Source organism: Hetaerina americana, unplaced genomic scaffold (assembly GCF_022747635.1).
Source record: "Hetaerina americana unplaced genomic scaffold, ioHetAmer1.1.p SCAF_7, whole genome shotgun sequence".
In the NCBI taxonomy this organism is placed as follows: Eukaryota; Metazoa; Arthropoda; class Insecta; order Odonata; family Calopterygidae; genus Hetaerina; species Hetaerina americana.
The window spans coordinates 54,296,688-54,440,866 of NW_027287316.1; the positions used below are offsets into that span (position 1 = coordinate 54,296,688).

A 144,179-nucleotide genomic window follows, 5' to 3' on the forward strand; every position below is an offset into this window, starting at 1 on the left:
ACGTCCCTTTTCTAACTAATTTGGTCTTCTTCTGCGTCTTCTGTCCTGCTGCTGCTGGTTTTCCCTTGCAAGGGTTTCGTGGGATGACGACCGCGGAAGCCTTGCCTCCCCCGCTGCCAGGCACGACACACGGCCGATTGGGCCGAGCCCCGTAGTTGCCAGGACTCAAAATCTCTGTATAGTCCATCATGTAAATCTTGGGAATGATAATTGAGGTGGTTTCCCGTTGCCTTCCTCAATAGTGTTTTTAACATGACACCATCACTTACTGGCCGCCCCACTGGGGTCAGATGCCATTGCAGCAGCCTCACTGAGGAACATACGCTGCGTGGACTACCTTTCGTCTGGCTCCTAACCTTCGACCTATCTGGCATGGGTGACCCTACCTGGAGCAATTATTATTTCTTCCACCAGCACAGCTCTAGGGGTCATTGCAACGCAAAGCCCTTCCACCAAGTCAAGGTTGTAGTCCAGGGAGGGGGTCTCATATTATTTAAATATAAAAATACTTTAATGCTGGTACTCATAATTAAATTATGTGTAATTATTACATCATCAAAATGAACTACACCATGGTCAGAACTGGCACAACAGTTTTCTTCAGTTCCAAATAACCTCTGATATCAGTTCAAGATTTATAATTATATATATTTTTTGGCTGATGTATTTCTGAAATTTTACACAAATTGTTGTTTAACGTTTTAAATTAAATTTTTACTGAAGAAAGTGAAATAAACATAAAAGATTTTACATTATGAAAATGGTATTTAATACCAATAAATGGTTAACACATTGAATAATAATGGGTAGAGAGTTCATTTACTACTCAAATGGAAAAAACTGGTTACACAGTATTATTCTTAAAAAAGTCACTTAAAGTAGTTGAATACCAGTATCAAACTAATTTCAAAATTAATTATTAAGATCGATTTGCTATATTTTCATATTTCATTAGTTATTCTGGCATAAAATCCTAATAATATGTAGTTTGGGGCCGAACAGAAAAAAATACCCTCCAGTCCATTGGAATTTTGAAAAAAAGGAATGAGCAAAGGCTATAAATATATCTTCTAAATAAGCAATGTCACCAAAGCCTTGAATCTAGACATAAATAAACTTTGACCTCAAGGTTCAATTAAAAAGTTGTTAGAGTTGAGCCACTTTATTCTGGCTAAGTTTACATGGCTGTTACCTCCAAACACCACATCTGTCATATGTGGCCCATTCTCTTCTAACTTCGTGTGGTGTCTTACTAGCTATGGAGAGACCAGATTAGTACACAATTGAACACACTTAATGTGAGAGATGAGATGATGATTAATCGCACCACCTTTGTAGCAATAGGAATAAATTCCATCCAGGCATAAGTGGAACCAGAAACAATCATTCAACATGTCACATATGAAAAGGCTAAAGCTAATCACATCAAATAGACCTAACCAGAACCTTAAAACATTTTTGCCATAAGGGTGCAAATCAAAACCTCTCTATGATGAGCCTCTTCATTTCCAGCCCATTCTTCCTGGATTTTTGCCTTCATTCTTTTCTTCCATCAGTTTCGGCCTATTCTTCTTGGTGATTTGTCTTCATTCTCTTCCTACTTTATATGGTGTTTTGTTAGCTATGGAGAAAGTGGATTAGTACACAGAATAAACACACTTATTATGAGAGATGAGATGGTCACCAATCATATCATCTTTGCAAAAAGAGGAATAAATCCCATTCAGGCAAAAGAAGAACCAAAAATAACCATTGTATGTCACATACATCAAAAGGATAAAGCTAATTGCATTGAATAGGTCTAACCTTAACCAAAATACATTTTATCCTATAAAGGTCCCAATCTCCATCATGCATTCATGTGAATGTAATTTCTTTAATATACATAACACTTTCAGGCTTCACTTTGTGGAATGGTTTGATGTCCATATTAAATGAGTTTGTAATTTTCTACAGACTTTATTTCATTGCACAATGCGTTTCACCAACTTGCAACATCTTCAGGGGCAAGTTACCCATACAGCTGTTGAATATATATCCCTTTGGACAAAGGAGAGGGGGGGAAGTTGAAGGTGAGGAAGGGTTGGGTTTTTTGAGACTTCAAAGTTGGTGGCCGTGGTTTTTTCTGTTAAAGGGAAAGAGAGGCAGTGGTGCATTGCTTATGACTAAGCATTGGGTTTGGTCCAGGCTATTGGAGGGGGTTAGGGATGGGTACTGGTAGGGATACATAGAACTGTTGGATTTGTTTAGCCATTGAGGAGAAGGTTGGCTATGTAGGAGGAAGAGTGGAAAATGGCAGGTGGGTCAGGGAATTTTCTGGAATTGCAAGTTGGTGGTCGAAGGAAAAGAAAAGAAAATGGAAAAACGGAGGTGCCTTGGTTATGACGTGGCATTGGGTCTGCTCAAGGGGTAGTGATAACTGAGTACGTTGATCCATTGAATTTGTTTACCCTTGAGGTTAGTTTCTCAGAAAGGAGAGGGGAGGTATGAGCATATAATTGCTCATTACAAAGTATAGCATTGGGGTATGCAAAGTGCCTACAAATCTCAGTTAGTGCAAGAGAGTCCAGTTTTAATCCTTTATGTAGGATATGTAGTATTTTTGGTACAAAATTACCATATTGTGCTCAATTTGAGAGGTATTGAGAGAATTGGGGTTTTGCTATTTGTGATACCTGGTGTTTTCTTGGGCTCATGTTTTGGCATTCTTCCCAGGTTGACCATCATAATATGTGTTGCATTTAGTGCATTTAAGTTTATAGATGCCTGATTTAAAAAGTATATCCTGTTTATCATTGCCAAGAGTTTGGTGAGAGTAAGGGGTGGGTGGAAGGTTGCTTTGAGTGTAATTGGAAGGCGATTTGAGATTTTATGGGAGATATCTCCTAGGAATTGAATCAAATTCCACTTGAAGTCTCTGGATGTTGAGGTCTGAGAGGGAGAAATTCAACTAATGGTCATTGTTTTCCAATTTTTCTGAATTATTTTTCCCTCTAAATTTGGGTTGTATCCATTGCTGGTGGCTATATTCGATTTATAATTGTTCTAAGTTCCTTATTGAAATTTTTGGGGGCCAGGGGGGTGTGCAGGAGCTGGTGGATCATTGAGTGGAGGGCTGCATTTTTGCAAAAAATGTTGAGCGGAATCATTGGGAATTACATGATCCATATATGTGGGTTTCCTTTAAATCGAGTGAGACAATTTTCTTTTGTGGTGATTGCCAGATCTAAGAAGTTGATTATGCTGTTAACTTCTTTTTCTGTGGAAAAGTAAATATTAGTATGGATTGTGTTGAGGTAATTTCTTTACCTCGATTTCACATGTGCAGCTGTTTTACACATCATGTATTTTAATTATTTGCTAACCCTATATCACAATCCCACAATTTCACTAATCTTGATGATACACATTCATGCAAGGTAACATTTTTACCTCAACTGACCATGCACGTAGCTTTTCACATACATATATCATATACATATATATCATTGTTACTTATCACATACATATATATATCATTGTTATGTAGCAATCAATATATCCCTGGCCTATATCACTGGTCGATATCACAGTCCTATAATTTATTATCTTGATCACATGCAGCAATTAAAGTTATATTGTTTACCTCATTTGCCCATGAACAGAACTTTTACACATCATGTATTCTAACTTTTTGCAAGCACATTTCACTAACCTATACTTTCACTGATCTTGATCATTCACAATAAATGAAGGTAAATTGATTGCCTCATTTGCTCATGCATAGAGCATTTGAACATCTATTTCAATTGGCAACTAACTTATATCACAATCCTATAATGTCAGCTATCTCGATCATGCACTCTCATGTTGGACAAAAACCTCATTCCTCCATGTAACAAGCCGCTGCACATCATGTGTTTTGACTACTAGCCTCGTTTAACCACAAACCTTAATTCAAGGTATTATTCTTAACTCATTTGCCCATGCACCAAGAATTCTCTCATTTTTAATTCACCTCTCTGCTAGATTTCATGGCACTTATAGAATTTTACATATCATGTTCTTACACTCACTTATATAAGGTAATATTTTTACCTAAATTTCCCATTCAAAAAGTATTTCCATAAAGTTTTTACTAGCTAGCATGTATTTCACTCCTGGAATTTCACATACCTAAATCACACAGCCTCATGTAAGGTAATTTTTTTACCTCATTTACCCATTTGCGGATCATGCCTTTCAATTACTGGCAAACTCATATCACAGTTCAATAATAATCACTAAGGTATGTCGATCACACATATTCATGGAAGATGTATTGTTTGCTTCATTTGCCCATTCAATATGTTTGATTTATATTCTTCCACACCATTTCAAAATTTTGTTTCATTGTAAAATTTATTTGGTCTCATGAATGTACATGTTCATTGATTTCTCCTTTTAGTGTTCTGAAAAATGTAGTCAAATATGAGGAAATTTAGTCGAAGTTGAACATCTGAAATAATATCTAATTAAGATTCAGTGTGGCAACAGTTTTAATGCTTATTTCGCTTTTCTTTGCCCGAAAGGTAATTGGATAATTGGACTGTTCCTGCTGAAAATATATTTCATAACCACAAATGTTGCCTAAAACAAGAGCATTGATCCATGATTATGTTTGAGGAAAATATTAAAAATATTCAAATTCCCTGAAGTAAAACAAAGAAAACAAGGCTTGAGTAGGATGGTATTATAAATTACAGCTAAGAAATAAATGTTAGAAAATTGACTGGCAAGCGAGCAATTAATAGCTTTGATTAACTAAGGGAAACCATTAACGAATAAAACCAAAAGTTACAAAACAAACGTCATTTTTTATCTGAAATTGCTCTCATGTGCTTAATTTGTTCTAACAGAAAAATATCAAATGTATATAACAAACTGGATTCATAACAAACCTTACTGGATTTCATTTTAGGATTGGATTCCCATGTATGTAATCTCCTTAAATTAAGGCCCCTGCTGTGTTAGTTCCATTGAGCATTCTAGTGGTTGGAAAATATTTCAAGGAATTTATCGCGGAGAAATATTTTTGTTAAGTACTGTGCTTCCTGCTTTTTTTGCTAAGGAGGAGAGTATGAACAAATTCAATCAATTTAGAAACATCCAATGGACAGCCTGGCATTTGCTTTCAATTAAGTGGTCTCAAGGGCATTTCCTCTCTCCCCAAGATTAAAGGTACTAAAGGAGATACTCTGGGGATATGGATGGTGTGGTGGCTGATGTACTGGCTTCCCACCCAGAAGGCCCAGGTTCGAATCGTGGATGCAGTGGATTTTTTTCAAAGATACTCGTATCCCTACTTGAGGTGCTCTGTGGAGAGCACTTAAAGTGCGTATGCTTTCCATCTGTTGGGATGTAAAGCTGTAGACCCCTTGGCACCCTTTGTAATAATTAGGCTAATCCCAACACCAGATTTATCTCTACCTTTCCTCCATTCCCATCCATCCCTAATGATGCAAATGACTTCAGTTGTCAGTCACCTACCCTGGAGCTACCACCACTAATACTAGGAAATACTATGGATAGCTTGGGTTAAAGTTCTTTATCCTATGTGATATTTTCCTGGAAACAGAGTTATGTCTATGCAGAGGTATTTTATTCTGACTAAAGCATTGCATATAGTTATGTGTCCATAACAACATTGACACAAATGTGATGCTGTAGTCAAAATAAAATGCCTCTGCTTTAAAATAACTCTGTTTCCAGGAAAATATCAAACAGGATAAAGAACTTTAATCCAAGCTATCCATAGTATTTCCTAGTATTAGAGGTAGTAATCAAGAAAAACAGTCTTATTGAAAATTTCCTTTTCTAAGCTAACTGATACCATTTATATCTCTAAGAGGAAACATTTTTTCAATTGGAAACAAAGCTAAAATTTTGGGTCAAACATAACTCCCAGTAATGTAATCACCCTTTTGAATAGTGACTGGCCTAATGAAACATTTTCATGATGTACTTACAGTGCTTACTATTGAAGTTCTAGTATGTATATTTTTTCTTGCTATGAACCCACATATTCTGAATAATTGGCTTTTCATTGAAAGTCAGGGGAAACTGTGACAGTAAAGTATTTGGCAAGTCTCCAATAACTTCATTTCCTGTTGACCTTTCCCTGTGCAATTGGTATTTTGGGTATGGGAGTTGAGAATTAAAAAAACAAGAATTTTTTAACTAAATAATGAGTAAGTTTAATTAGTAGTAGTAGTTTTGAGGGGAGGCGACCGACAGCTAAGGTCATTTGCGCCATAGGGGAAGGACAGGAAAGGATGAAGGGTGGAGAGAAACCCGGCGTCGGCATTAGCCTACTCTTTACGAAAGGCGCCAAGGGGTCCGCGGCTTAACGTCCCATCCGACGGACGGCGTACTCACTCAAAGTGCCCTCCACAAAGCACCTCAAGTAGGGATCGAGATACCTCTGAAAAATATTCAACACCGCCGGGATTTGAACCCGCGCCCTCAGGGTGGGAAGCCAGTACGTTAGCCCCCGCACCATCTCGATCCCCGTTTAATTAGTTTATCATTTGAAACAGAAGATGCAATCTTGTGCAAGGTAGTACTACTATGTTTCAGGGTGTTGTGGGAGAGATAATTTTGTTCAAAGGGGCCAAGGTAAGGATTGGCACGTGAAGGACTGAACTTTACTTGCCATGGCACAACATTTAATTTGACTGCGCTAGAGAGTTTTGGAGTGTAACATTTGGAAAGGAAACCTGGAGAGTGGAGAGATGGTATCTTTTATGTATGACAGCAGGATTTGGATGAGGGGCTGCAGATGTTAGTTAATAAATGTGGAAAAGTGTTCCATGGGAGAATTACAGGAAGAAACAATGTGTCAGTCAGGAATGCTGGGTTAACGTATTTATGAAAGAATGTAGAACTGAGTGGTACTGGGATTAGGTGGGGAAAGAGTTGAGATATCTTTGTCAGATGGTGTCATAAAGAAGGTGCCATAAAGAAAGATGTCATAAATTAGCTCTAAGCCTCTTTTATGTAATCTGTTTTAAGTAACACAATTGCGGAGCTTTTATCCGCTGAAGAGTTTTTGAAATCGAATGATTCAGATGTGGAAACATTGTTCTTGGGTTTTAATGAATTTAGGAAGGAAGAACTAAAGATTATGGATAGAATTACTTGTACTCTGATGAAGGTAGTTAGGACCATCGAAATGTGAGTAATTTTAATTAATTTCTCATACCCAACCACCCGACAGGACACAAAATATATTTTGATGGGGTGAAAATGAAGCCCTTCACTCTGTTATTAATTGATGGTTACTAGAGATCATTGAAAGGACAATTCTCTGGGATATACCTGTATCTTTCTGTTTTATAATAAACCTGATTAATAGCACAGTACTTTTTCTGTACTATTCATATATATGATTGAAAAAGCGTCTTTGACCATCGTTGGCTTCCTGCCACCGTGAAGGGTGGCAGGAAGTATGTAGATGTGAGAACAGTTCATTGTAATGCAGAATGTTAAATTATATACTATATTTAGTGTGCAGTTAGGCGAGGCATATAAGTATGATATTCCTCAGTATATGAGGCCATAGAAACCAAAGCTGATAGATTAATAATAATTAAAGAGCAATGAATCTAAAATGGCAATTTGTAATGTGTACATCATCCTACAACAGAAGATTTTAATGCCAAGGGCGTTTTTTCTAATTACTCCAAAAATTGTATTTATGCTAAGAAAAAAGATCTTTATGTATTATTTAATGCTTAGTAATAATATTCTTACCCTTTTACTTTACCTAAATCTATTTCCTTGAACCTCCAAGGTAAACAAAGGTGTGTCCATGCTTGCACTTTCTTACATAGTTATGATGTACATTCATAAACATGCATGATATGATTTCTTGTTCCAGATAAGCTTTTTTTGCTTTTTTGATGCAAAGTTCTTAAAACAAATGGACAATTTAGGTACCATGAATAAAACTTGCTCATAAGCAAGCAGGAATTTAGCAGTTTAGTCATCCCGGTATTCAATTAATATTTCAAGTAAGAATATTATTTTAAAGGATAATCTTCTTTTCTCTAATTTATCCTCCATGCTTAAATGTCATGCTATAATTTCATGGGTAAATTTGTTTTAAAGGCTGAGTGTAATTTTTATCAATTATATCCTCGGTCAGGAGTCCAATGCTCTAACCCTGGTCCCCATATATATAGGTGCGTAAGTATGTAAAAGGGCTCGGCCCCTCGGTTAAAGCATGCCACCGCCATTGTCCTTGTATATACGTTAAGTAGTAGCTCAGCTTCCCAGCTTAGTAGATAGCTTCCCAGCTATCATGATTAGCAGAAGAAAGCATCCTTTTGGTCAATATATCAGAGGTAAAATAAAAAGGAATCATCCGGCAAATTTACATTGGAATGTTGATGCACTGCAAGGGATATAGGAATGAGCAAAACGCTGGCTTGTAGAGAGTACTATGTAACAAATAAAAAAGTTACTGTAGTGATTCCCGATCGTTCACAATGCGGCATCAAATGATCACTTTTATTCCTCATGCACATTCCCTATCCGTTTTATTATTTCTGGAACTTTTAGGAAATATTTCCCTCGACTCTTCCCGATCGCTACTTGGATGTCCAGTGGAGAGCACGTCCACGTCTAACGTCCGTTGGAACGTTAAATTGTGTGACTCCTTCGACGTCTATTGTTAATACAGTAGGCTAAAGCCGACGCACCGATACATCTGAAAATCATGTATGTGAACACGTATTTAAGTTTTTTTCAGATATAACACTAACCATTTCTGTGTGATAGCTTTTGGAAAATATGGCAGCGTCCGTCAAAAGTTATCTGATGATAAATAAAATGCTATCCGAATGGTTATTAATGCCCGCAAACTATTCGCCAAAAGACTTCGCAGCTTATGTAGATTGTGCAAAGGTTATTCAGGGATTCCTTCTGTCAGGTTCATTTCTTGTGATTTGATTTTTATATCCATGGGAAAAGTTTTTATAAGGAACAGAAATTTTGCAAAGGATTTATCACACATTCTATATGCGTACATGTCACAATACGAAGAAGTAATACGTGTTGGAGACAGAATGACTTGGCAGATAATTTTATAAAAAATATTGCAGTTTGAATGATATTTATCATCATCATCTCCGCCTTTTCGACATTTATTATACCGTTCTGGCTTACTCTCGGAAATAATTGAATAAATGGGAGTATTTGACTAAATTGTATACTTTTTCACTCTTGGGACCGAATGGAAAACGAAACGCTCGAATGATTTGTAGCGTAATTTGCTATTTTAATCAAAGAGGACAAAATATTTGTAGAAACATTTTAATGTTTCTACAAATTAGAATGATGCGCGAGACTCATGCAGATGCGCAAACATTGCGAAAATTTCACGCATCATTTGCTTGCATGGCAAATTTTAACTCCACATCAGATCCTCCGATTGATTTTTGTTTAATATATAAACTGACGTCAATTTTAGTCACCTCCTCAAAGTTATGGTACAATAAAGATTCCTGGAAATGACGAGGCCGGAAATAGTAGATTCTATCCATCGAAACACGAACGTTAAATGGAAGAGATTTTGAGAGAAACAGAGAAAACTACATTTTAAAATCAAAATACGTTTAAGTTCCGGTGTACATGCTTTCTTCGGATTATGAACAGGAAAAATTCCAGAACTATATTTGTAAACAAGGAAAACCATGCCATACACCCGAAGGCTCTTTGGAACGGAATTGTCCTGCCTCCGGACAGCCTTTCCTTTATATAGTTCGGAATAACGGGGTTAGCGTTTGAATTCTGACCCTCTGAAGGGCAGAAATACGAAGGCAGTGCACAAATCAAGTGAAATGACCCCTAATGCTTTACACACGAATGGCACTATCATATCGCGCACGGATGACCTAACAGCTAACCCCACGGCCAAGCAAACAAATCTCTCTGATCAAAAGGACATTCAGGCAAGAGGGCTCATAGTTTACCCTTGAAGTAGAACCGTATTTCGTATGCTGAGCCATGAGACTTCCGAAGGCTCAGTTCGTCATGACTCGAAGATAGCTGACGTCTCACCTTTTCAAATCGAAGTTTTTAAGCTATAATTACCGACCACAGTAATCAACGAAAGATTTCACGTAATTCCTCGTGCGTTTTAATTCAAGACAGCACGATTTCTCAGCATCAAGACACTTCGCAACAGTCGTAATCTTAAATATTACCCCTAACCAGACTGAACACAAAGGTTACATTACACGAGGCAGTAGTGCCATTTTGTATGTACATGTTTTGTATGTTCATATCTAAAGCGGGTGAAGTGGCGAAAGGTTTTCTATGCTTGCTTATAACTTATGTGGCAGGCACAATAATCATCTTGTAGTTTGTTTGGGTCCACAAGAATGTCTGCATACAGAATAATTTGCAAACCGCTGCAAGGGAATGTGGTAGTGAAGTGATATATTTATTTCACTGACTCAAACATATGTACACCTACAACGTACATATATTTCTACGTTATGGAGTAATGTGTGAGTTGGAGCCTTTTGATTGGTGAGACTAGGACTCAAGTATTAGTCCAGCAGCGTATACAATTTACACGTAATTACAGACTAATACTCTAGTGTCAATAACCTCCTAATTCTGAGAAAATATTTATTCATAAATATTCTATATTTATTCATAAATCTTCTGAACTCGAAGACAACATGTATTATTGTTAAGGTAGTAGAGCATGTGGAATATAGTAGGGAATTTGATTTCATGCTATTTTATAATTAGTGAAGGGCATATTCAATTGGATGTTGCACATTTTTGTAGCAAAAAGTTTAGCTTTAGGCCCTTGCAACAAAATTACAATGAAATTAAAGTTTTACTGTATCGATAAGGACGTGATTTTAGACGATGACAAAAGAAAAGTGAAAACTAAAGGTAACTTTTTCACGTACCGAAAAGAGACAGCTATGACGTTCGGTGTCCCAAAAGTAAGTGTAATAGGATGCATCTTCTTCTTGATATGCAGGTATGAAAATAATGTTTCGCGTAATTACGATATGACGGATTATTTGCTAATGGCATATTGACGCATAGAGGAATGAGGCCCTGATTTGCTGATTGGTTAATTTCTTCTGGTTAAGATAATGCCTCGTTTTGATATAAGGAATGTAAATTAATGCAAATAAATATCAAGAAATGCACTCTGTGAAAATTATAAGGCATGGGAAATGGTAAACAGCACATCTCATGAGAAATTAACAGAACAAAATAAATGAGGGAAATGCTTGGGTATCACTACTGCTTCAAAACATTTTAAGTCTCATAAATATTTCCCAGAAAATCTGAGACTGACTCAAATAAACTTAGGTTTACCACATGGCCTATAGGAAAATCAAACGAAATGACACAGGCGCCACTTTGCCTTGGCTAGGTTCCTTCGGGTACATATGTGACATGTTTTGAGATTTGTTCCAGAAACCGTTAATTGAGGAAGTAGATGGAATTCCAAGATAATTGGGTAAATAGGTGCAAAATTGTCACGGAGAGAACCCAAGTCCGACGGATTCATTGGTGGAATTAGGGTGGGAATGACCTTCAAACAGGTTAGACGAATTTTAGGAAAATACAGGACACTTGGGTTGGCATGTGAGACCGGGTGACTTACCTGACTCCCGTATTTTATCGGCAATAATACCTCCCAGATGTCACAAGATAAGCGGAAGAGAAACAGATCAGTGGTAGATATAAATTATACGATTACCTCTCCATTCGCACAATTAGCGATTGTAGAAAAGACTGCGCAAACGAAAAAAAACCAATTGCAATTTACTATGGCGTAAATATAAAAACAGTAAGAGACTAATTGTAATGCGTACGTTCAGAAAAAATTGTTGAAAATATGTTAGAAACTAAAACATGAAACGTCTGACTCACTATCACTTCATCATCTGCAAACCTGACTTAATCATCTCACCGCCCAATTTTGTACTATAAACAGTAATTCATTGTATTATGGACAAACTAGTAGACATTTTAGTTGAGATAAAACAAATAATTTTAATAAATACCAAGTCATTGACGAGTGGATTGATAACCCAGTTCATTAGAATATAATAATTCAATAGAATCAATTGAATCATAAGATTCTAACATGATTCTAAGTGAAATGCGAAAACTAGCCGCGTCAATGGGGCTGCACGGGTTCGCCCGAATGCAACAAGCGGCGGAGTGATTGAAAAGCTGTCCGGGGTCCGGTCTTTTGATGAGGAAGTGGTGCCATTCCGTAAACTGGAAGATTGGAAGGTTGTCTCGCGCAGTAGTGGTGGGAAGTTAACGCTGCGACGAGGAATGGGAGGTGCGAAGGCATATCTCACCCCCGTCTCCAACGGTATCAGGTGCTAGCGGAGGTTAGGCCCGTAGTATCTGCAGCCCCTACCTCCGCCTCTGTGAGACCACCATCCAGAAAGAGACATCAGAGTGGGGAGGGGGGAATACCCATGAATAATTATTTACTTCTGCTATCGTTTGTGTTGGTATTTTAACTGCGTCCCAAGACAATTTACTTCTGCCAAAGTGGCCCTGTAAACCCAAGTGGCTGGACACCGCTTATGAAGTGGTTTCCCTTATTAACTTTATTGCAGGGTGGTCATTTATGTGTTTATACGTTAATGCTACCTTTTAACCTATTTTTTTCGCTCTTCTAGTTCGCAAGCACGGTTTTTGTGACCCAGCTGGAATTCGTAGCATCGGGAGAAAATATATTTTTTCGGTTCTTAAATGAAAAATTAGGTAATAGCGATTTTCTTTATCCATCCCGTTAATAACGACAACGAGCGCGTGCATTACCAATATACCTGTAGATGAGTGCTTCATATGTATTGCAGTTGTTTAGTGTAGTTAATTTTAGGGCCTGGAAATAATCACGGCAAAAAAGAGACAAGCCAAATCCCCCCTGATCGATATTTCTAGCTTCGTTCCCTGCATGGCTGCAAGTTACTCTCTATTGCGAATGACTTAGAGATTGACTTTTGAAAAATTGATGTAAAGGATTAATGAAAATTTAAACTTGAAGCTCACTATGAAATTTCATTAAATTTTATTTGCGATTTTTTTACATTTTATGCGTAATATCCGCTTGCAAAATAATTGAAACTACGCACGAGACCTCCCATGATACGCTTCAATTTTTCAGGTAGTTCCCGACGAAGGGAGAAATGAATCACCGGATGCTTCCCGTAGAGAAATGGTCTGCGCTACGAGAAAGGGGATCAAGGAAGGGAGGAATCAAGGAAAGCGAGAGGATAAAGGAAGAATAATGGCAACTTGTGGTAATATTCATCGCCACAGTTAATACAGTCGTCGACAGACGGAAGTGGCATTCCTCCTCTGAGTAAACTGTGGATGCCCAGATTTGTCGATCTCACCATCCGAAGAACGGGGCGGCCATTTCTACTGGACGACCACGTTGATGGAACCCTGATGCATGTCAGGGTAGGGAACGACTTCTTACAATCTCATAAAATTTATGGTAGTATAGAAACTATATCTTTGAAAATTCATTTTATTTCCAATATTGTTAGTCATTTTATTTTAGCCATAATTGTAAATTTCCCAGATAAGTATCTAAGGAATTAAAATACTGATAGCACCTCATTTTTTTATTTAAATTGATAAAATATTTCTGTTACATGTCCTCCTTTTTTGCAAAAAAAATAAAAAATGACCAGTCTTCAAATAACGGATATCCTCTAATCTTATATTTCGAAAGTCCTGCGGTGTTAGAAAAAAATAATTTTATTACTATCATGGAATAATTAATTTTTATGACTTAAATAAACATGAGCATAAGTTAATTGTTGGAATTACTCTATAGAAAAATGTTTATAGTTCTTTTTTTAGAAGGGAGTGTGTATGATGTACGATCATTTTCTTGATAGTTTCATCTCTGTTGTACCATTTTAATTATGTACCTCTTGCTAATATCGTGGATTTCCCAATTGTTTGTTGAATATATTAATCGGTTGTGCATTTAGGTCCCACTGGAATGCAAGTGAAAACAGCAAACTGGAACGACGGAAAGGTAGGTGACGATATCACAAGTACATACATTTCGATGTATTGGATAGGTACAGCGGATTTCCGCGGCCAATATCCAAGTTTGCAAGGGTTAAAATCCGAATTGTTTGGGAACGGTACGCTATCTTCTGCGAGGTTTAATTCTTCCGCTCTTCCATGAAAACTAACGCGCTCACTGCACTAATCCAGAAATGACGCGTCTTTTCTCTTAATCTGCAGTCATTTATCTCTTGATTACTACACTCCCTCATTTTCTCTGAATATTATCTTTTATATCTCGTTATTTTTAATCTTCAACGGTTGCTGAAACATTCTTTTCAACTCAAAACAAATCCTCAAAGCTCCCCATTCTTTTTCTACTTACTCCAAATCAACTATTCAAACTTCAAGATACTTTACTAATTTATTCTTCCCTTTCTAAATTCTTTGAAAAGCCTCCTCGTGTATTCCTTGATCCAGCTCTCTTTTTCCCGACTCCTACAAAGTTTACCTTCCCAAAACTTTTCATTCCCTCTCACCCTTTCTCCACAACACTCGAATCGAGGCCGAGCGGCACCGGACGTACTACAGGCTGTATACTCCACATGGACGTAATATTTTCATAGCCACGTTATCTGCGTCATAACTCCAAATTACCTGCCCCGCTCAACAAGGGATATTGTGCAATCCACAATTTTTTCAATAGACAATATTTTTCGGAATATCTGAAACATAAACTGCATTCCGTAAGGTATATTTCCCGCTTTAAGTCAGTAATTTCTCGAGTGTGAAATATCTAGTACAACATCTAGAGCTGTGGTAGTTTAGCTGAAATGGTTACATTGGAAAGAAATTATGTTTGTCACATGTGAATAATGACTTCTACAAGCAATGACAAACATTAAAATAATGCTAAAATTAGGATGAAATTAAACATTAAAGTGACACTAATAATAGACAGGGCATTTATTGCAAGTACTAAGAGCAGAAATTTATAAGTAATATCAACTTATGTTAAGCATGATTAAATTAAGATTCGCACTAAATCCTGGTTAAATATTGTAATCAGAATGAACAAGTAATCATCGATATCGATTCTGAAACGAGTTCTTTTAAACATATGATGGTAAATAGATAAGAAATAATACCCCAGTAGCATTCATACGATTTCTCGGGATGATTTAATTTCATCTCATTTAAATCGTGTCCGTAGTCAGTCGAATGAATCACGAAATATTACTCATTCCCGCCAATCGTGTCCGCTCAAGAAGCAGCCAAGATTCATCATCCAGCACGAGAGGCTAGAGCGTGCCTGGTGCCAATCACGACCCGCCGTCAAGAGCTGTGATCAATGTCAATCATTGCCTTCGCACAATAGCTGTAATCGAAGATGGTTATGGGGCATTCTTTCCAATTACGATCCGCCCAGGAGATCGATCATGTCTGCGATAGAACTCGTCAATCGTCAGAACCGTTTTAGAGGGTTTCACGATTTAACCTTTCACTTCGAGCCATCACTACCGAAAGATTTTCAGTCACTTAATGCACACGCTCGTGTGAATGGTACCTAGGGGCAGTTTCTCAAAGGTTATAAATGAACACAGGAGTCCTGTTGGACTGCTGGCGCATGACTCTCCACGATATTAATAGAAAACAGCTTAAATATGAATGTATAAACAAATACTTAAAAAGACTAATAATTTCAGTCATTTTGCTGGCCATCGTCGGTTAGAAAATAATGGCACTCATTACTGTTCCATAATAGGTAACGTATGGTTGTGCTTGGGCAAGAAGGAAACTCTTTGAAGGAATTAATTCTTTATCATTCACACGAAGAATTGTTTAAATATATAATGGGTCATGGGTATCTTCAAAACAGACGAGGACGGTGGCCAGTGGCTGTCAAAAGTAGTCCTCTAGGGGGCGTTTTAAGGAAAGCTTTATTTTTGTGAATCGGATGAAAATCTTTAAAAACCGCTCGCAGATATTTATTCAAAATTTATTTTTTCCCATAAATTATGCCCCATAGTTAGTTCTATTTTTTCGTGCTCATATCCATGGTACTACGTAAGACCTGCGAGGAACTTTCCGCACACTTACTTCAAGAATGCATCTCAAAAATGGAATTCTGTGATTTAAATAATATTTCCGAGCGTTCTAGTGAACTCGCGTCTCGTCTAACATCAAGTCAATTTGTGGCGTCAATGTCAATTCGTCTGACGGAAATTCCAGGAAAATTTGCATATTTACATTTTCTAAAGTGGGAAAGCATAAATGGTATGTTTCTTGCGTAGGTGATGTACAGGCCTGTATTCTATGTCTAATTTAGACCAATTCTATTGCTATAGACGGCCAGATCTGCACTTCATATGTACACAACCACCTTTAAAAAAATTGCTTGTGCTCTCATGCCACACTACACAACTACTGTACTGTCTGTAGTGGTCGAGGCACATACTTAAGACATGAGGGTACGAATCAAGGTGGCGGAGAATTGGATTGGTTATACCACCAGATAATTCTGACGAGACCGATTTAATGGTAAATGTAATGCCTTAAGACGGGTGAAGCACGGAGAAATCGGGAAGTCATTCAAGTGAATTTATTTGAGCGAGTGCAAGTACATTATTCGTGTGCAGTACTACGCTTCCACTTACCCCAGTTGTAGAACTGCATGTTTAGCACTGGCTCTCTCTCCACCCTCATGAATTTTCCTAACCTACAGGAAAATTTGGGCTTCCATATATACCCATATATACCATTTTTCGACAGAATCATTAATTTAATTCCCTCAGACAGCGTTATTTTGTGAGATGAAGCTTGTGGTCATGTGTGAAGACAGTGTCTTCCTTAATGCACTAAATTTGGAGGTTTATATAAACTTTCCTACTTTGTAATGTTGGTATGATGTCCAGTTTCCCATGATATTGGGCAAAAGAACAAATGGATGCATAAAAATTATCGGAAACAATTGTTTTCCTGCCTTGACCATAGACTTGACTATACTACGTACGTCGCAGCGCGCTCGCACCGCGCAGTCTCGGTGGTGGGGGGTCTGACCTTCAACACGAGCTAAGCGCTAATCGTCTGATAGCTTTTGTTCAGGCTGGATCGCGTTTTAAGGTTACCCCTGTCGAGAAACTCGGCGCAAGCGCAAAATGCAGCGAACGATTAAACAGCGGGACTCCATCTAATTTTGTGTTGGACTGGGCAACTCGGCTACGGAAACGATGGGCATGATTCGCCAAGTGTTGAAGGATGAAAGAATGTCACGAAATGCAGTTTTTTAGTGAAGCGGGTGCGTGGGATTCAGACCGTCGAGTAAGTGTGCGCATGATCGCAGATCTTATTGGCGTAGATAATTTGTCAGTACACACCATAATCGCTGAAAATTTGGCGATGCGAAAGATCTTCGCTAAACTTTTCCCGGAAATCCCAGCCACACCTGCTCCAAGGTAACCGAATATCTGATGAAAAAGGCATCGCGACGATTTCCCAACCCTCTTACTGTACCTAATTGGCACCAGCAGACTATTTCCTATTCTCAAAAGTGAAATCCAACCCCAAAAGACATCACCAAGGGGCCCGAAGTACCGTCAAAAAGAAGCTTGAATACGTACCCTTAAGGAATATCCAAAATCCTCCTACCAGAGAGCCTTCGAGTCTTGGAAAAGCTGCAGGCAAAAGTGTGTCGGTGTTGTACGAGGGGATGTACTTTAAAGAATTTTGAGACACTATAGTAATATCAGAAATAAATCTATATTTCCGAAACGTTTCCCGATACATTTTATACAAACCTTGTACAATGGAGCTCTTATGGAAAATGCCCCTATGCTCGTGTGTGCGACGCACATTCGTGTGTGATGCTCATATTCTTTTAGAGAATCCTTTCATACCAAGCATAATGCTCGACAAGTTTGAATGGCATTTAGAATGAAACAACACTGCTATAACTGTTGGGAAATTAAGATTTCTCCGATCCGCTCACGAGCATGTTCGTTTAACAGTGTGCATGCGTTGCGTCCCAATGCCAAATATTCTTAAAAGGTATGGACCCCATAATTAGTAAATGTTGTATTCAATTTAGTATCAAAATATTGTCCTCTCTTTGGATACGGGTATTTTGCCGTTTTAATAGGACTTGCACATTTATGAAATCGTTTTTTCCCCGCATTAATACTGTTGTCATGCTACAGTAAAGGCAATGTGGGTATTCCAAAGAAACTGCGGGAGATGCCGCAACAGTAACTTTTAACGGAGTCATCCGCTAATGTGCATTTTAATGCAACAATTTCAGAGCGTAAAAATCATTCGCCTTGACTGGGACTCGAACCCAGATCCCTCAAATTTCAGAGTTTAAGAGGACGCCTCGGTAGCTTAAGTGGCTAAAGCACTCGACCGGATATTGAGGGATCTGGGTTCGAGTCCCAGTCAAGGCGAATGATTTTTACGCTCTGAAATTGTTGCAATGTGGGTATAATAATTTGTAGGTCTTATTTTGGAATTCATTAAAATTTCATTAAGTTAAAATAATTTACCCAATATTACTGAGGAACAGGAAGAGACTCTTTTGCGTACTTCATAAGGAGATTTTAAAAACTTTTTTTTTCTATTTAATTTCGAGAATCGCAGTTTTATTTTAGTAACAGTTAATTAAAATGATTGAATTATAATACAAAGTAGAGTCAAAAGTTGGACAGAACACTTGAAATAATGACTGAATGCCCAGAATAATGTAAAGCACAATACATTCCTGCTATAACATCGGCGATTTAAGTTTTTTCGAGCGTAGGAAATCCACACTTTTATCTTGTTGGTTATCCATTAAGAAATGTCAAACTTTAATCACTATAAATAGCTAAATTAAGCTTCCAGTTTGTAAAAATTATGTCAAAAATCACTTATCACGTTATTATGGATTAGAATATTGCAAAATTAAACTTCGTCGCCAGGAAAACTTGAAAAAGTTTTTATTTTGTTTTAAATATCAATGAACGTTAAAGCATGAACGGATGTGCTTATTTTTTTTCCTTGTCAGTTTGCCATTTGCACTCTACTTACAGTTCCTCGGTGATAATTTATATTCACTGTTCGGCGTGGCTCCTCTCGACTCACCCTTATTGAGAGCTTCACGTGCTCTTTTACTTTAGCTCTCCTTTTTTATCTTAGAAACTAAGTAAATTTGGAGTTACACCTAACTCTTCCTCGTATGGGTTGGACCTCTAGGTGCCTCCATCATCCAGAACTTTTTGAATTCAATGTGGTGGTTTCTCTGGCACTATATTCGTACGCCCAGCTTGAATGGTAGCATGAGTAGTGCACATTGACGCTACCATATTATTACCTTAAAAATACCGTATTTTGCTCAAGACACAGGAATAAAGGAACAAAGGCTATCGAAAATTTTGCCTCGAGGGTAATATGTCTTCGACCGAACACCTCTCATCTTGCCTTCAGAAAGAAAGAGAGCAAAAAGACAGAAATAGTTCATTAATATTTTTATTTTTCAAACACAGCCATGCTAAATAACAACTATTAACAACAATAGCTTCAAAAACCCAAGCAATACAACACTAAATGTACATGCATATTTTTAGTATACTTGAACAAAAATGTTTTCGACGTTTCATTTCATGAAAAACTAAAATTAATCAACCCATATGGCGAGAGAAAAGATAGAACTCGTTAGGAGAATTATCGGGACAGCCGATTGCAGTCACAACCATCTACCAGCAAATCAGGCAAAATAACTACGAGGCTTTATGCATTTCTTCGCCATGATGTTCCAACAAAAAAATTGTTTTAGGCCTTCTTCACAGCGTTAGCTGACATGCAGTATTCATTCACCTTCAACAAATGCGATATTTTGTAAAAAAAAAAATAAAACACACACACACACATAGTTTAGCACACTTTTCGGATGAGATTTGGCAATAATCAACATTCCTGGGGTTCTCAGGGAGGTAAATGACATAAAGGAGATGAAACTAGGCTTCACCGTTGCAAGGTAACCCTGAATTGCAGAAACAAATGAAGGAGTGGTTCATTATTTTCAACCCGAGTTTTAGCGAAAATTATTACCCTTCTTCATCATCGTCAATTTTTGGCGAACTTAATGTAACAATTTTCGCCACATCTATCAGGGATATTGTTTTACGTAGCGATTCACTTTTGTCAAAATTGAATAATAATATTCCCCACGTTGACAAAAGTATTAGAGTTGATTCCCTTACTTCACTCACGCCAGATATCCTCGTTAATTCACATAGCTTATCTCAATAATACATCGACTGTTGAGCTAGGCAACACTACGCACTTAAAAAAATTGTTATACATGTAAACACCACATCGATACAGAGCGCTCTTCTTCAAAGATCTCATTGAGCTTGACAATTGAATAAAGGCATTAATTTATTTATTGGAACAATATTAGCGATAGTTTAAGGTCGCTAGAGGAACATTGCTTGCTCGTCACTTGGTGACCACCACCTTAAAAACTATCGCACTCTCTCCGATTACCACTACAGTTAACGGGAAATGTACGGCCGTATCGAGGGTTTACGAAAAGTTAACCGAAGGAAATAATGTGCGTCGAAGACAGACTAATTAATGCCGTCGGTTGACTCGAGGGCGAATAAGGTACTCTGGACTAACGTTCCTCCCATGAATGGAATGGGCACACGCTAAAACTTGGTAACGCTATCTCATTTTCCGCTCAATGTCAGCGGTCAGAAGACCATTCTATGGTTCAACGAACCTTTCTACGATGACGAATTTTCAAATTTTCACCAAGACTCCATCGGCGATAATAGTCATCCATGACTAAGACCTCACTCGAAACCAGAAAACCGTGCCCACAGGTTTTCAATTTTCGTATAGATCTCCATATTCACACGTTGCTTTTTGCATAGTTAGCGCTTACAGTCGATGCAATGAGTTATGTTCGCGGAATTGCCTCCCTTTCCCCTCTCCTCCCCACTTCCCGCCTCCCCCCTCACTAAGACGCCTGGCTCCTTTACTTTGAAAATTCATACAGCGATTAAATGTGACTCCGTCTGGGGCGGGGCTGGCCGTGGTTCACGGGTGGGAATATGGACAGGTTTTACGCAAGATCTTCCGCGGACAACACGACCTAATCCATTGGCGAGTGAGAGAGATCAAAGCTTCGCTCAATCTCCGGCGCTCCCTTCTTCCCACCGATTGGCCCGCCCGTCTAACTCGAGTCTACCGCTCTGGATCTCATCACATCGCGGCGCACAGCCGGTAGATGTCACCCTCCTCGAGCGGTTCCTGGGCGGCGGCGTATGGCCGTTCGCGGCGGGAAGCCAGCAGCCACGAGACGAAGCTCCGGATGAGCGCCTTCGCGCCCCCACTCCCTCCGCCAACGACGCGGCTCTTGAGACCCGCGATTCCAGGGATTCCCGATGTGGGGCCGGAGTCCCTCTGTCCGGTGGCAGTGGACCCTCCACCGGGCCTCCCCTCGCCTCCCGCTGCCATCTCCCTGTCGCCGGTGCCTCCTCGGCTCACCACGAGTGCCTCCCCGGCACCGAACGAGTTCAGCACTGCCTGGATTTGATCGGCGAGGAGGCAGCGACCCCCCAGGGGTGCGCCCGACGAAGTACGGAGGGGTACCCTGAAAAGCGGTTGGCATACGGTTAGGTTAGCAGTTATGGGGGTTTTCGACAAAGCGACTTAAGAGTAAGGAAATTTAGCAATAGATGCTAACACCAGCGAAAGACCAAGAGACTCTCTTAGAAGCAATTTATATATGGGAACAAAATTTTTTTCATAACCTTTAATAGCATAGAAATTTAAGGCAAGTGAAAATCATGCAAAATTTGAATGTATTCGCACTGCTTTTGATAGTACGACGCAACTTACAGTAAAAAATAACATCCTTTTCGGGAGCGGGACAGCAAGTACTAAAAATTGTTTTCGGTAATATACGAGTAAAATTAAATGAGTAAAATAAGTAAGTACTGTGGTAAGTAAAATTCACTTTGAATTTATTTTAAAATTATCTTCAGGGTTGGATCCAAGAAGCTATGTCCCTTTGGATCCGCTCTGAATATCGTACGAAATAGTTGGAGGAATTCTAATAATTAGGGAACGATAGCACGTAAGTACTTGGTAACTAAAGTAGAAGGTAATAATTGAGTTATGTGAAGTCATAGAGTAGGTTGAAAGAAACGTTAGTATTATGGAATACCGGAGTAGTAAGAGTCTATAACCAGAATATTCGAGGTAGTTATTGAAAAATGGCAAATAGTCAGCTTGGGAGCTGGCTACTTTCAGCAACATGAATTTATTGGCTAAGTTCATGATTGGATGGGGTGGAAGGATAATTGTGGGCAGTCTACGTTTAAGGATTAAATGTATGGTGTAACCACTTAAGTTAGCAGAAATCCTAGTTTCACGTGACGAGAAGGAAAATCCGAGTAATGTCAGGGACAACGCAAAACGAGTTAAATAATGAAGCCCCATCTCTGGACATCAAGCTTTCCTGGGGCACTGTATAAGGTAGCATTCCTATCCGGAGGTGGATTTCCCATCAGGTCACATCGCTACCACCCAACCCTTTTGTCTGTGAACCCGATTGGGCCGGAGGTAACCCTTTAATCACAAGTGGTTTGAGTCTTCTTTCAAAGAATATTTCCCCTAACTTCCCCACGCTCTGCAATACTCCGAGATTTACGGGTGACCGTCATGGATGAGGTATCCTTCCTCCCTTCCGGTTACTTGCCCGTGGGGACAAATAACGGTCGTCACAGTGGAACAGAAAAGGGGTCACCCCAACCTCATATAAATACTTTATTGAAGAGCATCGGAATCTTATTAATTTCGTCGGTCTACTTGGATGAGTCATTGAGTAGCTGGAGGATGGAAATCGACAATTTGAACATTCCTGAAATATCCTGGATTGCTTGAATTTAGCGATAATCAACCCGACACTTTAAGCATTAATATTTAGGACATAGGTAATCATAAACTACAGACTCCAGTCCGAAATCATCATGAACCGCCAAAAATAAAATAATTATACTCAATCATTGTGGCAAGATTGCGATATTGTCAATATTAATGGGTAATATCATTTTTGCAGAGTTTTATTATAAAAAAGAAAACACGTCTTATGACAATGTATACCGATATGTACTGGAATGAAAACAATACTAAATAATAAATGCAATATAAGAAATTGAAAATCAGACAAAATAGGTTTAAAAAAGATGAATGAAAAAAACAAGGATTTTGTGATAAAATCCCTAACGGAAAAATATGCCACTGGAAAAGACACATTAAGGGGACGTAAAAAACTATATTTAACATGATGTTAAACGAATGCACTTTTTATTATATAGAAAGAAATATACACTCATATTTTGTGTATCACTGAGTCTGTTGTGGTGTCAGCGTATCCGTGTGTAACGTTCTTTTAAATGATATTACTGAAAGTGCGCTTCCCATGACTCCTATTTTAAAATTTAACTCGACCCTTCCTCTTTCTCGGAAACTTCATATCACATTATGATCACTGAAATTGATGTGCCATCCTTTTTTAATTTTATAAATGACAAATAAAATCTTATTGCTATTTTAGAATGAGTTTTAGCTTTTAGAAACGGATTCGTCCAATTGAAGGCCAATGCTAGCTCATTGTGAGACAAAACTATGCATTGAACTTTCGAAAAACTCATCTTATTTAATTTCAGAAATTCTTTTTGCTGGAAGTGGCACCAGTCTTTACTTTTTAGGTGATATTAATAGGTTGTTATTTTAGTGATATTTATCTCCATCCATGGTGGGTCATGTTTCACATCAATTTCTTTCTCACTGATTAGTTTTTTTTTATCTGACTGACCATTTTTCCTTTTCAAACGCAATGATCCCAGAAGGCAGATGCTCAAATTTGATCCCTAAATTTGGAAGTGCTTTTTTAGCGCTCCGGAATTTCACGCATAGAACTAGGTGTGATGTTAACCATTTACTCAAATACTCTACAAGACCAATACGAGTAATACCCTTTAAATTATCCCGGAATGTGTTCGAAAAGGCACGAGTTCATTACAAGACGAAGATGTAGTCTACAGTCATGCATCCACGCTGAATTGTTTGCGATTCTTAACTTCAAGAGCTGAAATGGCAAATGAATAATACCGAAATCATTTGAAATTTTGTAAAAATATTCCCTTGCTGATTGTTTCACAACTCCCAACGTTGTTGGCATTAGAGAGAGGCGCCGAACAAGGAAAAATGGATATTTCAAGATGGGACACATTAATCCGTCCCGACAGCAGTATGTTGACCGCCGGAATTTCAAGTGCAGAATCAACAACGGCCAGTATTAGCTACAGGGAATCGGGAAGAGTGGGCGAAGGAGTGGTTAGCCGCGGGAGCGCCGAGTTTCCCTCACCTGCACACGGGACACTTGGATGACCTCCGACGGCACTGGAGGCAGAGGAGGTGGCCGTTGGTACACTGGATGGCGGGCTTTGGGATCGGCTTCTCCAGACACACTGGACAAGTGACGGAAGCGACGAGTTCGCCCACGGTCCGCAGGAGGCGCTCCATACTGACGGCCACCGTCGGCTCTATCGGACAGATCCCCTGAGAGCACTGCGAGAAGAAGCAAATGAATGGGATATTAGTCGTAGTTTAAACGAGAGCATTCTTGAGAAAAAAAATCGAGAAAGCACTGTAAGAACAAGTTATATAATGAAATACAAAGAAGAATGATAAAGGCCATAGAAATGTCACGTAACTAAATTCATGCATTAACTGCATGCCCAATGGTACTCAGCGTCTTAATATGAAACCTATTAGCAGTCACAAAGAAAAAACAGAAATTTCGTTGTTCCACAGAATTTGAGTTTATTTGCTACCGGTTTCGATGCACGGAACCATCTTCTGTCGGAAAATATTTCGAAACCGGTCGAAAATAAAGTTAAATCCTCTGGGGCATTAAAGTTTATTTTTTTGTGACGGCAGGTGAACTGTATAAACACCTAAACTCTATTACTATATATTTAAATTCCAAGCATAAGGGGTTCTCGACAAATTTCTTCGAAGGGAATAGAATTTTTGCCCCCAGATGTTTGTAAAAATGAAATATGTTCGCAAAAAGAATGTTTTTGCTTGAAAACAATTTTCATAAGGTAATCATAAACAATAATAAGGTAATCCTTTGGGTGTCGATGATATTCAAAGAGTAAGTCTCCAATATCTTATTTAATGATTTTTATAAAGAAAGGCTCCGTGGAATTTATACGCGAATTTAAAAAAAATGGGTATGTTTAAATATTCCGCACAGTTTTAATTATTAGACTCCGGTGTCAACGTTAATGAAGGTAAACTAAAATTCAACTGGTTAGACAACTGGATATTAACAATTTTCCTCTCATTTCCCTCCTCGGCCGTAGTTAAGAATATAATTTCCCCATTCCTATAGTTGCGTTGTAATTAATATGTATTTACCGATTTCTTCGCGTAACTTGGCCTTTATCAACTCCCACATCTTGGTAAACGCTTCTTTCGCTAAAGCAGTTATTTTATGCAAGCTGATGGGCGTAGTTTGAAGGCTTCTAAGATGTGGATGTCAAGAAGAATAGAAAAAATAAAATAGACGGAAAATAAATCAAATTAAATTCTAAGCATGGTAGGGAATGAGAAAAGGCTATTAGGAGAAATTTAAAGAATGCAGGCAAGTGGATGGAGGAGATAGTGAGAGTCAATGGAATGCTGAAAATGGTAAAGGAAAGGAAAATTCCTGGAAGGAGATGTTGAGGAGAGAAAAGATTAGATATTTTGGAATGATTAAAGGGAGGTAGAGACTTTGCAGATCTGCGAAAGGAGTTAGTGTAGCATGAAATATGTTTTTTTTCCAGGTATTATTTGAGTTACGTAAGTTTGGCTTTTGGAACACAGTAGTGTATGCCGAGGCCCATTCAAAACCTATCTTAAGTCATTATAATGGATACCACTTATTGTTAATATACCGATTTTAATCTGAGGTAATCAATACTCCTAATTGAATGTCGCGGAATAAATAAAAAATGCACTGCAATTTTAAAGATTGCACATAATTTACATGATATCACCTTTTGCGGAATCTTGGTCTCAATATTCAGCAAATTTTAGTTCTAATTAATATAATATTCTCCGCGCTCGGAAACTAAAATATTCTCCCGATGGAGAAAATACTCCCGGATTGAGAATCCATAAGTGAAGAGAGAAGCCTATGGAGGGAAACTGCAAGACGAAGAGGGATGCTAATTATTGGGCACATCTTTAAGCTCGATAACTCCCTGGCGATCATAATTGAAGGGAGCATAGAGTGGAGGAATTACTGAGGAAGGCCAAGGACGAACTATGAAAGTGATAAGTAAATGGAAAACGTCGGTGAAAGGAGCTATGAGGGATAGACAGAATGGAATAAGCTACAGTTTGGATAGCTGCCACAAACCAATACTCGGATTGATAACCCGTGATGATTTTAATAGCTTATGAATATTTAATACGAATGGTAATGCCTGACCAAGAGATATCCAATCCTTTCTTAGTTCCTAGGTATTTATGGGGTTTTCCCATTACCTTCGTGCACCCCACAACCTTTCTATCGCCTTTTGTATTATTTCCCTTAAAGCTACTCCCTACACTGTCGCTATTATAACTTTTATGATGAATAAGTCGCAAAAAATTAGGTGAGTAAATATCCATTAAATAACGTCAATGCTGGATTTTCCTCATCACGTGGCTAAAGTGAAAGGAAATCATAGGAGAAAAACCTAATCGCAGAAATTTTCCCCAAGATCACATACTAGAGTGCACAATTATCTTCCTCTTCGGCGGTCTAGAGGTCGTTCCGCTCGCGGAATTATGAATCTCGGACGCCAGTATTACCACTGGAGAAAAATATAATGGCTAGATTCTCAGCACTTCCAACAGTGAGCGTAGCAAAAAACAATGGAAATGAAGCGCCTTTGCTGAATTTTACCAAAAAGCATCCGACGCTTCACACCTGAAACTGCGAAGTAATTGCGTTAGTGAACAAGATTTCAAAGGATTACGTCATCTTCCGGCTCGTTTTGGCACATCACGGTGTAACCTTCAGTCACGCTTCCCATTTGTGTCCCCGGCCAATGAGCAACTCGGACCAACAATGTCTTTCGATGGCGGTAAAATTTTGAAAGATGTTTAAATGGTCAGCGTGCGACGCGAGCTTTGTAACAATTCATGGCAACATTCCAAACATAGTTGGCCCTGGAAATCAGTTGGAAAACCTCCGAAATTTCAGATACCTCCGTAATGAAATCCATCAATCTTGACTTAGTGGAATTAATCTTACATCACCACGAAATACTATAAGGATTGGTTTGCAGCAGCTCTCCAAACTGCCCGGTTTCCTCACCAATCCCCTTTACTCCCTCTTAGCTCCTTGCATTTTCCATTGCTTGCTTCTCCTTTTTCATCCCTGACCTTCCTTCGCAATTGTTTAATCTCTCTTTTCTCTCAGTCAGGGTGTTCAGTAAGATTTCGCGTTTCAGAGTGTGCCCAATTCATTTCTCTCTTCTTGTTGAATGAAATCTCCATAAGCTTCACCCATCAAACACTCTTCGAAGTACTTCTTCATTCGTTACTCTCCCGATCCATTTTATTTTGGTCTGTCTTCGGTATATTAGTTCAAATAAATGAAAGTGTTATAATATCCCGCGCCTTTTCGGCGAAGTGTTCGCGGGTCAGGGTGTCAACCGTCATCTTTCTCAGGGCGTTTTTTATATTTCCCAACTGCCCTCGCAACGTCCAACTGCTCGCAGATATTGAAATACCTCGGTCGGAAAAAAATAAAGTGAGTCTAATTTTAACAGTTTGTAACCATTGATGTACAACTGTAGGTGTTGTTTTAAGGGTGGTCATTCCCGTCAAAAGTTTTAATTTTTCGCGTAGTCCCGAGGATAGATTCTTTTTAACCTCAACTTCATTTAGCACCCCTATGGTTCTCTAAAATTTTTTCTAAACCCCAGCTACGGATCGTTTTGTACTAGCGTGGAGATGAATGAACCAGTCACGTTCTTTAGTGTGGATTAAGATGCGAAAAATCATCCAGATAGATAGTTTTCTCCGAATTAGGGTTCCGACAACAACTCGCACCCTAGATCAAGACCCGCTGCTTCCATACTTTTTTACTCTAACCCGGCTTGACCTAGTGGGGAACAGATGGGATCGAACTGACCCCGCTGTCCTAGCACGTAGATCGCCTGGAGTTCTGTGAAAACTGCCAGTTCGAGTACCCGTGGTTGGAACCGAATGACTGGCGCGGCCGGAATCCGTCATTCGTTAAGTGTCACGTTGTCTTCATTCTGGTTAACGTCCGTTTCCGTGTAACGCACACGTCCAAATGTGACACCGAATAGTTTTTTTTTCAGTTTAGAAAGTGAAAGACGGCACATCATCACGTGATCGATCCACGTCTCACCGGTTTTTATGTCCGTTTCGAGATATAACACATAATATGATAAATGACGTCAGAGATTTCACTTGTGCTTCCAGTTAAAGAGGGGAAGAGAAAAGAAATGTAGCAGGCTAGTCATGCGAGAAGGTGGCCAGAGGCAGAAGAAATTAGTGGCTATCCGTGTGATGTAAGTGGAATTTCTAGGGATCGGAGGTTGGGTGGAAGCAAATTTGAGGAAGAACGGCGCCACTGGGTCACGCAGTTTCAACGTCTGATCCGACGGACAGGGCACCGCACTTGATGCGCTCTCATTATTCTCGCTAAGAATTCTGAAATTTTACGTATGTGGGACAAAACCACTCCCCCGGGATTCAAATGCACGTCCGTTGCCACCGCACTACCATCGAATCCAAAATGATACAACCGTAGACTGTGAAAGTGTGTAACTCTGAGAACCTTTTTCTTTAGGTTAAGTACAGATTCTGAAAGATTCACGTGAATGTACACTAAATTATTATTTGATGGTGTACCGTTTGAGGTAGGATTTGGATGTACGCAAACTGAACATCACAAAATTTCTAAACCTCGCCAAGTAAGACACGATGCGGCACCGACACTACAATAAACCCCTCTTCAGTCCCCCATACATAAACTAAATTCATAGTGAACTTAAAATTAAACCACTTGGCTTTTCCAAATAAAAGTGGAAAGTGAAAAGTTTTATGCGGAAAAGCCAAGTGGTTTAAATTTTAAAAAAATATGAAGCATTTCCACCAAGTGATGCCAGGAACTGTTTTATTTTAAATGCAAAGCGCAAAAATGTTTATTATTTTTCTATTTTAATATCTTTTATCACGATAAACCTCGGAAAGTGACCGGGAAAAAACGCGAATCGTACGTTTGCTCAATTTCCGGCGACCATAACTGATAACATTTTGTGAAAACGCTAATGGAACCTTATTCTAAAACTCAATGATGAAGACATACGTGTTCCCTCTAAGGAACATCGATGCTTCGTTAAGTCTTAAATCACTGCCCTAAATTCATTGTTTGCAGACTGATCCTAACTATGCCTCCACTCTGATCTTAGGGATTACCTAGATTATTATCGATCCGCCCGCCGCCTGTTGAAATCACTGGCTTTCTTTCCACTACACACTAGTCTTCCCATTCCCTCCGACCGTGACGAGGATAAACGAGACTAAGTGAACCGGCTGTGATTATTTTCCATTGTACGTAAGCTCAGTGTCCCAAGTGAACTCAAAAGATTTTATTTATCTCTCCCTGGGTGGAAAACCGATTTGAGGAATCCCTTCCCCCCACGCCACAATTTTTTACCACGACGGGAGACACCGCGTGCAATAACACAGTCTACCTGAGGGGATCGGGATTGGTGCGGTGGCTATCGTACTGGTTTCCCACCCAGAGGGCTCGGGTTCAAATCCCGGTGGTGTTGAATATTTTTCAGATATATCTCGATCCCTACTTGAGGTGCTTTGTGGAGGGCACTTTGAATGAGTACGCCGTCCGTCGGATGGGACGTTAAGCTGTTGGCTCCTTGGCGTCTTTCCTAAAGAGTAGGGTAATGCCGACGCCGGTTTTCTCTCCACCCTTCATCTTTTCCCGTCCATCCCCTACGGCGCAAATGACCTCAGCAGTCGGTCGCCTCCCCTAAATACTACTACTACTCGATCTACCCGAAAGCAAGGGGTGAACCAAAGTTTACTGAGGATGTGGTAGCTTAGTGGGCAGAGCGTTTGGCTACCTAACTGCTTGGGTTCGATTCCGGGTGACGCCTCTGGGAAACCTCAGTTTTACAAAAAACGTGATTTTTCGGTTTTAAGATCTTCCTGGGAAATCACAGGCGGCACGTGAGGAAACGTAGTGGTCCCTTTAACTACACTAATTGGGTGGATTTCAAAACGCCATAGGGTAGTTGTTCATCATAACAACAATTTTTCTTCAACGGGCCACGTATTTCACATTTTCCGAGCTTTGGGGTCACATTGGGAAAATTGTAGTGAAGATAGAAAATAATCCATCTATTTTCTTGTATCACACTAATAGCCACATAACGTAATTGAGAAAATTCATTTTTAATTATATTTAACGTCCACATTAGGTTTTTCATTAATTCAACGCACATAGGGAAATTACAATGCGACATTTTAAGTATCGTTTGATTTTTTTAACATCAAAATTAGCGGGACGCATAAGTATTAATGGTATGCTGCGGGTTTCGCATCATGGCAACATGAGATATCGCAAAGTGAGCTTTACCCGTATTTATCAAACCAAACTTTTGGGTATCATAACCGTCATTATTTTAGCGTAAAAAATCGCTTATTACCGCAATGTACAGTGGCCTAAAACACCCTACCACACTCACATTTGTGGTAGTTTTAAGGTTAAGATGCATCTGTACCTCTGATGCGATCATTTGTTGAAGGATAACCGTGATGTCTTTTTTTAAATCCACGACATCACTCTCGACTTTCCGTGAGACGCAATTTTTCTAAGTCTGAACGAGCGAGCTAGATTCGGCTGGCGGTTGGGGAGGGACATACTCGTACACCAAGCGAACGAAAGGTGTGAACGATCCCAGTTCCAGAGATTGACAAACGATCGGAAGTACTGACTTCAATTGCACTACAATTATCAAATTTGTGTTATCGAATGAGTAAATCCGAATCCGCAAGTAGTTGAGTTTTATCGTATCCCGTAAAAACACACGAGAAGAATTCATCAGGTGACAATAGAGGATTTCATGCCCCACACAAGAATCTGAAAACACGACTTACGGGTTGGTCGTCGAACGCGTTGCCTACCAGACTAACCGGTTTGGATAAATTACTTACTAAATGACATGCACGGCTTATGCTCTGAATTATCAACAATTCCTTCGTCCTCCTGACGATCTTTCAACGAAATTCCTATCTCATCGTTGTCGAACGAAAATTTGGCAAATATTGGATGAAATCGTACTGAGATTGCTTTGCTACAAGTTTGTGGGCTTGATAAAAGGCTCAGTACCTAGGTCAGATACCACATGAATCCAAGGGGCAGAGATGGCCAAAAAAATGGAATATTTAAAAATCCCTGTCGTCTCCGGGTGACAAGACTGTTATCGAAGTAGAGAAGACATTCGCCGTTTCATGAAGTTCGATGAAATCTTGTTATATTAAATTATCTAAGTTTAACTAATATTCATTCCTCTTTGTACACCGATAGTATTGTGGTCCACCAAAAGGATAAAATTAGGATTTTTATTACATCTATTTCGTCAATAAAAGTATATCTGGATCAAATAGGATATACCTTCTGAAAAGGTGATGGGGTGAAATGTCTTTTTGGAAATCAACCGGTCCGAGGGACCTTCACAGGGCAAGGAATTTCTTTTTATATCATGCTGGCTGCGTTGCGTTTTATATCATATGGGTGCATGTTGCACACACATACGACGTGTGGCGTTAGGCGTTATATGTATGCTTTGGTCTTCGTTATTCATGACAGTATGGTCCCACTAAGTGACAGCTCGTCCATCAGATATAGCCATTCAAATTAAAATTAGCAAGCCCGTTGGATTTGTGTTTCTGGAAACAAACTAACGACCATGTGAGCATTGACTCGCAGTCAAAGAAAAAACATTAATTCTTGCTTGCATTAAGTCAAATACTCTGTTCTCGGCGTGATTATTCGGGCGAGGAAGAGTACGAAGTAACGCGTGACCTTAGTGAAGCTCTCTCTACGCTACTATTCCACTCTTGGCAGCCCACCTTTTTCAAGTTTAAAAAAAATATGGACCCGGCCGGCCGACAATATGGCGACCTCCCAACGGGTCTCTCGTCCTCAAACCTGACTTCGGTCGTGGTTCGTGGTCGTAGTGAGCAGCACGTGTCATGGCCTTTAGCTCAAATCCAGGCAACACTCCTACGAAACTACGTGTACCATTTATCTTATGGACTCATAAATGTTTACGAAAAAAATCAGCCATCGTGGAAATGGTACTTTTGGGGTTTCACGACTTTACGGGTAAGCTCTACTCTTATGTCATTTATTAAACAGGTCTTCGCGTGAAGTTCCATTGTGTTTTTCCCATTAATTTATCGGATACACGCATGTGACGTTTCTCGTATTAATGCTCATCATAACGAAATGCGCAAACAATGGACATCGTGGGAGGGTTTCTTGTTTCGCTTCGATATACTTCTGCCTTTCTAAATCTCCTCAATTCTGGGTTTCTTCGAGGACAATTAGTTTAATACTAATGATTAAATTTGAGCTGCTTTTGTACATTGATTGCTTCTAAAAAGAGGATTATCTCCGCCGTCTTGGTGAATCGCAAGGCCTTGAACCCGAACCCAGAAAACTGATAAATAATTTAAGCGATTATCCTGAAGTACATGATGCATTCAATTCCATTTATACTTGTGGACAGCTTTTGAGTAAATACCAGTGGAAAATTTACTCCTAGTCACCAGCACACGAAGAATATATAACAAAAAACAAGGCTGAATCGCGATTGTATTTTAAGGACGTCTCGTTTTACTAATTACATTAAGTTTGTCATTGAAAATAGTCTTTTGGTTCATTGAGTCGATCGTATTTTCGAAGCCGGCAAGACGCAGATCACTACGCAATCATAGATTTGGCACGGCACTTAACGTTGTCCATAGTAATTATTAAACCCTATCCAGGTAAATTAGTCACTAACAAGTATTAAATATACGAGGGTAGGCTGAAAAGTGATGCACACATGCTTTAAGAGCACGAGCAAAAACAAATAGCAGAATCGGGAAAAAAGTAAAATAAAGTGCAACTATTAAGTTTTAAAATCATATATTTATTTTTCAACATAGTCACCGTTAAGGCTAACGCATATCTTCCAACTTCTAACAAGTTTTTTCATTCCGTCACTGAAAAACTCTTCCGAATTTTCTCGAATACAGGAATTGACGGTTGCCTTCACCTCATCGTCCGAGTGTAATGATAACCCTTGAGGTGTCTCATGAGTGAAGGAAAGAAAAAAAAATCGCGAGGCGCAAGATCGGGGGAATAAGGAGGGTGTGGAATCGGTCCAAATTTCAGGTTTCGCAGAGCCTCTCTAGTTACGCGCGAGGGGTGTGAACGAGCGTTTTCATGTTGCAAGATTATTGGAGCTAGAGAGCCTTTAACACGACAAACTTCTTCCTTGGATATTCCAATATGGTTTGCAATACGTTTTTGAGTGATTCGCCGGTCATTTTGAATAAAATCTTCGAGTTTGCGATGTTTATCGTCTGTGGCAGTGATCGGACGTCCGTTGTGTGCTTTATCAACAATTGTTGCTTTTTCAGGCTCGCAACCACGAAATATTACTACTCGTCGATTAACAGTAGACTTATCAATAGCATCGTTACCATAAACAGCCTTTAAACGACGATGAATCTCAGTAGGAGTTTTTTTTAGCAGTTAAATGTTCGATAACAGCACGCTATTTAACTCGCGTTGGCATTACTCCACGTCTCCATGCCTCCGCTTCTCGAAATAAACTCGATGAATGTAACGAAGTCAAACCTGCGCATGCATGTAGAGGGGAATGTTACTTCCACAAGCCACCAGGAGTGCTTCTGAAGGTCATTTTGTTCGTGGTCTTCAATCATGTGTGCGTCAGTTTTCAGCCTACCCTCGTATCTATGAAAATATGGATGTCTACAATTTGTTATCAATTGTAGCCAATTACGCCTTTTGCATAAAAAACCTACTTGTTGATGATTTTTCATCAGATTTATTGAGGACTTGGCCCTGGGGGATATCATATATGCCTGTTAAAATTTTCCACCGCACGTACATCTCACCACAGATTGAATCAAATTTGGTGCAAAGCTCACCAACCTCCGATAATATTTATCTGACAATTCTCATTTAATATTTGCGATCGCTGATTGCTCTTGTATCTTGAGGGTCGATTTTTTTTATCGATTGAGTATACATTTTTGCATTCAAAAATACAATCCACCCGTCATAAGGAAGAACTGCAGACGCCCGCTACTTCTCCATAACTAACTGCTCCCCCTTTAGCAACAAAAAGTATCGCTAAACGACATTAACATGCCGAGAGAAGCTGACTATTTTTTTAAAATCTCCTTGTTTATTCTCACCATAGCTTCAGAATACTGTTTTTCATTTTTAAGACTAAACCGTTGAAAATATTAACCTCCAAAAAGAATACTCGTCGACGACTGTGAATTTTGACTGGCTCTGGGCACGCGATACGGTCTTAGTTCTTTAAACTACCTCTTTCCTGTTTCGTAACTTCATAATTATAGCTGTATTATTTCGACGGCTAAAATAAGTCGACACTATCTTCATTTGTTTTTATTATGGCAATTAATTTATATTATTTTAAGTTTAAGCCGCTTTAATTGGGCACTCGTCAAAATAATTCTCAAACTGTGAGTAGTCCAGTCGGTTAAAACCGTTGTTCGATTAATGAGTGCTCACTGGTTTCGAATATATTTCATCCTTCCGATTCTCAATCGCTTCTGCATTTTTTTTGTTTCGGTCAAGGCGAGGTACTCTAGGCTCAAGTTGATTCCAGGAAGGTATACGTTTGCCAACGACGCTCAAGTTAGTTGAATTCCAGGGCAGTCCACGTTGTCGCATAGTTTCTTTTTTCCTTTGGTGTCGGGGACGACGGTGGTTCAAAATTCACCGACTCGGTGAAGGCGACTGCCAACTCCGAGGGCATCCCGAGAGACGGTCACGGAGACTTGTTGGAGCGGTCTTCCGCAGAAGGCCAACTTCGGCCATGATGTCCGTCGACCTTGAACGCCCTCCCGTGTTTCGCGGAAGTTTGATCGCAGGTACACACTCGGGGTGGGGGGGGGAGTGAATATGTACGAAGAGGAAGGGATAAGAGTTCACGGCGTTTATCCGCCCCTCCATCGAAACTCTCCTCATTCGGGAGTCGAGCGCGACTGCCAAAAAAACTGGATCCCCTCTCCCCACGTCCTATCATCCGAAACCTCTCCTTTTCCTTTCCACTGTCCCGCAACGTCAGGGATGTCCCGCGGAGGTTTGGCGTCGTCGAAGCTCTTTTCTCGGGCCTCTCCCATTGGGTGATGTGAGCGATGCTGTCACTCAATGTCCACGCGGAGTCATTCTCAACTCACAGGACTTGCAGCTCTCAGGAGGTCACTGGGATCTACGCGCCCTCGAGTTGACAACAGCAGAACGTCCCAAAGCCATTTCTCCCAGCCGACGAGCAATGTTTACCTCCACGATGACTCCAGCGGATGCTAAATATTGCCCCCTTACCTCACCACCACTATATTTTTCTCAGAGGGGAGGGAACAAATTAAACAGATATTACACAGGAAGCGTCCTTTTCTTGTTCAGCGACAAAATATCTCTCGAGTGTAGTCTCTAATGAACGTGCAGTTACATATACCCGCTTGTTAAAATACTGGTGCACTGATGAACCTGCTATTAAATAATTTGCAAAAAAATAGGCTTATAAATTGAAATGATAAATTAATTTATGTGAAGGGAATGAAAATTCAACAAGTTTAATTTCGAAAACCTTTACGTCTGAGCAGTACCTGAAGGAAGCGAAGAAAGGATTGGTTAAAACTTGGATAAGTACAAGTTAAGTGTGGTTTTGTACGGCTCGGATATTTGGTCGTTGAGGAAAGAAGATAACCGTATATTGCAAGCTAATGAGATGAGTAGAGGAGTACAGAGATAATAATATGAACGGAAAGGAATAAATGAATAAGTACTTGGCATGATGGGTTAGGGGAGGAAATTGTTGGCAGAAACCCAAAGGAGGAAGGAGAGGTGAAAGTAGAACATTTTGATTGGCGATGAGATGTTGAAGGATGGAGGGGGAGAACGTTTGGCAAGTGAGGTAGAGGGAGGAAAAGGATAGGCAAATTGGATGGAATGAAGGAAGGTATGCAGAATTAAAGAAGGGTTTATTGTAGTGTAGGGTGGCAGGTTGTGTCGTGTTTGACGAGACGGAAATCTAGCAAAGGCTATTCAGTTGTGTTCATCCAAAACCTATCGTACTTAGGAGATTGGCATTATTAAAAATAAGTGACAGCTAGGTAAAGTGTTCTCCATCTATAGAAAAAGCGGTCACTTCCACGCACCCCGGTAGTTTATATTAAACAATAAATCGAGGGATCGCTAACAAATACTCATATCTATAACTTCCCGATATTTCGAATTCCAGGGCAGCTAGTAACCTAGCCACAGCAATAAAATTGATTAAATTTGACGCACGCAATGCGAAAAGCAAAGCTGAACCGAACTATAAATATTTCTGTTTAATTTGCTTGGGAAAGCTTTCGAAGAAACAAAACATCAATATCAGAAAAAAGGGAATACGCTTGATAACCTACAGTTCAATCTCTGAAGTGACCAATGTAATTACATTGATTCCAGATGAATTAATTGTCTCTATATCACATGAACTTGGATAATCTTGGATTTTACTTAAGTCACAAAAACAGAAGTGATGGCAACATATTTCGAACACATCTCAGTAAACAAATTGAAGTAATGATATTAATATTCGTTGAGTAAATAGGAAAAGAAAACAAAAAACTTATGAAGTACCAATTTTTATGTATAACAGATGATCAGATTATCATCAATTTTGAAATATTTTAATCAGTTTAAGGTAGTATTGTGGCCTTAGTGTATGGATATGTCGGCAAGGAACTCGGGAGTCCTGGGTTTATATCCAGTATTTGCCGTTGGGCACGATTTATACCAAATCTGAAAGATTTTCAGGGGTAAAGAAAGACTGGTAGGTACAAATTGTTTATCCGTAGATGTGGTACGGTAGAATCGGAACATATAAATTACTAAATGATATTACTTTTCTACTAGTTAAAAATATAAGAGGGAATCAATATTAAAAGAGTTCGTAATTTTCCACGGACTTAATTTCACAGAACAACGCGTTTCACCAACTTGCGGCATCATCAGGCACAAGAGACATGGAGGATCGCCGACTGAAAGTGCGATTAATCACTGAAGCTGTAGGGCTGTCATCTGAACGGGACTTTAGCAGTGGAATTGGATACGAGAAAATGATCTGTTGGATGGGTGTCGCGACTCTGACGCAGTATCACAAACGCATCAGAATGAACATTTCCAAACAATTTTTGGCCCGTTTTAAGAGCAACAACAAGATTTTCTGCGCTGGTTTGTGACCACAGATGAAACTTGGGTCCACTACTATACCCCAGAGACAAAACGGCAGTCAAAGCAGTGGAAACATGTTGTTTCACCACACTAAAGAAAGCATAGGCAATACGTTCTGCCGGATAGGTAATGGCTTCCGTTTTCTGGGATGCGAAAGGGTTTCTGCTGATAGATTGTCTACCCACTAATCAAAATATTACTGAACAATGCTACGCTAACGCCTCCTGGACCAACTAAAGCAAAAGATACATGAAAAAAGGTCAGGTTTGGCAAGGAAAAAAATAATCTTTCATCAAGACAATACACGCTCACATATAATTGTCGTTACCATGGTAGAAATACGTGAACTAAGATAAGAATTGTTACCACATCCGTCTTATTCACTTGATTTGGCTCTATCAGATTTCCATATCTTCCCGAAGCTCAAAATTTATCTCGGCGGACGGAGATTCTCTTCTAACAAAGAACTAACAGCCGAAGTAGATCGGTATTTTGCAGACCTGAAGGAATCTAATTTTCAAGATTGGATCAAGACATTAGAACATCGCTGAAACAAGTGTTTTAGTGTACAGGGAAGCTATAGTGAAAAATAAAAAAGTTTCACTGAGATAAGTAGTTTATTTGTATCCCATTTCGAGAACTGACTACCTAACTACCCTCGTAAATAGACCCATAAAATTACATTTTATTACTTGGCTGACCAATTATAAGGTATTCATCATGGTATCTGAAAAATCGCTTAGCTTGAGTGATGATTAGGGTGCCCTTATCCTTTTGCCAGAATCGAACTCAGGCCTTCCGTTCAGCAGCGCAGCGCTGTACCCACTTCACTAGAGCGTCCCTTGAAGAAGATAGCACCCTGCAATCCACCGCCAGGGTGTGTGACAGGGAGTAATCCCCCCCCCATCATCCACAATCAAAATCACATGATACTGAAATGCTGGTGACTCACGGAAGAAGTGTCATAATCCGTCTTTCTTTGTTCCCAGGTCTGTTTACTTCAGTACGAGTAAAGTAAAACCTCGAATCATTCCATCTCTACATTTTTCCCCGGCATCTTTTCCCTGGTCTGTCCACAGACAACTCTTCTTCCACCAGGATGGTCATCTCTGACAATCTTAACTATTATTCCATCTTCAATTCTATGTATTCGACCATTTCATTCCTGCTTCCGCCCGTTTACCAATTTCTTGGCGTTCTTCATATTGCAACCTTTGCTGATATTGTCACTTCTCATTCTATGCAGTAATTTTTTCTCCGCGATTTCGCAAAGGATTTTCATCCCTGCGGTGTCTAGAAGTTTTTTTGGTTTTGTCTGCTAATTTTTATCAATATAGTCGTGAATGTTTCTTTGTATATCCTTATCTTACTCTCCTTTATTTACTTCTTCTTCCATATTGCATGAACGAGGCAGTCTTGCATCATCTTATCTGATTTTCCTCAATCACTAGATCTCATACTTAATCCTCTATACTCACACAGTATGACGGAATTTAAAATACTACTCCACGCATGCGAGACGAGCTGCTAGACTTCACACGACTCCATCAGTGTTCAGTGTCTCTCCTTTGCCAGGGACATGGGATCGATTCTCAGCAGTTTTCTCATAGGCGTAACACTGGTTCACACTTGGGTTAAGCAAATAAGTGCAACCCTTTGGAAGTAATTCAAAACAGCGGATCCCACAGTACCTTCCAATTACAGGAGACTTCTGCCGACAACGGCGCTCTCTCGGTGTCCTCCTCGACTAGTCATTATCGTGCCCTCGCCGTATTCCTCTTTTAATCGGCGGAAATTACACTCACGCGAATCCGCAGAGAGATGCTCTGCGTGCACGCGGTGCATGCGCTCATGTGTAGTCTGAATTTCTCTCAAGGTCACTGGGAATGCGTGGCTCGGGACGGGACTCGGGACATTCAGGGAGCGTGGAAAGCAAACCGATCGATCTTTCTGCGCTGATTACGGTACTGTTGATGAAGGATCTCTCAATGATTTTTTTACACAATTTCTCAAGGTATTGTGTTAACAAAAGGAGTCCGTAATAATTATTGGGAAGCTGAAACAGGGCCTAAAGGGCTAAGAGCAACTGCAAAAGACTTCCATTCATATCTCCGAAAAAAGTATCTATTTCAATTCAGCTCCTACATCAACATTGCGGAAATTTCTTTGTAGCAGCTTATCAAGTTATCCTGTCGCCAGAGTATCATGATATCCTGCCAATCGTTTCTTTACATCTTAGTTTCGTGCATTATCTGCTTGTCATAATCTTCAGCTTCGGTTTTCCAATTAAATAATCTTTCTCCTCCTGGCTTAATTTATATAAGTTCTTAAAGAGCAGCCATTCGTGCCTCAAGATGTGTTCGATTAACTTTCTTCTTCTTCTTGAGTCCTCCTTAGCCTTCTCCCGTCTCCCATTTGTTGAATCATGTTTTAATTTTTGCCTTGGGACTGCATTTGATTTTCATCATTCTTCTGTAGCACCACAAAGTCACCTCCTTTCATTTTGAACGGCAGAAATGGAAGAGCCTCGTTTTTTATGGAATAATTATCTTAGTAGTTATTACTATCGCACTCTCTAGAAGAAATGAGAGGACTAATCAAAATATCGCCTGGTTGCCGGGATTAATTAGGTGGAACAATTACACGTATTACCATGGCAGCCCAAACAATAACATCAGGACCATTGAAAATCATTCAACGACGAGTGATCCCGCTGATGACGCGGGGATTATAAACCAAGTAGCTCGAGTGCTCAAATTCTATAAGTTCCACTGTCCCTCATTGTATCCCTAGCCATAAAAAACTCCAAGACCTCTTCAAGACCCTGGATCTTTGTTATCCTGGTTTCAGTTCGTCAGCTGGAAATAAAATATCAAGGGCATAGTTTTGCAGGCGCAGGCATTTTAATTCGTTGAAACTCTCAAGTTGAAAGAAACAATAAAAGTAGAAGTTAACTAGATTTTTTCTCTCCAGCCAAATGATTCCAAATTAGAAATTACGTTCTTAATAGCACCTCTCCCCACAATATTATTTTAGTTCGATTGGTATCAGATGAGAATCAATACTTCAGAAATGAAGGTATTGAGGTTTTTCATAAGTAGTAGGGCTAAGTTTACATTAAAGATCTAGGGCATAAACTAGAGCAAGTAGAGAAGCTTATCCACTTGGGGAACGTTTTACGAGACAAAGATGAGTTGAATATTAAGGAAATTCGAGAAGAATTGCATTAGGTAAAGAACATTTTACGGAGAGCAGGTCCTAAAGTAAAAGTGTGTAGGAAAGATTAGTGAAAACGTATTTTACTGATGAATTAAACAGTCTTAATAATACTTCTTTGCCCACTTTTTTTCTTCCATCGCGTTCTCTTTCTCTAATTTCCTACTTTCTCTTTGTACCTCGTCATGCTTGCTCTCCCACTTCATTACCAGACGTCATTATACAACAACACACAAATACTTGAAACTCATTTGCAACAAGATAATGAGAAAAATACGATAATGTGCTAGAAAATTATTTTCCGCACACTACACGCTCGTATGTCTGAACGAACACGTCAAGGACTCCAATATCGTAATTGACATTTGAGATTAATGATACGGAAAACGCTTGGACACGCACAAACGGGTCAGTTCCAATCCGAGGATAAAAAGGTTAGACAACCCAAAGACTCATTAGTTGGTCAGGTCATTAATTAATGTTATAATTCAGCGTACATGTTTGTTTTTCCATAGGGCCAAACGGCCTAGAGAGAATTAAATTCCATGACCTACGACTTACCTCATGTATTATATGTATTTATTACCGCCTTATTCTCTATATATTACAATATATCTATATGTAATGTAGAGTATAGATGTGTCACATCTGATAACATACATATTCTCTTTCTTAAACAGACCATTAATTTTTAATTCTGAGATGGAATTACAATTTTACGAACAATGTACTATTTTGCGACGACTTACCGCAGCAAAAAGTTACCAAACGGTCTTCGGTATTATTTTTTATCTTAATATACTTTGTTGGAAGTATGTCGTGAACTCTTTTCCTCCATGAGTTTCTCTCGGTTCAATTGCAAAGATTGCTTGAGAAAATCCGCTTTAATGACTGCTTTCCTCAGTGTATTTTTTTTCCCTCGAGACTTTTTCTCACGTGTTTCATTGTTTTATTGTGATCACAGATTCAATTTTCTTCTTCACGCACGTCGGAACTATTTCCGATTGCAACGGTCGTCCTTGACTACGGCTGCAGTTGGAATCGTTAAATTTTCAATTCAATAACGTTTTTTTTCAATCCGAGTTCTGGGTGCAGTGCGTGGTTGAAAAGCAATGTCATGTCTATGCACTTCCTTGAGATCTTTTTAGCCATCCCTTAAAAAATATAGTCCCAACATTCAGGGCAACGTGATTTTTTCATTTAAAAGTATCCGATGATCTGATTGAGACACCTACCGTTTAGGGATTTAAAGAGACCAAGGATTTGTTTCAGTCATCCGCGACTGCTATACCTATTGAACGATATGTACCCGTATTACCATTTCCAAAAGTCTGTAGACAGTCGCCGGCCTGCTGAGGAATGGGGAAACGTGAAAACGTTCGTTATAATGATATTCAATGGCAGGAAAAATTCTAGCAGCCATAATTTACATCATTCAGAGATACCGCAGTCCTTCCAGTCAATGATTTCCAGCATGAATTATTTCACCACCTCCATAATTGGTCACAGAGTTTTAAAATTTATAGTACATACCTCACTAAATGTTTGCCAAAAAATAGGCATTTTGTCTTACTTGGAAGATGAACCAGGGTATATATGGTTATCAATCTGGCTTTCGACCTGTCAGACTGATTCTTCAAAGTGAATTTTAGATTAGATTTGGTACGAGTATGTTAGACACCATTCGGTGACCAAAACTGAAGGAATAGAGTTGAACAATATATAATTGTCTTCTGACTCGAAGAATGTTGAATACATCCCCTGAAAACCTTTGCAAATTTTCGTGTAGTAGTGAATTAATTCCTAATCCACTGTCACATCAGCCGTTTTATTCATTGCTATGAAAGAAGGGATGTGGCTCAACGAAACTGCGGAAGATGACGCAACAGTAACTTTTTACGGAGTCATTCCCTAATTTACATTAAAATTTAACAATTCAAAATTGTAAAAATCATTCGCCTTGACCGAGATTAAAATTTGAGAGTGTATTTAGACGTCTTGGTAGCTTAATTGGCCAAAGCACTCGGCCACGGCGAATGATTTTTACAGTTTGAAATCGTTGAATTTTAAGGGATGTGGTGTTTGACGGTGCGTTAGCAATTTTTTTAATATTTTAACACAAATTATGGTCCTGGTCCTCATCATTACATCTTTTCCCAACTCCGCACGCTTTCCAGCTCATTTGATAAAATCTAAAATACCTATTCTACTGCTTCATCATCCTATTTTAGATCGAACTAACGTTCACCCGTCCAACAAGGCTTTCAACATCCCTCTTCAACACCTCTCAGATCTCTCCTCCATTCACTTTTTCTGCATTCTTAGAATTACTCCCGCCAGCTTCCTCCCTTCCCCAACATGTCCTGCCTACTCTTCATATTCTACCTACCTCTCCATTCAGTTAATTTCTTGTGTTCTCCGCGATAAACATGTTCACGATTATATATTTTTACCTATTATATTCACCGATAATTCTCATGATGATTTTATAAGGTAAAACTAACTAAAGCCATGTGTAATAAAAAGAGTGAATAACCATAAGGATAGCTTAAAAAACAGAATATTAATGCGATTATCGCAAATTTCATCTATGTGAAATCCAAAAACATTATTACACTTAAAAATAAAAATTAATACATTACTCTATCGTTCCCCATAGACGTTGATATATTTTCACTGATTCCACGCGCAAGTAGACCCTCGTATATTGTAAAAAAAATTGTTGTTAGTAAAATTAAAACTCAAAGACGGAAATACGAAACAGAATATTTTCAATTATGTCACTAATTTCTTTCGCTTGAATTATGATGAATAAATATTTCAAACCAGAGAAAAAATTTAATATTTAGAAGAAGCCATTCAATTGTATGATAAACCCATGAATTAATTTTATTTTCAGGGTCTAATTAGGGTTCAGCAAAAAAATGAATGCCAGAAAATTGTTATTTTTCTCATTCTCTCTCCAATGTCAAATAAAAATCTATTGCTTTTTAAAGCTAATCGTTGATAGATACTGCGAACATACGTATGAATTGTCGTGATGGTAAACTGTAATCAACCAGTTCGACACCACATGGCGAATTAACCTTATCGGACAGTTTAGTATTTTTTAGCAGGCTGTGCATTTTCCATATGACGGTAAAAGACGACAAACTGCATCGATGCCCATTGGGTGCTGTTTTTGCATTTCATTTTTTCTCACTACAACAAGCTAGTCATTTAAAAAACCTTACTTGCACCTTCCCAACAAAGTTCGCTTTCGTCCTGGTTAAAATGGAATTCACATGAAGGTGTTCACCGTACGCGAGTAAATTCCTGACTGAGTAAAGCCTGCGGAACTTTAAGCTGGCGGTAGATGTTAACCGAGGGATTTTCTTCAATAAATCCTGGTCATTTAAATGTCATGGAACGTATTTGCCAGACGCTGAAGTGAATGTGAAACTCACATTCACTAAAGTAACACCCATGACACCCACTGACCTCAAACGATTAAGAAAAATACCTATGAAAAAAATGACCCAACATTTCACAGTTTTAGTGGAAAGCAATTTTTTGCGCCATCACGAAAAAAATCATTTTGTTCTGCAGATGGTGATAACAGTCATCACTTCTGTCAAACTTCTCTGGGCTTTCTAAAATTATATGCAATTGCTCTGCGATAGTAGAAGTATACGTAAAACGTTTGAGGCAAGTTCGTTACATGAATATTGAAAAGAGAGGGTTCCATTGGTGAACCCTGAGGCACATTCCTTGTAAGCCCAATTGCAGTCACTTCATGTGACCACCGATTTCCGCTTTCTAGGAATGATTCTGGAGGAATGAGCGGGTGATATAAAAATAACCCCACTGGAACCGCTGAATGAATTCAATTTCACATGAAAATAGCCGTAAACAACTCAGGCGAAAATTTTCTCCGAGTCATAATCTGCGGTTCTTTACGCTATCTCCATTTACGCGCGGCGATTAGGGGTGATTATCGTTAGTAATTAAGTTTGTTATGGTGCAATCAAGTGTAAGCAATCAAATTGTTTTCTCGATGAGAAATTTGCTCAATGGAAAGTTAATTAACATTGAATAATGTTCTCAAAAATAAATTCGAAATCACAGCAGTAAAGGAGGTGAAACTATATCAGACGCATTATACGTATATCCTATTTTATGAATATACAACATTCTCGTATATGCGGAATAATTTGGCAATTTAATGTTCTGGTGGAGAGACTTTGTGCAATCCCAGGCATACATTTTCAAAATATAAACTAACATTGGAAAACGACATCTTGAAGTCATTTTGGAGAGGTATTTAACAGCGGAAAAACTTGAAATATGTCGCAAAATCACACAAGTAAGGACATGCGTTAGAGTCATATTCAGTTAATAAAAGTTTGGTCAATATCAACCGAACATCCGTACTCAGATAAACCGTACTCTGGGGTTCTACAGCGACGTAAACCTGATAGCGAAGTGAGAAGATTTTTTGCATTTTAATTCATATCCAGCGGAAAATGTTTCACCAAGTAATTCCTTGTCTATAACCTTTTAAATTATTTAAACCCATTTTAAAGAAAATTCCTCTCAATAATTTCGCTTATTTATACGTTTCTTCTTGTCGTGGATTCTTTCCATAATCTGTAAGAGGTAAATTAGTTCTAACGTTGCTGCGGAGCTGCATTCAGTCGTAGAGGTATAAAAATGATACGAGTTTCTCCGGGTTGAATGGACTCTTTCGCTTTTTGTTAAAATTCATACATGAATAACAGACGACAGTGGAATTTCACACCAAAGATATAAGAACGGTCAGAGGCGAGACTATCTATTAGATCCATCAACACAGAGGGTGTGATTCGAGCATCTTGATTTATGAAGAGAAAGTCCACTACTTCGAAATTGTAGGTCGAAGTAGGTATAAATTATGAATTGCACTTACCGCTCGAGATGAAACTCATTTCGAATGGAATGAATAATTAAAGATTTGCAGTCATGTAACTGCGACTTGGCAGTAAACTGATATCCCTAATCACCACGTGGGAGTCTTTTCCATCTGCAATCCATGCCTGGACTGCAATAATTCTATACACTTTATTTTAATATTGTGTGTATTACGCTCTCACTCGTATTTATAAAATAATCAACTGAGATCAGCTCTAACTGCCTTTTTTACTTTTCCTTCTTCACCCGAGCATTTCTCGCATATGAGTACTCAGCAGGGCATGTGATTGTTCACAATTCAAAACCAGGGTAAAAGAGGAAAGGACCATGCGAAGAAGTCTACGGAAAAGATGAACTAAATGTATTGGACACACCTTTAGACACAATGGATTAGTTTGAAACATAATAGAAGGGAAATTAGAAGGGAAGATCCCACGAGGAAGACCAAGGGACAAATCCGCGGACCCGTATAGGACAAATTAAGCAAGATGTAAAATAGGGAAGTTATCGGGTGGTAAGGGACTTAAAACTGAATATAGAAGAATTTAAGGTTACAGTAAGCAAATCTCAGGATTGAAATATTGATTATGAATCCAAAACCCATGTAGCAAGCTGATATTTGCAACACCAACACTGTTTGTAACAATATGAACAGCATACCCCGAAGTTAAGATTAAAATCGTATAATCTGACTCAAGATATGGACGTGGTGTTACAGAATGGTTTCGCTCAATACCACCACACAAAACGAAAAAACTCGATAGAAAAATAATAATCTTTCCCACGAGAAAGAAAACTCGCATATCAAATCGGTCAGAGGATGAAACCTCCGCGTGAGAGGCCTTGAGAAACATTTCAAAAATCTCTAAATCTTCGTTCTCGATCTTTTATTAAATAACAGGACGCCTTAGAACTACTTTTCGATATAACTGTTTCGAATTTGATTAGGTATCATATTTTGCGAATCATGGCCTTTGGATCGAGGTGCTAATTATGGGTGAAATTTGACAGTAAGTGACGCCATTTCGGTCGTTACGCATCGAAAGAAAAGTTTAATAAAAGACGCCGATGGGCGTGATATTGGGTCTATCGTTACCAGAACGCGTTTTTCCGCAGTAGTAGTACATTCTGCGAGTACAAATCTTTCCATTTGGCTCCAATGATCTGTGGTCGAGCGGGTAATCGCTCTACTACCTTGATCAAAAAGTTCCCGGAATAACCACCGTGTGGCGCTCCCATCGTTCCGATTTGAGTTCTGTTTTTTTTTGTTAAATTGGTACATCTGTTGTTGATATTCCCTTTAAATCTTAGTGTCATAACTTGACATTTGCAAAAGTTACGTAGCCAAGAGTACATCTATCTCTGTGTGTGTTGGCGATTTTTTTTACAATTTCAGAAATGGATTTAAATTTGCAACAACGAACTTGTATTAAATTTTGCGTAAAAAACGGATTTAGTGGCGCACGGACGTTGGAAATGTTGGAAAAGTGTTTCGGCAACGATTCTCTAAAAAAAACGGTCGTTTACCAGTGGCACGAGCGGTTCAGAAGTGGTCGTGAGTCAATCGAAGATGATGAACGCAGTGGCAGACCATCGACATCGAAAGTCGGTGAAAAAATTGATAAAGTAAAAGAAATGTTGGTCAATAACCGCAAATTAACCATCAGAGAAATAGCGGAGGACTTGAACATTGCCTATGGATCCGCCCAAGACATTGTGGTTAATGATTTGGGTTTCCGTCGTGTAGCAGCAAAGTTGGTGCCGAAAGACCTCAATTTCATGCAAAAAAGAGACCGTGTTGACGTCGCAAAAGACATGATTTGCGAGGCTGAATCCGATCCCACATTCATCAAAAGGATCATTACTGGAGACGAGACGTGGGTTTATGAGTACGACACGCAATCCAGACATCAGGCAAGTGAATGGCGTTCACCAAATGAGCCGAGACCAAAAAAACCACGTCGTTTTCAGTCAAAAAAGAAGGCAATGCTGACGGTTTTCATGGATTACAACGGTGTAGTGCATCATGAATTTTTGCCAGAAGGCCAGACAGTAAACAAAGAGTATTATTTGGGCGTTATGAGACGTTTGCGTGAAGCAATTCGCCGAAAGAGACCAGAAATGTGGGCAGAAAACTCGTGGATTTTGCACCATGATAACGCACCGTCGCACAGTGCTATCATTATTCGTAATTTTTTGACGAAAAATGCAACAAATACCATCCAACAGCCACCGAATTCACCTGATTTGGCTCCCTGTGACTTCTTTCTGTTCAATCGAGTTAAAAAACCATTACGGGGAACGCGCTTTAGCAGCCGAGAGGAAGTAATGGAAAAATCGCAGGAAGCACTGATGGACATACCGAAAACCGAATATAAAAAATGTTTCGAGGATTGGATCAAGCGCTGGCATAAGTGTGTTGCAGTCGATGGGGATTACTTTGAAGGGGACAATATAGATTTAGATGAATAAACTTGTATTTTTAATTTTCTGAATAAATTCCGGGAAATTTTTGATCAAGGTAGTATACTGTGTTTCGAAGCGAGGAATCTGCATAACGGTGATGAGAGTATTCGTAATTGATTGCATAATGGCCGATAATCATAGCGCTCGCGTTGCGAATATCCACGACCAAGCACCAGGTTCTGAAGCCATCCAACCGTATTCACTAGCGTTTTACTCACATATTTTTTTCGATGTTCCCCCTTTTTATACTCTCTTCTTCGTTATTTTTTCCATCGATACATTTTTCTCTTAATTCCCTTAATGCTACGCAAGCTTATGTCCAAAATACAGTACAAACACTCCTACCCCCGTCATTAATCATCAGAGTTCATAAACAGCCGCTACAAAACACTAAATTATGCTTGCTGAACCAAAATCTGGGATATATGCTTTATTGAAGCAGAAGATGAGACTTACTAAGGCTCGGAGAAATGTAATGATACTGATTAAGCCGAGTGAAATGGTATCACATTTTTAAATGGGACATTTTATTAAAATTTCACTCAACAGGTGCAAGTGAAAACACAAATGGAGAATGATTCATCGCCTAAAAATGATGGTACATTGACTCGGGGGGTTGAAGAAATCCACTTGAATTATCCCTCTGGCAGGAGGAAAAAGCATTGTGCCGCAAGGAAACTCGTAAAATGCAATCTTCACACGTGGTTGCTGCCCTCCTTGTCTCGGCGATTACGGCTGAAACTTGAGATCTTGCCGCGTGCTAACATTCTTCCCATCGGATTTTAAACCAAAGCATTCCCAAGGAAACAAAAACTTCTATTTTTCCCTCGGGTTTGACGTCATCAAAGGAAAGCTGATGGCATTCGAACGAGGTAGGTCATATACAACCGAGAGACATCGGTGGTGACGAAAGTGAAACTTCATTATCGATTTCACTCGTGTCTGCTTACGTGTTTGGGCCAGGCATCATCTCCTCGGCTGTCCCTTACATTTTTCAGCGAACCTCAGATCTGGGATATTTCGATTAGATAATCGAAAAATTTCCGTTCTTTCTTTTCCCGTTGACCGTTTGTTGTAAGTTTTTCGAATTCCCTGAGTTTATAATAAAAAATTACTTGCAATAGCCACGGAAACGAGTAAGAGTTTTCATTACGAAATGAAATCAATCAAAAATCTCTTTAAATCCGATGACAATGAAGTCCTGATTGTTGATTACCCCGCAGGCCACCGCAAGGGCGTGTTAGATCACCATCCCACCATCAATTTTACCATGCACTGTCACAAAGTTAATCACCCAAAAGATGGTGTTTACATTTAAGAATGTGAAATAACAGGATAAATTCATATCATGCAGGATATCGTCAAATAACAAACTGTCAGCATAAACGACCACGAAATCCCAATTATCCCAATTGATTTCAGAGTTTGCCGAGGCGATAGACCCGGAGGAGGCAATAAAAAATATGTTTAAAAGCAGAAAACAATTCCACCTCTGTGCTTTAAAGTGTAAAATGTAGAAATTTGAAAAACTGTGAGGTTACCTTAAAACATTTAAAGACGCTATTTTTTTAAGTTTAATGCGAATTGCATTGATCTGCATGTTTCCGTATTTTTTGCTTTCCTTTTCAATATCCTTCATGCTGCATAATTATTTTCTCGTAAGGACTCATTTCTTCAAACTACAAGTAAGTATGCGAGTCCTTGTGATTTGCGCAAACGAATTCTGCTCATGATAATGAATGGTGCAGCACATCTTACTTGTAAAATTAATGCTGTGCAAATTTCAAAGTTTCATATTACATTTGAGACTGTATTCAGAGAACTTTCAGGTTGAATTGTAGATTTGAAATATTGGTCCCATATCAAAGACAAAAAAAATCCACTCGAAAGTTTCTTCGAGAGAAAGCTTCGAGTGTCGGGAGATAATTTTCCCAAGAAGGACAAAATTTTCTCCAATAGTAACTGCGAGATATACTATATATGTACTTTACGCTTGCCTGAGGCTCTTATTACGATTTGAGCTGAAAGCCTCACTTTACGTGTTGCATGATAGCTCAGTGGATCAGTGGAATGATATCTTCAGATTTTATCCGTGTGGGTACTTTTGAGTTGGCGTGGTCCTTTCATCCGCTGCTTTTAATATATATATATATATATATATATATATATATATATATATATATATATCCCTCCCCGGACTACAACCTTGACGTGGTGGAAGGGCTTGTGCGTTCCGATGACCCCTAGAGCTGTGCTGGCGGGAGTAATAATTATTGCTCCTGGTAGGGTCACCCATGCCAGATAGGTCGAAGGTTAGGAGCCAGACGAAAGGTAGTCCACGCAGCGTCTGTTCCTCAGTAAGGCGGCTGCAATGGCGTCTGACCCCAGTGGGGCGGCCAGTAAGTGATGGTGTCACGTTAAAAACACTATTTAGGAAGGCAACGGGAAACCACCTCAATTATCATTCCCTAGAAAAATATGATGGACAATACAGATAATTTGAGTCCTGGCAACCACGGGGCTCGGCCCAATCGGCCGTGTGTCGCGCCCGGCAGCGGGGGAGGCAAGGCTTCCGCGGTCGTCATCCCACGAAACCCTTGCAAGGGAAAACCAGCAGCAGCAGGACAGAAGACGCAGGAGAAGAAGACAAAATTAGTTAGAATAGGAACGTGGAATGTTAGGACAATGATGAGGACAGGGAAATTGGAGAATGTTAAGCGAGAGATGGAAAGGGGAAATATAGATATTTTAGGTCTATGCGAGGTGAGATGGAAAGATAGCGGGGATTACTGGAGTGATAAGTATAGAATAATATACAGCGGTGGGGACGAAAGCCAACGAGGGGTTGCCATAGTATTAAATGAAGAGGTAGGAAGAAGCGTAGTCAACATAGAGCAGGTAACGGATAGAATACTACTAGTGGAGATAAAAGCAGAACCGACGAACTTAGTTATTATTCAGGTATACATGCCACCGAGCAACCATAAGGAAGAAGAGGTCGATAGGATATACGATCAGTTAGAGGACATGATCGCGTGTGTTCCTGCAGGGAAACATTTGATAGTGATGGGGGATTGGAATGCGACGGTAGGCGAAGGAAGAGATGGTGATGAGGTGGGCGACTACGGTTTAGGCACGAGGAATGACCGCGGGGAGAAAGCAGTTGAGTTCTGCAGGAGACAGGGGTTAGTCATCACCAACACTTGGTTTAGACACCACAAAAGACGCAGGTATACATGGAAAATGCCAGGTGACTCAGGAAGATATCAGCTAGATTATATCCTGGTTAGACACAGGTTTAGGAATAGTGTGATAAATTCCCACAGCTTTCCGGGAGCGGATGCGGACTCAGACCACAATTTAGTTGTTATGAAATGTAGCGTACGTTTCAAAAAGATAAGGCAGGGGCGGCGAGTTAGAAAATGGAATGTAGAAGCATTAAATGGGTTGAAAAGGAAGGAATACAAACAGGCGGTAGAGAAAATCATGGAGGATGGTAAAGGGCTTATTACTATCGATGAAAAATGGGAAATGATCAAAAAAGGGTTGTCTAAAGCCGCAAAAGACACTATTGGAACCGTTAACGCTAAAAGGACTAGGAAACCATGGATCACGGATGAGATGATTACAAAGATGGATGAGCGGCGAAAATGGAAGAATATAAATACAGAATTAGGCAAAATGAAGTACAAAGAATTGAACAATAAATTGAGGCGGGCAACAAATAAGGCAAAAGACGCATGGTGGAAGACGCAGTGCGAGGATATGGAAAGTCTCCAGAGGAAGGGTGAAATCGGTGCGCTGTACAGCAAAGTTAAATCGTTATCGGGAATTAAGAAAGGAAGAGCTATGCTAATAGTTAGAGATAAGGCGGGTAAGGTAATAGTTGACGCAGGAAAGATCCAAGAGAGATGGAAGGAGTATATAGAAGAACTGTATAGTAAAGAACTCAGACCAACACAGTTAGACATTGAAAAAGAAAATGACGTAGAGGAAGACAGCTTAGGTCCAGGCATACTAGACAATGAGATAGAAAGGGCATTAAGGGAGATGAAACTAAATAAGGCCGTGGGGGTAGATAACATTCCCGTGGAACTTTTAAAATGCTTAGGAAAATGTGGGAGGAAGAGGCTATATGGGCTGATCCGTAGCATTTATGAGGAGGGAATCTGGCCGGAAGACTTTGTGAGAGCAGTTTTAGTTCCGATTCCGAAAAAGGTAAAGGCCACGTCATGTGAGGACTATAGGACAATTAGTTTGATATCCCACGCAGCTAAAGTTGTTCTCAGGATCATAAACAAAAGGATAGAGAATAGGGCCAATGATTACTTAGGGGATGACCAGTTTGGGTTTAGGAAGGGGAGAGGTACGCGTGATGCCATTGCAGTAATGAGATTATTAATCGAGAGGAATATAGAATACAACCAGGATGTATTTGCCTGCTTCGTAGATTTCGAAAAAGCGTTTGATAGAGTGAATTGGGAAAAAATAATGAGTATATTGCAGAAAATAGGAATAGATTGGAGGGAAAGGAGGCTAATCCGCAACCTGTACATGTCTCAGACTGCTCAGGTGCGGGTGGGAAACGGGGAGTCAGGATGGGCAGTGTTAGGAAGGGGTGTAAGGCAGGGTTGCCCATTATCACCGTTGCTGTTCAACCTGTATGCAGAGGAAATGATCAAAGAGGCATGGGAAGAACTAGAGGTAGGAATGAAAGTGGGCGGGGAAGTCGTAAAATCAGTTAGGTTTGCTGATGACCAAGCTTTAGTTTGTCAGTCAGCCAAGGGGCTGCAAGCATTGCTGAGTGAATTGGAAATTCAGTGCGACAGGTATGGGATGAGAATCAACATTAATAAAACAAAGGTTATGCGATTTTCTAGAAAGAAAAAGGGCAAGCTTAACATTAAAATAGGAGGGCAAAAACTAGAGCAGGTAGAACAGTTTACGTATCTCGGTAGTGTTTTGGACCAACACGGTCAAAGTAGTAGGGACGTAAGGAGAAGAATTGCGCTAGGCAAAGAGGCTTTCACGAGGAGGAGGGAGTTGATGACGGGGACTTTGAGTAAGGATGTTAAGAAAAGACTCGTAAAAACATTGATATGGAGCGTAGCTATGTACGGCGCGGAAACGTGGTCATTGAAGCAGGAGGATAGACGTAGACTGGAGGCTTTTGAAATGTGGGTGTGGAGAAGAATGGAGAAGGTGAAATGGACAGAGAAGAAAACAAATGAGGAAGTACTTGCTATGGTGGGCGAAGAGAGGGGTTTGTTGGGAGCAATCCTATGGAGGCAGGAAAAGTGGATGAAGGGGGTGTTGACCGGCAGTGGGATGTTGAAGACTGTGATAGAGGGTAGAATGTTAGGCAAAAGAGGAAAGGGAAGGAACAGGATAGGGATGTTGGACGGGATGAAGGGCGGAAGAAAGTACTCAGAGATGAAGAGGGACCTGGTGTAGAGTAGAATTTAGGGTTGTGTTTTGTTAGTAGTCACAAAATATTTGTTTGGGAGTTGTGTCCATCGAAAAACCTACCTTAACCGGTAGATTACCTTAAAATATATATATATATATATATATATATATATATATATATATATATATATATATATATATATATATATATATAAGAAATAACACATAAGCCACTTCAGACAGTTAAGTTTTTTGCAAAATTAGAGTTTCTTCATTTGCACCTATTTATATCTATGTTATATCACTATGGAGCTGCGACGCCAGGCCTTCAGCTACTTTCGAATAACTTGCGTCAGGATAGGTATTATTGGCATCACTTTTGCTTGGAAAGGAATGGGTCGTAACCGACTGGTCGTTACGTAATACTTACGTATTCTCTTTAGCTATGATCCTCGATTTCCTTTATGCCACGAAAAACAACAAAGCACCAGCAATAGTGATAATTTATACTGTCGTGTGAGACAATTTTTCCGAAAGCGCGGTCATTAAAATCTCTTCTCGAACTGTCTCCTGTCAAATTTACCATCCTTGAACTGATAAAGGCAATCTGATAATTTCTTTAAACAAATGCCAGAGATAGGAGTAGCCTTGCCAAACTCAGGAATTTTAAACAAATTGCAAAGACTTGCTTTGCCAAATTCAGTGCTTTATGAGAATATCTAATTCAAAATCGTGTATGTTTGACGGCGACATGAATGAAAGGAATTGCCATTATTGGAAACAAGGAAGAAAGGGTTGATTTAAAAAAATATATATTTCATCACATCGTTCCCTGAATCTCGCTGAGGATAATGACCGTTTCTATGAGGAAATATGCTATTGATTTCAGCTGTGAAGAATGTCAACGATTAAAGAGGGTCAATTGGCAATTGTCTTCCCAATGAGACTGCTGCCAATATCTCGTAATTTAAATTAATAGTTGTGTTCGTATTAATTCGGGACTTGTGCCTACTCCATGATGAAACGTGGAATGACTGCATATGACTCCTCTCCTCTAATATATTTTCGTTTGGAGAACTAAGCTCGGGTGCAAAAAATCGAGAGGGATTCATTCGACGTTCGTTTCTCTCAATTCACCAATTACACCAGTTTATGACCCGTATTAATAACCGCCTCCCAGTTGTTGGTTTCCCTTTAGAGTCACCTAAGTCAAAAATCATCAATCGGAAACGGCACACTCTAACTCGTCAGGTAATTTGCTGCGCACATTGCCTATCACGTGGCATCCTCTCAAGACAAGAAGGATAAGTCATTCAGTCATCTCACCGCAAACCTGAATACGACGAACTGGTGTAAAAAATAAAGTATTTCCTGTGGTTACAGTACGACGGTACGAAATCCTATAAGTTATATGGAGGAGATAGGAAGCTGGCGGATGTTGCGTAGCACAACATGGAAGGAATCCGACGGATATCGAGCTGAGATAGTTTCAGCTAAGAAGGCGTTTACCCCGAAAAGGATACACCCCTAATCAATGAATTCAGTCAAACAAACGAGGAAGAAACACATGAAAGAATTCGTGCGGTATGGCACTCGTATAGGTCGTAGACGTGGATCATTGAAAAAGAAGAACAGAGAAGGTTGCAAGCCTCCAAAACCTGGTTCTCGTGGCGGATTGTGCAGTACAATAAAGCAAATGATATAAGAAAGGGGGCGTAAACAGAAAGGTGAAGTAGGAGAGAATAGGGTTTATGATGCATAAAGATAAGTGGTACGTACTTATGTACCTAAAAACAAACAATCAAACAGACAGAGAACACGTTGAGACATAATAATGACTGTGTTGGAGACGTGACAGAAGTGGAAAGAGAACGATAAAGCGCAATGAAGAAGATAAAAGGACATATACGAAGTATACCAAGCAAGTGCAGTTAGATGGGATATTCGCACCTATCACGGGGTAAGAAGAATGGGGAAGAGTAGCTGTAATCAACCAATCTTCAGAAGGAGTGGTATGTTGGACAAAATTAAGGCAGTAAGAAAGTGTGCGGAAATAAAAATGGATCGATGTGCCATCCGGAAATGACCTAAATTAACCGGTAGACAACCAGTGATAATAATGCGGCGTCAATGACCCGTCCTGAGTGTTAGATTGTCTCGCGAAAGAATTGTTCTGATTGGCATTAACAACAGCGTACTTAGAACATCGTAGTACCGGCAATATGCCTCACAAATGACTTTGGAGTGTGAGTGGAGTTAGGGGTGACGATTTAGAGTAAGGGCCTTGGGCACGTCCACCGACAGAGGTGAATTACTGAAACGAGCCGTGATAATCAAAAGGCTTTGAGGTCCGATTTCGCACATTTTTTTAACATAGTTATCTTGATTCTCCGGGAAGTTTTCCTCAGGGCGGACCGCGTTCATTTTGTGCTCCGGGATATTTCGAAAATACGAGATTTCGCCAACTGATAACGAAGGAACCTGTGATGCCTACTCCGCAGCGTACAAGAAAGCAGAAAGTAACGTTAATAAGCGATAACGATGTTCCGAAGTCAAAGAGGCGTAGGGTAACTCTAACCAGAAACCTATAAATGTCGAGATTGCGTAGAAAATAAAACAGTTCGCAAATTTTCGATACGATTTTTTTACCTATTTGTTAACACCTTAGGGTGAACATGCTATTATACGACTCTGTACGATCAGTGTCCCGTAGTCTGCGGTTTTTTATGGATACTGTGCACTTTTAAAAATATAACGAAAAGGAGTTTGGTCCTCTTTCATAACTTGAATACGCAATGGCATTGTGTATAGCGATAAATATACGCACTGCATGGTGGGTAGAATACAAGCGTTCCTTGGTGAGAGTCGGGGGTCGATTCATGGAGGTGACAAGATTTTTCATTCGACTTCCGGTCACTTCTTACGTATTTGGAGTAGTAACTTGAAAAAAAAATATAAGTTCGACTATTTTGTTCTTATAGCAAAGGTAACGAAATTCCTGCCAACGATATTATGATGCCTTCCGACAATCTGCTTCGTCATAATTTGAACAAGTAAACATTTATCGGGCTACTTTCTAATGAGAACATAGTTACAAAATAAGAAAACAATTTTTATAAATGATTTTTGGACACAGTGAAATTCTCGCATTTGATGCATTCCCACATCTCGAAATTAATGCATGCTTTACTGCTCATGGGAATTCTCGCAAGTAGTTAATTAGATGTATCCTTATACACTTATTAAATATTTACCTTACAAATGCAATAACTTTGGGGAAAACGTTGTTCGATCTCAAGGTAACTATAATTTGCTGGATTAAAGTTGTGTGCATGCACTTTCATGTATCCTATAAGATATTTTGATAGAAAGGGTAGGCAAATTAGAAAGAGAGTTAATGACTGTTTTTTGACGGCTATCATCTGAAAAAGGTGAATGGATTTTTCGAAAAGGTACCCTCTAACTTTGCAAAGCGACCTTTGGAATATTAGCAAACGAGTGAATTCAATCTCTATAACTATGCTTTTTGATGCAAAGGTTATGAATTAGTTTTCTTAAAATATTTGTGAAATTTTGAACAATCGAAATAATTTGTCAGTATACGTAAGATCATGTATTTGCATTTATCCATTTCCGTCTCTGCCCATGTAGGAGAGTGAGTCTGTGGCTTGTTTGGTGACCTGTAGCCACCTAACCTCTTTTCACTTCCTATAGACAGAACTCCCTTCTCCATTGTTTCGAATTGCTCATGCAACGTCTGGGGAGAATTTTTTGTCCTAGATTCTCCCCAATCCAGTTCTTCTACGTTCCCCACAAGTCCGTCAATGGCCTATCCTAGGACGCATGAGATTTAGGCATAGAATTATACAAACACGCATGAAAACCTCACAAATACAGTAAAGTTGAGAAAAAAATGTTAGAGAAAAAAGATAAATCCTTGATAATAACAAAATAAGTATTAGTTTAAGGAATAAAGTTTGATGTGCTATTTTGCGATGAAGAATTAAAAATACTGAACTTTTCTATTAATCGCATGATCTAATAAGATACATATTTCATTTCACAAGGCCATAACCCGATAAAAGGTTGCAAAAATGAGTGAAATACAGTGTCTCCTTTATTGGGTATATACAATAGGTGAATTCAAATTTTACGGTTCTTGGGGTTCGAGATGGTGTGTTAACGTACTGGCTTCCCACCCAGAGGACCCGGGTTCAAATCCCAGCGGTGTGGAATATTTTTCAGAGGTATCGATCCCTACTTGAGGTGCTTTGTGGAGGGCACTTTGAGTGAATACGCCGTCCGTCGGATGGGACGTTAAGCTGCGGACCCCTTGGCGCCTTTCGTAAAGAGTAGGCTAATGCCGACGCCGGATTTCTCTCCACCCTTCATCCTTTTTTGTCCACCTCCTATGGCGCAAATGACCTCAGCTGTCGGTCGTCTCCCCTAAATACTACTACTACTACGGCTCCTTAAATATTTTCTGACCAAACACTTACAACAAAAACTTAAAACTTCTGTTACTCTTCAATACATTCTCCATGTATAAGTACACAAAGTTAACGCCGGAAATTTCCATGGCCAACGGGAAGGCTTCCGTATGAGTCCCTTGTGCCCATTGGAAAAAACCGGCTGGTCCGCGTCCGAGGTTTCTTGTGGTCGTCGCACGACATTCGGTTCTCTTTGAACTGTCGCATCCACGAACTCAATTTTTCACATCGTAAATGCCATCACTCTAGATCTCACTCAACTCACAATAAATAAAGATGAGCGGAGAACACGCAAATGAAAAAAAACGAATGATTAAACGCTGTTTTTATACACTTGACGATTTATTTTTAAGCATTGAAGGAGTTTGCCTTGCATGGCATTAACGAACTTATATGGACTCATTGTCGCGTGTAGCCATCTATGCCTCCTGTGCATTAAGGTGCGTGCTTGCGTGTTTAAACCTAACTACATCTTAAGATCTACTCTCATTCTTGAGAAACAATTACGAGACCTCAGAACTTGAACCGTCGTCGGAGAAGTCCGTCCGTTGGGGAAGTTGTTAAGCTGTGATTTCTCACGTCGATCATCCGCTACAGCCGACACCAAAATATCTCCGCTCTTAACGTCATCTCCACAATTACTGCACTCTTAAAACTGTGTACAAGTTGCAGTGGCGAAAACTACCCCTGCAATCGTTCCTGGGAGGTAGAGTTGCTGCTGGATGAATATATCGCATGTGACTCCACCCATATTTATTTTCTTGCTCCATAGAAAAAAGGGAATAAGCTAAGTTTTTGACGGCTCTTTCATATTTTATAAATAATTTATTTTGAGGTGACTGCCAAGAGAGTGAATGAAGATATTTATTTTTTAATTCAACTTCCTCATATGAAAGAACTAGGAAAAGGTTTTCATAACAATTTTCTTCCGAGGACAACAACAAAAAAATCTGAAGACTGGAAACTCTTCGGCTTGAACGTTTGGATTAATCAAAGTCCTTATTATATCTCGATGCAGGCTACTGATTTTCCTCGGGAGAAGAGTCAGCGGAAACTAACCTCTTCATTAGTAGGTCTTGTGATATTTTTTTGGCATTTCAGAATCTCCACTCGGTAAGGAAGCTAATTTTGATTTTTTGATTGACGGCCGGAAGGCATTCATTTCTCATTCGGAGACGCGAAAAAATCACAAAGAGCGATTTGAAGATAATAGGGCAAGCATGACGACGATGAGATGATATCCCTGGACGAGTGAGGTCGAGTGAACCCCCCCCCCCCCGGAGATCGGATTTCCCCGTAACGATATGTGCGTCGGGGGATGGCGAAATAATATTCACGCGAAATTTGGAATATATTCGAGTCCATGGAAACGGAAACCTATGAGCAGAGTTTATGACTAGTTGTCAGAACAAAAAAAATGAAAGCAAGCGTGACAAACCGAGAATTTCACCATGAACAGGAAAAAAATAGATTAATGCATGTGACTTTAACTAAATATTTATGAAATACTGGCCAGCAAATGGCGTTTCCATTATCTTTTTCAGAACAACAACATGGAATATTCTCGATAGTGCCATTAAAAATGACCAGCACTTTATCTCTTCGCGGAATTTCCTTTTCGGCCACTATCGCTTTTGGATATATTATTCGTGTATAAAAGTCCATAAAGAATAATGGGTATGGTGTAAGTTGTTCCGAATATTTCCTAAAAAATAAATGGCCGAAAGAGAAAACAAGCGATGAAGTTAAATAGCACAGTAAGGGGGGGGGATATGCAGATAAATCGAAAAAGGAAGGGCAAGAAGACACTGAGAGGCAAAGGGATGTCGACGGTGTTAGAAGAGGGAAGAATGCCGAGATAACGAGATAGAGGTAGGTAAAGAATAGGCATTTCGAATCGAATTAAGCGATGTTGAAAATATGTAGAGCTAAAGAATACATTATTGTAATATGTAGTATGAAGTTCAAGGATTTTTTGTTTCATGTTAATTTATGCCTCATGGGTACAGTTGTGTGTAGTGCCAGGGTCAATCAAACACCTATCCTAATTCGTTATACTACTGCTAATAATAATATTAACTGCTTTGAGGCATGTCAACGCAACACATGGTTTCCATCATGATTATTCCAAGTGAAATGCACCAAATAAAACTTATGAAAGAATAAACTCGTCCTAATCCCAGGGTCGATTTAAATAAAGTTATTATTGATAATACCTTTGTGAATCCAGAAAAATTTGTAGCTAACTTCAAAGACAAATTGCTGATAAACCTGCAACAAAACCGACCCGAAGATTTGTTTCATAGGTGATTGCAGAAAATTACTGCGCACTGAGCTCCACGGCTCGTGAAATTCATCCGTTTGGGTAGTAAGGCCGAAAAAAATCACACACCCTGGGCGTTCAAATTTTCCCGCATTTGAACTCAGGCTCTCCGTTTTCTAGGCGAATGCTCTACCTCTATGCTACTACGCTAACCTTAAAAAAACAAGCTTTATAAAACTCCTCTTTCACTAGGTTCGATGTCTTGCGGATCTCCACATTAGCGATATTTCTAATGTCATCCGCTAACTATTATTCAGAGCTCTGCGTCAGTTAAATCTTCGTTTACAAGGAGAGGACAACCTTGTCAGTTTTCTAATCTCTTTTTTTCCAAATTTTATAAAAGATTCGACGGATGGTAATATAATTAAAGATATTACACACATGTGCGAATAAATTGAGTAAAACGAGGCATAAATCTAAATGTAGATACGAAGCATTGTCTTAACCATGGGAGTGCTATCTCACAGAATCCAATCCTATAAATTTAAGGTAATTCAAAAAGTTATATAAGGCATATACATATTTTTAATTTAAATTAGCTATCTAAACAATAGTAGGAGCGTAAGGGACTAAATAGCAACTGATTTCACAATCCACCTGATGATGATATAACACATGGACACCTAGGTAGTAATCTTACATTATTTTAACCAGAAAAAATTGCATTTTTCCTACATTTAATTCAAATGTGAAATTATGGCTACATCATCTTTGTAAGAGATTAGCTCCGTTTTTTTGCGACCAATGAATGTTTGTAAGGCAGGGACATTGATTGGGATTTTTTTGACTGAGCTTCACCTATGGCTCCGGAGGAAAATGATTAACCGACGGAGTGCTTCGGATTACAACACATGTACTGCTTAATAAAAACCGATGCTGAGATCTAGGGTTAGAGCGAAATCATCCTATTTCTAACCCGCCGCTGATTGGTCAATGGGTTACGTACACCTTCCGCTGATTGCGGTCGTGGACATGCGGGAGGAGAAACTTTTCCAATTCTTCCACGTCTTTGCGCGCCTCCAGCGACAGTTTTTGAACATCCCTCGTGAGGAGAGCGAGTTGGGGGTGAGGGTGGGGGGGGGGAGTTGAAATGGAATAACTTCCCTCAAAGTCATCAATCATAATCACTGGATTTTCACGAAGAAGACGCCTATCGAGGAATAGGCGCACAATTTCGACGCGGCCTTGAGCCCGGCGCGGCGGGGTGGCTACGTTATTGGCTCAGCGTTCTCCGTGGCCGGGATAGTTGTTCTTGCGTCAAATGGCTCGAAAAAAAACAACGAAATGACCGACGAAAAGGGGAAAATGACCGTCCCAAAGAAAGGGATCGAAAGCTGGGCGAGTCTGGATCCATTGAAGCGCATTATCCGGCGAATTATGAGCCCGATCCTCGCGTCACTCACCGGAAATGAAGTGCGGGTTTGAAAAAGAAGGTGAAACAAATGGCGCGTCACGCCCGATAACGATCAATTAAGGGAATATGCCCGTTGAAGATTCAGGTCGGTATTTTTCTCTGCATTCGATTGGCATTTGCGTACATTCAATTTCGGTAATTGCACCCAAACGATGGCATAGTCGAATGGAAGAGCGGAGGCAACGTGAAATCATCTCACATTCGTTAAACTTACGAAAGCGTCCGCTTCCGATTTAATCACGCAGAACGTACTATGAGACGTCAAGAAGCGCTTTAAGTTGTATTGATGAAATTTCATTATTGCCAATAAAATAAAACATTCGTTTGCTAATGACATGTTGCAAAATAATAACATGGAGACTTTTTTTTTCTTTAGGGAAATGACCACCATTTTTTGTAGATGCGTAGTGAATCGCTTCGGATTTTTAGCTTTGCGCCATGCGCAAAGGGAAAAATGTGTCTTCAAACCAAAAATGAGCACCACGCATAAGAAATGGGAAGAATCTGTCTTCGGGGAATCATTTTATTTTCGAAATTCCTTTTCTTTCTGTCCCTCCTACCCATATTCACCCAATTCTTTTACTCAAAATTATCTTTTTGTTAAGCTCTGTATGCTCTTTAATTCTCTGAATGCCATTCAGAACTAAACATTTCCAAATAACCTTAACGTTGCAATGAGGCATGCTGGCTTAATAGCTACTGCGGGTCGCAACTTGCAAGGATGAAGCCGTTTCCAGAAGCGATGGCATTGTTTTATTATCTACTGTGCCAAAGATTTCCCGTTTATCCTATATACGTTGCTCATTCAATATTTTGTACAATATAGTATTTTCTAATGAAATATATTTTAATATTTAGCCATTTCTGAGACAATCGAGAATATCCTTGTGGCCATCATTTTGGTCGCGACTCCGGTTTTAAGAAACTACTAAAAGTTATTGGCTACCGAATCGGAAAAAGTTTTTAAAAAATCATTTTCTTGTTGAGGAATAAACTATTTCGTAAATTAGGATGGATCGAATATTTGGATTATGGCAGACATCTGCACATAATATTAATGGCTTGTGTACTTCAAAAACAATTAGATTGGTGGATCATATAGCTTTAGTTAGTCAGTTAGCCCAGGGGTTACAATCGTTCATGCGGGCATTAGAAAATCAATGTAATTGTATGCGAGGAGAATTAATGTAAACAGAGTAAGGGTTATAAAGTTTTCAGGGAGGGATAAGGCAGAGTGACGTTTAAATTAGAGGGCAGAAACTAGAGTAGGTAGAACAGTTTACCTAGATTGAAACTATTTTGGACCAAAATGGTCCAAGTAGTGGGAACTTAATATGAAGAATTGCGTTCGGAAAGAACCTTTCACATGAGGGAGGGATTTGATGACAAGGACGTTGAGTAAATATGTTAAGAAAAGGCTCGTTAAAACTTATATATGGAGCTTGGCTCGGCTTGGAAACATATTTGTTGAGTCAAGATGATAGAGGTAAATTGGATGCTTTTGAAATATGGATTAGGGAGGAAAAGGCTGGGAGGAAACAAATTAGACATGGAATGGGAGGAAACAGCATCGTCGGGAGAAATGCTAAGGAGGCAGGAAAGGTGGATACAGAGCGTTTTGATTGGCAACAGAATGTGACCGAGGGGAGGAATTTAAGCAATTGAGGTGTGGAGGAGGGGAAATTATTGGCATGTTGGACGGAATGAAGTGAGGAAGGAAGTATGCGAAATTGAAGAACAGTTAAATGCAGTTTTGGGATATCAGGTTGTGTCTTGTAAGACGAAGCTAAGAAATGTGGTGATGTCTATCGGTGTCCATCAAAAATCTATCTTAAACGGTAGACCACTTCATGAAAATAATAATGACATGTTGCGAAAGTGGCAGTTTGGGACAAATTTGGTGATTGAAATTTGAAAATAGTGTCAACTAGAAAGAAATAGTGCCCTCTATTCTGATTTGAATTGCAACGGTTTTAATTTACTTATTTATCAATTGAAAAAATAAAATTCGTCAATCGAAGCGTATTTTGTTGAGAATTCGATAAAAAGGTGATGTTTGGACTCGCAAAATCAAGTGCGCCTGTGGTCCCCAGACGTCATCGCCTTACACTGTGAGCGCGGGGATGGGAGAGCCGGCAAGGATAGCCTCCTTCTGAAGGGAATGGGGAGTACGAAATGCGGCAGCGAGTTCACGGAAGTGATCGCGTAGAGCAGGAAATCGACTGGATCACGGGAAGGAGGAGGAGACCGTGGGGCGAAGGCGTAATTTCGAAGCGGCGGCCATTAGATTGCCGGGCCTCGCCGGCCGACCAAGACGTCATCACTACGCCAACAGAACCGATGAAAGTTCGGGCGGCCTTCCGAACTATCCTAAAAACCAACCTCTGAACATCATCACGGGTAATTTTACAGACTGAACGTAAATTGCCTTTGGCCACTTCACCAATGAGAAACCCGAATCTCGACGCCTTATTGCCCACGGATTAATGGACCATAAGAATCACACTTTGATGGGGCTCCGGAATCATGGTTTGGTGGGCGAGAAGAATTTGAAAATTTCGCAAACAATGGCCGGAAAGGAATTTCCGTAAGTCTGTTTGCCATTACTGCAACGAAATACTTATGCCTGCAGCAACGATTCTGTGGAGTTCTAAGTAGTTTTATCTCCACGCAGAATTAAATGAATGTGGCTTAACTGATATATCTAATACATATAGACGGATCATGACGCCATCGGTTTTTAAACTGAGGGTGATCACGTGATAATGGGCAAACCTGCGAGTATCACCATGGTTCACCCCTGCTGTACTTGGGGATTCAAATATTTTCTCGTGAAAAGGAGCATATTACCTTTCACAGATTCCTTATTTCATCGCGTGGGCATGACAATAATAACATTTCAATTACCGATGATAACGTTAGTAATTGAATGAGAAAAGCTTCGGTAAAAGTGAGCCTTAATATGGTCCTGTTTATCTCTACCTTTTAAATTATGTCATGGTTCAAATCAAAACAAATACTGGCAAATATTGTATCTCTATTATAATAAATAACTTTAAGGAACTACCGGAATGCACGTAGAAAACGAAATGTAGTGAATGTTTCAAAGGAAATTTGAAGGAAAAACTGTCATAACGGACTGATGCATGGTAATTAAGAAAATAAGGTTGTTTAGTCATAGAAAAATATAAAAAAACATACTAGAAGTGTTGTAGTTTAAGTAAACCATGGATAAGTATTAAGTACTATTAAGTAAGTGTTGCTAGATCAAACGTATCTCAGCAAAAAATGCAATGCCATAATTAGATAAAATAATGGTTTACAAGGAAATTAAAACTTAGTCTCGGAACTAATTAGATTAAAAAATAAAAAGGACTATTGACAGGCGGACTCCCAATGTATATAGTAAACACTCAAATCGTTGGTTTCCAGTAAGTAAGGCAGCATTAAAATATTGTGAAATGGTACTCAATTATGATCAAAGGATAGATCATGAAATGGATTTTGGATATAAAAGGAGTGAATTCACAATAGAGAGTGTGCAAAACTTTAGGAAGAGCACATTACGTATTTTAGGAGAATAATTTCTAGGAGAATAATAATTAGGAGAATAATTTTAATTTTGGTGATAATAAAATGCTAATTGATAATGAAATCAAAGTGTGTGGCCTAATGCACATTACTCTTAGGCCTAAAGAAGATTACATTTAAATTTAAAAATCAAAGGCAAACCGAGATGATTCAAAAATTAAAAATTATTAAAGAAGCAGTTACAGAACACCGCAATCATCAGTAAAAAACCAACGCATCCAAAACAACAGGTAAAATATTAAATGAATAGAAACTATCAACTGTAACCGCTTTCCCAAACATTCAAAATCCGACTTAACTTGAAGACATTAAACAATTATTTTGTGAGCGTCATTGAAAAATTCAGAAATTTGGATTTTTTTCAACGACTTAATAAGCATATAGAGGATAATAATATGTTCTATGCATATCGGACAGGTTTCCGGCAAAATATACAGGAAACCTATATACACCTATAAAATATACAGAAATATGCAAAATATACAACTGTAAATAAAAAAGTGCTGTGCAAATGATTTTAATTAGATGGATAAGTAAGCTAAATGATACCCAACTTGTAATAAGTGTAATTTTAGGCGCCGAGAGAACATATTAAGTTGTAAATGGAGATATTTGATCAAAAGTTGTAGCAACATAAATATTTTTATCACAAACAATATGAAACAATGTATACACCGATGGAGGAATATCACGAATTTATAAATTGCATTAGTAATAATTTCTAAACCCTCAATTAATGAAAATTAATACTTAAAAACGGTATATGAAATCTGTTATGCTTCTGGGGCAAGTGTATGAGCATATATTGGAGGTTTTTAAGATGTGGGTGTGGCGAAGAATGGAGAAAATAAATTGTAAAGAGAGGGAGACTAATTCTGAGGTTCCAAATGCGTGTGGTGGGCGAAGAGAGGAAGTTACCGGGAAATATATGAAGAATGCAGAAAAAATGGGTGGAATATATATATATATATATATATATATATATATATATATACTTAAATATATATACACATATATATACATATTACATATACATACAAACATATTATATATATATATGTACTTAAATATATATACACATATATACATATATACAAACATATTATATATATATATATATATATATATTTATATATATATACATTCAAACACGAAATCCCGCCAAACGGCGAATAAATACTCATATATACAGAAACCGATATAAGGAAAAGGGATAGGAACACACGTGTTCGTCCTTTATGTGTGTTCCTATCCCTTTTCCTTATATCTGTTTCTGTATATATGAGTATATATATATATATATATATATATATATATATATATATATATATATATATATATATATTTTTTTTTTTTTTTAAGGTAATCTACCGGTTAAGGTAGGTTTTTCGATGGACACAACTCCCAAACAAATATTTTGTGACTACTAACAAAACACAACCCTAAATTCTACTCTACACCAGGTCCCTCTTCATCTCTGAGTACTTTCTTCCGCCCTTCATCCCGTCCAACATCCCTATCCTATTCCTTCCCTTTCCTCTTTTGCCTAACATTCTACCCTCTATCACAGTCTTCAACATCCCACTGCCGGTCAACACCCCCTTCATCCACTTTTCCTGCCTCCATAGGATTGCTCCCAACAAACCCCTCTCTTCGCCCACCATACCAAGTACTTCCTCATTTGTTTTCTTCTCTGTCCATTTCACCTTCTCCATTCTTCTCCACACCCACATTTCAAAAGCCTCCAGTCTACGTCTATCCTCCTGCTTCAATGACCACGTTTCCGCGCCGTACATAGCTACGCTCCATATCAATGTTTTTACGAGTCTTTTCTTAACATCCTTACTCAAAGTCCCCGTCATCAACTCCCTCCTCCTCGTGAAAGCCTCTTTGCCTAGCGCAATTCTTCTCCTTACGTCCCTACTACTTTGACCGTGTTGGTCCAAAACACTACCGAGATACGTAAACTGTTCTACCTGCTCTAGTTTTTGCCCTCCTATTTTAATGTTAAGCTTGCCCTTTTTCTTTCTAGAAAATCGCATAACCTTTGTTTTATTAATGTTGATTCTCATCCCATACCTGTCGCACTGAATTTCCAATTCACTCAGCAATGCTTGCAGCCCCTTGGCTGACTGACAAACTAAAGCTTGGTCATCAGCAAACCTAACTGATTTTACGACTTCCCCGCCCACTTTCATTCCTACCTCTAGTTCTTCCCATGCCTCTTTGATCATTTCCTCTGCATACAGGTTGAACAGCAACGGTGATAATGGGCAACCCTGCCTTACACCCCTTCCTAACACTGCCCATCCTGACTCCCCGTTTCCCACCCGCACCTGAGCAGTCTGAGACATGTACAGGTTGCGGATTAGCCTCCTTTCCCTCCAATCTATTCCTATTTTCTGCAATATACTCATTATTTTTTCCCAATTCACTCTATCAAACGCTTTTTCGAAATCTACGAAGCAGGCAAATACATCCTGGTTGTATTCTATATTCCTCTCGATTAATAATCTCATTACTGCAATGGCATCACGCGTACCTCTCCCCTTCCTAAACCCAAACTGGTCATCCCCTAAGTAATCATTGGCCCTATTCTCTATCCTTTTGTTTATGATCCTGAGAACAACTTTAGCTGCGTGGGATATCAAACTAATTGTCCTATAGTCCTCACATGACGTGGCCTTTACCTTTTTCGGAATCGGAACTAAAACTGCTCTCACAAAGTCTTCCGGCCAGATTCCCTCCTCATAAATGCTACGGATCAGCCCATATAGCCTCTTCCTCCCACATTTTCCTAAGCATTTTAAAAGTTCCACGGGAATGTTATCTACCCCCACGGCCTTATTTAGTTTCATCTCCCTTAATGCCCTTTCTATCTCATTGTCTAGTATGCCTGGACCTAAGCTGTCTTCCTCTACGTCATTTTCTTTTTCAATGTCTAACTGTGTTGGTCTGAGTTCTTTACTATACAGTTCTTCTATATACTCCTTCCATCTCTCTTGGATCTTTCCTGCGTCAACTATTACCTTACCCGCCTTATCTCTAACTATTAGCATAGCTCTTCCTTTCTTAATTCCCGATAACGATTTAACTTTGCTGTACAGCGCACCGATTTCACCCTTCCTCTGGAGACTTTCCATATCCTCGCACTGCGTCTTCCACCATGCGTCTTTTGCCTTATTTGTTGCCCGCCTCAATTTATTGTTCAATTCTTTGTACTTCATTTTGCCTAATTCTGTATTTATATTCTTCCATTTTCGCCGCTCATCCATCTTTGTAATCATCTCATCCGTGATCCATGGTTTCCTAGTCCTTTTAGCGTTAACGGTTCCAATAGTGTCTTTTGCGGCTTTAGACAACCCTTTTTTGATCATTTCCCATTTTTCATCGATAGTAATAAGCCCTTTACCATCCTCCATGATTTTCTCTACCGCCTGTTTGTATTCCTTCCTTTTCAACCCATTTAATGCTTCTACATTCCATTTTCTAACTCGCCGCCCCTGCCTTATCTTTTTGAAACGTACGCTACATTTCATAACAACTAAATTGTGGTCTGAGTCCGCATCCGCTCCCGGAAAGCTGTGGGAATTTATCACACTATTCCTAAACCTGTGTCTAACCAGGATATACTACCTTGATCAAAAAGTTCCCGGAATAACCACCGTGTGGCGCTCCCATCGTTCCGATTTGAGTTCTGTTTTTTTGTTAAATTGGTACATCTGTTGTTGATATTCCCTTTAAATCTTAGTGTCATAACTTGACATTTGCAAAAGTTACGGTCGGTTTTCGGTATGTCCATCAGTGCTTCCTGCGATTTTTCCATTACTTCCTCTCGGCTGCTAAAACGCGTTCCCCGTAATGGTTTTTTAACTCGATTGAACATAAAGAAGTCACAGGGAGCCAAATCAGGTGAATTCGGTGGCTGTTGGGTGGTATTTGTTGCATTTTTCGTCAAAAAATTACGAATAATGATAGCACCGTGCGACGGTGCGTTATCATGGTGCAAAATCCACGAGTTTTCTGCCCACATTTCTGGTCTCTTTCGGTGAATTGCTTCACGCAAACGTCTCATAACGCCCAAATAATACTCTTTGTTTACTGTCTGGCCTTCTGGCAAAAATTCATGATGCACTACACCGTTGTAATCCATGAAAACCGTCAGCATTGCCTTCTTTTTTGACTGAAAACGACGTGGTTTTTTTGGTCTCGGCTCATTTGGTGAACGCCATTCACTTGCCTGATGTCTGGATTGCGTGTCGTACTCATAAACCCACGTCTCGTCTCCAGTAATGATCCTTTTGATGAATGTGGGATCGGATTCAGCCTCGCAAATCATGTCTTTTGCGACGTCAACACGGTCTCTTTTTTGCATGAAATTGAGGTCTTTTGGCATGCTACACGACGGAAACCCAAATCATTAACCACAATGTCTTGGGCGGATCCATAGGCAATGTTCAAGTCCTCCGCTATTTCTCTGATGGTTAATTTGCGGTTATTGACCAACATTTCTTTTACTTTATCAATTTTTTCACCGACTTTCGATGTCGATGGTCTGCCACTGCGTTCATCATCTTCGATTGACTCACGACCACTTCTGAACCGCTCGTGCCACTGGTAAACGACCGTTTTTTTTAGAGAATCGTTGCCGAAACACTTTTCCAACATTTCCAACGTCCGTGCGCCACTAAATCCGTTTTTTACGCAAAATTTAATACAAGTTCGTTGTTGCAAATTTAAATCCATTTCTGAAATTGTAAAAAATCGCCAACACACACAGAGATAGATGTACTCTTGGCTACGTAACTTTTGCAAATGTCAAGTTATGACACTAAGATTTAAAGGGAATATCAACAACAGATGTACCAATTTAACAAAAAAACAGAACTCAAATCGGAACGATGGGAGCGCCACACGGTGGTTATTCCGGGAACTTTTTGTTCAAGGTAGTAATCTAGCTGATATCTTCCTGAGTCACCTGGCATTTTCCATGTATACCTGCGTCTTTTGTGGTGTCTAAACCAAGTGTTGGTGATGACTAACCCCTGTCTCCTGCAGAACTCAACTGCTTTCTCCCCGCGGTCATTCCTCGTGCCTAAACCGTAGTCGCCCACCTCATCACCATCTCTTCCTTCGCCTACCGTCGCATTCCAATCCCCCATCACTATCAAATGTTTCCCTGCAGGAACACACGCGATCATGTCCTCTAACTGATCGTATATCCTATCGACCTCTTCTTCCTTATGGTTGCTCGGTGGCATGTATACCTGAATAATAACTAAGTTCGTCGGTTCTGCTTTTATCTCCACTAGTAGTATTCTATCCGTTACCTGCTCTATGTTGACTACGCTTCTTCCTACCTCTTCATTTAATACTATGGCAACCCCTCGTTGGCTTTCGTCCCCACCGCTGTATATTATTCTATACTTATCACTCCAGTAATCCCCGCTATCTTTCCATCTCACCTCGCATAGACCTAAAATATCTATATTTCCCCTTTCCATCTCTCGCTTAACATTCTCCAATTTCCCTGTCCTCATCATTGTCCTAACATTCCACGTTCCTATTCTAACTAATTTTGTCTTCTTCTCCTGCGTCTTCTGTCCTGCTGCTGCTGGTTTTCCCTTGCAAGGGTTTCGTGGGATGACGACCGCGGAAGCCTTGCCTCCCCCGCTGCCGGGCGCGACACACGGCCGATTGGGCCGAGCCCCGTGGTTGCCAGGACTCAAATTATCTGTATTGTCCATCATATTTTTCTAGGGAATGATAATTGAGGTGGTTTCCCGTTGCCTTCCTAAATACTACCTTGATCAAAAATTTCCCGGAATTTATTCAGAAAATTAAAAATACAAGTTTATTCATCTAAATCTATATTGTCCCCTTCAAAGTAATCCCCATCGACTGCAACACACTTATGCCAGCGCTTGATCCAATCCTCGAAACATTTTTTATATTCGGTTTTCGGTATGTCCATCAGTGCTTCCTGCGATTTTTCCATTACTTCCTCTCGGCTGCTAAAACGCGTTCCCCGTAATGGTTTTTTAACTCGATTGAACAGAAAGAAGTCACAGGGAGCCAAATCAGGTGAATTCGGTGGCTGTTGGATGGTATTTGTTGCATTTTTCGTCAAAAAATTACGAATAATGATAGCACTGTGCGACGGTGCGTTATCATGGTGCAAAATCCACGAGTTTTCTGCCCACATTTCTGGTCTCTTTCGGCGAATTGCTTCACGCAAACGTCTCATAACGCCCAAATAATACTCTTTGTTTACTGTCTGGCCTTCTGGCAAAAATTCATGATGCACTACACCGTTGTAATCCATGAAAACCGTCAGCATTGCCTTCTTTTTTGACTGAAAACGACGTGGTTTTTTTGGTCTCAGCTCATTTGGTGAACGCCATTCACTTGCCTGATGTCTGGATTGCGTGTCGTACTCATAAACCCACGTCTCGTCTCCAGTAATGATCCTTTTGATGAATGTGGGATCGGATTCAGCCTCGCAAATCATGTCTTTTGCGACGTCAACACGGTCTCTTTTTTGCATGAAATTGAGGTATTTTGGCTGCTACACGACGGAAACCCAAATCATTAACCACAATGTCTTGGGCGGATCCATAGGCAATGTTCAAGTCCTCCGCTATTTCTCTGATGGTTAATTTGCGGTTATTGACCAACATTTCTTTTACTTTATCAATTTTTTCACCGACTTTCGATGTCGATGGTCTGCCACTGCGTTCATCATCTTCGATTGACTCACGACCACTTCTGAACCGCTCGTGCCACTGGTAAACGACCGTTTTTTTTAGAGAATCGTTGCCGAAACACTTTTCCAACATTTCCAACGTCCGTGCGCCACTAAATCCGTTTTTTACGCAAAATTTAATACAAGTTCGTTGTTGCAAATTTAAATCCATTTCTGCAATTGTAAAAAATCGCCAACACACACAGAGATAGATGTACTCTTGGCTACGTAACTTTTGCAAATGTCAAGTTATGACACTAAGATTTAAAGGGAATATCAACAACAGATGTACCAATTTAACAAAAAAAACAGAACTCAAATCGGAACGATGGGAGCGCCACACGGTGGTTATTCCGGGAACTTTTTGATCAAGGTAGTAGTGTTTTTAACGTGACACCATCACTTACTGGCCGCCCCACTGGGGTCAGACGCCATTGCAGCCGCCTTACTGAGGAACAGACGCTGCGTGGACTACCTTTCGTCTGGCTCCTAACCTTCGACCTATCTGGCATGGGTGACCCTACCAGGAGCAATAATTATTACTCCCGCCAGCACAGCTCTAGGGGTCATCGGAACGCACAAGCCCTTCCACCACGTCAAGGTTGTAGTCCGGGGAGGGATATATATATATATATATATATATATATATATATATATATATATATATATATATATATATATATATATATATATATATATATATATATTGAAAGGCGGTGGTAATTTGAAGTCCGTGATAGAAGGGAGAACTTTGGGTAGCGGATGGAAGAGAAAATGTTTATTACACAGAATTAAGAAAGGAAGAAGTGACAAAGAGATGAAAAAATATAATGTATGGCCAACAAAAAGAAGTTCTCCCGATAATTGGTGGTGAGGGACTGGTCAAAATATACCTTTATCTGGTAGAATGGAGATAATGAACTTGAAAACGAAGGAATATGCAACTAAAAAGGAGGTTAGCGGGTAGTGAAAACGATAAAGAGAACCACACCTAATCACTCTCAAGGTCAATACTATCAATGGTGATGATGAAAACGTCATATCGTCGTCCCTTTCACTCATTCAATTTAGAAATGTTCACTTTTAAAACTTTAACGTCTTCGAAATATATGTTATAAGTGAATTTAAAGGAGAGCGATTTTTGCGATTCTTGACAAATTGGCAAATTTTCAATTACATTCCTAAGTTATTTTATTATGTTTCCCAATTCAGATGAGGCATCGAAATCAGACCTATGATAGTACATAGTCACGTTAAAACCTGGGTTTTTAACCCATAAATGTGATACTAATTATTATTTTCGCCATTTAATGAGCAATATCTACAATTCAGTATTGAAAATGGTTAGGTTTCTCTTTATTAATTCCTGGGGACGGAAAATTTGAAAGCGAAGACATCTGACGGAAATCCCTCCCAGGATACAGATCTATTTACAGGTCACCTAATAAACTTTACTTGACCTCCCATATTTGTACTGGGAGAAGGAAAATCTGACGGATATCTCTGCCATTCAGTTGAAGCGGTCGGATGGCAAGTTACGTTCGGAGCGAGCTTACCCACCCAACTGGCTGAGTTACTTTGACCTTGACCTTACCACTTTGGAAACCGAACCGTGATTGGCTTACCACAAACCTCTCCGTCGTTGCTGTGTGCTCATTCTCGTAGGCAAGCAACTGGAAACCAAAACGTAACCAACGCTCCGAACTTTTGAGTCATGTTTCATTACGCTATGTGATTCGCATAGCCATGAAATTGACCGCTACTCTGTGTCTCGTGGATAAGCATTCACTTTTTCCGGACCGAGGGTGAAGTCGATCGGAAGAGGATAAAGCACCTCCTTGTAGGGCGCCTATGTGCGCAGATTTTGCCCTCGCTCGATCAAGGACGGCATCGAAAAGAAAGAAAGCAGCCAGACGGGACACCCGGAAGATATCGTGGGCACTCTGGTGAGGGAATGGTCAGAGTTCTTTGATACCTTGTTTCGCTGAAGAGTTCGCGGGAAGAGAGAAAGGGGAAAAAAACGGGACTGAATGCACGCGCACGCTTTAAATGCTACTTGCACGTAGCAAGCAGCGGACACGAGGTCTTAAAACTGTAAAACCAAGGGGAAGTTAATTATGGATCAATAGGGTAGACAACTACCGATCGGAAGTACACGTATATATGAGATCGATTCCGCTAAATTATTTTAAATGTCGCGGTTCCCTTAGGATAACAGCGCTAATTATTGCGATAAACATTCTAACAACTTGGATGGCACTATTCTTCAGCTCCCATATTGTCTAATAGGTTCAATCTTTTCATCCTCCTACCTACCTTATCAAACATGCCCTTCTATCATAGTTTTCAATACCCCACTGCCCTTCAACAAGTTTTTCATTATCTTTCGCTGCCTTCTTTGAATAACTTTAAAAGAGATTTTCTCAGTTCTATAAGCGTCGTGTCAGCTAATTAATTACCTACTTCTCTTGCATACTTCAGTCGCTGCTTTAATGTTCATACATACACTGTAGCAAATTGAATGCTGGTTGATCGATTGGAGAATTCCTTCGTTATCTATTAAAACACGTTCACCTTCAGAAATGAAAAACAGTGATAATAATTCAATGAGACGATGGAAAAGCACGAGCTGCCGTGGGGAATTAGGCTAGCAGTTTAGATGTGAGAACCAATCGATTCACAACAGCATGGTGAGTGCGATTGAAAGCACGGGTTTAGTTAAAGTTAAACTATCTCAGCTGAGAGTGCTTTTTTGATTATTTTGACTGAGAGATAATGAGGGAAGGCATAGGAATTTTAGAAATGAAATCGCCGAGGTGAATTTTGGTCCTAGACTCACAGATAGAGGTTGTTGTTATCTTATTTCAATGTCATTATATTCAATCCTCTGCTTACAAATTTATATTCTGATAATCGACTCTCTTTGGTAAGTTGGTGGACGTCTAACGGTGTCCCAGAGAGTTCCAGAATAGAGTTCTTCCAAGATTATAATTCTATGATGATAATCCTTCGCATAAAATCCCATGTACGACTGTGAGGTTTAGAGAACAGAGTAACCGCCAAACTTGCTGTAACTTGAGTGTTTATGATAAGTGCCGCTAAACGCTAAAGGCTCGTCCTTTTGTATAGGACTTCCATTCGCTATAAAGTGTTGGCATTCTTGACCGGTGAGCGCAGGCTTGCGAAAGTCAAACGGAACGATGTTCACGTAGTTCTCTCGAGTGAAGAGGATGAGAAGAGGATGGCAAAAATACACAACGACCGCTACTTGCCCGGACGAGACATCTGCCTGGCGGGGAATGGGGAAGAGATGTTTCCTGCTTGATTGAGAAAAAAGGTTTTGACAACCATAAAATTCTTTGCGGTGCTGTTTTACGCGAGGCCAAGGTCTCGACACATCGGGTCTTCTTTCTTCGAGGGACAGTTTATAATTGCAAAGTCGTCTTTTCCTTCCCTCTCACTGAGCATTTGTTATTTTAGAGGGAGCATATTGGGCGCCAATCTCACTTCACGCGCAATTGTTATCCACTTAAGGAAATTATTCTAGACGTCCACGACGCTGAGTAGTTCAACCGACGGTTGTCCTCTCGTACTTTCACTCAAGGATATTCTATGGATGGATGGGATCCCATGGATTATGGATGAAGGTGGGACTGCGAGTACATTTTGATGTACCGAATGCCATACATCATGTCCATGTTGTATCAACATCCAGCGTCGAGCCGCCGAGTAATATGACACGTCGTGCTGCGACAAAAATCTAAAACTCCAGTGCAATTTTTGGTATCACAACGTTCCAAGATTAAACACCTAACCCCGGGTGAAAAATATATTTATTTAGGAAAGCGTTAAAAGTTGGTCGTTTGCCAGGTGTTAACGCGTTCCATGTATGTTTTTTATAAAATAGTAGTCTGTAGGCTTAGAATTGATTTTCCCTGGAACCTGGTACAATACACTGCTATATTTCTAATCCATTGCTAACACGACAAAATATTCACCGGAAACCCATATTACAATAATTCGTTCTTTACCTCTGAATGTCTCCTAAACACCTTAATTCCATTCCCAATGCATAGTCTTTTCCTCCCTTTACCTCATTTTCCCAGCATTCCTCAAATATAAGAACATAAAAAGAACACTCACACGTTATTTCTTAATAATTTCGACGGAATTTAGCTCCGTCTTCCTCAGAAGAAACAGTAGTAAATTTACAATAGCCGTGATCAGTCCCTAAAAATTGACATTGTGTATTTACCGTGAAGAATGGCATGTTTAGTTTTTATTTGGGGTCGCTCCGGAATCGGAGATATCTGCTTGACTACTGTCGGCATAAATCTTATTTTTGGACTTCCCTCCTTGGGACGTCAAACGGGATCCCATCCCGGCGCCGGATCATGAACAAATGTGGATCGTAGGTTAAGTACATGTAGAGAGTCCGCGAGGGTCAAGACGGAGAGACAGTTTTGCACTTTCTAGCCCCGCTGTCGGATACAGTCTTCCTGACATCTCCAATCGCGAAACCGCAGCGGAGATATTGCTCCAATGGTGCCAGGGATGAGTATCACAGACAATCCATTCGAGCGACAAAAAATAGCGATCAGCGGGTAAAATATGTCACGAATTTTTTGGGCAGACCTTCCCACCCAATATGGGAAAAAACTCGTGCATCTATAGTGTACCGACTAGCTGACGTGATGTCGCACCGTGAACTGGATTCCGGAAATACTTCAATTGACAGCGAAGTATACCTTTCTCTTAGGTGGGATCCGTAACCGCAGCCTTGGTTTCATTCAGAGATGGCGTTTCTCATCGGACTTACCCGATCGGCTATTATTAGACTTGACTCGTAATACGTATTATGTGAGAAATGAGGATTTCCCACACCAGAAGGACGGAACTGCATCACATGCACAGCTGTTCGAAGTCATGAACTGTCACACTTAATAAATCTTACCGCCACAATGGGTTTCTCCAGTCGGGTCGCATGGACGAGGTGGTGCGTTATATAGGCATTGCAGACGGTTTCATCTATTGACGTGGAAGTTAGGCGAAGCGAGTTTCGTCCAGAGCCTTAACTAGGGCGTCAAGGCGATGCAAATGAGAAAGGTTTGATTTACTTTCGCTCTTTGACGACTGCCCTTAATCTACAGCTTTTATAATTGTCCTTTCGTTGACAACAGCCTGTAGAGAGACATCGACGTGCCCAAAAATGGGGGAAGTGAAAACATCGGTCATGTTGGCATTAAAAGGCTGTTAGGCACTCCGAACTCTCGGAGCGACGTAAAATTATCGCAGCCCAGCTGCCTGCCAGTCATTGATAGCCAACATGACGAACATTCGCTCGTTGGCCGACTATTTTTTTGATATTATAGCACATGTGGTGTTACCCCTTAATTCTCGGTATATTTGTCCGCCAAGGGCGCAAAGCGCACCTTCCTAAAATATTTCTAATGCGTTCTCTCCAATGTTTTGTTCTCTCCAATTTGGAGAGACCCTTTAATGATTGGGGAAAGTATCTATTCCTTATGTACCGCTGAGGGTATCAATTGAAACACGATTGTTTTAATATGAGACCTCTCTAGAAGAGGGAGAGAGAAATTCTAAGAAACTATCTCAAATGTTAGCACGTCAGGAAGTTCCAACTTGCACGGTTAGAAGGAAAATATTTATCTCTTGCGTTCATGTCTTAATAGTGTGCAGTAAGACATTAAATTAGCGGCCTTGAAGGTTTTCCTCTGTTTAAGGATGATCTTCAGAGGCGGCAAACGGTTCAAACATTTTTTGATGGAGTTGTATAAAATTGATGGCACACCTCAGGCTTAATTAGTGAAGCGTTCAGGAAGGGGATGTTAAAATCCCGTAACTGGTCAAAGAGTCATAAAACTACTGATACCGTCACCATGCAAAAGAATTTTGTGAAGAAAATACCCTCGCTGGATGCTATACGTGTATAAAAAAAATGTTGACGAGAAAACTGAAATGTTTTATTTCGAAGTTTTTTGAGATTTACTTTAGCGAAATACAGCACGTCAGATTATCTCTAGTACATTTAAATGAATAAAATGCAATTTAATACAGCTTTATGCATAAAATAAGTTATATTCCCGGAGTAGTATTACGATAAATATATAATCATTATGAGTAATTATAGTTTTTGTGACTTGTTTATATACTTTAACCCGGAAAGGAAAGGGTACAAATTGTCAAAAGAACTATGGCATATTCGTAATTACAGACTCCAGTAAAACTGAAAGAGAAAAATTCTCGCAATGAGGCGAAGCGTGAAAACTTCATAAAGCCCTAAATAGAGCCCAATTGTTTAATTTACGCAGGTAAATTTGAAAAATAAATTGCAAGTGAAAATGTCACACTTACTATGCTAAGTAAGTATAAACATGTAAGTTTTGTACAATTAGTATCGTTGGAAACGGTAAGAATGTGTTAGATGATCCCGGTTCAAATCATGTAGATCACTTGCTACTTTTTGTCACGTATATTCGGGGCAAATCTGTTTTATCAGACAATTACAGGTAGATAAAAAAATGTTGATAAAAAACATATGTCAGATAATATCAAGGTCTTTCTATAAAAATTGTTTTTCTGATTATCTTCCCATTTCTTGTGTTTGTGTAACGTGCGTGAAACAAATGAGAACGTATTTATCGAACGAATTAGTCATTGAAGGAGTGTTTTTATTCATTCCCATCATGTTTGGTTCAAACTGCTGATGTGTGCAATAACAGTGATGCCGTGACATAAGGCCACTGCAAGGTTAATTTCTCCATAAACCCCAAAAATCTTGCTTGTGCATGAACACGTACGTAGATCTTCGTTTAATTTGATCGAATTATAAGTCCAAATTCTGGAAATTAAACTTAGATTTTTTAATTGTTACAAAGCAATGCGAAACTGAGTGTTTACATACAAAAGGATTTGATAACCTAAGGACGTTGGTGAAAGATGTAGAGAGAAGATTATTCATAACTTTGGTTTGAACCGAAGACTCTGTTTCTTAGTTTCTGAGAAGAGAAGCCAAACGTAGGTTTGGACGAAAATGAAGAAGTTCTCGAAATGGGAGGAGGTGAAGAGAGAAGATTGTCGGACTGAATTCAAAGAAGACAGGGAAAGTGGATGCAAATTGGGTGGCAATGGAATGTCGAAGATTATGATATAGAAAGGGGGAGATGGGGTGAGCCCGTTACTGGAAGGAACAGATTGGGACGGTTGGACGAAATGCAGACATACTATATATCATGCAAAGGTGAAAAATTACATTGTAATGAGGGTTTTTAGGGTATTTAAAATGTTCAATTATTTGTTGAGTATATTAAAGCCTGCCTTGATCGGTAGACCACTCTCAATAACAATTGAATACCACTCATGAACCTTACAGGGTCAGGCTTCACTTCGTGAAAGTTTTGTATATCAATATTTGAAATGAAAGAAAGAAGTAGCCGTTTATATCCAATACAAATCTTCGCCTGGTGATGCCGTTCCACGGTGAAACGCGTTGTATTAAATAAATTCTGTGGAAAAGGATGCCTTTTTTTTCATTTGGAAGGTGGTGAACACTGCTCTTTAAGCGAAAGTGACCTTTCACGGAAAGCAAAATTAATTTCCATGTCATAACTGACGGTTGAATCCTTCACCTTGGATTCGAGAAATTGACAGCAGGTGTAATAGGGGACAAATTTTGTAAGCAATAGAAACAATACAGCACAAGAATAAGTGAAGTTGAAGTCGGACGCCTATGGAAAACCCTTAAAGTGAGTTCATCGGTATTTTCAGGTATAATAGCTTCCCGAGTACAATGGAAAGACTGGATGTCAAATGTGAAAGGAAACAATTAAAAGAAGACTTCGAGTGAGATGCATGAAAAAAGCAATGAGGGACATGAAAGAAGAGGAGAAAAACGAGCAAACTGAAAAAGCCTGGTGGATAGATGAGTGGAGGGGAGAGATACATTACAACCCGGTCCTATGATTGATGACTGTTGATTGGTGGATATTGTGATGCGTCAAATCCACGTCCGACTTAACTGTCTGAGGCCGCTGCACGGACACCTACCAATCTTACTGAACCATCAACAATTTGCATATTACCCTATGAGACACCAAAAGAAAGTGGGACTGGGAGTTCGAGTCGCAGGTAATTAACTGATTTTATCATTAGTCATGCAATCAATATCTTCCGCGCAAGTATTTCGACGGGTTGCGCGCGTTCTTTTTTTTAACTGTATTGATCACCAGAGGTGAAAAAAATTCCTATAAAAGTTTCGCTCAGCAGCCAATTTTCCTTATATTTTCGTTGCGCTGTCTCGTTTACAAATAGCTTTAATTATCCACGCTGAGTCAGGGTTGAACTTGTACGAACTGCATCCGCCGTGAATTCAATCTTCGTGATCCTATCGACTCCTATGACGAAGTTTTTCAATAACCACGTGGTGCTCTCTGTTCCTCCGTGGCGATTTTAAACCAAGTGGATCAGCTTTCGTCTGCATTTTATTCCATTCAGATATTATATCATTTAATGAAAGATTTCAAAGGTCTGACGTGTAGTCACGGTGAGATTGAAATGAAATTTGTTTTCATTTGCTCGCTTCTCAGCATTTTGAATTTGTAAATTTTCAAATACCTATGCTTTACATGCAATACATGCATTGTATTATTTTACAATTTGACTTAATTAGTAATTATTACTTGACTTGGAACGATGAAAAAATTGTTAACAGCCCGAAGGCTGGTCGATGTTGCGAAGGAGCGGGAAAGAAAATATTGTATGGTAAGCAAGAGAAAGTTTTCCTGATAAACAGAAGATTTTGGGCGTTTGGGAACAATCCCAAACCTACCTTCAATACATGGAATACCTTGAATTAATGGACTGGAAAATTTAATAAATGCACAATAAAGTACATTATATAAATGTTTAATAAAAAAAAGTGGATTCCATTTTGTAGCCAGTATTAAAATGTTAAAATAAAGCCACACAAACTATGTAAAACCGACAGAAAAAGTAATACTTGCTCTCAAGTAAATGTATAGTTTACTAAATAACCTTATTTCTTCTAGAAACTCAAGTAAAACATGCTATTAAGTAAACTGTAAATTTCCTCGATAGTAGGCAATATTTCATGAAGTTCATTAACTAGATCTGAGCCTATCGTAACCTTTATAGAACTGACTTCACTTAATTGGGCACCCTTTACTCTTTCTCTCGACATTGGCTTTCCTTCATTACACAAAAACGACGCTATATTCCACTTTTCCTACTTCTACATTGAAAGGTATGAAGGGTGTCTGTACTCGTAGGTTTTAAAGTTTATTTAGTCGTAACTTATAGTATTATCGAGACTACCCATCGTCTTTAAACTGGTGTCCTCTCTCAATGCGAATTTTTAAATGTTGCAGGCGTGTTTCAGTAACAGGGAATGTAAAAGTGGCCGGCGTAGTGCGGGGGGGGGGGGTCTCTCACCTGGGGTGCCCCATCCCAGCAAGCGGCCGCGGCCTCCTCTCTGGGCCGCCAGAAAGACACCTCGACGACGGCGGCGTCGCAGTCCTCGGCCGACGCCGCGACGGCCTCCCGGATGGTGCGGGCGACGCTCTGCACGGGCAACCCCACGAGCGGCGTGCGCCCTACCGTGAGGAGGCAGTCGCCCCTCTGGAGGCCCGCCTCCTCCGCCGGTCCGCCCGCTGCCACCGCGCTAACCCACGGGAAGGGGTGCTGGGGCGCGCAGCATACGGAGAACCCGAAGGTGACATCTGCGCGGGAGAGACAAAGGGAGAACGGACGTCGTCTGATGAGATAGTTCGACAATGGAGCGGTCGCTTTAAAAATTAAAAACCAAACGAAATGGATAATGCATTTTTGTTTAATTACTTTGTCTCAAGCTAAGCATTACACTTAACCTTCACGATTTCTCCAATGGCTTGCTAATCATGAATTGAATACATTTTCAAATTTTCCACTGTGCTTACTCATCAATGAGAGAATGGGAAAACCATAGAAAGCACTGGTTCGTTACAGAAAAGGGATACAAAAATGGTATTCTTGCGGGGATTTGTGAACTGAGTCCTTGGAGATATTTGTAAAAAGACTTCGAGACGGCGTTTAGGATCACTAAACATTGAAATTTTAATTTCAATATTTTTGCCACAATAAAACAACAGTAATCGATCCAAGATCCCTAGAACATGTGAAATGCATACGTTAGGGTAATGGGCGGCTCCTTACTATCAGTCATGTAATGTGGATCAGCAGTAGTTTTCCGGGTTATGGTAGGATTTCGATGTATTCACAAATTACACATTCCTTTACTTACATTTATACGCGAAACAAAATATCCTTGAGCTGTCAACTGCGTATTGCAATAGTACATTTTTTTAAATAAAAGACCTAGCAGACAGAATGACGTACACTTTGCTTGTAACTGGGAGTGTTCAGAAGCATCATCCGAATTTGAGCTGAGAAATCTCTAGTCCGGAGCCGAACTATCTACACACTAGGCTACCATAGGGACCCAAAATATTTAATGATTAGAAGCAGGAGTGTTCGATAATTAGAAACAATATTGTCAAACCAGTACTGATATTGAGAATAGGGCAGGAACATTTGGAAAATATGAATGCTCACTAATTTGGTAAGAACCTCCGATGAAAATCCATTTGAAATACTAGTAATTGGCAGTGTTCTGGTCTTTTATCGAATGGAGACCAAACGACGAGAGAATTCTTGGTCAAAAGATGGGATAAAGTAAAGGATGCACCAAGAAGTTGAGACCATATATAGAGATCTGCGTAGTAGGCCTTCGCGGAGATCAAGTTCGCAAGGGGAAACCTTCCAAGCAACAAGCTAGCAAACCATGTTGTCATAGCCATGTTCAAAAAGCTTTTTCGATCAAAAGCATTCTTAAAATGAAACAATGAAAATGAGGAAGGTAGAGTATCGGAGGAGAGGCTCGTTGACCAGGAAATTTAAACATGACCCAGCCCCAATGCGTCAGTGTATTTCATTATTCGTTTGACTGAATCTAACCTTTTGTTTTTGTCGATGGCTAGAGCTGGTATCCCCACAAAGTAGAAAAGTTCTCATTTCAAACTTCCCCACCAGCCTGAGAACAGACGGGAAAAAGACAGTGCCACAATGAGAGCCATTCCAGCTTTTAATTGGATGTCCTTGCGTCGGCCGACCCTACTCGTCACCCTTGGAAGGATTTTGCCTTGTTCTCAATAGATGCGGGAATCATCAATAAGTCAATAGCTTTCGTAGTGCCAATAAATGGTACTAACGATCCTAGTAATATTAACGACCTCACGTACACATATTGGTAGCAAAAGGAATTATTTTATTGAGTAATAATTTACACCATAATTTATAAAAGCTATTAGAGGTAGATATTAGGCAGCCGAAGTTGGGGGACGTAAAAAAGGGGAATGTTGTTCGGAATGTAGAAGGAAGGCAGAAAATATGCGGAATTGAAGTACGTTGTTCTGTCGTCTGTGGCACCAGGGTGTGTCTTGTGACACGAAGCTAAGATATGTAGTGTTGTCCAGTCTAAAGCCTACCTTTAATACATTACCCCTCAAGCCGCCGCAAGGGCGTGTGGCGGGGGTGTTAGGGCACCACCCGTAATTAAGAAAAAAACCGCATGAAAAGCCGCAGCGTTGCATAGCATTAAGGTCATCTGACAAAGCTGCTTTGTCCTCAGGATCACGGATATCATGGTAAACCACTGCAACATCGGCAAATGAACGTATCTTACACAATGTTGAGGATAGACTAGTATGAACCACGGCACGAAAGTTATCAAGTTGGTGTTGTGTGATTAAAGCTACACATTTTCTTCTATCAGCATGTACTGTGGCAAAAACACCATTCATAAAAATCAAGTTATATAAACCAAATCAGTTTAAAAAAATGTTTTTCATCCAGTTGAGACTTTCATTTCCACTTCTTTGCAACGAAGCTAATTTAATGATTTGCATTTCCACCGATTACGTTTCTAACATCAATTTTAGTTGAAACGGGATTTAGTGCAGTAATTGAAAAAGCAGAAAAACCTGTTTCGATTAAATTGTGTTAAACCCATTTTAGCCTATAAGCAGACACTCTCAAATCACGCACTTAATACATGGACGGAAGTAATCTTAGATGAGGATTTTTAATGCAAATAATTTAATGGCAATCCCTTATGCTAATGCTTTTCTGCGGTGAGGTCATGAGATTTTCAGTGTCCATCGTCTTCATTCACAGTGTGCGCTCTAAGTAGTTCTTATTTTATTTTTGTTTACTTAGTCTTTCCCTCCTTTCCATCCATCCATTCATGCAAGTCAACCTTGGACACATCTATGTCATATATACTCAATTAACGATTGTATTTCTAATGTTTTGATCAGTCCGAATGGGTTGTTTATAGTATGATTGGCTGAGCTGCATCCTAGGCATTGGTACGATTCATGCTCCAAGGTACCATACCGTAGGAATACATTTTTCTTCTTCTTAATCATAAATTGAAATACAGAAAATTTTGTTTTAAATAACTATCCATATATTTATTCTAAATTCTATGAACATATCCGGATATTAATATTTATTAAACAACGTGCGTCCTATTTTGGTTAAAAATTTATTCATTTCGGGATAAATTACCAAACTGGAACATTTTCATAAAGAGGAATCAACATTTTTGCCATGGTTGAAAACCGTTAGTTTAATTAAGCAATCAACGAGATGTTTGACTACGGACTAATCCCACCGAACATAAAGGTATAATCATTTTCAGTTCCAAATGGTGGCTGAAATAAATTGCTGAAAACAATAAGCGTTTTATGATTCAAGTTATAATTATGCAAAGAACAAGAGCAGATGCAGCTGCTATCATAAAAACTTATAAATGAATATTGTTTCATAGTATGAACGCCGAAGGACGTCTCGAACGTGACGATAAGATGTATACAATGATCTTGTGAAGAAGTTTTGCATAAATTATTTTTCATTTCTATCGTCAAACCATCATTTTAAAGCAAAAAAAATAAGTTATGCGTCAACGGTAATAGTATCATTTCCATACAAAGGATGTATATGCTTTTCTTCTTTCTCTATCATATTTTTTTAAACTATCCTTGAACTGTCGCTGCATCATCATTACACAACGCAATCCTGCGTGTGTGCATGGATGTCCACTCATGAATGTAGATATATATGATTTAATGCTTGAACACTAATGTCACATTTGCATGGAGTGAGCGACGTCTAATGGAACAGTCGGCACTGAAATCATTGGAGAGCTGCGCATCCAACCTGTACAACCGACAGCGAGAAGTATCAGCTCAAGATATCATCAACGAAAATCTTAATATTCAAACTGACGGCACAAACGAATCAACGCGGGACAATGTCAGAAATGAACGAGGCTTGATTTGATGCTTTTTTCCGGGGCAAGTTCTGGTTGAAATATTCTTAGAACATCAACGGCGTTACGTATTTCATTTCGTTTCACGTCCTTAAGTGGTACGAATGGAGTACGTGTAAATACTTTGGTTGATTTATGAACTTTGCCCTCAAGCTCTGAAAAATTCTTGTTTTTGTATTTTCGCTATATTGCACTATTTCATGTTATGTATTTTTCCTGTGTTTTACACTTCTGTATGATTCTGTTTCGAAACGTCTATACATTCATTTTTCTACTGACTAAATCTTCAATCGCGTGTAATGCACGAACTGTATTTGCATTTTTATTCTGGGCTCTGAAGTGCGTTTTCATATGTTCCTCAGGAAAAACACTTCAAGGGAAACTTAAAAATTTTTCTACTTTAATAAAGTAACCAGTCGATCAAAGATCTTTAGTTCTGAGTTACGAAGAAAGGTGAAAATAGGGCTCTACAACGCCTTTGCTATTGCGGGACATGGTTGTTTCTAGAAATTTAACAAATTTTACTGCAACATCATTGGTCTGGCTTGTCCCTAAAGTTATTGAGATACTTTTTGAACTGGCGTGTTCAATTAGATCACTAAAATAACAATTTAAATAAAAATCGTTGTCGGAAGACCGACAATGACGTCTGACAATTACAATCGTGCGCTTAAAAATCTAGAGCTTCAGGAAAACCCAAACCGGTGCAAATTTTGAGAAGATTCTACGATAACTGCTCAATTTAGAGAGATTAAAATTGTTTACAAATATATTCTATGCAAATATACATTAATGTTATATTTTGAGATTAATTTCTAATGTTTATATGGCACAGGCTCCGTTCATTTGACTCCAATATTGCGTCAGCGTCAGTCGTTACAATTTGAAACATGTTCATTTCACCTACAGCAACGATGGAGATATTATGCGACGATGAATTAAAATTTTGATTTCACCTGAAAAAAATCGTGATCCAAGACCTAAATAATGCACCAGGAGGCTTATGGAGAGTCTCTTCTTCCCTGAAGCCCTGTTAGAAGACTAAAATGTTTTAATCGAGGACACAATGTCAAAGAAAGGCGGACTCGGGGCTCCATCCACTCTGCTCTTACGGAGTTAATACTTCTGCTTCCATTGTTAGAAGAACGCTAATAGCGCTATCAGAAAATTTAATTTGATACCATCCACACGTTAGTAACAGAAATATATCTCTGCATAACGTTGCTTTGATAGTATGCACGGGTTTTCTCTTATTTCTTACTGACGGTGGTTTCACATTCCTCTGCAGCGCACCAAGTTTTTATAGTTTTATATAGGTTTACTTAGAACTTTGCCATAACCATGGAAAGATTTCTTCCGAGACACCTTTGAACTCTCATTCGTGTAACACAACCATCACTTCTCCCTGACAGCCCATTGCCCAATCAATCGACCGTTGACGTAATTACGTGCGTTTGTTTCCATCTAACACCTTCACCTCGTGGAAATATCAGAGTTCCCCGCTGCCGGCGTGACACGTTTTTTTCCCACAATTAGATCTCTTGACCGGTGACATCACGGCTGTCTACCACTAATAAAAATTGGAAATACATAATGCATATCGATATACGACGTGCTTTTAATATACTCTAATGCGTATCGATATAGTACGTAAGAATAATAGGTCTCACGGGCCGCAAATGGGGACATGAAGTCACTCACGACGTGGATATTTCGCCCCGCCTCGCGGACGCATGGGACTTCCGCTGGCAACTGAGCTCGCTCGCTCGCGGTACCTTGAGATTCCGTTGGGAGACGGGCTCTCGAATGTCGTTTGTTTTGCGGAACGTCCCGGGCGACCGTAGAATGTCACACGCTCGCACAATGGGTGGGAGTTGTGCGTGGTGAGATGGAGTGGAGGAGTGGGAAACCCGGTGCTGGCAGCGGTGATGTAGGCTGTTGCGAAATCCGTCAAGGTTGAATGGCTGCCGAGTTAAATACGTTTCATTATACCAGCCGGGGGCCATGAGCCGCGGGGGCGTAGACTGCCGGCATTCTTGACTCTTGCGACGGGAGTGGGTTCCGCTACCGTCGGATCTTACCGTGGGGCAATGCGGGAAAACGTGACGAAAGGTCTTACTTCCGAACTTCCTCCATCGCGGTTGAATTTTGTAGGGATCCACAGAATAACAACTTGCGGTCTCCCGTCGGCCGGTAAATCACCCGGAAAATGTTCACGAATATTTCGATAATTTGTCACCATCAACGCCGGTCATTGATCCCAAAGACCGACTAACACCACGATAATTTCAGTACTAATGTCAGGATATTTAAGATCGCCTCCAGCAGAAGAGAGAATCGCATTCGATGAACAAGTCGAATTCCATTTTAAGTATTGAAACCAGGTAAAAAGACGTAATTTCTAGCATATACTGAAGTCAGTCAAGTGAAAACAGATCAGCTGTGGATTTTCAAGATGCTACCGTATCTGGAATTGTTTTTCGGAGGAAACCAGTTTTCTTTATTTCACCGGGAAATGTGCTATTGCACGAGAGAAGTCTCACGGAGATTAATAGAGGAATGCAAGAGCCAGAAGTATCTTTAAGAATGAATAATTAACGTAATTGCCAATATCACCATTCAGCAGTTCATTTCGCAGAATCGTCAAAACCGTCCCGTACCGTTCCCTAACGTTCTCCTACAAACCCGATTTCTAGACCAAATTCTCTTTTCTGTTCTCGCGATCTTAAGCATTTGGTAATTGTAAATAACATCTGATCCAATAGTCGTTTCATCGTCAGGACTACGGAGAGAATCTGCCATGATGACTTTGAATGGTCGTTGAAATTGAAACATGAATACTTCTGCCAATAAGACTAAAACGGTACTCGCACATTCGCCAAAATCATGGTAAAAATTCGGAAAAGAAAGACAACTAATTATTTGGGTCTCTTAAATGGTTCAACATAGATAGTGTCAAGTTATATTATTATTATTAGTAGTAGTCTTAGGCTTATGTTAGGTTTTTGAGGAGCCCTGCATTACACACTTCTTTACTTCTAATCCTAAACTAACAAAATACAAAAATCTCTTTAGACACTTTACTACGTATTGCATTAACTCATTCTTTATCTATGCATACTTTCTGCCTCCCTTTCATTCGAATTCAAATCGCCAATCATATTCCTCCCCGTACTATGCTTTACCAACATTTTCCTCTCTCTTATCGTCTTCAGTATCCCATCGCCTCTCAGTATCTCCTGCATACACTTGTCCTACCTTCTTAGAGTTTTTCCAACAGTCATTTCTATTCCCCTACCTTACCTAGGACGTTATCGCTTGTTTTCCTTTCCAACGAATTTATTTTCTCCATTCTATTTCACACCCACATTTCAAAGACCTCCAAACTACTACTTTTATCCTACTGCCTCGACGACCAAGTTTCTGAGTCATATTAAACTGCACACCATATTATAATCTTCACTATTATTTTCCTGACATCTTCACTAAAGGTGCCTATCCCCTTTTGCCTAACGTATTTATTTTCTCCATTCTATTTCACACCCACATTTCAAAGACCTTCAAACTACTACTTTTATCCTACTGCCTCGACGACCAAGTTTCTGAGTCATATTAAACTGCACACCATATTATAATCTTCACTATTATTTTCCTGACATCTTCACTTAAGGTGCCTATCCCCTTTTGTCTAATGCATTTCTTCTTTTAATGTCTCCATCCAACCTCATCTTAAACACTTCTTAAATAGGCAAACTGTTTTACCTGCTCTAGCATATGTTTCCTTAATTTAATTTTATTATTCACCTTCCTAATTCTTGGTGTCGTTCCGTACTTTCCACAAATGTACACACATACTGCAAAAGCAATCAAATGGGAAATATAACACTTAATATGACGGCACAATAGAACCCAAAATAATAAATATAAATAGAAAACACGTAAAAGGACACTTATATTCAAGTAAGTTTAAGCTTTCGGCCTTCTTCAGGTAAGCTATTCCCCACGCATTTCTTTAATCCATTTAATCGTCATCATTATCAATATCATCCATTCACTCCATTTAAATCAGCATTTTTAAATATGAAATTATAATCTATTATGATTTCCTCCATGTTTGGGTCGAAAACCGTGGGTGATAAGGGACAACCTTGCCTTACCTCCTTTCTTTACGCTGCCCATTCTGACTTTCCATTCTCCACAAGCAACTGAGAAGTCTGAGACCTGTACACATTTTGGAACCTTGAATCGCTCATCCCTCCATTCTACTTCCACCTTCTGAGATATCCATGAATTCTGCCCATTATACATCACAATTTTCATGATGGAAATGCATCTTAGGTATCTTCATCCAGTAAGAAAAAATCTTCCATTCATAAAAAATATTTGTATTGCAGTGTATTAATATTTAGCTCCATTTACCGTCATTACCTAACTACATACCATCCAAAATGGCTTATTATTTCTTCCTCCTATGTCGGCCGCCCAACCTCCTCCCCTCTATCAAAGTTTTCAGCATCGTAATGATTCTTAATGTCTACTTAACCCATTCCTTGAAATTTCTCCCGACAGTTTTTAATACGCAAGTCATTTTTTCCTTAAGGAAATTTCAGTGGCGTGTCTGTTTTAAGAGGTTACATTAGGTTTGACTACGTGCATAAATAGCACCAAATTTTGGGTGTTAAACACGAAAGATCGCAACACGATGTGTTTTATACTTTCTTAACTCAGGGTGTTGAATAGGCCACTTATAAGGATGACGAACTCTTGGGGGATAAGTAGAGCCGTGATTTAAAATGTAGGGGATGGTAAGGCTGAGTAAGACTTTGAGGTAAAGTGTGTATTTTAAGAAAACATTGAAAATGGTAAAAAAAAATTTGCTACATGATATTTCGAATCCAATGCCAAATTCTTATGGTTAAACTAACATTTTCGGTTACTTCATCGTAGTTTTGATAATAAGGCTCCTAAAATGCAGAAGTTCACGGTATATACGAGGCATGCTCAGAAAGTAGGGGCCGTTTGGTCACAGGAAAAAATATACTCATATGAAACACATTTTATTGGCACTTTTAGTAAGCTACAAACCTACTTCATTTCTCTACATAATCGCCGTTCACTTCTAAGCATTTTTCGTACCGCTGCACCAGCTTCTTTAACCCCTCTGCATAGAAGCTCGCCGCCTGAGAGTTGAACCAATTGACAACACCGTTCTTGAGTTCCTCTTCGGTTTCGAACAGTGGCCCACCGAGCCACTGTTTCAAGTGCAAGAAGAGGAAGTAGTCGCTAGGTGCAAGGTCAGGATTGTACGGTGGGTGGTCCAAGAGCTCCCAACGAAAATCTTGAATTTTCTTATTGGTTTTGGCCGCAGTGTTTCTGTACCCACCTTGCACACAATGTGTGGTATCCGAGGTTTCCCGTGACACTATTGTAGACAGTAGTGCATCCAAGTTGAGGAAATTGTTCAGCCAGGCCATTAATCGTCAATCGACAATCACATCGCAGTTTTTATTCCACTTGCGAAACAATTTCATCGGTCAGAATACCTGGCCTGCCACTTCGCTTTTCGGCATGGACATTTGTTCGTCCATTTTTAAAATCCCGACACCATTTTCTAACCTTTCCTTCACTCATAACTGTAGGTCCATAAACTAGGCATAACCTCCGATGAATTTCAGCAGCCGACAATCCTTTTGCATACGAGAATCGTATGACAGATCGCACTTCACAGCTGGCGGGATGAAAGATTCTCGCGGACAGTTGTTTGCATGCACGGACAAGCAAACGACTTCTGAAACGAAACAAATGCTGCTATAGTTTCTCAATGAATTAGTAGATGGCGCTGCAGGAGTAACACTGTGTTTGGAACCGCCAATATTTAAATATAAGCAAACGTGCCTTACCTTATGAATTTGCCTCATATTTAAATAAATCTCTCAGAAATTTCAATTTTCATATCCAACCCTGAACTGGGAGACTTTTTGAGGCCTAAACTTTTTTTATTCGTAACTAAATGTTGCCAAGGATTCTACCGACCATTTCAAGGCACCAACCGCCAGTGCAATAAACCCCATTTTCACGTTGTCAACGTACAAAATTGACGAGAAACCCCAAAAATCGAATCCTCTCTGGAAATTAACTACACGTATTTTATTTATTAACCTGTAATCGGAGCGAGGTTAAAATTTGCGTTCTTATTTCTAGAATTTTTCATATTGAGACATATTTTAAGCCTAACGGGAAATGATTTGCATAATACTGGTTCGAAAATACGAGAAAGGAAAGCGTCGCATACTTCGCCTACACAACTTACATGCTACCGGAAAGTGTGTTCACGAAAAACGGCCAACTTAACGGCTTTATTTTTTAATCCGCAGATCTTATCCGCGGAGTCCCTTCTCCCCAAACCATTGTACCGCGGCACGCAGATGCAGAAGAAGGAAGACCAACAGGTGGCACAAACTTCATTATGCATATAGTATACATAGGGTGTTCATTATGCATATATTATACATAGGGTGTTCATTATGCATATATTCAATTCTAATTCACTATTGAGCGCCTAAGTAGGTCGCGGCAGACTGTAGCAAATAGCATGGAATTTGAAATATGGAAGCAGTCTCTTGATCGCATTTCGAATACTCTTAAGTCCGCTTGAAAATTTAACAATGATTATTGCGGGTTAATGAGGTGAGTTCGATTTTCAGCACTGAAAACAGAAACATGTACGATACGTATTTTTTTCCGATCCGATTCTTGAATCCAACGACCAATCAAAGACGAGCAGGAGCTTTTCAAGGGCCTGACGATTGCTGCATTAAGATGAGCATTATTTTTTCTCCAAAACGGGCGTCCACGAAAACTCAAAACAAAAGGGAACGTGGCTGCACAATAGCCGAAAGTCGAAAGGAAAGTTGAAGCCTTTAAAAGGGTTCCTCCGAAACTTAACCACCAAGTTTCCATCTACTAATGAAAATCCCGATTTGAGTAACTGAAGCAAGCACAGTGTGATACACTCTCTAGGATTATAGTACCTTAATACGACATTGGTATAATAAATATTACTAAAAGAAAACCTCTTAAGTCTGTGCCATGGTAACATTTTTTTCCTAAAGATGATGTCTCTGCATTTGAGATTACCTGAGATTTACTAACAAGACTTGAGTCCTTCAGCATGACACAATTCTCATAAGAGGGTTATTACTTCCGGATGACTGCTGACATATTAAGCGAATACGTTGGCACGTTTGTTTACGACCGCGAGCGAGGGCAGCGAAGGGGCCACGGGCTTAAAGAGAGTCAAATTGAAGACTTATTTTTCTTCTCCACGGAGACAGCGATATGGCCGATTACCCCGACTAATTTCGATTTATTGGCGGTATTACCTTTCAACATTAAGCAATAATAAATCTGGCTGTAAAAAAACAAATATAATCGCGGTTGGCATTTAAATAAAAACAATATGTTGCCGATGGAATATCGAGGGTAGCTTCATTCTGGAGTATGGTCGCTTAATTATTCAAAAGCTGCCATAAACTCATGCACAGCTGTTGCTCAATTGAGATCCGTCATGATTCTCGGTGCAACAATTGATTTCGCAACGTCTTGATCACTTGGTGAACCCTCTAACTTTTCACGCGGGAATTCGAATTGATATATACCTGACTTGAGGCACCAATTATGTCGCGTAAAGGCAATAACGTTTACGGCCCACGGCATTAATGGCTGCGAACTCGGTGCGAAATTATGAAAGCCGGACTCTTACGTTCTCGGCTGCGTGCAGGTGAGGCAACGCCGAAGGTCCGGCAGACATGCGGGCAATCACGTTGCACGAGCCGGTCGGGTGCTGTCGAGTCACCACTGTGTGTGCCGGAGGAAACGTGAAAGGAGGCAGGGAGAGTTTTTATAATTATCTCAATAGCGAAGGGACATGCGACCACATGCCTTGACGTTTTTCTGCACGTGAGCTTCCACGTTTTCCCCGCTCGTCACTGGAAAATTGATTACTTGTCCCCATCCCCTTAGGAAACCCGTGCGGCAAGTGATTTGTTCTGTGCCGTGAGATTCCCGGGATCGACGAAACTCGATCGCTGCTTTTGTATGGCTCTAATGGAGTTATCTCTGACTATCACTGCGGATTTTGACACCCTAGGACTAATAATATTAAGAGAAGGTGAGCTATACCATAGAGTGAGGAATATAATTACTACTACTCTGAGGCTCTACACTCACCCATTAAATGAACCTTTAGGGATGATTATTGCGTTGTAATACTCTGGGAAAAATGCAATCCACTATCGTTCACGAATTAAAAAATTAAATCCGCCATCTCTGCCGTTCACCACATAGAAATCTTTCTTACGCAGAAAGCATGTTGAACAAAGTTCTACATACGAGGGATTATTATAATAGATTATGAAAAAAACACTGTTGTTAAACCAAAGGTTAGTTTGATAGACGAGGTTTCGCTTAATACCGCAATACCACGCTCACAATAAAGTATAATAATGCGTCGACTTATAAAGTATATTACTGAAGTATATTATATGTTGTATGGGAAATAAAGAACAGTTTGTTATAGTATGGTGTGTATGGCTGCATTTTGTTAAGCCAGGCTAAGAAATACAAGCGTATTCAATCTTGTGCCCATCCAAGACCTACCACAAATGGTAGACTACCGAACAATAATTATCGCAATAAACTATTTTGGTATTCCAATTTTTTTATTTCAACAAACTTACAATTTAAGAAGAAATGCCCAAGGACTTGGTACTATCTCAAGAAATTTCGCTGCTGTTGAACATATTTGAAAAAATATTGCCCAGTAGGTATGTCTAGACGTTATGTGATTAGCAAAAATTATTGTATAACGGGGCAGCCTCTTCTAGTGGATTCCGGTCTCAAACCCTGGATTTATAACAACCCAGGCAAAAATCTGCAAATATTCACACTAAGAAACCAGGAGGATGGTTTTTCATAGGCGCGGGTAGAGGTTACCCCAGAGTAAGCCATAATGCGTGTAATTCAGGCATTTCACTTACGTTGGGCAATTTCTTCTCTGTGTCACTATTTGGTCAAACGCTAAGTCCTAGTAACCAGAAAATCCCACTTGGGGATCTACCCACTGGGCTACCAAGCTGCTCCAAATTTAAAATGTAGGAATGATGAACTTCTCTGGTCACGTGAAGACACTTGGCATGAGAGACATTCCTGATCACGATTTTGAGCGTGGGTGGGGGGAGAGAAGACTGAAATCAGTAAGGATTGAATAGTTACCATCAATTTTTATGAAGTGCAAGCATTTAACTGAGTTTAAATCATTTGCCTTGCCTGAAACTCGCACCAGAAATGCATAATGTAAGAGAACGCCTCAATATAGTGGTACTATGGCTAAGACACTGCCGGAAGTTGAGGGATCCAGGTTCGAATCCCGGTCGACTCGAATTATTTTTTTTTCGAAGTACATTCCTTAAGTGCAAATCAGAAGGTGACTCTGCTTTTGTTAATCCTACGGCATTTTCCGCAGTTCTCCTAAAAAATTCATTCAGTTTTTAGACAGCTTGATAATACTAAACAATTTGTTGGAACCGATCAAAAAATATATCATGGAAAGTGTCTCTAAGAGAGACATGGCCGTCTTACAAGATCTTCCCCTGAAACTGCCGATGCCTGATAATGTTGTTTGAGGAAAAGGAGCTAATTATCCCCCCCTCCGCCCAACCATGAATGTGTGAATTTGACACGCCTTGAGACTCAGTTCAGGGTGGTCTCTTCCCTCACCGATCAAGAACAAGTTTCAGGTTGATTGACGCGATGACTTTTGTAGATACCCGCTGTAATCAACCCGTAGGTTTTTTTCATAGATGAGGGTAGTGCTCCCCTCGTACTCATCGTCACTTTCTTTCATTATACCGTCTGTGGTTTCCTAGGTTTTTTGATACTCAAAAATTCGCACAGCAGTGGGCGAAAGGCTGAAGGTGACAGGAGGCTTTATCTGGAATCGATCCCAGACCCTCCGGTCGATTTCTCTCACTCCTTTTCCAAAAGAAATATGACATAAAAGTAAGACAAAGAAGCAAAGGATAAAAACACGTTTTATGATCATTACCATGATTTATTATTTCGCAAAGCCAGACGTGACTGAAAATATTATTAAATTATTATAATGAATCTGAGGTATCGTAGTCCATTGCGTAGAGCTTTCGATTATTGACCAGAGTGTACCAAGTTCAAAAACATATGATCCCTCCGGATAAACATGGATAAAAATCCACACGATACGATTTTCTGGATTCTGGACTTGATGGGGAACTCGTATAGGCAGACCAGGTAAAGGAGCGAGGATCTGAATTCGTGAAATCCACACGCCGTATATGAATTTTTGCCTTCACTTAGTACGAGGTGAACTCCACTCCCACCAACCAAACCAACCTTCGGGTTGATTGCAGCTGGCTGCTGGCGTGTGTAATTTTGAACTTAATACCCATAGTACAACCTCTTTTCATCATTTTCTGTGGAATAAATTTCAGTCGTTGACATTATTATTTCTGTTTTAATTCTAACGTCATGTAAATCAACGGTTCACCTTAGCAACCGTAAGTTATTTCGAGCATCTTACTACTGATTTTACCTATTATCTTTTGTGATTACTTGGGACTTGTGAGCCACCTGACACTGTCTATCAGCGCATGTGGACTTTAATAAATTAATAAATAAAGTGAGCCAATCGACAGTCGATGATTATCAATGTCTAAGTAAGTAAATAAATAGATCACTCTCTTTCCACGATAAGATATTGTTATAATTATTACTAGTCATTTCCTATCTTCATTAAACACGGCAAGGATTTGAGTCACTAAAGATCTCATGCTAGTACTTCGTTTTGCTACTTCGAACTACTGTAAAAAATCTCTCTTGTTATTCTTTTAAATTAGAGATACCCTACAAACAGCTCCGACTTGAAAACATCCGCCCTTGAGCCGTGAAGTTAAAGAGCAAATAACTAAATGGCGCCGCTCTATTAAGGAAAAAGCGAACGGTTTTTCATTCTTTAGCACTTCAAGGCCTTCAAGTCAAGATCCACGATACATATAAGACGGTGGAAAATGTTCTTTCGGAAGAAGTTTGCGAGTGTACTCGCTTTTTGAGGTGGAGAGGTCGCGGAGAAAGCGAATTCTCGCAGTGAAGCGTCCTCAATTCGGTTCATAATCACGTGCTATCAATCCGAGGATTGACTTGTAGTAATTATCTCCAACAATCCAGTTCCCTGAAAACCTCCTCATTCTCTCGTGGATCTTAGCACCAACATTTTCCATTACTTGCTTCTCGTACTTCATCCCTATGCAATTCTTCACCTCCATGTTCCCTTCAATCACTGGTCTTAAGTGAAATATCATGGTGTGGATATATTAAATTAGTTTCTTCCTACGTCTTGTCAGTGTTAATCTTTCACCCAATCATTGAAGTACTTCATCATCTCTTACTCTGTTTATCCTTTTAAAGGCATCATTCTTCATCATATACCTATTGCCCCCAATCTTCTCTTTTCCGCCGCCATTATTGTCCACATCTCATGTCCATGGAAACATTGACTCTATGCAGTAACTTAATTATTCTTCAGCATGATTACATCACCAAAACGATCTGATGGGGAAGAACGTTCATCTTGAGCTCTCTTCGCACTTCTTTTGCCATTGATTGCGGTACAGAGCTCACATGTGAACAAAAATAGAACCGAGAAAATTGGAGGGTACGGGCGCGGAACCACGAAGTGAAAACAGGAATTCTATAACGAACGGTGAACCGCTAATGTCCCTAAAAACGTTACCTGGTGCTGGTGCTGAAACGTCACCTTTGAGCGTAATATAAAATGGTCACAGTTCAGTCACTGTGATACTGCTGTTCCACACTTTTCACACCAACTGCTCTCGAGTGTATAATTACACATCTTCAATCACGAAATCGAGTTTTTTTGGAGATATTAATTCTGTAGGAAAAAATAAAATGCGAAGCTTTCGTTAAAAACATGATCTGCTAAATATTATTAATTACTTTATTCGCGTGAAAATTTTAAATCTGTTTTTGGAAGTTGATGGTTGAACTGGCTGGTCTACTCGTCGTAAATTGGTTTCCCAATTCTTTTCTCTCTTCCTAGAGAAAATTCTTGCTCGTGGGCCGAAAACATTTTATGCTCGTCAATTCTCAGCACTCAAAAAAGAACGCTCTGCCCACATCTAGGTTCCAGCATAACTTGGGCTATGACGCATTTCAATATGATTTTGTGTAAAATTCGAATAATACGGAATTTAAAATTAATTACATGCTCGAAAAATGGTGAAAAAGTATATGCCAATATTGAAAGAACCCCGAGGCCAACAATACGGGAATTGACTATGATGAGCGTATGTGGTGGTTTTATTTTCTTGACCCTAAGCATGAATAAGGAAAAAAAATAATTTAAAAAAATTCTGAAAACCCGTTGTCATTAAGGTTAAATTCAAGGAAAGGTCAAAGAAAAGAGTTAAAGGTTGGGAAAAATCTTTGAACGCTACACACCAAGGTCACGCATACCTTCCATTCCAGTGTCCTAAAACAAGTTGATCTCTCAGGATCATCTGGTTTTTTTTGTGCGAACTCTGCGACTGACTACCCAGGTTTGTCCAATGGTGTTACCTTGACTGTTTAAGTCGTCGAGAATCAATTACATTCTCTGTTCCGAATTCTCAACCACCTTGTTCTTTCACCGCTACTGTCATAATCGTATATATTTAATGTGTTTTTAAACTAAGACCGTAAAACCTTCCAAATTCTCTCTCCGGAATTCAACTTCAAAACCAAAGTCTGAACCTTTTAATTTGGCGTGAGATCAGGGTGCCCTGCGTGGATATCAGCATCCAATGACAATGTATAGAGAACATCGGATTGATGACGATGTATCTAAATCGCACCTCAGCCCACATGTGGTATTAGCATTGCAATACTAACAGGACTAAACGATTTGACGATCCTGGAGTATGTTGACTTGCCCTCTTCCTTCCCCTTTACGGGTAACATACCAACACCGGTCGCCGAGCATTCGGGAACTACTTTAAATCCACTTGCTCGTAAATGACATCACCTGAATATTATTTACACCGAGGCTCAATGATGGAAAATGAATATCACTTTTTCCACTAATTTTTCATGATGACATCTCACTTATCGGCAACTATACACTGGCCAGGTGCATAGGATTTATCGCTGATTAACCAAAGGTCATAAGTTCTAATCCAACTATTATTCCGGTGCATTCCATTTTTGAATTTTTCAAAAAGAGTTCTCACTGAACGTCAAGACCTGAAATGTAGCCATCACGTCCCAGACCATGAGTGTAAAACAATGTCAAATTTAAGGGTCCAGAGATTTGAGATACAATTTAATGTCATATAGATGGATTTATTTACTTGTATATACTCAGATTATAATTGGTATCCTACCATTTAAGATATGTTTTTGATGGACACAGACTGAGTACGACTCACATCGCTTCATTTCCACGCTTCAACGTACAAGATAAAACCTCATACCCTGCACTACATTAAACTGTTCTCCAATTCCTCGCTCTTTCATCATTCCGTCTAGCATGCCTATCCTTTTCTTACCCATTCCTCACTTTCCTAACGTTTTCCCATCTCTCACAATCTTCAAAATCCCATCGCCAATTGAAGTGCTCTACATCCACTTTTCCTGCCTTCTGTTACATATGAATATATTAAAAAAAGGAATACGCTTAAGGAAATGGCATATAACTGGTAATAAAAGACATGCTAGAATGTAGTTTAAAAATTTTGAGTGAGGATAAGGGGGATGGGTGGAGTAGAGGAGGAGGAAATTTTGTAAGAGGAATAACAAAAACCGCAAAAGAAACTGTATGAGCAGCAAAAAGAAAAATAATGAGAAAGCTATGGATTACATAAGAGATGATTAGAAAGATAGACGCGAAAAGAAAATGAAACGTAAGCAGATATAAGGAGAGGTAATGCATGTATATACATGCAAGATGGAAAGAATATATAGAGGTATATGCTTAGGATATTAAGCCAGTCAGTTAAGGCATTAAGAATATGATGCCGGCGAGGGTAACTAAGGCCCAGGTGTACTTATTTGCGATATAGAAAAGGTATCAAGTGATATGAAATCGAAGAAAAGTATACAAGGTCTATCCTACAGTAGTATGACTTATTTTTTCCGGATAGACCGACGGACGGGCGGCAGTTTCTCTGGCTGGGTTCGAGGGAGAGGAGTCTCAGCAAAGGCTCGAGGCCGGTGGCAGTTGGTTCCCAACCTTTGCGGGGTGCGGATAGTTTGTTTGCAAAACTTCTACAACGTGATCTCGCTACATTCCGTCATGAAACGGTTATTGGAACAGCGCTACGTCGTCAAAATTTGCGTGAAACTGGGAAAAACTGGGATAGAGACTCATGACATGCTCAACCATCTTATAATGATAACGCCATGGGTAGATCGGGTATTTTTCGTTGGCAGTTTGAGTTGAAGTTGTTTCGGTAGGGTAGAGAAGATATTGAAGACGCCGAATGTTCAGAACAGCTTCGACCTCAAAAAGTGGCGAAAATCTTGCAAGAGTGAAGGTTTTGTTGGGCAGGGATCGTAGATTAAGCGTTCGCGTGGTTACTGATGAGCTTAGCATTCCTAAAAGTGATGTACATCGACTTGTGATCGAAAGTATGGGCATGAAAAAGGTGTGTGCGAAGTTGGTGCCGCGAGTACTCTCAGTCGAACAAAATGAAATTCTCACGTGGATCTGCCAAGAGCTTCTCGGCCCTGCCTCAACCACCCTACAGCCCTAGCGTTGCCCCTCTAGACTTTTTCCTCTTCCCTCACCTCAAATCCATGCTGAAAGGACGTCACCATGGCTCGGTGACAGCGTCACAACAGGGGGTGACGAGGGAGCTTAGCATTATCCGGGCGCCGCCTTCAAGAGGGCGTACGAGGCGTGGAAATCCCGCTGGTAGCGGTGTGTGGAAGCACAAAGGTGTTACTTCGAAGGCATCTGAGTGTATGTATCAATTCCGGCGATAAATTTTTCCTAATCGACTCAGCCCTACTAATTATGGGGCTGACCGTTTTCAGATAACTACCATAGAACTACTAAAGGTTTATAAAAACTTGGAGGAAGAATTTTTATGAGTTCATTGGTAGTATTTATGAGGGCGGACCGGAAGACTTGGTAAGGCCACCATTAATTCTCATCCTATATGAGGGAAAACAGTTGAATGTGGAGACCAGGATACCGCGCGTTTAACTACGCACTTATTAAAGTCAGTACATAGAATTATCAATAAAAGGATTGAGATAAGAGCAATTGTTAATATGGGGAGATCAGTTTGGGTTTTGAATGGAAAGCGGTACGCGCGATGGAATAGCAGCACCGGGTTAATAGAATCAATTGAATTAATACATGATAAAAAATGACTTGTGTTTTTTTGTAGATTTCGATGTGTTCACAGTACTCTGAGTAGAATAAATGAATATATTGGAGAAGAGAGCTTAAGGATGGAGATATAAGCGACTTATCCAGAATCTGTGCGCCTCAGACTGCGCAAGTGTTTGTAGAAGGTCGAGAATAAAATATGCACTTTGTCTTTTACATTTAAAGTTATATTTTAGTGCGATAGACGCATCGGGTCCTTACAGTGGCTGAGAGAATACGAGCACAAGTAAAATCCTCATAGTAAGCCCTCAGTGCGAGCCACTCGAAAGGGTGTTTGGGAATAGTGTTTGCATCTGCGTTGGGATATTGTTCGCATCTGAGTTGTGTGTTTTTCCTTTTCATAAAATGTTATTTGCTACTGCAATTTCATAACATTTTCTTTAAATTCTACCTATTCCACATTATTGGGCTCACAAAGACAACGTCCGTTAAGGGTTTATCTTTATTCTTTCTTATACAGGTTATCTAGCCCTGTATGTTAACGCAGTAGACACATTCTTCGACTCTTTAGCGGACGGAGAGTCGGGATGGATAATGTTAGTCATGGGGCCGTCAACTATCAACTTTGCTTTTCAACTCATACGCTGAGTAAATGATAGGATTGGGAACGACTGAATAAAGTAATGATTGTAGATGGGGAACTGATCAAGTCAGATTCGCGGATAATCAAGCTTTGGTTAGGCTGCCTACATAATCATCGTAGAGCTTACGAGAAAGTTATTTCGATATATATGGAATAAAATTAAATGAGTAAGAGACGAGGTTCTCAATAAACAGGAAAAGTTCCGTTATATTTGAAGGGCACACAGTATAACTGTACAGGAGAATGAAAAATTCATCCATCTAGGAAGTGTTTTGGATAAAGATTGGTCAAGTACGCAGTAGGGACGTTAAAAGGATAAATATTTTATTTTAAAGAAAGATTTGGAAAGAGGAGGGAGTCTATAACAAAGGCTTGAAAAGACTAGGAAGACCTAGATACGGAACTTCTTCGTTACGGCGCGGAAACTTGTTAGTTGAAGGAAGAAGAGAAGTTTCAAATTGGACTCCTTTGATATGGGTTTGTGCTAAAGAATGCAAAGAGTGAAATAGATAGAAAAACAAAATGAAGGACATGGTGTGAGAAGATTGAACGTCGCTGGTTGAACTTCAACGAAGGTGGGAAAAGGCGGATGGATGGCAAATTGGTTGGCGATGGAATTTCGAAACTGCGATAGAGGGAATAGTGTTGGGACACCGAGTTAGAGGTCGGAAATATTGGTCGGACACGTTGGACGGAATGAAGGGAGGTTGAAGAAAGGCGAAGGCGTGACAGACAAAAGACATAGAAGAAACATAAGGAAGAAACAAATTTTTTTAAATTTTGGTGGTACGACCACCTTCTTCAGCGGAAGGAAGGAGAAGATGAGGGTGAATACAAATAAATATATTTACGGGTATATATTAGGCCATGTACCGTAAAAAATATGCATCCAATTCTCAGAGTAAACAAATACCTTAAAGAGTATATTAAGAGATAACATCGAAATTGCTAATGTACCCATTAGTCTTGTTCCTAATTTTGTTGACAGTTCCTCTTTAAAAGAGTTCACCTTATTATTTTTCTCCGGCAATCGTTTAACTATGTGCATTTATGATCTTTCTGCCTCCTCAGCGAGGAAGAATTAATTCTCTCTTTACACCTCGATCTCGATGCAATTAATAGTGTGATATTTTTTCTGCACCAGAACATCGTGGGAAAACGCAAGCGGTATTGCAAACTGACCCCCCCTCCTCTGAATGTGTGTACTTCTCACGCCTTAGGGCTGAGTACAAGGTGAGCTACACCCTCGACCATCAAACCATCCATCCGTTAGATTAATGAGGTCTAATAAACATTCTTTATTAAATTATTTAAATGGGCAATTTTTCAAGGACAGCTTGAACTCTTCCCACGACTCATTCCAATGGTTTTCTAAATAGCTTGATAATTTCCGCTTGATAATAAATAAATTTTGTGATAGTCTCAATTTCCTCCTCCGTTCAATATCTCAGAGATTTTATTGAAAACATCGATAACAGTTTCTAACAACATACGGCATATTCGGGTGATATTTATTGTTGGCATGGAAACTGGAAGGTGCAGCAAGTATGGACCCTTGAAAATTACAGTATAAACTTAAATGACTGGCTGTTTCGAAGAGGATATAATAGGTTACGTCACTACTTTTTATATTCTCCATTCGAATATCAGTAATCGCTCCGAACATCCTCATTCAACTTTTTCGCTTAACCTGGCTTTGGAAGGACTAGCTAACATCTTAAAATGACGGGAAGAATGATGCTGTTCCCGGATACTCGGATTGCTCCATCCATTTTCGCAAGTCAGTGCTAACCAAAGGACAAGGAAGAGATTCGCACCACAATGACGCTGCACTCAATGAAATAACATAATATTCATTCCTCAGTATCGTGAAACTTGGCACAATGGTTAGCCACAACGTCTGGAATCGTCCACGTCAGAGTTATTGCAAGTCGCGAATAAAATTCATCGTAAATGCTAAGGGTAATGATATTACGATATATCGACATTCCGATTGGCATAAATGCCGTATAACTCCACGAACTTAGGATTAACTTTCAATTTGAAGAAGGCAAAGGGCGAGAAGGGTTCTTTTCACAGCAGCATTTGAATAACATGTTTTCACGTATGTCAGAACCTGTTTTTTTATAGAAAATGTAATGTCACATTCACATCTTACAGTGTAAGAAAATGTTTACGGATATTTTAGAGAAAACTTCAGTTCACGTCACCTGTTAGCACAAGCTTTATTTGCCTATCCAAAAATTATTTTTTTCAATAAAACAAGACTGAAGGGTATCATGTCTACTCTCGGTGGGGTGAGTTACCGGCGCGGAAAACTAATATATTTTAATTTTCGTCAAGAAGCAGCTATTACTTATATCACAGCAATAAACGAGTTAAACAGGCACTAGAGAAGCTTTCCTGACTGGTTATCCTGCAATATATTTCCAAATAGAGCGATCAGATAAAATCAGTACTATAACGATGATCTTAAAAACACTAACTTCACTCATTGCCACTGATATCATCTCCCATGGGTATAACCTCTCGAAGTGCACGTTTCCTCTTGGCGTACTGGGTGTCCTAACACCCCGGGCCCTGCACCTTTGTGGTGGATAGAAGTGGAAGGCGGTGATAACGTATAGTGATTAACTCACATAGGCATCCAATTATAAAATCGACTTTAACGCATGTCACACTACCGACACTAGTTCAATATCAACCACGATCGAGTTCGATATCTGAATGGAACTATTACCGCCCTCGTCGCCATGCGAGTGAGTACGATTATCTCGAATGAATTTTCCGGATCAAACTAGTAATAAGCGTAAAGAACGCAGAGTTTAATTATTGCTTGATTCGAGTATAAAATAAACTATCGACGTATTAATGTTCATATACCCTCCACCTCATATCGCACGTAATAAGCATAAGGTAGGACATGCGGTGAGTAATGTACGAGTAATATGTCTATCGAATTGAGGATTGTTTTCAGAATAGTATGTAGAACATTGCGGGAATATTGGTTGACATTGGTAAAACCTAGGTTTGCTTTGCCTCGCACAGTAGAAGTGATTCGGCCATGCATTCTACCGTGCCCACACCCCAAGGCTCTCTGGGAAGCCCCCCTATGCATTGCGCAGTTTCCTTCCGACCGACGGCGGCGCGCGTGGTTCGCGATGCAACGCGTGCATAGGAGCTCGGAAATCCATTTGTCCGGCGGGTTAAGCAGACGGTGGGCGAAAGTACCCCAGCATACTAGGAAATACAAAGAGAGAGGGAGAGAGTTGGAAAACTTTCTCCGGCGAGGAGATAAACCCCATTATGGGAGAGCGGGGCGACGTTGAGCTATTGGGTCAGGAACACTTATGTGAGAGCGGGCACACAAATGAAAGGCGACGCAGCCAGCCAAAGAAGCAAATATCCACCTCCTGGCACTGCCCGGATGCATCCGTACGTATTGATCCCTTCGTCGGAACACAGATGGATTCCTCGATCGAGATACGCCGATACTCTCTACATGTATTCATGTTACACAAAAGATCTGGTGAAGAAGCGCCGGCGTCAATTTCACGCACTAGACATTCATAGAATGGATTACTGTATAAAATGACACGAGTGCAGCTTTATGGATCGCATTTCTTCTGGTTGCACTTCATTCGCACGCACTGATGCTACAGTCCGGAAATACTCGAGTGAAAAGGTCGTTTATGTTCAAATTTAAAGCATTTCGCATTAATGTAGAACTGCAGCTATACAACCAAAATAGTAGAACAATATTAAAACAAATTATGCTTGATATCTAACTATACCTGACCCAGTCATGAAAAATCAAATGTTATTACATCGTTGTAAGTGAAATAATATTACGCAACTAATTTGGATATGTAACTGAATGCATGTAAAAGTTGAAAAAATAAATCTCCAAAAAAAAAATAAAAGCTCTTCCCATGAGGCTATCGGCTAGGAAGCTTGCAGTTCCGTGTTCGTCACTCCGGACTTTTTGGCTGTTGATACCGATCGCAATAATTTGATGTCGATTACCCAAAAGAAGCCAAACAGCCCGAATTTCACTTAATAGGCCAACAGATCACATATTATCAAATTATTTTCCTGCTAACGAGGCAGACAAGATAAACCAAAAGTGCATTCATTTGTGGATAGATAAAAATTTTCCCAAAAACTATCTAATGGGGCGAGTGGTATCTTAGCAACCGCGTCGATTCCAGGATGTAAGCTTTCCAAAATAACCGGTTCAGCATTTGAGACAACCAAAACGGCGTCTTTGGTCGTCGCTGCCTACGACATCGCATTGATTTATTTACTGATTTAAAAGGCGAATGGGCATGCAAGCCGTAAGCCGGGTGACAAAGTACAAGAAAAAAGGTCATCAGCAAAACAGAGTATAATAAATGAAATAACATTCATGAGTCAAGGAAGTTGGCATGCATTCATGAATGACAACCGGGGAATTAATTTTGTTCGAAGTATGTTAAGCATTTACTCCTAAATGATTTCAGGCTTATAGGATAAAGTTCACCAGGAAACAGCTTTCAACCGTCTATTTATAAATGAAAATCGGGTTGATATTTTGTGATCTTATTTCTTTATCACCCTTTTTTAATTGCAACATTGCCAACCTTAGTGGAGCGTTGCCTCGCAGTACTTAGTGCTATTTCAAACGGGTGGAGAAATGCATTATAGGGGTTCCTCAACGCGACCCCGCACCAATTACAACCCGAATTTATATCTCGTAGCTGATAAATAGAAGAGAAGCACCCATTAATCAACAACGATCTCAAAATAGAACCGAGTGCAATTGGATTTTTCAACTGTGGAAAAAATTAAATATTAATTCCGCTGTTCACCTCAAATTAAAGAATGTCTATTTTGAGTTTGGAGGATTTGGTCGAAAATTACAACATACCTTGCATTTCGACCGTATGGGTTAATTTATAAACCTCCTTCAGAGCATTGGTATTAACGTTTCCTGGCAATTGTAAAGAAGATTTATAAATAAACGGACGGGTCGGTAGATAGGAGAGTGTGCTATGTTTAGTAACCAAATCATCAAATCACAAAATCAATGGAAACACGGAAATACATGTTTGAAGATTTGAGTGTATTTTCGCATGTTCACTCAATGATACAAATTTTGAAAAGAGAAATTCTTTGATGGCGTGGCCTCAAACTGGAAATGTAAAATTCATCGATTCTTGGAGAGACAGGACTGGACAATTGAAACAATTAATACAAACCAACCAGAAATGCCATTAGATAATCGATTTTATCGCCGACCACGACAAATGATAAAGACCGGTATCAGAAATTTGCGACAAAATGCGACCTACATCCCAAATCTCACCGTTTTCCTTCGAACTATTTACGTCGGAGTATCGGCCATCTGCAAAAAAATCGGGCACAAGGATAATACTGCAATGGGATGAAATGTCGACACGTTTCTCACACAAAACGGGACAACGTTAATGGGACTAGGGAGCCAGGGAAAAATAACGTTACGTTGAATGGCCGCTCCTCCCACTTTTGTTTCGGGGTGGCTGAACCAACCGAGAGGGCGGGAAGGAAGGAGGCCCATAACTCAGCCCCGCATGCCCGGTCGCTGCCTGCAGCCGCGTGGAACGTGAACGGTCTCCACCCACCGTCGGCGGTGCCTCGTCCATAGGTCTTATGAGTTCGACGGAGCGCGGACACCAATGGCAATCCGCCAAGACTTCCGGCCAAAGAACAAGAGTAATCAATGGGCATTACCGCGATCGACAGTCGTAACGCGTTGCTAAACAGCGGCGAATCCTTTCTCGGTTGGCGAAACCCTCCACAAAACAATCTTCATGAAAACTGAAGGCAATATTAGACGAGCCTATCAGACCGTTGAAGTAACGATCACCTTTCTTCGTACTGGAGTACCCAAGTACGCATTTACTGCCCTTATTGGCAATGGTGTCGTCCTTTTAGCGAAACATGAATTATAAAGGTTAACGAAAGTGCTCCTAATTTTCTTAAATCCTCCCCACTCATGCTGTTAACTTGAAAGAATACTTAAGAAAAACGTAACCATTTAGAGGATCAAAATTTTGACCATGTGGAATTTAAGAGTTTAACTTCGTTCTCTTTTTGTTCTAGGCACAAAATTAAGACATGTGACAACCCAAGTAGAATTTAAATTTACAGGACCATTAATATAACTGAAATAATTACCCCCTAGACATTTGTGGTCACATTAATAGTTTAACCGTTTCTTGGGAAACGCTGTAATAATCACCTAATGTCAGAATATTTTAACATTTATATTTTAACTGTTAGCATAAATGGAAATAATCGTTACGTGAATCCTTCGCCACTTTAAAAAGATTGGGAAATGGTATTTTCAGAAATTATTTTAATGAGTTTGTGGCAACATCAACGATCTAAACTATGGATTGATATTTTCTACTTTCTAGTTGCTCCAAATGTGTTTCTTCTCTAGTCTCCCTCTTTTACTTGATGTCATGAATGTGGTTGTGTCTTATTTTATTACATCAACTAAGGGAAGTCCACAAGGCACCTTTGAATTCCGAAGATTTTGGTACATTGAGAACGTGCTCCCTTTTCATGCTCGCCACCATATTTTTGTTACTCTGTGTACGAATGCTAAGTGCATCGAGGGCACATACATCTCGTCCCAGCGGGTGCCAGATCTTCCCCGAGTGATGGTTCGTAGTGGCGGTTAAATCAGTATTCTCGCTTTCGTTCAACCATGCCTGGAGCGGAGAGCAAAAACGACGACTCTCGACTCACCGTCTTTTCCATCGCGGCACCACCCTCCCCCCTTCTGGGTTCCTGACTCCGGTGAGATGGGACACGCTAGTTGACAGCTGGTGTTACAAAACAAATAATATGCGGTTTTCGTGAAAGAGAAAGGCGAGATTAAATATTAAAACAGGAGTTTGTAAACTAGAGTAGGCGAAACAGATTAACTATCTCGGAAGTGTTCTGGAACAAAATGGTCTAAATAGTAGGGACATTAGGCTAAAAAGCTTTCTCGTGGAGGAGAGATTTGATGTTATGGACGTTGAGTAAGGATGTTCAGAAAAGGCACGTCAAAACTTGAAATAGAGCGCGGCTTTGTACAGCGCAGAAACATTGTCATTGAAGCAGGACAATGGGCTTAGAATGGAGGTTTTTGAAATGTGGGTGTGGATAAGGAGTGGATAAGGTAAAGTGGACAGAAAGGAAAATAAAGGAAGATATACTAAGCAGGGTGGAAGGGGGAGGAGTAATGTAGAGAGAAATGGTGGGAGAAAGTAAAGGAGGCAGAAAGATGGATTTAGAGCACATCGATCAGGCAATTGTATGTTGAAGACTGATAAAGGGGAGAATATTAGACAAGCGAAGAAGGGGAAGGAATGGGATAGGCATGCTGGCTGGAATGATGGGAGGAAGGAAGTTTTTGGAATTGAAGAGGGGTTTAGTGAAACGGATGGGATGTCAGGTAGTTTTTTTTATATAGGCAAAAGAATTGTCGAAATACCGTTAGGTAGCTTTTGTCCATCTGAAACCTACCTGAGGCGGCAGCTTACCGATGATATACAGGTATATAGTATACCTGTATATACCTGTATATACGAGTAGATTGAGTAAGAAGGTTGTTGAACAAACACCGGAAATTGAAAGCTATTGGTTTTTATTTGGCATTTATTCTTGAAGGGGCCACCCACCAAGTACAAGATACATAAATTATAAATGGACGTAGAAATCAGGCGGTATGGGCGAACATACAAAACATAGACACACAGAAAAGGACACTCACATTAACAGATCGTAACCCATTTGTGAGTTCTTTCTGTGTCTGTTCTGAGTGATAGCCTGTGCTATCTAATTTATATACTTCTCTCCTGATTTTTTCCAACGTTATGTGATATTACGCTGTATGAGTGTGCATTTTCAATCACGCCGTGTGAATGTGTAAATGTAGATCTCCTATTTTCGGATCCCTGATGAAGATTGCCCGAAGACGCGATCGCAGGACTTGTATGAAGATGAGGCCATGACCTTGAACTACTCACCTTATCACTATCAAAGAAATAGCCAACATCTGCGATAGCAACATAGAGATTCAGTAGCAGTTACAGCAACTCTCGCAATCGATAAAACTCATGCAGGCCATCAGTGAGATGCACCCTCAATCCGCTGTCCCCCATACACCATATTGGGAGGATCTAGCACCTACGTCAGCATCCAGAATCGAACATCCGAACGAGCATGAGTTACTACAATTATTATTGTCACTCATATTTCATAATGTCTAACCTGAGTTTAAAGCGTGTGATATCCATGAATTAGATCTAATCTTAGTAATGGCCGCAGAATCCCTGACCTACCAGAATCGGTCAAGAAACTACTCCACAACTGTGGTAGGGTATTATTGGCAGTATCAACCTAGAGGTGGACCGAAGGAATCAGGATAGCCCTAGACGTACCCAGAAAGTTACTGTAATTATCCCAGTGATTCCAACTCTAACTCCCGGCCCCACCCCGGTCCCCGACAAGGAGGCCGAGAAAGGGACCATAGTCATTAATACTGCCATTCTTCTAGAACGTGATTACTTGCCCGAGGAAGAGCAGAACCTCCGCTGAACCACCTCATCAGATTCCCAATGATGCTTTCAGGATCCCGGCGTCCGGCGACGAAAGTAACAAAAGTGATACCGGTATCGATAGCGACCAGCAAGAGGACCCCCAGGATAGCGATGAAATCTGCTAGCGCCCAGACCCCGACATCAGTTTCGACATTAACTCGAGTGAACGAACGCATCTCGCGAGTTGGTGCCTTATATTCCCGGTCCCATAACGGCTCCGTCCAACACCAGGACCCCATTTTTTTTGTGTGTTTCTCTGCGTTCATATATATATATATATATATATATATATATATATATATATATATATATATATATATATATATATATATATATATATATATATATATATCATCTACCAAACCGACCTTCGGGTTGATTGCTGTGTTTATGGTTTGTATATATTTTTGGTCATTAAGGGAGATGAAACTAAATAAGGCCGTGGGGGTGGATAAAATTCCCGCGGGACTATTGAAATGTTTAGGAAAATGTGGGAGGAAGAGGCTATATGGATTGATTCGTAGTATCTATGAGGAAGGAATCTGGAATAATTACTTAGGGGATGATCAGTTTGGGTTTAGGAAGGGAAGAGGTACGCGTGATGCCATCGTAGTAATGAGATTATTAATAGAGAGGAATATAAAACACAACCAGGAGGTATTTGCCTGTTTCGTAGATTTCGAAAAAGCGTTTGATAGGGTGAATTGGGAAAAACTAATGAGTATATTGCAGAAAATAGGAATAGATTGGAGGGAAAGGAGGCTAATCCGCAACCTGTACATGTCTCAGACGGCTCAGGTGCGGGTGGAGAACGGGAAGTCAGGATGGGCAGTGTTAGGAAGAGGTGTAAGGTAGGGTTGTCCATTATCACCGTTGCTGTTCAACCTGTATGCAGAGAAAATGATTAAAGAGGCATGGGAAGAACTGGAAGTGGGAATGAAACTGGGCGGGCAATTCGTAAAATCAGTTAGCTTTGCTGATGACCAAGCTTTAGTTTGTCAGTCAGCCAAGGGGTTGCAAGCATTGCTGAGTGAATTGGAAATTCAGTGCGACAGGTATGGGATGAGAATCAATATTAATAAAACAAAGGTTATGCGATTTTCTAGAAAGAAAAAGGCTAAGCTAAACATTAAAATAGGAGGGTAAAAACTAGAGCAGGTAGAACAGTTTACGTATCTCGGTAGTGTTTTGGACCAACACGGTCAAAGTAGTATAGACATAAGGAGCAGAATTGCGCTAGGTAAAGAGGCTTTCACAAGGAGGAGGGAGTTGATGACACGAACGTTGAGTAAGGATATTAAGAAAAGACTCGTTAAAACTTTGATATGGAGCGTAGCTATGTACGGCGCGGAAACGTGGTCATTGAAACAGGAGGATAGACATAGACTGGAGGCTTTTGAAATGTGGGTGTGGAGAAGAATGGAGAAGGTGAAATGGACAGAGTAATCCTATGGAGACAGGAATGGATGAAGGGCGTATTGATCGGTAGTGGGATGTTGGAGACTGTGATAGAGGGGAGAATGTTGGGCAAACGAGGAAAGGGAAGGAACAGGATAGGGATGTTGGACGGGATGAAGGGAGGAAGAAAGTACTCAGAGATGAAGAGGGACCTGATTTAGAGTAGGATACTTGATTTTGTATTTTGTTAGGAGTAACAAAATATGTATTTAATAGCTGTGCCCATTCAAAAACCTACCTTAACCGGTAGATTACCTAATAATATTAATTATATATATATATATATATATATATATATATATATATATATATATCCCTCCCCGGACTACAACCTTGACGTGGTGGAAGGGCTTGTGCGTTCCGATGACCCCTAGAGCTGTGCTGGCGGGAGTAATAATTATTGCTCCTGGTAGGGTCACCCATGCCAGATAGGTCGAAGGTTAGGAGCCAGACGAAAGGTAGTCCACGCAGCGTCTGTTCCTCAGTGAGGCGGCTACAATGGCGTCTGACCCCAGTGGGGCGGCCAGTAAGTGATGGTGTCACGTTAAAAACACTATTGAGGAAGGCAACGGGAAACCACCTCAATTATCATTCCCAAGAACAATGTGATGGACAATAGAGATATTTTGAGTCCTGGCAACCACGGGGCTCGGCCCAATCGGCCGTGTGTCGTGCCCGGCAGCGAAGGAGGCAAGGCTTCCGCGGTCGTCATCCCACGAAACCCTTGCAAGGGAAAACCAGCAGCAGCAGGACAGAAGACGCATGAGAAGAAGACCAAATTAGTTAGAATAGGAACGTGGAATGTTAGGACAATGATGAGGACGGGGAAATTGGAGAATGTTAAGCGAGAGATGGAAAGGGGAAATATAGATATTTTAGGTCTATGCGAGGTGAGATGGAAAGATAGCGGGGATTACTGGAGTGATAAGTATAGAATAATATACAGCGGTGGGGACGAGAGCCAACGAGGGGTCGCCATAGTATTAAATGAAGAGGTAGGAAGAAGCGTAGTCAACATAGAGCAGGTAACGGATAGAATACTACTAGTGGAGATAAAAGCAGAACCGACGAACTTAGTTATTATTCAGGTATACATGCCACCGAGCAACCATAAGGAAGAAGAGGTCGATAGGATATACGATCAGTTAGAGGACATGATTGCATGTGTTCCTGCAGGGAAACATTTGATAGTGATGGGGGATTGGAATGCGACAGTAGGCGAAGAAAGAGATGGTGATGAGGTGGGGGACTACGGTTTAGGCACGAGGAATGACCGCGGGGAGAAAGCAGTTGAGTTCTGCAGGAGACAGGGGTTAGTCATCACCAACACTTGGTTCAGACACCACAAAAGACGCAGGTATACATGGAAAATGCCAGGTGACTCAGAAAGGTATCAGCTAGATTATATCCTGGTTAGACACAGGTTTAGGAACAGTGTGATAAATTCCCACAGCTTCCCGGGAGCGGATGCGGACTCAGACCACAATTTAGTTGTTATGAAATGTAGCGTACGTTTTAAAAAGATAAGGCAGGGGCGGCGAGTTAGAAGATGGAATGTAGAAGCATTAAATGGGTTGAAAAGAAAGGAATACAAACAGGCGATAGAGAAAATCATGGAGGACGGTAAAGAGCTAAGTACTATTGAAGAAAAATGGGAATGTATCAAAAAAGGGTTGTCTAAAGCGGCAAAAGACACTATTGGAACCGTTAACGCTAAAAGGACTCGTAAACCATTGATCACGGATGAGATGATTACAAAAATGGATGAGCGGCGAAAATGGAAGAATATAAATACAGAATTAGGCAAAATGAAGTACAAAGAATTGAACAATAAATTGAGGCGGGCAACAAATAAAGCAAAGGAAGCATGGTGGAAGACGCAGTGCGAGAATATGGAAAGTCTGCAGAGGAAGGGGGAAATCGGTGCGCTTTACAGCATAGTTAAATCTTTATCGGGAAGTAAGAAAGGGAGATCAACGGTAGCAGTTAGAGATAAGGCCGGTAAGGTAATAGTTGACGCAGGAAAGATCCAAGAGAGATGGAAGGAATATGTAGAAGACCTGTATAGTAAAGAGCTTAGACCAACAAAGTTAGACATTGAAAAGGAACATGACGTAGAGGAAGATAGCTTAGGTCCAGGCATACTAGACAATGAGATAGAAAGGGCATTAAGGGAGATGAAACTAAATAAGGCCGTGGGGGTAGATAACATTCCCGTGGAACTTTTGAAATGCTTGGGAAAATGTGGGAGGAAGAGGCTATATGGGCTGATCCGTAGTATTTATGAGGAGGGAATCTGGCCGGAAGACTTTGTGAGAGCAGTTTTAGTTCCGATTCCGAAAAAGGTAAAGGCCACGTCATGTGAGGACTATAGGACAATTAGTTTGATATCCCACGCAGCTAAGGTTGTTCTCAGGATCATAAACAAAAGGATAGAGAGTAGGGCAAATGATTACTTAGGGGATGATCAGTTTGGGTTTAGGAAGGGGAGAGGTACGCGTGATGCCATTGAAGTAATGAGATTATTGATCGAGAGGAATATAGAACACAACCAGGAGGTATTTGCCTGTTTCGTAGATTTCGAAAAAGCGTTTGATAGAGTAAATTGGGAAAAACTAATGAGTATATTGCAGAAAATAGGAATAGATTGGAGGGAAAGGAGGCTAATCCGCAATCTGTACATGTCTCAGACTGCCCAGGTGAGGGTGGGAAACGGGGAGTCAGGATGGGCAGTGTTAGGAAGGGGTGTGAGGCAGGGTTGCCCATTATCACCGTTGCTGTTCAACCTGTATGCAGAGGAAATGATCAAAGAGGCATGGGAAGAACTCGAGGTAGGAATGAAAGTGGGCGGGGAAGTCGTAAAATCAGTTAGGTTTGCTGATGACCAGGCTTTAGTTTGTCAGTCAGCCAAGGGGCTGCAAGCATTGCTTAGTGAATTGGAAATTCAGTGCGACAGGTATGGGATGAGAATCAATATTAATAAAACAAAGGTTATGCGATTTTCTAGAAAGAAAAAGGCCAAGCTTAACATTAAAATAGGAGGGCAAAAGCTAGAGCAGGTAGAACAGTTTACGTATCTCGGTAGTGTTTTGGACCAACACGGTCAAAGTAGTAGGGACGTAAGGAGAAGAATTGCGCTAGGCAAAGAGGCTTTCACAAGGAGGAGGGAGTTGATGACAGGGACTTTGAGTAAGGATGTTAAGAAAAGACTCGTAAAAACTTTGATATGGAGCGTAGCTATGTACGGAGCGGAAACGTGGTCGTTGAAGCAGGAGGATAGACGTAGATTGGAGGCTTTTGAAATGTGGGTGTGGAGAAGAATGGAGAAGGTGAAATGGACAGAGAAGAAAACAAATGAGGAAGTACTTGGTATGGTGGGCGAAGAGAGGGGTTAGTTGGGAGCAATCCTATGGAGGCAGGAAAAGTGGATGAAGGGGGTGTTGACCGGCAGTGGGATGTTGAAGACTGTGATAGAGGGTAGAATGTTGGGCAAAAGAGGCAAGGGAAGGAACAGGATAGGGTTGTTGGACGGGATGAAGGGAGGAAGGAAGTACTCAGAGTTGAAGAGGGACCTGATATAGAGTAGGATGATTGATTTTGTGTTTTGTTAGGAGTAATAAAATATTTGTTTGGTAGTTGTGTCAGTCCAAAAACCTACCTTAACCGGTAGATTACTTAAAAAAAAAAATATAGCATTGGCGCATATCTGGGTGGCCCAATCATTCAAACCGCCCGGGCTGAACCAAGCCCACTGAATGCATCAATTGGCTGCCTACATATCCCCCCCACCCCCTTGTTCATTTCCTATTGGTCCCTTTACCTCTCCTTCCCCCACCTCTCCCCCGCACATCCTCTCCGCTCTTCCCCGAGAACGCCATTCTGAAGACGACAGCCGTGCTGTCGAAACGTAAAATAACAAATTGTGAGTGTCCTTTCTTTGTGTCTCTATATTCTAAAAATCTACATCTGTGTTTTATATATATATATATATATATATATCGATCATACGGAAACACTCACAAGAGCAGTATAATAATGGGCCGACACAATAGAACACAAATAAAATAGTAACATTTAAAAGGACACTCACGCGGTAAAATGTTTGAGCTTTCGGCCTTCTTCAAGTAAGACTTGTTATATATATATATATATATATATATATATATATATATATATATATATATATATATATATATATAAAATATATATTATTTATATATATATATATATATAAACGAAGGGCAGGTCCTCTCATCTCAACTCTGTGATGAGTACGTATATGCCGCTTGCACGCTTCAATCATGAATATGATTACACGTCTTAATCCTCTCTTGTCCGAATATTCGAACACACGAAAACAGCGACGAGTTGCATTCGGGTTTCGCGCCCCGGAGGTATTTCACGGCGGGGGAGGACAAAGTGAGGGGGAGCTTCCAATCGCTCTTCGTTCAAGGGGAGAAAAGTTCTTCGCCAAATCGCTTTCGGTTCTCCGTATTTAGCGTGCAAAGGTCAGCCTCGAATGGAGAGGGAGCAAACGCTCTAATTATCCCCACCTACACGCCGCGTTCTCCACCCATCATATGGAGGGCGCCGGAAAACCGTGGTCGCGTACCACCACCTCGTTGCGAAGAATCGAAGAAAAAATGAACGCTCTTCTCGCCCAGATTACGCGCAATCACGCTCAATATACCGCGGAGGCAAGGGCATGTCCGGCGCATTGCTCATGATTCCCTTGAGGTAGCCGTGGGTAATTTTTACGGAGAGAGGAAGGAGATCGACGTTCAAGATTCTCGTGCGTAGACGTGGAGTAAGGAGATAAAAATGTCAAGCGATGTGATTCGAATCCTTGATTTGTTTGTTTCCGAAAGCTGGCCTTAAAGGATCAACTTATTGAAGGCTTCCGAGAAGAATGGGGAGAAGAAGCTGTCTATAGACGATGAATAAATGAGAAATGTTGGGTGAAATTTGAGCGATTTATTGAAACCTTAACATGGAGTCTATTTTTACATAGATGTGAATCTTAAAGACCATAATGACAAGATAGAAAAGAAGGTTTGGCGAAATGTAAATATTTTTACTCAGAAAAGAACGATGAAAATGAACTGCATTGACTGATGAACAAATCAAGGAGTAAAATTTGTTGTCTCCGGGGTAACTTTATGGAATTTAGTCGATAATTTTATTTCACTTCAAAAAATCAAGAAGTACCCAAAAGCTTTGGTGAGGGCAAAAGGCTATGTGGACAAAAAAACAGGGAAACTTAGACTTATATGGTGGCACGAAAGCTGACTGAAGAGAATAACTGAAGTAATCGTAGAAGAGAGGAATTGCAGTGGAAGGATGAACTACGAGAAAAGTGATGTAAAATGCAAGTAACTTTGAGATAGTGATGGGGCTGGAAAGGAAGAAGATAATTTGGAGAGAGCTGATACAAAATAATTCTTGGTTTGATAATTATTGCCGATGATGAGGCGGAGTTAATAATGAAGCTAGCGAGAGGCGTAAGGCAATCATGAAGCGAATTAAATGAACTCATGTAGGCACGCAGGGGTGCATACATATACCGACGGATCGATTACCGACATGCGTTGAGCCTCGGAGCGCGTTCAGTCTGGTATTTCGGCATTATCTCTTCGAACGAAATCTCTTCAATGCGTACACCTAATCGTTATCGCCGGAGCTTTCCCCTTCTCTTTGCTTTCCGCTTGCCCCTCCTGCCTTCCACTTGCCCCTCCACTGTTGCGGAAAGGAAATTATTAGGTTGGCGTTGAAGAGAGGAGGGAAATATTTGTAAATTCTGCACGACACCAAAGAGTTAAGATAATTTTAGGAGCCGGTAAAAGAAATAGTCTAGGGCTACAAGGGTTAAAATTGTGAACCAATGATGTAGAAATCCACGGCAATGTATTTACAGTGGTTTTTACAGGTAATAAAAACCTGGAACTACGTAAACGGTAGGGAACCGAACTAGATAAAATTGTATGAAACCTAAAGCAATACCTAATTTATTTAAGCCGTGAGAACGATTAGATTTCAAGTAATCTAATGGTTGGCATAGTTCCGCGATGTCTGGTAATAGAAGAATGATTAGTACGTAATACATATTCGTTTCCTGGGCCGAATCAAATCCTCAACCTTTTGTTTTGAGCACAGAATTTTCGAACAAATGCACCGGATTATTTTGCCTTCATTAGTTTTCAATCCGGATGTTAAAGTGCCAATTGCATCAATAGTAATATTTGTGCCATAAAATGTAGCTGCATGAAGGTTAACCGGCAGATAGTTTCTGTTCAGTCTCTAGTCAGTGCATGAGCATTGCATGAATCCACGACTCATAAATTGTATCGTGAACCTGTAAATGTGAGGCAAGAAGTTTTTACAGGTAATGCGAACAGCGGAGTGGTTACCACCAAAAACTCACTAAATATTTTCCGTAGAGTTTGCCCTTCGACTACTTACCTGTCACATTTGCTCGTGGGGGGGGGGGTGCCATTAAAAGTCCTTGCACAGATTTCTTAATTTTAAATTAAATTAAATAAATTGTAAGCTAAATAATAGCTTTTAAGTCACGGCCTTCGACTGCTCTCTACTTTCTTGCTGTGGAAGCACACGACTCTTGGAGTCTGAAATGAATGGTAATCGCTGAGTCGTCTCGCCTTTAAACCACGAGCACGTTACGGTGGAATGGAAGAGATTTCTAAACCATAAGATTTTTGCGGGTTATTGAAGAAAAAGATGGTAGGGTCACGCTATTTTTTCTACTCCAAGGTTATGCTACAGCATTTAGTGATTGCGAAACACGCCGCGATGAGTTACACTTGTCGTTAGGCTTCTTAACGGGTGGGTAAATAAATGCAAATAATCGAGGACTCTCTGGAAACCACGACGGTGCCAGCTCCTTTGCGGCTGCACCATAAAATGGAAATATGCCAATGAAATATCCAATTATTTATAACATGTATAATGACTATTCTTTCAGTAATTCTGTGGTCATATATCTTCGCACTTGCCTCGGCTTGAGCAAACGCCTGTCGTGAGGCTCACCTAGCTCAAGATGCTCAAAACTTGACGACATGGTAAACGATTTTAATGTTATAAAGTGTTGATAAAATTAGTAAGTAAGATATCGATATTACTGGAAATGGAGTACGAATTAGCCTGAGAGATTTAATGCATGCTGCAATACTCCTGGTCACAGCCAAGAAGGCTTTAAGTGTCGTAATGACGTTAAAGGAAGGATTTGCATACCCACGCATGAAAAGCAAAGTGGATCTACTATCTCATACATCGCAATGATCAAATTAATTATGGATCGACAATATTTCTCAAAGAATATTCTCCGTGAAAATGTGGATGAGGGCGTCGAATCATCCGTCAAGTGGAACGACCGCTACTAAAGGGCGAACCAAACTACTCGTAGAACCGCAACCGTTATCGGTCATTTTTATCCGCGTTTTCGGGTCAGGACATGGATTCGAGGAATTCCACGTCCATCACCGTCGGCAGGCTAACACTTCTCAATATTTCCAGAAAATTTCAATGCACATTATTTTTTTTTCGCTAAAATATGAAAAAGAAGGATCTTTTCTCCCCCAAAGAAATCGCTATAATAGAGTGAAAGTTTCATCATTCGTTCACACCAAACCACAGAGTCATGAATAAAATTTTCGAGGATTCGAATTCATGAAAATGTTCACACATGATAAGTGCTGATACCTGCTACCTTCGGACATAATGAAGTCAAGAGAATTTTGGCTTCAATACTTAGCTTAAGCACTAGAGAATTTTGGTTAGCCGCGAGGTCATGTGCACTGTTAAAATGGGCAAAACGGCTCAGTTTATATCACAACATTGAATACCTCCATTAGTCAACACCAAATCAATGCCTAAGAACCCATTCTCCACAGGACAAAAAAACCTTTAAATTTTGGATTAGTTGGTTAGCTCTTAGTCGATACTAGTTTTTTGACCCAATGTATGATAGAATAAAAAAACAAATGACGTGGTGAGTGTAGGTACATTCGAGATTTTCAGGGGAAAGACGTGATACATTGTAAAGTTAGAAAATAGAGCCAATATCGACTCGATGTTTTTATCATTTCCAATTTATTTTATGTCGTAATTTAGAAAAAGTTGGTAACAAAATATTAAAAGAACTATATGTGACATAGAGACTTGATAACCTGGCAATAAAATAAAATTTTAATGTAAAAATTTGCACCGAAAAAACACTAATACCCGAGGTTCGTCAACCTCGAGTCATCATCTCCTGGTGCCGCACTCGTTTACGAGGACTTGATTCCTGAAACATGTTGGTAAGTATGGGTAAACCGGTTACAAAAACGTTTTGATCTACTTTTTGTTAATTTAGTATGTTTTCCGGCACCGCTGCATTCATTTGCGTTCGGGGATTATCCTGAAAATTGCAACTGTTAGTTACAGCCGGATTCAGCTGGTGTTGAAGGCAGATTTAATATACACAAAGTGGTTGAAAACTTATAAAAATGGAAGCACGTTTGACATTTAGTGGAGGTGATGTAGCATTACACGTTAACCTTCCCATATACGTCCCTGATGTGCCACAATCACGATGCAAACTCATCGGGTAAATAGTCAACTCCTCAAAAGGGGAAACGACAGCATCGAGATGGAGGGAAATTTTTACGAATGGTACGAGCAACGCCGCTGGGCAGTTTGCACGCAAATATTATTGAATAGGCATTAGTCGTGATCAATTGGGAGTCGCTTCTTGGTAAATTGGGGGTTCTAGCGAGGGTATGGATTACAACGTTCGTTAGGAAGAGCCCTGTTGCTATATGACTCCAGAAGATACTCATCCACCATTATTTTTTTTATGTAAACACACGAAAATTTTCAGGGGAAAAAAGCGATTCACATGGATGTACCTTTGCCGTCGAATGCGGCGGTGTCGGCCTCTTGATCTGCGGTCGATCCACCATCGTTCTCCTTATCCTCTTCGCACGCTGTGACCGCGTTCACGCCTTCGGCACTCGGGATTTTCCTCGCTCGAAGGACACATTCCCTCACTGATGGGTGCCTTTGGATTGCACTCTGCCACGCCTCCTCCCTGCAGCCGCCTCCATCCTCACTGACAGCGACGTCCTCCTCGCCGGGAACCACACGCTCGGCGCACGGCATCTTTCACCTGCCCCGTCCTCGTGTGAGCAAATGTCTCCCTCCGAAAGCTCGGTGTCTGGATAAGTGTTTTTCTCTGGCCGTGGAAAGGAAGTAAAAGTTTTTTGTCAATGGCTCCGTTTTGAGTTGATAATGAACCTACCAAGAAGAGAACGACCACTTCCACTACGTAGGCGCCTGAAATGATTTTCGGCTCGCGAAGATATCAACGACAGATGGAATTTCACAATTCGGATTCACGAAAGAAAAATAGTCTGGAGATATCAACGCCCGAATTGAACTATTCTCTCCTCGCACCAGGAAAAAAGGCTGCAGGTGCCGATAGTGTCCTTCGAGGTGGATTTTCTCACTCACCAGAAAAGGGGGAAAAAGCGGTCAAAAGTTTAACGAGTTAGGGACGATGGCACACCGTCTTAGGGCCCGGACTCTCCTAGATTCACGGATAGGAAGGAGGGAGGGAAGTTTTTTGAGGGTCTCTCGCAGGGGTTCAGCGATTGCCGCCAGTCCACTCCTGTGCCTGCGCCGTCAAAGTTCCGTGCGGGATCGCTTGTTCGTTCTTGCCCACAACGTCCGCCTTCCGTCTCTCATGCGGCCGAATCTTCGGAAGACTGGCTGGCTGCGGGTGAAAGTGAAACATCTATGCCGGCGCTGAGGCGGCGGCGGAGGGGCGGGTCGCAAGATCGCAACCCCCACCCCAGACCTCTTCCCCTCCCGTACCCCCTCGCCATCTTTCCCGGTCTCCTCTCCCTCGAGTCTCGCCGTGTGTACACACACTTCATTCGTCGGCGGGGCGCCGCGGGAAAAGCAGGCGTTGTGAAATTGAGGAGGTGGCTTAGGAGCCAAGCCGGGCGACAGTGGGCGATTTTTCAGGGACGCGTTCCCAAGAGAATTTCAGGATCGCTAACTCGTTTATTACGTCCAATTTAGCGCGGGAGGAACGTTAATGGGATAAGTGGGCGTATATTACATCTTCGTTCCGAAATTTACGAATAAATGTGACCCCAAAAGAGACATTTTTTACCATGAACTCACGGTTCCTTCTGCGTATTGAAATGTGGAATCGGTCGCCTTGCTGAAGGGGATCGGGGATTGTGAAACGCTGGGATCATCGCTCCGAAAAGTAGATATCGGCCCATAACCGTCGAAAGTCGACCGCAATGACCTCTGTTTGTAGTACTTTTCGTAGTTACATGATAAGTTATACAAATCTTGTCGACAGAGACTATGACAATATGAGATCGCCTTTCGTATCCCGATTATTAACGATAGTCTACCGGTGAAAATACATTTTTTATTAACACAGGGACGTAGCAGAGCTAAGCACTGCCTAGCACGAAACTGAACTTTCAAAAACGTCGCAAAATAGTAGCAACATTTTCCTGTTTGTGCTAATATAGATGCTTTCTTTTGGAATCTCTTACTTCCAAACCTTACTAATCTCACTTTTATATAAATTGTACTGAACTATATTTTTCAAATGATATGATTTTCTTCAGTTGTAAGTGTTAACATTTTTATTCATCGTGTCCGCTCTGCGTGGTGTTTATTTATTTCAATTTGTTAATTGCTTCATTTCTGTATTGCTAGTCATGATTTCGCTGATCCTGGTATAAATCTATGCATTATCTACTAAGTTGAAGATTGTACTCGTACATCTGATTTGTCCATAAATTCGAAATGCTCATTTAAAGTATGGTTGGCTGACCTGGATCTTATGTATTTCTAAATTACATGCTCCACCGTGGAATAATCAAATATTTTTACTCACATATTTATGCCACCCATCATTCTCCTCAGAATGCTTAATCATTTCTTATATCCCAATATTCTCCCCTCTATATCAAATTCATAGAAATCCCATTTCCACTCAATATACCCCTCATCCATTTTCTCTGCCTTCTTTCCATAACCTTCAACCCTCCCACTACCATACTTTTTTGTTTTATTTGAGCTTTGTTTGTTTTTCTGTCCATTTTATTTTTTCCACCCTTCTTAAAACCCAAATCTCAAAAGCAGCCAGGCTAAGTTCATCCTCTTGCCTCTACAACGCTGTGTATCAACGTATTTCTAAAACCTTAGATTTTACTTGTTTGCAAAAGTAACCCTAAGGTCGCGGCCACTAAATCTCGTGAATCCGTTCGAACGTTTGAGTAAGTAAATGGAACAAACCTTCTTCTATAACTGCAAGATCACGGAAATGTGAGCAGGGATCTTTATTTTTCCAAAAGGATTGAGAAGAAACACGAAAGCTTTCGCACAATCGCAACGTTAGCTCTTGTATAAAGGAAGAATAATAACACTTTGTATAAAACCATAAACATACGCACTGAAAATACGTACGATTTCCATTAGGTTAAATACTTTTTCTAACAGCTTCGTTTCGAAAGTAGTATGTGCTCTTCTTACTTTCACTGCTTTCAACCATGACTACAATAAGCATTCCAATTCCCCCTTCCACATTTCAAAATTAATGTATACATTTCGTTCTTAAAGAATAGTTTTTAATGATCTGCCACGAGAATAATTATATCTCGGGTTACGTTTTAATTGAATTAATCTCTTCACTGGGCTAAATTCCATGAGTATTTGATACAAGTACACAAACAATAATAATATTGGTGGTGAGATTTTTCACTGAGTAAGTAACATAAAACAGTATCAACATATCTGAATCAAGACCCACTCCATTTTCCATCGGTAACCAAACAAATGCTTTGAAACAACGAATACGGTGGATCGGTACGAAAAATTAATTCAACAGATAATTCAACCGTACCGGGATTGATGACCTCCAATAATTACGAAGATTATTCATGTCTAATTGTCGTTAAAAGAAAATGAGAAAGTTGTTTTTTTTGTCAAGCGAGACCCTTGGATATAAGCTCGCGACCTCATGATCTCATCGACGTGAATAGATAAGATAATGACTACCAATAATATCCATGGTCAACATATATAAATTAAGGCCACATAAATTAGAATATATGATCAACAAAACAGTCATTGGGTAATAAACATCGAGGTAATCCTCGAAGAATCCCAATAATTTTTATACAATATCGTTTATGACAACCATCAAAATTTGGTTCCCCCATGTGCATAATTAAAAATGAAAGGTAATTTACTACTTTTTAAGAGGCAATAATAGCTATAATTATGTCATTGTTCATATTAGATCATGATTTCAAACTTCCCCAACTAAACATCCATCTTACGATGAATAGGGTGAATCATTGCAATATTCGCGATGAATAATGTAACAAATTATCTATTATTCATATTACTTTCGAAAACCTTGAGGATTTCTTCCCTTCGAATTATATTAAAAGATCTTTGAAGAACCCCTTAATGCATTTATGCCAGGTTTCATAGCCATATACACATGTTATATCAATTATTATTATAATTAGATAATCTACTGGTTAAGGTAGGTTTTTGGATGGACACAACTACCAAATAAATATTTTGTGACTCCTAACAAAACACAAAATCCAGCATCCTACTCTACATCAAGTCCCTCTTCATCTCTGAGCACTTCCTTCTTCCCTTCATACCATCTAATATCCCTATCCTGTTCCTTCCCTTTCCTCGTTTGCCTAACATTCTCCCCTCTATCACAGTCTCCAACACCCCACTGCTAATCAACACGCCCTTTGTCGACACGGCCGGAAAACGCCGGAATCAGGGAGGTTATTTTAGTAAAAATTATTAAAACTTTTATTGTTATGCTTGGTATTTTAGCGGTTAAGGCAGATTTTGAATGTACATAGCCGATGCAACGTTACAACGATACATTTACATGCCTCTCCTAACGAAGCAAAACCTGACATCCGACGCTTCAATAAGCCCTATTTAGTACCGCACACTTCATTCCTCCCTTTGCATCGCCCAACATGGCAATCTTATTCATACTACTTTCTCTTTTGATCAACATTCACCCCTCAACCATTGTCTTCAACGTCCAATTTCCAATCATAATGCTTGGCATCCATCTCTCCTGCCTCCTTTGGATTTATCTCATCAATCCTCTTTCCTACCCCGCCAATCCTGGCACTTCCTCCCTTGTTTTCCTTTCTGCCCACTTCACCTTCCCCATCCATCTCCATATCCACATTTCAAAAACCTCCAATCTATGCCTATCATCCTGCTCCAATGACCATGTTTCCGCGCTTTACGTAACTCTACGCTCCATATCAAAGTTTTAACGAGCCGTTACTTGATATCTTTACTCAACATCCTTCCAAGATATGGTAAGTTAACGGTTTCACCTGCTAAAATCAATGAACTCTTTTTTACATATTTCACCTTTCTTTCTTCTTCTCGAAAACCGCATTACCTTTGTTTTGTTAACGTTTATTCTCATTCCATACCTATCGCACTGACTTTCCAATGCGGTCAGTAATGCTTGCAACCCCTTGGCTGGTTGGTTAACTAAAGCTTGATCATCCGCAAACCCAAACTGATTTTATGGAATCTCCACCAAATTGCATTCCTACAACCTGTTCTTCCAAAGTGTATTTAACCATTTCCTCCGCATATACGTTGAGCAGCACAGGTGATAATGGACTCCATAGTTTTACCCCTCTTCCCAACTCTGCCCATCCCAACTCTCCTACCGCCACTCGCACCTGAGCAGTCTACAACATATACAGGTTGCGGATAAGTCTCCTATCCCGCCAATCTACTCCTATTTTCTGCAATACATTCATAAATTCCACCCAATTACCTCTATTGAAGGAATTTTCGAAATATTTGAGACCGACAAATACATTCTGATTGTATTCTATCTATGGTCCTCTCTATTATTGACCTCATTGCTGCTATGGAATCACGCGTACCTCTCCGCTTCCCGTACGCATACTGATCATCTTCTAATTATTCATTTTCTCTGTTCTCCACCCTCTTTTGATGATCCTGAGAATCACTTAGCTTATTGTTCGGTATTCCTCACATACCGCTGCCTTTCCCATTTTGGGATAGGAACTGGAACTGGTCTGATGAAGTCTTCCGGTCAAATTCCTCCCTCATAAATGCTATGACGGCACAGGGAAAGGAACTGGTCCTCCTATTCTAATTTGTGAATTTCGCATGTGAATATCGTGCTAAATACGAGTATTGGGCGAACTCCACCATTACCTACAAAACAGACCTTCGGGTTGATAACTGTGTTTGTTTTTTTTAATGCTACGCATTAGTCCATAAAAACCCTTCCTTTCACTTTTCCTAAATTTTTAAGTAGTTCCGCGGGAATTTTGTATACCCTCACGGCCTTATTTGATTTCAATTCCCTTAATGCTTTTTCTGTCTCAATATCGAGTAAGTTTTTTCTTTCTAAGCTTGTTGGCTCTATGTCTTTGCTACACAGCTCTGTAACCGCTCCCGGGAAACTGTGCGAATTAATTACGCTGTTCCTAGATTTTTGCCTAACCATAATGTAGTCTAACTAATACAGTTCTAAATCACCGGGTATTTTTCATGTATAACCATACTTATTACGGTGTTTGTACCAATCGTTTTTTGTGATTCAACCCTGCCTCCGGGAGAACTCTATTTCTCTCTCCCTGCGATCATTCCTTGCTCCTAACGTATTCCCCCACCTCATCACCATCTCTTCCTTCGCCTATCATCGCATTCTAATCTTCCATATCTACCAAATGTTTCCCCCTTGGAGGATCTGCGATTATGTCTTCTAACTGCTCGTATACCCTATCGACTTCTTCTTCCCTATGAATTCCTGGCAGCATGTTGACCTGAAGAATAAACACGTTCTCTGATTCAGCTTTTACTTCTTATAATATCTTATTAGAAGAAATAAAACTCTATCACTCATTTTTCCTACGTTTACTACGCCTCTTCCTACCTTTTTGTCCACTTGCTAACTCTCTTCCCCTCCACTTTGTATTACTCTATTACAATCTCTGCAGCAACACCTACTATCTGCCATCACACCTCGCACTGCCCTAATACTCGTATTTCTACTCATATTTCCTTCCTCCAACTCTCATTTTATATTCTCTAATCTCCTTATCTCAACATCGTTCTAACATTCCAAGTAAGTCCGTATTCTGACTGCTACATTTCTCTTCTGTGGTGCTGCTGTCGCTTTCGCTTTACAAGGATTTCATGTGATGACGATCGCGGAAGCCTTGCCTCTCCCGTTGCCAGGCGCGACACAGCCCAGCGGGTAAAATCCCGTAGTTTCCAGGACTCATACCAATACCTATATCCGTTATTGTTGCAAGGGATATTTGATTGAAGTGGTTCCCCCTTACATTTCTCAGTAGCGTTTTTAACGCGACACCATCACTCAAACGGCCACCCCACTGGCGCCTTTGCAGCCGCCTCACTGTGGAGCAGACGCTGCCCGGGCCACCTTTCGTCTAGCTCCTATTCTTAAACCTAAGTGGCATGGGTGACTACCAGAAGGGAATACCGTTGCTCCCGTCAAAGCAGCTCTCTGGGTAATCGGAATGCAGAAGCCCTTGCAACACGTCAACTAGACTAAAAAGTCATTAATGATAAAGATTCAACCATTAATCTCACAGAAGGTGCACTTGCAAAAAAAACATGTAGCATTTAATCTATTCGCACAACTTTACTGAAAATAAGCACCAGAAGGATCGGGACTCGAGAGACAATGAATTTCTGAAGAAAATACAGAAAATTAAAATAGAGGTTGAGAGGGAATGACCAAGGGAATAATACATAGACCAAATCACAAAGGCTGCGAAAAAGATGAGCTGTCATGATGCAGCATAATAAGCATGATATGAATTCAGGTAACCCAGGTATCATTCAATTGAAAGATGATGAAAGGATGAATTATTACATGGTACGTCCCGAAAGAATTGAAATAATTTTTTGAAAGTAATATATTGAATAGATTTGCACAAACAATTAAAATTCTTCAAATAACTTTCCTTGGGCCTCTACTCATTTTTTCCGGCGACTCTGCCATGACCGGTACGCGCCATGGAAGGCGTATTCGGGGACCACTCGCAAGGTCTTAGTCGCGGCTGATTGGATCTCTTCTATGGACGAACAACGGGTTCCTTTCAGGGCTGCCTTAATCCGAGGGAGCAAAATTTAGTCTGCTGGAGCGACGTCAGGACTATTGGGAGGGGGGGGGGGGGTAGGTCAGCGTTGGAACCTGTTGTTTGGCCAGGAACTCGCGAACTTGTAGCACATTGTGACAAGGCGCGTTGTCGTGATGGAGTTGTCAGGTAGCGGAGCTATCTTTTCTCGTCCTAATGACTCTTTTTCTTGAGTAACATTGCGAAACACAATAGTAAATAAGCTCAGTTCATCGGCAACCATCTCGGTACTAAATCGATGGTCAGAGTCCGACAATTGTCGAACACGAGCCACATAGCTGTCGGTTTTGCTTGTTGACGGCCACCCAGAGTGTTGTCCGGCGTGAACCTCTCCCCTGTAACTCCCCTAAGGCCTGTAATCACCTCGAAACTTGTGAGTAGGACAGAGCAGAGTCCCCGCAAGCCTCACGAATCATTTTTTTAGTTTCCTCAAGAGATTTTTCAGTTTAGCACAAAACTTAATCGCGTAACGTTGCTCGATCGTCATTTCCATTTTTTCGTGAGACGGTCGGCTCGCACAGGTTAATAATAACTGTCGTCCTGCTGCTTCCACAGCTTGGAGAGCACTGAGACCGCTTTCGCGGCAAATCTTTGCGTTCCCCCGCACCTACTCCCAGTGTTTTGAACCCACTCCGACTAATAGGAGCGGCGCGGGTAATTCAATTGCATTACTTTAGGAATGCACCGTGTAGATAGTGGTCGGCAGTTTGAACATAATGGTGGCATAATGTCCGGAATATGTTACGAAACGAATTCCTCGATCTCCATTTATTTTATTCAAGTTAAATATGTGTTATTTGACCGAAATAGTGACCCAATTAATGCCAATTACTTCCTTGTAGCGACCTGCTCCATTAATATTTCCTTGAATTCATCCACAGGCCGTTTCCTGGGAGAGAATTTGTGTCTTGGAAAGCAGGAAGACATGAAAACTTCTGAGGTGAAGTGGCAAAAAAATTTTGCAATAATTTGTGGAAAATGCCTTGTTCCAGCTGAATTTGAAATAAGAGACTGTCCGTGAGAATTTAGAAAATTCGTTGCGATTGAAACTGACCTAATTAAGACGCACCTATATACGACGGCAGCAATTAATTTTTGCACAGATACTTCTAAATCTACCTTCTTTTCTTCACTGAAAATTCAATGCAACAACCGGTGCATAAATCTAAAATATATCTACTAGATCGTACGTACCCCAAGTGACTGGTTGAAATAAAAACCACTCTTGTCAGTCCCAATTTGAATCCTCAATGCCGAGAATTTATTTCATTCATTAACTGCCTCAGGTGTGCTCTCGTGCAGTTTTTAATACACATTTTATTTACGATATTAAGAAGTAAATGTTTACCTGCATGCGGAAATGCTCCTCGTCATAATTCTATTTATATCTCGTATTTCGTGCAGTAATTTGCAATGAAATATTATCAATTAATCATCCTTCCCCTTTTAAATTATTTTTCTCAAATTATTAATTAATAACTACTTTCAGTTGTAGGTATGATTCGCAACATTTGAGGAAAAAAATGTTTATCAAGTTCGTGAATGAAACCAAAACTGAATTAAACTACCCATTATTTCAGAATTTTCTTACTGTGAAAGGAAAAAATATAAATAATGAATGAATTATATTATATGTGAAAACAAACATTCATTAAAAATTTAAATACAGAAACTCAAAGAAAGGGCACTCACATATGTCCCGATTTTTGACGTTTCGACGGCCCGACCGTCCTCATCAGAATAATTCTGATGTATTTCCCGATGTTATGATTCCCTATGATCTGGTCTTTCATATGAAGTTTCACGTGAACTATTAAATAAACAAATATAAAGGGTGCGGCGCTTAGCTCCGGAGAAATTTCAATTTGAATTTCCCGCCATATCGTAGTTCCACTGGAGGTCGCGATTGGCGGTCTTGGAAGCTAGAGGCATCTAGTAAACAGTCATAATCTCAAAATTGCCGAGATGTTACGTACAAGTGCGGAGTACAATCGAAGAGCCGCTATTGTCGAAAGTGTTCGCGCTGGGCGTTCACCCAATGAATAGTACGGATCTTCAGGTACCCCAGATAAACTGTTAACGATATGGTGGCTAAGAGGACACTCTTGTCACGAATTGCGGCAGTCGTCGAGAAGGCTCAGGCGCTGATTTCAGAGGCCCCGGGGCGATCGCTGAGGTAATTGGCGTCAGAATTGACTGTTAGCGAGCGAACAATACCTCAGATGGCAAAGAAGGACCTACGATATAAGTCGTACACAATAAAGGTGCGACAGATACTGCCTGAGACTGCCAGCACAAAGCGGATTGCTCGTTGCAACCTGCTATTTTTTTCTCTAAAAAATAAAGCTGCGGGGCGAATCAGATTCTTTCCTGATGAAATAATTTTCACCGTTGACACGAAGATCAACCGGAGAAATGATCGCTGGCTCGCTCACGACCCCGAGGACGTCCCGATTGTTGTTCTAACAAAATTTCCGGCTAGTTTTCACGTCCTAGGTGTTGTGTCCAGTGAGGGTGATACCATGCCGCCACATTTCCTCGAAAATTGGGCAAACTTTCACAAAAAAAGTCTATCTACAAATTTTGAAGAATGTCGTGAAACCGTGGATGATTACTTTGGCCACGGGGAGACAATATGTCTTACAACAGGACGATGCACCAGCTCATACGAGCCATTAAGTCCCAAACTGGCTCTCAGATAACATTGACATGTTCTGGTCAAAGGAGTTCTGTCCCCCGAATAGCCCGGACTTAAACCCCCTCGACTTTTATGTTTATGGCGTAGTCGAAAGATTTACCAATAAGACGAGGCACCCTTATGTCGCATCTCTACGCACCGCTATCGTAGCAGCATTCGCTAATATGGACAGCGCTGTTCTAAAGAGTGCGTGCGATCGATTCTGGACAAAATTGGAGGTGGTCATTGCAGCTGAATGGGGTTACATTGAGTAATGTTACTCTTGACAGATACCACTACTTGTATTTTCAAGGATTTTCATTTTCATTTGTATTTTTTAAATATATTTTCCTTTTAACAAAAGTTTAATTTGTCCGGATTTAAGCGCCGTACTCTGTATTCGATAATTATTTGGAAGTCTACCGTTTAAAAGAGGTTTTGGGTGCATATGGACGGAACACTTCTATATTTCTTAGCCTCTTGGGACAAAACCTGACGGCTTACACTACAAGAAACTGTTAGGCACAAACCTATACGAATAAGCGTAAACCTTGCACTGTTGTTCTCGCCAAACGCATACAGGTGAACGAAATGGGGACCAAATTAATCATATGAAGAAATCTGATTGCGTGACTCTTCTCAACAGCGAATGGCGTCGCATTCGAACGCGAGTTTGGAAGCCTTGGGACGACTGGCCTAATGAAACACGCGACATTTCACGAAATCGACCGCGGGATGCATCGACGGCAGAACAACCTCAACTCCCAGTGAGCGCTCTTTGGCATCTGCACCAGAGGTGCACCCCTTTCCTCCCGTTGGCGCGTGACCCTCAGGTAATCTAAGAGGAGAATCGGGGAGGGAGAGATCGTGGTGCTTGGGCACACGACACGCGCCCATCCGCCGAACGAGTAAACCCCGCCCTAGGCTTAGAGGAACGGAGGGCAAGTGAAGGCGTTCCCAATGCGTGAAGGTGACGTCCCAACCGTAATAGGGTCCCGAGACGCAACGAGATCCCGTGGAGGCGATGCAGCCGGAGACCAAGTCCCTCCACGGATCGAAAATAGCAGCCGCAGGGAAACCTCGCACACAATCACAATAAGCCACCTTTCGCGTGAGAAATCCTTGGCTTAACCTTGGAGGTCTTGAGTCGTGGATTCTTTGGGGCTAAGATTACGACCTTGGTTGAAGCCGACGTGGGTGTGGAAGCAATAATAGCAACCGGACACTATCGAGGATCCGCCTCCGGCCTGCGGCTATGATCATTGACTCGTGAAGGGTTTTTAGAACGCCGCTCTGCCATGCGATAAGTAGTCCTACATGCAATCGTATCATTGCAGTCGCCATTGCTGGCACCGCAGTCTGTATACGGAATGATTCTATTTTTTTGTAAGGAAGGAGTTTATTTCGTATTTAAGCGCTCTAAACGCCTAGAGTTAGGTCTAAACCAAGTTACTATTTATAAAGCATCCACAAATTCCTTACCGGTGGATGGACTTGAGCACGCGGCAAAATGATCGCTAACTTGGCCAATACCAGTTCTCCGCGTGAATAGTTTTAATGTTAGCACCTCTCTCTTCATTACGTTTTAAAGCCTCTGCCCTATTTACTTTTATTAACTCTTGTCCGAATACAATCGAAATATTTCAATTTTCAAGGGTTATAATGGATATTTACATATGTATTAGCAGAATTCTACCGGGTTTTCGATGGACCCAAATACAACACACTGTTTTAACATTCTTTACCCGACTAACAAGGCACAGAATATCCTTAAACTCCTTTCTAAATATTACAATAATTCATTCTTAAGTTCTGCATACTTATAATCTCCTTTAAATCCATCCAAGACGCCTAATCTTCTCCGCCCTCTGGCTCAGTTTTCTAACATTATCCCCTCTATTTACTGTCTTCAGCATCCCGCTGCTTTTTAGTACCTCCAGCATCCAGTTGTCCTGCATTTTACGAATTTCTCCCAAAATATCTTCCACAACCATGAGTAGGAGTCTTCGTTTTCATTTCCGTCTATTTTATTTTTCAATACTTCTTCACATCCGCATTTTAAAAGCCTTCAATTTACGCTTATCCTCTTGCCTCAATGACCAAATTTCCGAGTCTACAAAATACCTTCCTCATTAAAATGTTTTCACTAGTCTTTTCCATGCAATTTTACTTAAGGTGCCCATCATCAATTCCCCCTCTTCGTAAACCTTTCTATTAGCTATTCTTCTTCCAATGTCTTTACTACTTCCCTCAAACTCCTCTCAAACTCTCCGTAAACAGATGGATTTTTCTACCTGATCTAGTTTATGTTCCTCAACTTCATTGTTTATCCTAGCCCTCCGATAGATTTCCAATTCATTGAGTATATTCATATTCCAATTTTGAACATGATATACCTATCTACATATGAAATCTTGACGTAACCATGAGTTCTCAGTTCGTCTCATTTATCATTCGTCTCTATACACTTGGCACAATGCATTTTGCAGCTGTGAGTGATGGTATACGAAAAAAGACATGAAAATAATGAGAGACTTTTGAGATATGGTGAGAGAGAGATGGATGCCGAAGGTAAGATTGAGAGTTTAGAAAAAAACTAAAGAGATTCCGAACATAGATGAGGAAAGACGTTGGGTAAACGTTATGAAAAAGATAGCGAGAGCGATGAGGAAAAGGGGAAGACTGTAGGAAAAGTAATCTTTAGTAAACGTTCATGTCATATCCATCTTTATCTTTATTTCCGTAGTCATTTTAATCTTTTGTCTAGGTAGCTTTAGTTGAAAACCCTACGTTAATGCTGTGGTTATATTCTTTGGATTCTCTTCATTGTTTATAAAAATTTTCCGTTATTGTTACGTTACAAATATAATGTTTCTCTGAAAAATTATACATACTCGTACGTCTTGGGGTGGGGAGTTAAAAATGGGATTCAACCGCTAGATACATAGTTCAGTTTCCCCTCACTGGAATGTTGCATGCAATTTCGTCATTAAAACTGTGTCATACCTCTTTTTCGCTTCAATTAATTGAATGATGGCATTTCTATATCATCGGTCAGGTTGAAACCACCATGCTACGAATTCTAATTAGCGATAGATTGAAAAGGGAGCTTATTAGGAAGAGAAGAAGACGACAGGACGATGTAGTTGGCCCTTTTTTCACTGATGCTTGCACTCCACATAATCTCCTCTTCCTAATAATACTTTTTTCCTTCTATCTATGTATTATACGTCCGAAATGACTAAGCACCGTAAAATTCCACTTAACAACTTGCTTAATCGTAACTCATTAAAAGAAAATCCAATTATTTAGCGAGGGAAATACATTTTTATCTTCTTCTTTTGTAACAACTTCGAAAACATAACTTGAGGGGATAACGGGATGACAAACCAATATACATACTTGCGAATACGGCTCTAGAAAATAATAATAACGATGAAATCGGTAATATTTTAAGAAGTCCTTCGGAGAGTTAAAGATTGGTCTAAGACACTGATGAAACGAAGGACATTAATTGGGCACATTCTGTGGGACAGTATTAAAGCCCGTAATGAGAGAGAAGAAGCAAGAGAGAACTACCAAGGAAGGCCAAGGGTGCAATGTGAGATGCAAGTATCAGAGATGTAAGTTGGACAGAGCAAGGACGTGTGAATGACTAGAACAGAAGCCATGGGACACGATAGCTTATATCAGAGTTCTCTTAGTCTTCACCACCATTGATGGAGATTTGATAGCAATAAAAATTTATTGAACGTATACTGCCAACTGATCTGTAGGCCTGCTGACTCTTATTTTGTTAGGCTATTTTACTAATTTTATTTGCTATTATAAGTAATTTTGACAATTATTGTTTAATGATATAGTAAAAGTTGGCTTTTAGTTTTGTCTTTTGTTTGCCAAGTTTAATTGGCTCTTACCGTTATTGTAAGAAATAAACAAATTATAATCATCTAAAATATATCCCCTAGTTTTCAAATAACGTTATTTGTAAATAAATAATAAACGATAATAATTGAAAATCGTTCACCAACGCGCTGCACAGTTGCATGTTCACACTCTTCTCATGCATTTCCAATGGTTAACGCCCTATCGCTGCCAGGATCACGTTCCGACGGTATATTTCAGAGTTATTAGATAAGTGACTCGCAGATTCATGAATTTTTAAGAAAATATCCTCAGGTTTGATGTGAATAAGCACGCACAGTCGCACAGTTTGTAATTTCTTCAATCATTGCAAGCGTAACTCAAGCGAGTCATTGAAGCATTACTCAAGAAACAGAGGTGTTACTTAAATTGGGATAAAAATAATGCCACAAAGAATTCAGTCACCCTCTAAATCTGAACTAAGAATCCTCAATCAAAATGACTGCATATTTAGATGAAGGGACGACTTAAAAAATTGGAGAAACGCTGGGAAAGGGCATGGAACTAAAAGGAGATTTAGTGCACAGTCATGTCCCAGAGCAATACAATGTGACCCAAAATCACTTAAAAATTGTTGAACGACAAAAAAATAGTCGGAAATGTATTACTACAATCAGATCGATATTCTTTCAAGTGGCGTACAAGTGGCACGACGGAGGGTAAAAGTTTTCCTCGGACCTCTTTCAATTATGTCGAGGCATTCCTTATCCTTTCGAGATGAAGGATTAGGCCGATGCACCATAAAACAAATATTAATAGTAAAATATTTAGTTTGAAAAATTCAAATTTAAGAGAAATAGACTGGGAGAATTACTCGCAAATAGAGGATTCTGTCAATAAAATACGATTCCGCCTTCAGGTTCTCATTCAACGAACCTGACCACTCAATGATGGTCATTTCCTAAAAATAGACAATGCCAGGAAAAGAGGATCTCAAAATTCACGGAGAATTCATGGGTTGCCTCCAGACTCTGAATACGGTTCTCAACCACTTGTTACCGCCAACTCAGGCAAATTATATTTCTTGAATTTTGATAGGTTGAAACAACTAACCTTGGAATTTATTACGTCTGCTTGTTCAAAAATAAATCACTTAGTTGAGTTATAAATTCAGGATCATATTCAGGGACCATACAATGAAAACTGTGATACATTTCGACTTATTCTATAAGTGTTAGTTAACATTTACGAACGCATTATGAGGACGCGTGATCTCTTTTTCAACTAATTGCAAGAGGGTAGGGTGTCCTTAGTGGAGGTCTCAACTCCTCGGACTATATAAGATTCTATTGAATTCGTCACTTTCTTCAGAGCTAGGAAAAAAGTTTAAAATAAATATAATAAATTCTTTGGAGTATAGTTCGTCTGTGAAGAAAGTGTCAGGTGATGCCGTCATATATAAAGGTGTATAATGGAGCAAGCAGAAATGCCTTTGAAGAAGGATAAGTAATTCTTACAAAAAGGAGCCTGGCACTTTTACCGGCTAAACTTCAACAGCATTCAACGCCTCTTCCAGACTTACGAATACACTACACTATAGAAGCTAGTGTGGGTGGCTAGGATAGGGCAGATCTCCGCATTCTTGCTATTCACTCTTCCTCAAATGATACCGACTATGACCACGCCATCACATACTCGTTCATGGGTATCTGCTTTGCTAGCAGATTTGTAATGTCCAAATAACTTTGCACTATTTTTTATTTAGATTTATTACACTTAGTCACTTAAGTACATTTTTATGTGGAATGACCAAATTTTTTCAGTTATTTTTAGCAATGAACAAGTTCCACGAAGTTACGCCTGAAACAATTTCCTATTTTCAGCATTGCACTCAAATGCTGAAATTCGAAGATACACGATCGCAATTTAATGAAATTTTAACCTTCAGATGGTAACTGGCGATCGCGTACCCTAAGATTTTGACGGTAATGAATGTCTCAAAATTCCTTAGAGATAGCATAACAGTCTCCAGGCATCAGGTTTTGTCATTTGGTCAGCAATTCGAGTTCCGCTCAGAAGCTAATTACGGAAATTTCCGAACACAAGATGCAGATAAAAAGCTATCCGTGTCGAGAATAATCATTATAGATGAACAAAAAGAGTCGCATTATTAATAGACTTGTATTAGGAGTGACTAACTGGGTGGCGATAGCTACAGGCACGTCTTTCACCATTGTATAAATACAAGTTATACGAGGTCAACGCTGGTACATTGATGTACGAGGTCTGTTCAGAACGCATCGCGACATATATTTTTTCAAAAATTATTCATTTATTCATGAGTATCTATTTTGTCCTCTTCAAAGTAATCCCCATTATATATTATACACTCTGTGACAACGTTTTTTCCAATCCTCGAATCATTTCAAAAAATCAAATTTTGTGATCTTGTTCAGCTCCTTCTTCGATGCAGTCTTCATCTCGTCAATCGTAGCGTAGCGTCGTCCTCAACAAACTGATATATAAATATATATATATATATATATATATATATATATATATATACTACCTTGATCAAAAATTTCCCGGAATTTATTCAGAAAATTAAAAATACAAGTTTATTCATCTAAATCTATATTGTCCCCTTCAAAGTAATCCCCATCGACTGCAACACACTTATGCCAGCGCTTGATCCAATCCTCGAAACATTTTTTATATTCGGTTTTCGGTATGTCCATCAGTGCTTCCTGCGATTTTTCCATTACTTCCTCTCGGCTGCTAAAACGCGTTCCCCGTAATGGTTTTTTAACTCGATTGAACAGAAAGAAGTCACAGGGAGCCAAATCAGGTGAATTCGGTGGCTGTTGGATGGTATTTGTTGCATTTTTCGTCAAAAAATTACGAATAATGATAGCACTGTGCGACGGTGCGTTATCATGGTGCAAAATCCACGAGTTTTCTGCCCACATTTCTGGTCTCTTTCGGCGAATTGCTTCACGCAAACGTCTCATAACGCCCAAATAATACTCTTTGTTTACTGTCTGGCCTTCTGGCAAAAATTCATGATGCACTACACCGTTGTAATCCATGAAAACCGTCAGCATTGCCTTCTTTTTTGGTTGAAAACGACGTGGTTTTTTGGTCTCGGCTCATTTGGTGAACGCCATTCACTTGCCTGATGTCTGGATTGCGTGTCGTACTCATAAACCCGCGTCTCGTCTCCAGAAATGATCCTTTTGATGAATGTGGGATCGGATTCAGCCTCGCAAATCATGTCTTTTGCGACGTCAACACGGTCTCTTTTTTGCATGAAATTGAGGTCTTTTGGCACCAACTTTGCTGCTACACGACGGAAACCCAAATCATTAACCACAATGTCTTGGGCGGATCCATAGGCAATGTTCAAGTCCTCCGCTATTTCTCTGATGGTTAATTTGCGGTTATTGACCAACATTTCTTTTACTTTATCAATTTTTTCACCGACTTTCGATGTCGATGGTCTGCCACTGCGTTCATCATCTTCGATTGACTCACGACTACTTCTGAACCGCTCGTGCCACTGGTAAACGACCGTTTTTTTTAGAGAATCGTTGCCGAAACACTTTTCCAACATTTCCAACGTCCGTGCGCCACTAAATCCGTTTTTTACGCAAAATTTAATACAAGTTCGTTGTTGCAAATTTAAATCCATTTCTGAAATTGTAAAAAATCGCCAACACACACAGAGATAGATGTACTCTTGGGTACGTAACTTTTGCAAATGTCAAGTTATGACACTAAGATTTAAAGGGAATATCAACAACAGAGGTACCAATTCAACAAAAAAAACAGAACTCAAATCGGAACGATGGGAGCGCCACACGGTGGTTATTCCGGGAACCTTTTGATCAAGGTAGTATATATATATATACACACACACACTCACCCACAAACTTTTTCTACGTATTATCCGCGGCCACAACAATAGGAAACAAAAGGCAAAACATTCCAACTTCATGAAAATAAATTTTCTGGCATAATCACAGCTTTCCGCCCTGGCTGGTTACCTAACACCACCCCATGCCACACACAACAGTTGAAGATTTCTGGGTAAGTTGTGCGTGTAGACTAAATTATTCATTTATTCATGAGTATCTATTTTGTCCTCTTCAAAGTAATCCCCATTATATATTATACACTCTGTGACAACGTTTTTTCCAATCCTCGAATCATTTCAAAAAATCAAATTTTGTGATCTTGTTCAGCTCCTTCTTCGATGCAGTCTTCATCTCGTCAATCGTAGCGTAGCGTCGTCCTCAACAAACTGATATATAAATATATATATATATATATATATATATATATATATACACACACACACTCACCCACAAACTTTTTCTACGTATTATCCGCGGCCACAACAATAGGAAACAAAAGGCAAAACATTCCAACTTCATGAAAATAAATTTTCTGGCATAATCACAGATTTCCGCCTTGGCTGGTTACCTAACACCCCATGCCACACACAACAGTTGAAGATTTCTGGGTAAGTTGTGCGTGTAGACTAAAATACAGATTACAAAAACTCATGGATTGATCTACAGCTTGGAATCAGCACTTTAAATATAGGATTTAAGGCTTTCCCGACATTTAACCCTAAAGATGATAGTGGAGTCAGCCATCGAAACGTCGATGTTCTTCAACGATACCCGGTTCGAAAGCCAAGAAATCTTTGTTGGTTCAAATTTAATGTTTTCCAAAACAAAACGCCACATCAAAGGATAGACAGATCAAACTCATTCAACAAACCAGAATCGAGCCCACGACAGCAGGAATTACCAGCGACCACTATTTGGACACACCGGCTTACCATGATTCTTCAGCTAGCGGTAATTTCATGTTCATATATTGACAGTGCGAATGGAAAACAATAGTTATTAATTTTTGAGAAATCTTATGTTCAAAGGGGTCCTTTGTCAAAATGGCGAACTGCTTCACGCCTATGTTATCCTTGGTCGCGAAAAAAGCCTCACTTCGAAGGAGAGCGTCTTGTTTCTCGTAGTTCCACCCGCCTGAGGGAATGGTATCGGTGAATCTGACTCACCGGAACAAAATAACGTCGAAAATGGAAGTTGAGAGGGGGTGCTTTGAGGGGATTGGATCACGTTCCTCTGAAGGCTGCAGTAATTTTGTACCTACGGCGCGTAATCCAACGAGGAAATCTCAACTGAAAAAAAACGACAAGCATGCCCTCGAAGACGGGACTTGCTTCCGCGAGGTTTTCATTTCAGCCCGCAGGTGCTTTCCCGCCTCCTGGATCATCGACCCAATACTTTGACGGAGGGATTGGACTCTGAGATAAATAAAAGTTGAAGGCTCTATGTACAGATTAATGGCATCACATCGAAAAGCGAGAGAGAGAGAGGTCATTGCTTGTGCCTAATTCGACTGCGTTTTATTTTTCCTCTCCGTTAGAAATTCCTCCAGGCTCTCTTAATGATATATGAATTTTTTCAGTGAGACGTAGGGGTGCAAAAGTTAAATATGTCGTGGGAAGAGGCTTAATTTTCGTAAATCGAAAATTGCAAAACTGAAAATAGAATCTTTTCTCTGATAGTTGGCATATTCATTTTTTAGAATGGTAAGACCTAGGTGCGTGATTTGCACAAGCCATTTCAGTTAATATTTTGTAGCCAAGAAACACATTGAGGTAAATATTTTACTAGATGGCATATAGGCATTAAATGGGATGAGGATTCACTTGTTTTGTTAAAGAGATTTGTGTTTTGAAGTCTGGTTTTATGTATTATCTTTTGCGATTATTTGGGACTTGTGTGCCACCTGACAATGTCTATCAGCACATGTGTATTTTTAATAATAATAATAATAGGTGTAAGGATTTCCGATACGATGCACTGGTTACACCAAGGCATCCGTTAGGATTATGTGACCAATGTTGTATTGTTTTGAAGAATTTCATTAGAGAGATTAATAAGTTTCAACGCGTCTCTAACAAACCCTTAGGGTGATATATGCCCTGAAAGTCGCCCAAGGTTAAATGGCAGGGAGTGTAAACATCCTTGCAATGGGATTTGAGGAATGAGAAATTGTTTTAAGGGATTTAACGAGGCAAGAGGACTTTTTGAGTTATTGCCATCCCGTACAGTTCGCGGAAAAAAGAGTTGGATTTCGTTCCTCAACATTTCCTCTCACGGACGTCTTCCATCACTTGCTACTTGTGATCCATCTTCTTAGGCTTACTCTCCCGATCCATTGTTCCTTCTAGTATTACGGCCTTCAGTGAATAACCGCGCTTCATAATGTGTCCCTCTCCTTATCTTCAGTATCTTACCCACTCTTCTTTCTTCGCCCTCTACTTGAAGGACTTCATTAGTCACTCGAACCGGATTTTCTCGATGTCCTACGTTTCCATCGCTTCTGCAAGTATTTTTCTCCCTGCTGCTCTTATCCCTCAAGTCTCAACGGTGAAAGAATATTCTCCGCCTTTAGCCTTTAATGAACTCTGGCACGATCATGGATCTTTTCGCGAAATAGCTATTTAGAATGCGATTTTTTCCCTTAGATCGTTTGACGATCGCGCATCTTGCGACCGAGATATAATGGTATTGATTCATGGAAACGCCAAGATATCCGCCATGTTTTTGGTTTCGTAATGCCAAATTCGAAGAACGGTGCTATAATATTTGTAGTCCGTGCCGTAAATAACGGTGACGTTGACGCGCGTGCGTAATGAAAAATCATGATCCCCCCCGTTCATTTTGTACACGCTAGCGTTCTTGAATTCGGGATACTTCGCGAATGAAAGGAAAGAGACTTAGAAGACACTCATCCGAATCCTAAATTACCCTCAGTTTGCTCACTGCTTAACTGAAAAATGTTGTTCCTTCCAGAAAATGTCGGCGAGTGTACTCACTCCATTGCTGCTGAATAAAAGATAGCATTAATAGCTACAGCTTGTTTCTCACAGCTGCTATAAAATTTTGCACGTCCTCTAAAAACCAAAATTAAACTTCAACAAAGCGTTTTAAACCACAGACATCGTTACCGTTCGAACAAATATATTGCCATTGGAAGGCTTTAGAAGGGGAAGCTAAAAGAGCTTGTAAACAGGCTTTGCAACTTTGGGAAATGTGCTACTGGGCAGAAACAAAAATGGAGCCCTTGAATGTCAATATCACGTTAAATTCGATTGAGATCTCTTCGGGAAGTGAGTCACCGTCTGAGGTTTGTTTTAAGCTTGAAGCGAAAATATCTCTTCCGCCTTCCAACCCTTCTATCCTTCATCACCAAGTACCCTCTGCCGATAGCACACATGTATAACAACGTGGCCCACAGAGGCCCGCATTGGGATGACCTCCAAACGCGACTATAATAGGTATAGATTCCTGGAAGGAATCACAAACAAAAATATATTTTTAGGCTTTCTAAGGAATATAAACAAGGACTTGAGCGAGCAATGAGTTCTGTGAGTGAATTGTTCATCTACCACCCTAGAAAAATATTTTCTTCTAATACTGGTGTATTTTATCTTACTTGGGGAGAAATTTTTTTGGAAATTATAAACTGTTAGGTATTGAAAGTGGTTAAAAAATGTAACTGAAGTAGAGGTTTATTGTGAAAACTCACCAATAAAAAGAGCGATCAATCTAAGCAAAGTATACGTCAATTTCATATTTTAACTGGTATTAAACGCTAAAACAATTGAACTATGTACTGCATGTAATTAACTAAGTTCACAGTCGAAATGTAAGTGGCGTTTTCTTTGATTTAAGCTAGAATTGAATCATCTTTAATGGGCGAGTATTTTTGTAAGTTAAATACATATTTATTTATCAGCGAATAGTATTTGTACTAAATAGGCTGGTGTCCTCACACCCCAGCCACAAACCCTTGCGGTGACTGGCGGGGTATTTTGTAGGTGTAAAAGTGTAAGAAATAAGTTTATCATGTAAATTTAGTTAGGCTAGCTGAAAACTAAATAAATGCATATAACTTCCATTTATTAGGACTGAATTACCTAAAACCTCCGTATATCCTTAGACGTCAGTATCCCTAACAATCAGAGTTGAGTAAATACAAGTAATTAAGTATGGACAAGAGTTGACGAAGAAGAAGGCGGATGTTTTAAATGGAGGAAAAGGATTAGTATTCGAAAAACTTGACAGATGGAGAAACAAAAGGAGAAGATAGGATTTCAGGATGTGCTTTCATAATTCAGCCTTACGTGCTTTGTATCGTCGAACACTGCCCTTAAATTCAAATATTCGTCCCAAATCATTAGTGGCAACGCGGATATGGTGGTTGGAGTGATACAGTTATAAAGTATTTTTCCTACGAAAGAGACTTGGAGCGAATCTGGCTGAGGTCTATAATTGGTTTCCTTCCGCTAGGGTTTAATACTTGGATGGCATTCAACTTAATTTTGGTTGTCATGGCTGCTCCTCATTCCTCCTCGACATTTCAACTTGTGAAACTATCTCAACCTGTGCGACTGTTGGGCACTGAGTGCCAGTCCAACCAAATTTCTTTCCTCCCCCCGTTTTACCTCTATTTGTTGACTGCCCACCGATTTATGAAATGAGTGTTACGGCGCTATTATAACTCATAAAGTGATGGTTCATCAACCTCTTCACATCGAAACAAGAATATCCCTGAACTGGAGGAAATTCAGGCAATATTTCGCAAAGAGTTTTTGCGTACAACGCTGCACCGTTTCCCGAACGCTTGTTCAGCTAGTCGATTCCCGAGGGAATGCCGAGAGATTTCTCCAGTGTAAGAAGAGAGCGAAGCGTCATACCAAACTTCCAAGGAGGGGAAAAAAAGGCTTAAAAGAATGGAATGAATGATAAAGTAACCAACTGGATATACGACTTTCTCTCCAACCGCAAACAAAATTTCGTTATTCGCGGTACGAGTTCAACAGTGTATCGGTATTTTTCCGCCATCCCGCATGAAAACCTTAATAGGGAACGTAACTGATTTTATCTTTAACGTAACTCTGTAAGCCTTAAAAATATAAATGATGTTAGTATTTTTTTAAACGAAGAGAAATGTGATAATATTCTTTTAAGCTACCAATATGCTTGGATATATAAAATCTTAAAGAGTACGACGCATCCAATTGAATACGTCATAATAACGTATGAATTTATTGCTAATTGTTGTCGTGCGGTGGTCATTGTAACATATCGCATTGCATGTTGACCCTTCTCCCAGCGCAACTCTTCTTCAAGGAGGGAAGTTAAGTTTACCACACTAGATGGTAGCGTCTCGTGCATTTTGGTACATTCCTCCGAATGGACCGTTGCAGACAGCTGGTTAACCTCTTTCACGATACGGAAAGCGTTGCTTTTTGAAAACGGAACACCTTTGCCAAATAAAACCCATTTTTAAAGTTCACCAATCTGCTTTTAACTCATAAGCAGTTTCTCGATCATAATATCATGGGATGTGACAGTGATTCTTATCAAATGGTGCCGGTGGCGTGTTAACCGTGTCCAGAACACATGAAGGGGAAGTTCTGCTCGGCTCAGTTGACTCTTAACATAA

General features: G+C 40.0%; 1 protein-coding gene across 1 annotated transcript; it reads right to left on the minus strand.

Moving 5' to 3' along the window:
* Positions 1 to 19,538: 19,538 nt before the first annotated feature.
* LOC139696379 (uncharacterized) lies at positions 19,539 to 121,589 on the minus strand. The gene is made up of 4 exons (XM_071595127.1): positions 120,746 to 121,589; positions 81,757 to 82,043; positions 24,470 to 24,672; positions 19,539 to 21,688 (listed from the first exon to the last, which is right to left on the minus strand). Exons 1-4 carry the CDS (start codon positions 120,996 to 120,998, stop codon positions 21,298 to 21,300), a joined length of 1,134 nt encoding a protein of 377 aa, XP_071451228.1. The 5' UTR covers positions 120,999 to 121,589; the 3' UTR covers positions 19,539 to 21,297.
* Positions 121,590 to 144,179: the final 22,590 nt, after the last annotated feature.

What these genes read in the sequence shown, in the direction of transcription:
- LOC139696379 (XM_071595127.1), bottom strand. Translation starts at nt 120,998, where the DNA reads ATGCCGTGCGCCGAGCGTGTGGTTCCCGGCGAGGAGGACGTCGCTGTC. An exon ending in GCTGGGATGGGGCACCCCAG is followed by an intron (nt 24,673 to 81,756) that starts GTGAGAGACCCC and finishes TTCTTCTCGCAG; the next exon opens with TGCTCTCAGGGGATCTGTCC. An exon ending in TCCAAGTGTCCCGTGTGCAG is followed by an intron (nt 21,689 to 24,469) that starts GTGAGGGAAACT and finishes ACCGCTTTTCAG; the next exon opens with GGTACCCCTCCGTACTTCGT.